Source organism: Pleurodeles waltl, chromosome 9, assembly GCF_031143425.1.
Source record: "Pleurodeles waltl isolate 20211129_DDA chromosome 9, aPleWal1.hap1.20221129, whole genome shotgun sequence".
NCBI lineage: Eukaryota > Metazoa > Chordata > Amphibia > Caudata > Salamandridae > Pleurodeles > Pleurodeles waltl.
The window spans coordinates 885,257,539-885,401,717 of NC_090448.1; the positions used below are offsets into that span (position 1 = coordinate 885,257,539).

Sequence of the window (144,179 nt, forward strand, 5' to 3'; positions counted from 1 at the left end):
CCTTATTTATACTGTGATGTCATTTTGACGCACAGAAGGGGGCAGGCCTTAAAAAACAGCGCCCAGCCTGATGGGCGCCGTTTTTTAACGCCTGGGTCAGGGCAGGCGTTAAGGGACCTGTGGGCTCAGAAGGAGCCCAGAGGTGCCCTCCCATGCCCCCAGGGACACCCTCTGCCTCCCTTGCCCACCCCAGGAGGACACCCAAGGATGGAGGGACCCATCCCAGGGATGTTAAGGTAAGTTCTGGTAAGTTTTTTTTTTCGTATTTTTTTTGTGGCAAAGGGGGGGCCTGATTTGTGCCCCCCTACATGCCACTATGCCCAATGACCATGCCCAGGGGACATTAGTCCCCTGGGCATGGCCATTGGGCAAGGGGGCATGACTCCTGTCTTTGCTAAGACAGGAGTCATTTCAATGGGGGTTGGGCGTAAAAAAAAATGGCGCAAATTGGGTTGAGGCCAAAATTTTTCCTCAGACCTGACTTGCCCCATTTTTTGACGCCCAAGCTCCATTTTCCCCTACGCCGGCGCTGCCTGGTGTGAGTCATTTTTTTTGGCGCACACCAGTCCGCAGCGCCGGCTAACGTCATTCAATAAATAAGGCGCCCGCATGGCGCTTTGGAATGGCGTTAGCCGGCGTTAAAATTTTTGACGCACAACTGCGTTGGCGCAGTTGTGCGTCAAAAAGTATAAATATGGGCCTTAGTGCACAGCGCCATTGTGTTACTTTATAAAGAGTTACTTTAAACGTTCCGGCTGAAAAAAAAACTGCATACTAACAGATTTCAGAAACAGCCTTTATTTCACTGCCTTTCACCTTTAAAGCGTAGGTCATTTGTTATCATAAATTTCACAACATCACATGGGACATTCTTGTGTCAGTGCAACAGTGGGTGCTTGACGGCTGCATCGGATTTAAAGCTTTAGGATGAAGCCAGAGCTTCACGAGTCAGAACCATGTTTTTACATCTGCATAATCATTTACTAAACTAAAAATGCCTTTACAAGGGACACAGTCCTCTTTTTCAAGGCTAAGGCCAACACTGTTTTAAGAAGGATAAAACCCTGGTCTACCTAGGTTTAAAAATCAAAGTGGAATTAACTAGCAAGAGTGCTAGCAGGTTAAAAAAAAGACCAGAAGGCACACGTTTGTAAAAACCTGGATGCCCAAAAGCTGTTTTGATGTTAAAAAAAACAAAAAAAAACAGTAAAGCAGCATGTTCGTTTGAAAAGTGCCTACTGGAAATCACATTATTCCAAGTCGTAGCAAAGCTGAAATCAGTAGTGCAAAGGAACACATTTCAGTCCAGTACAAAAAAATCATCTAAGTGCAGAGGTTGCGGTCAGTGGATTAATTTCAGGCACCCCAAGTTCGGAACATTCGTTGCTGGAAGGTATTGTCTAGGTTGCATATTTTATCCTATCTGGAACTGATTCATCATTTGCGATATATGTAGCTACATTTCAGGGGTGTCTGGAGAAAGTTGAGCCATTGCAGTGAGATCTAATGTATATATTGTCATTCCAGGTGAGAGCTACGTCAGGGCGATTAAGCACCAACTTCCCGGAGTTCAGGGAGACTTGGGTAACAGGCTTCATTTAGGATTACTGGCACGCGGTCTAAGGAGCAGTACTTATTCCGGGGCACAGGAATTTTGATCCCCAGATCACGGAAACACGGCTGCATGTTCGGATTCAGTTCCACTGCAGGCACTCCATGTTCATGGCCTGCTGAATTCTGCAAGAGAGATGGCAAAACATCTGTCAATCAGGTTCTCAGTGCAACTCCCCAGTTATTTTACAACGCATAATGCCCCCAAGCCCCTCTAAATGATTAGATTTTGTGGGGTTTCTCCCCCACGCCCGCCCAACAGCGACTCATCACAAAGAGCCTCTCCTCCCTTGTGACTAATATCTCCAACCCTCAAGGAGGACCTGAAACTAGACAGCTGACCCAAGAGACACAAAACGTCAGCAGGTTCACTTCTGCTTACTACTCCGCTCTTGTGGTAGCCGGGGAAAACGTTTTCTGCATAGCTGAAGTCCAAAGTTGTTCCCAAAGTGCACTGCAGTTGCATTACGCCTAAATGTGTATATGGTAACTGTCACAGTTTGGTCACCACTGGTCTTTTAAAAGTCAGAGTCGTTGTAAGTGACAGGAAGCACAGGTCAGCAAGGAGCGAGAAGACTGCATGGACACACAGTCCCATGAGGGGGTTTCTATTTTGAAATTTCGACCCAGCTTTACATATGGTGTACACTCTTCAGGGTCAAAGGAACAAATCAAAGTGGAATTAACTAGCAAGAGTGCTAGCAGGTTAAAAATCAGGCTTTTTTTTTAAGTTCCCTTTGGCAGGACACCTTCAACCCTCCAATGTGAGTGTCTAAAATTCCTTCCTCACAAAACAGACAGCACCCTGGGAGCTTAGATTCAACTTTTCTCATCACCTGTACCATTGGTACAGTCAAAGACTGGAACAACAGCTGCCTTGGTCATCCCACACAGCAGGAGGCCAACACATCGTACATCATATCATATAAGGAATTAAACAAAAGTAGGATTATACAAGGCCTACTTCATAGCCATTTTGCTGTAGTTGAAAGACTACTTTATTTAGACAAGAATACTAATAACAAAATCACCGAAACTCTGAACATCTAAGTCCGTATAAAGGGTTACTGAACCAAAGATTGAGAGAGACAACTTCTTAAGTTATCCCAAAACCTGACAAAGATCACCAATACATCTCAAATTTAGACCTACCTTGCTTCTTGCTTCTAACTCACAACAGCAACATGCATACAAATAAACTGCCCTAACTTTGGGAAAGAGTAATACCAACAATTATTTACCCATTTCTAGCAGAGTTTGAAAGAGGGAGATTGGGAAGTCATAACCCGTGCCTCTAGCGACATCTGTATCCGTGATCATGGATATCAAAACGTCTTTGAAATGGTATCTAAGAAATTTGTCAGGAAAGGGGTGGAACGATTCAGGATTTGTCAGTTCGTTTTTGCTAATGTTCATAGCCTCTCAATCTTTACAAATAGTTTAACTACTCTACCATTTTACGTAGCACAAGTATTAAGCAAGAATGCCTCTCTCACCGTTTCTTTGTTGAAGACCTTTGAACCGCACATTAGTATTAGTTATGCTTCTTCATACAATGTATAAAAGTGGAAAGGTGCCGAAGATGCTTAGGCAGATGATATAATTCTCTTTCTATATCCCCCAGATTCCTCCAAAACAATAAATCGCTCGCCTCCCTTCTCAGATCCTGGCATCCCCACTTAGAATCAGCCTCTCTATGGTTGTCACTCTCTGCCACCGACCCTGCACACTGCTCTGCTGTCTTTCTGCCTGGTGTGCACCATATGCCTGCCACATACATGCAAACATATCCTACAAGTTCTATAACAAAGAAATGAAAAATTCCAAATAACGCTTGTGACATATGTTTAAAGGTAAAGTCTTTTATACAAGCAAGAACTGTAAAACTCGATAAAATAGAAGGATGTGTCTCCTAATTATGAAACAAACCTCTTAGGAAAGCTAGTAACTGCTGCTGTGTTCAACTGCAAACTAAGCATGCTGCTGATAATAGTTTCTGAAATCTATTTCATGTTTTGGATAACATGACAAACAAGTAGGGGAAGACTAGCAAAAAGCCTAGAATTAGCTTCCAGAAATTACCAGCCCTAAACCAAACAGGGGAATTAACGTCGCTTAGTTACATACTTCCATATAGAGTTCAAAGCACATAATGCAAAGTAATAATTTAAAGAGTGTCACATTAAGTAGGCCCATATAGATCTGTGAAACCTGAAAACAGCACCTTCAAAACGACAAACCAATTAGATTCAAATAGATTTAATGCTGCGCGACAAGCCCTTACGCCAAAAAAACGGGGAATAAATATATTATAGTAAAACACAAAACACTAACATAAACATAATGGCAAAATGCAAAAATCCACACAAAGACTTACTTAATGATACTACAGAAGGCCACGAAGCCCACTAACTGAACTGCATCAGAGGATATCCTGGCCACTGGAAAGCTCCATTCATACGCTCTCATTAGAAATGGGATCGATGTACAATTCCCTTAATCACGGAAAGTCTAAGAGGTGCCCAAAAATAAAGCCACTGAAAGGCACACATATATGCTTATGTTCACCTATTGGAGTTTTCTTTCTGGATGTGGTGCATTACATATTTTACTGACCAGAGATGTTATGAGAAATGCTTTCAAAATAAACATACTGCTTGTACAAGATCCTCCTACTTGTCTGGAGTTATTATTTTGACCCTTAGTAACACTGAATTTTTAGAACTATTTTTAGATTTCTTACTTTACTTTAATTAAAATGTTCTTTTATTTTTCATTTAACTTTACATTTTGTTAATACCCTCTTTTAACACAGTGTAGAAAGAATGAGGTGTTCGGGAAGCGGGTTTGATGGGATGCCTAGGAATATAGCTAGTGAAGTGAGCTTGGTGCTATGTGGGGGAGGTGTTTAGGATGAAAGCACTAGCATAGAGGAACAAAGTAGGTCTGTGACCGTGGGCAAGGAGAAGTGTAGTGGATGGGGGAAACATTCCTATGATAAAGGTAGGAGACACGTAGGGTGATGCAAGAGTGAAAAGATAACATGTTCCCACGGGCAGTGCATAGTCATGAAGCGTCCAGGTGCATGGGACATGGTAGGCTGACCTATCTGGTGACACTGATTAACAGAATAAATAGGACACATGGTGGCCAAACACCCTTTGTACTGTTTATCTGATTTTCTGGGAACCAGGGATACATCAAATTCGCCAAGGTTCACTGGATGCAATTAATTAAAATTCACTATGTAGCAATCATCAGTCATGCAATAGTTACATTTCACCTAATCCCACTGACCAGAGTGATGAATGCATTTTATCAAAGGTCACTGTGAAGTCATCAGCATAGTTTATTAACCATACAGTGGACGTGCAACACAAGCAAATCCACGAGTATTCTGGAAGGACACTCTGTAAAGAGCACTGGCAGTACTCCAGGAAAAGACACTGGGTCAATTGCTGATGCAGCTGTCTGGTGGTCTGGAGACCCAGTGGGGCAGGCCGTTGTTGGGGACCACAGTAGCTCAACACAGATCTGCCTTGCAGCAGGGAGGAATTCTATAGATGGAGTATGGGTGTTCCCATGCATCCACCCATGGTTTTTGACACAATCCCAGATTTACTAAGGTCCGAACCCTGGGACCGCGTCAATAAGGTGCACCTCTCAGACCCAGCCATGACAATAAATATCTTTAGTTTTCCTTGTTACTTTCTCTATCCATGTGAACTCCGTGCTGCAGCACACATAGAAAGAGGAATATGCTTTTAAAGATTGGTTTTGTAAACAAAGGCTTCCCTTCCTTCACTAAAACAATCCTGCCAGTGCAGACAGAGAGCAGAAATATATCTTATCTTAGTAGATATGGCACATTTCTGCTCTCCCCCTTTCAAGCAACGCAGTCAGCAAGTTGTCTTGCTCTTCGGTGTTGTGTGGAACAATAGTAAATCTGTCCCCTCCCCATTTGTCCATCGCCCTGCAATTCCAGATACTGTTTAACATTCATCACACCTCGCTACTGCTTCAACCTGATGTACTTTCGGTTTACCTGTTCCCTCCAGAATTTGTCCAGCCGATCCCAGATAAAAACAGCAATTCACAAGCCCCTAAAGAGAACACTCACAACCCACCGCCTCCCCTTAACCCTTCTGGGCAATACAACTCCTGCTTACAAAGTAGTCGCATTCGCCAAAACCTCCAGAACCGCCAGATTTTGATGGCCATGCCGTTTAGCAAACTCTGGACAAAGATCGTATTGTGCACACAGTCAGTTCAATACTTAAGGATAAGAGGATAAAAAGCTACACAGGAACAATATATAACGAGGCAGTCAAGAAAAGGGATACATGATCTGTGGACAGCATAGTGCAGTAGGGGTATTTACAAAACTGCGTAAGTCAAACTTAAAAAAAAAATAGCACAGTTCTGCGCTCATGCATACTTTACCGATGCTCAGTATTTAGAAGCTAATACACAAGTACGTACTTTTCAACGGGGTAGCGTCCCTCACAAAGATTGACAAGAGCATAGAGGTGTCTCAGGGCATATTCATACTGTAAAAGGAAGGAGAGACTTTGATTACGTTATATATTTCCTGCACTTACACAGCACACTTCCACCTCCCCCCTCCACAGTTTTCATACTGCAAAAGGCTACTAGGGTAATGAGAAGTAATGGGAAAATACTTTCTTTACGACAGTTCCTCTGAATTCAAAGCAGCACAGTTACTCACAGAATACTGCTGAGTACTTATCAGAGTTCAAAGTAGTCAGTCCGCCGTCACAAAGGCAAAACATTACCAAAGCATTGGTCGGCCATGTTGGTGTACTTAATACCTAACAACAATAGGTACAGATCTGATGTCTAGATATTGAAAAGTGCGGTCTGGATATGGAGTTGCAGCAAGTATGGTTGCCCAAAGGGATCATTTTTCTTCAGGGGCTGCGAGAGAACTGTGTCCCTGAGGCAGAATGGATGGTGGAACAAACCAGTGTCTGGGCTTGGGGCGGCAGACATAAAACTTTGGGGACCGCAGACTGTAAACTCCCCCAAGAGAAGGTGATGGACCTGCAGGGTGACACAGGCGTGGTGAGTGCCACGTGTAGGCGGAGCTTTCACAGGGACAGCGGAAGACCCCGGAACAGAGGATGCTCCAAGTGGAGCTCACGGGTGGACACTCGAGACTCTAGATAAAAGCCAGAAGGTGCTCACGGTAGGAGAGTGCCAGTTGAAGCAGCGGGTTTTGAAGTGCTCCACAGCCGCCCTGTAACACTTGCGTTCATTGATGACCAGTCTCTCCGTCAGAATCTGCTGGGCGCGATCATCCGACCCCGTTACAGAGTGCACAATCTTCTTCATGGTCTCTGCAATTAACTGCTTTGCCTGAAACAATGAAACAAAGTTTAATGATAAATGTAGATTTCACGTTGAAATAAACAACCACACCGAGTTTTAGTAAAAAAAAAAAAAAAAAAAAAATAGAACTTGAGGACAGCTTAGGGTCCTATTCGTTGGTAAAGTGAAGAAGCCAGGACGAAAACTTAACACTCCTGCTTCTGCAGTCTTTAACTTAAACACACTGCTGCCCAGAAATAATAGTACCTGTTACATACCCGGAGTCCCCCTCATGCTAAGTAAAGAGAGGGCCTTGGAAATACTAAAGAACAACTTCTAGCCTAGGATCTTCAACCACAGAGATCCTAGTCAGGTAACCAGCTACAGTAGTCAGGCCTACATGACCTGCTAGTTTCCACTTTTACTCTCTCACTGAAATTCCCAGTCAGCCTGCTCCCAACATTTTAAAGGTAACATCACAAACATGTTTTGGACAACTGCTGTCACATGAACTGAAAAAAACCTCATACACAAATAAACACCACCTTGAGAAATGCAGCTGCCAAAGAATAAACACAGCAGCAGCTCCTGCCTCAAGGCAAACTCTAGGCAATGTACAAGGAGAGAATTATAGAATTCACACACCACAGGTCACTGGAAATAACCCCAAAAACAGAAACACTGCATTACCACAGTAACATTAGTTACTGAGATGTTAGCGACTGTGGGTTTTTCTAGGTAAGGATTAATTCCTAGAAGAGTTCATTTTAGATTGTGTAGTGGGAAGATTTGACCAAGCACAGTGATACAGCAGTCACCACACAAAATGATTTATATGGTTGTTTGAGACAAACAAAATTGCTCGAGTTGATTTTCTTTGCACACTGTTACCTCAAGGTGTGCCTTCATCTCTGTCAGGATGGCCATCGCCTTGTAACGATCATTCGTGGCCATGAATTTTCTCTTCATGATGGCAAGGGGAACATCGGGACTGGGGATGAGGTCTAGTTGCTTCACTGGCAGCAGTGACATAGGCAGAGCAGATTTACTTCCGGATCCCTGGAACGCCATCACTTTCATTTGGGAGATTGTCTGAAAAAATACATACAAAAAGGATAATTCAACATATATCTTCTACATAGCGTATCCGTTTGGGGTTATATATGTTTTTCAGTTTTATCGTGCTGCTGTACATCTCCATTAAGTTTTTAATAGTCAATCCTTGTTACGGGCGAACGTATATTTCCACTAAGTCTATATTTGTAGAATGTATGACTGTTTCATTTTAAAAAGACATGGGGGACTATAGTTATTGAATGTGGACGGGATAGAATCAATACTGACACAAGTTACCCTGGGATGTGATGTGGGGGATAGAATGAATATGCAAATCCAGTTATAATCGTTGGGAGGCGGAAACTAGGGCTGGAATCCCCAACAGTAACACATGATGATAGGTGGAAATAGAAGTAAGAGGGTTTTACTAAGTTTCAGTTGGAAGAAGTTTCGTCTTGGAGAGGAGGAAAGGTGGAAATAGATAGAGGCGGGCAGGAGATACTGCGAGAGACACACACAAATTGCGTTGGACTACAAGGGTGGAAATCTGATGAATAAAAGGCTTACACCATCATCACCTGGATTGCCCGGGGTGTGAGCACTCTGGATAAGAGGTACAAAATTCACAAGTGGGGACTTGGTTTAGTTCTTCTACATGAATCCCACTTTACCACAGTAGGAGGGCAACACCTTCAACCTAGATGGAGAGGGCAAATATATGCAATGAGTTACTCATAATATGCTTGGGAGCAGTGATTTGGATGACCCATGGCAATTGTGTAATGGAAATGTCGCTGATTAACAAGGAGGGCAGATATGTGTTCACAGTCAGTAGACTAGATGGTATACTCGTACTCCTCGTAAGTCTATGTTTTTTATTCCCCTAATGTATTAAAAAAACAGCAACAGCAAATAGTGAGGTGGACTAACCTCCCATTCCTATTGAGCAGGGAATTCAGTAGTATGATAGTTCTAAACTGGCACACAACACACCCTCCACTAATCCAAGCACAAATGAAATAGCAAAACTCTTGAGGCAATGGATCCGTAACTGTAATCCAGTGGATATATAGTGGGATAGATATCCCTCGATAAGGAATACTCATTTTATTCACTTGTACATGATCTGCTGGTAAACTTAGATCATGTAGTATGTTCCAGGTTTCAGTGTGGCACAGAATATTTGTGGAGGACATTCTCTCACCATAACCCCCTTTACACTAGTATCAAGTGGGGAAGACGAGTGGGACGGATCCCAACATGATGAATGGAGAGAATAATGCTGGAGGCCACAGTCATCTGTACTGCTATTGAGGAACCCATTGATCATTATTTCAGAGATTACAAGGCACTGCTTCATCACTGCTCACAGAATTAGAAATATTCAAGACTGAAGTTAATGGACATTGTATTCAGAACACTACGGGAACTAGAAGACTGTTGGATCAGGAGTTGAAAATCAACCTGGGCTTAAGAGTAATATGCCACCATATTAGAAATGCAAAATTGCATGGTCTATCCAGCATCCATGATGAAAAATGGAGAGGTATAAGGCTGGCAAATTGCCGGCATGGGGGATCAGACCTGAAGAAAAGGCAGAGCTGTTGACGGCATTAAAAGATGAACAAGGGGTTAGCGAGCACACAGCAAGGGATACATAAGGCAGTTAATGAATACTACACCAGGTTGTACAAAGGGAGAAACAGATACCCCAAGAAGAAATAGAAAGGTACCTGTGAGAGGTAAGGCTCCCGCATATAGAGCAAGGAACATTGGAGAGAGTGGAGTTAGCAACACTGGCTGCGGAAATTAAAAGACCTATCTTGGCAGGGAAAATACCAGTAACATACTCCCACGAGAGTTATACAAAACATGCGTGGAACCATCTAGCTCCTAGGCTTGTCACACATGTTTGAGAAGGGCCACTTGCACCCCTCACCCCCACAAAGGTCAGGCACTGATAATTTTGATATTTCTTCCGGTGGTCCCCAGACAACAGCCTCTGGAAAGAGCATCATACCAACTGCTAGTCATACTGAATACATATTATAAAATCCTTGGTGAAATGTTGCCACGCGTGCACATGGTATTTCAATCTGACCAAAATGGGTTAATCTTCATTGAATAAAAGAGGCTTGTTTCAAGTTATGGATGAAGCCTTACTGATTAACCAAATTCAGTAGTGCTGGCTCGAGATCTGGAAAAAAAAATCTTAGATTCCCTAAGCTGGCAGTATCTGTTTTGGTACTCAAGATGTTCGAACTGGGAGGAAATATAAGGTAGATCTCACCACTGTACACTAACCCTGTGTTCGCACAGGAGAAGTAATATCAGCCCCCTAGAGTGTTCCCAGAAGAAGGAGAAGGATATGCCCAGTGGCCCCAGTGCTCTTTGCCCCTCCAGAGGGACGCGCTGCTGCTAAACTAAGCGATGAGGTACAGCAAAGAGAGAAACCCTTCGAGAACAGCATTCTTATATTCATATAGTATCCCAAAAAAGCTGATGATATGCTATTATAAATCAAAGATCAGGACTGGAGATAAATTGGTTAAAACTATATTGCAACCCACTCTGTACAGGACGAAGGCAGGATGCAGTTAGTTGAGAGGGGAAGGAATGAAATGGGTAGTGAAAACATTCATGTACTTAGGACGGAGACTATATCACACAGAAACAGATTTTCTTTACGGCAATATATTGGGCTCTATCTCAGCTCTGAGACTGCAGGCTTCCTTTGGAAGACTTTGCTGCTCTCAGTGGCAGAGAAGATTGTCCTCTCAAAAACAGCAGTTTCCTCAACTTCTGTTCTACTTCAGCGATCCCCAAATGGTGATTCCCTTGAAGATCTTTAAGGAATTAAATATACTATGTTGAGCCTTGATTTGAAACGCGAGTAGGCATAAGGTGCCATTTGGAAAGTTGAGACTGCTGATAGATCGAGGCGGAACTGGGGGCCCAGACTTTGAACTTTACAGGCTGTCAGCCCAAACACAGTGGCAGACCCGGTAGGTAGACAGATGCAATATATCTCAGGTGAGTGCTGAGTTAGAAGACGACTAGGAATAAAAAAATCACAATATAAGCTGCAATTGCCAAAAGCGAAAATACAGAGCACCCCTCCCAGATTGGTACGAGACGGCCAAGGACAGGAGAAGTATGCAATATGCAATAGCATTTCCTTTGATGGGACTTCCTGAAGAACTGGGCTACGACTCAACAAGAAAACATCAACACTCAGAGATGGCAGTAATCATTAAGTTAGCAGACCTCTTGATGGACAGTGAACTAGCTACATCTGAGGATCTGACAGAGGCGATTGGTATCCTCCAAGGAAAATTCCTAAAACACGGAGCCATGGTTAAAAGAATATTTAATACACAAGAAACAGGGGAACTAGAAACCCCAGAGCACGAATATACATAAGCAATATAAAATATGGGAAATGCGAGAAAGCTAATAATGTGGCTGCAGCAAGCCCCAATGGAGTGGCAGGAGCAACACTGACATGGTTGAAAAACCAAGTGGGGACCAGATGTAGAAAGAGAATTCATGTAGCAAGGGGAGAAAAATGGCATCCCACAGAAGGCACCAGGCCACACCAAATATAAAAAAGTATTCAGTTCAATATATTACATGGAACATACATGGCCACTCTAATGACTGGTGAGATGTATGGAGCAGCGCCTACAAGTTGCCCATGCTGCAGGGAGACACAGGTAAACGCATGATGTGGACATGCACTCTGATGGCATGAGATCATGTGGGTACTCACACAGGTAACAGGACGTAAAGATTACAATACAACTGATTAATGGGTTCTGAGAAAGGGATCACACCCTAAAAATTTTAAAGGTGGGCAAAAAATTGTTGGATCTTGAACTTCTACTTACAAAAGAAAATATTACAATGCATTGGATGGCAAAGATGGGTCCACCTTGTAGGAAAATGCCACTGTTGGCATGATCACCCCAACGTTTTGCCTAGTGTTGATGCCAGCTTTGATTGGAAGTGTGCTGGGGCCCTGCTAACCAGGCCCATGACCAGTGTTCTTTCCCTAAAACTGTACCTTTGTTTCCACAATTGGCACAGCCCCGGCACACAGTTAATCCCTCTGTAAAAGGTACCCCTGGTACCAAGGGCCCTGTGGCCAGGGAAGGTTCCTAAAGGCTGCAGCATGTATTATGCCACCCTGAGGGGCCCCTCATTCAGTACGTACACACTGCCTTGCAGCTTGTGTGTGCTAATGCAGAGAAAAGACAAAGTCGACATGGCACTCCCCTCAGAGTGCCATGGCCACCAACCTGTGGCATAAGTAAGTCACCCCTCTAGCAGGCCTTACAGCCCTAAGGCAGGGTGCACTATACCACAAGTGAGGGCATATCTGCATGAGCACTATGCCCCTACAGTGTATAAGTCAATTCTTAGACATTGTAAGTGCAGGGTAGCCATACTGATTATATGGTCTGGGAGTTTGTCATTACGAACTCCACAGCACCATAATGGCTACACTGAATACTGGGAAGTTTGGTATCAAACTTTTCAGCACAATAAACCCACACTGATGCCAGTGTGGAATTTACTGAAAAATGCACACAGAGGGCATGTTAGAGATGCCCCCTGTATGTTAACCCTACTGCTAGTGTAAGGCTGACCGCTCTATGCCAGCCTGCCACTTCCACACCAGTTTATGACCACATGGGGTGAGTGCCTTTGTGCAATCTGTGGTCAGAAACAAAGCCTGTCCTGGGTGGAGGTGCTTCACACCTCCCCCTGCAGGGACTGTAACACCTGGTGGTGAGCCTCAAAGGCTCAGGCCTGGTGTTACAGTGCCCCAGGGCACTCCAGCCAGTGGAGATGCCCACCCCCTGGACGAGCCCCCACTTTTGGCGGCACGTCCAGAGGGATAATGAGATAAACAAGGAGGAGTCACCCCCTCAGCCAGGATGACCCCTAAGGTGTCCAGAGCTGAAGTGACCACCCTCCTTGAGAAATCCTCCATCTTGCTTTAGAGGATTAGGACCAATAGGGATAGGGATGTGCCCCCCATCCCAGTGGGAGTGGTCACAAGAGGGGTGTAGCCACCCTCAGATACAGAAGCTATTGGCTACTGCCCCGGACCCTAACACACCCCTACATTTAGTATTTGGGGGCGACCCTGAACCCAGCTCTTCAGATTCCTGACAACCTCAAGAAAGAAGAAGGACTGCTGAGCTGAAAACCCAGCAGAGAAGAGTAGGAGACAACAACTGACTCGACCCCAGCCCTACCGGCCTGTGTCCTGCTTCAAAAAGCTGCAAAAGAAGAAACAACGCGTTCTGCAGGACCAGCGACCCCTGGGGGCCTGCCTGCATCACCGAGGTCCAAGAAACTTCTGTGGACAGCGGACCTCTCCAACAAGAAGACAAAGAAACCATCTTTAAAGAGACTCTCACCTCACTCTAGAAACGTGAGTCCATACTACTCTGCACTCGATGCCCCCGGCCCGTGTCCAGAGAAGCCAACTAGCCAGAGAGGATCACCCTGGGCTGACGTCTCCAGATCCCAACGACGGCGCCTGCAGAGGGAATCCCGAGGACCCCCCTGACTGCGGCTGCCAGGGACGAAGATATCCGGCGCCTGGAGAAACACTGCACCCGTAGCCCCCTGGCCTGAGAGAAACCGACCACTGGTGCAGCAACGACCAGAAGGCGGAACTCACCCGTGCCTAGTCGGTGGCTTGCCAGAGAAGCCCCCCTGTGCCCTGCCTGCAGCACCTAAGTGACCCCCGGGTCCCTCCATAGAGTTCTATGGAGAACCCGACGCTCTGTTTGCACACTGCACCCAGCCACCCCTGTGCCGCTGAGGGTGTGGTTTTTGTGTATACTTGGGGCCCCTCCAGTGCTCCTTTAAACTCCCTGGTCTACCCTCCGACGATGCGGGTACTTACCTGCAAGCAGACTGGAACCGGAGTACCCCCTTTCTCCATAGGGGCCCACGTTACGTTGGGTCCTGTTTGACCTCTGCACCTAACCGGCCCTGTGTTGCTGGGGTTATCTTGAACTCCCAACAGTGGGATACCTACGCCCCGGAGATTGAACCCGTAAGTTTATTACTTACCTCAAAAACTGTTCTTTACTTACCGCCCTCAGGAACTGTTGAAAGTTGCAGTGTCCACCTTTAAAATAGCTTTTATGCCATTTTAAAGAAAACTGTGTACATTGTTGATTACATTCAAAGTTCTAAGTATTACTATGCAAAGTACTTTTCATTTAATGTACTTACCTGCTAAATGAATCTTGTGGTTGTAGAAATAAATTAACAAAATAATATTTTTCTATATAAAAACCTATTGGTCTGGAGATGTCATTGAGTGTGTGTTTTCACTTATTGCTTGTGTGTGTACAACACATGCTTCACACTACCCTCTGATGAGCCTAACTGCTCGACCACACTACCACAAATAGAGCATTAGTATTATCTATTATTGCCTCTGTCAAGCCTTCTGGGGAACCCCTGCACTCTGTGCACACTTTATCTCATTTTGATATAGTATATACAGAGCCAGCTTCCTATACACCCTTAACCATTAACCTTTAAGAGCAGTGTTGAAATGGACTGCATGAGAAAGTCAAGCTCTTCATAGTAAAGTATCATGAACGAAGAACAACCCCCTCCCCCAGCCTCCCACCGGAACACTGCTTGAGCCCAGGAGAGAAGAGGAATATTACATTTACAAAAATAAAAACAAGTGTAAGAACAGAAAACTAACCCTACAACAAGCAGACCCTGATGCAGTCACAGTTGTTCATGCCGCTTAGAGTCCCAACGCTCCTTAGATAATCAATGAGAAAAACAAAAAGCACGTTCTGTTGCACACAGCAGCAAATACATGCACCTTGGTTAGAAAATTGTTTAATTAGAGATCGCTTACTTATCTTAGCATACAGAGATGACTGAAGAAGAGTACATGGAAATGGTAATTATAAAAGTGTGTTTACTGAACTACATTGTCGAAATGAGAAAATGGGAAACGTTTTTTCTAAAAAAAAAAAAAAAAAAACTCTGTACTCGTGTAACAACTTGTAACTGTCTCAGAATATCTAGGGTACCTTGTTCCACTATTTCCATTTATTAAGTCACAAATTGCAAATGCTAAAAATAATTCAATCTTAATTTAAAAATATTTTTCTAGTTGTGCTTTGATAAAACATGAGAAGGTCTACTCCACTTAAAATAAGAAATTACTTTGGAGGCAGGTGATGGGAGATGTCTATTCACATGAGTGGATGTATGTTCATGGCACAGTATATGCAGCCGTTCACTTGAAAAAGATTTATGAAGCAGCTCATGGTGCAGTGGCATCCACAGCAGTGGCCTCACACCTCTTAAAGCCTCACTGCTTCCCACAGACCTAAGAAGATGTGTTTAAGTCACGTAACCAAACCAAAAACCCACAATACCCTCTCCCTTGTTATGAATCCAAAGCAGCCGCCTTGCTGGTTACAAAACGAGTGTTTTTTCATAAACCACGAACAAGCTGATAATAAAAACAGTGGTCTCCTCACCAAGCAAAAAGTTGTAAATGGAAATGCTTTCCCAATTCCTGACCCTATAAATTCGCCAGGGTATTTATCCTTTCCTTTGGTTTCTCAGGTTCTCAGTGCTACCACAGATGGGGAACTGCCATATAAAAATGTACCTTTTCACCACTCCAAAAGTAGCAATCCAGCCACTAAAAGAAACAATACCAGAGATTCTTGGCCTGGTTGGATCTCCTAACTAAAGTGCACCTTCAGCACCCACGACACAATGAGCTCCGGATCCACATCATGTATTGCCCACTAGTTTACAGGGCCTCAGACAGAAAAAAAGAGATGGGTGGACATTCTGCATCAATCCTTACCACTGGCAATTCTGCTGGTAGCCAATGCATTTTATTAGTTTTATTTGTCAGATTCGAACTTTAGAACGACTTCTGCAATGCTTATGAAGCAGCAGCTTTCTTGCTGGCCATGAGCACTCACTTTATTGCCATACTGCATCACGTGGCTGGTGTTTGTGTGCTTCTTCACAAGCTGGAATTGCTTGTGCAAGGATTCTTTCTTCAAGTCCTCCTGAAAACAATAAACGGACCAGGTTATTGGCATATAGCTAATTAAACATTGTAAAGCCTGTGTTGTTCTTGACCATCAGACACACAAGGGGTGTGCTGCAGAACACAGAGTTAATCAGAGAGTCACATAATATGATTTCAATGTCACATTATTATTAAACAGAATAACCAGAAAATGTTTTAGGCTGGGAAAGGGACACTCACATAGAGCCTGGCAGTCAACGACAGCCATCAATATATTTTTTTTATTATTTCTACGTTGCAAACCACTTCTGTTTCTCTGGATCCAGGGCAGTTTGTTGTGCAGACCCGATATGAAACCTCCCACCCAAAATGTATAAAGCAATCACAGCTTACCACTTTGTTAGCTAACCCACTAAATCAGAACACTACTGCTGATTCTTACCTTTCCAACATGACTGTTCTTTCCTTTAAACTTAGCAGAAATGTTTTCAGTATTTCTCCAAAGCAAGAATAATATCTCATTTCTCAGTATTAGAAATCATCCTCAAATTGCTATACTGCACTCTACCTTCTGGTTCATATTACTCAAAATTCTTAAATATGCAAAACTAAACGAAAAAAAGGAATCAGAACACTAAAAAATGTGTACAATATTAAAAAACTAAACCAATAAGGTTTTAGTTGGTTCCCTGAAATGGAGGATGGTGTTAATTTTCAACAAGGTTGTGTGCATCAACTTAATTATTTTATGGGATGAACAGACTAATCTGCCTTCTGATCTGGGGCCGTTTATTGGGGACAACGAAAGGAGGAACCTGTCCTTGGCTTGAAGATTTCCTGAGGGATTAGAAACTCAGTTTACTTTTCAAATAGTTTCAGAGCTGTAGATAGATTTATGACAATTTGTCAATATTTCAAAATTGACTCTGCACACTAGTAAACGATGATGTTTGCATAAATTGGGTGCAATGCTGCTGGGTCATGGTTCGATGATTCCTCTCATATCAATGTAGTCTACGGTGTCCCCATTATCATGGCAGCTGCAGTAATCAAACTTTCAACCAATAATTGCCCTATAAGGTCCAGGTAAAACCAGCTGGACCTTTTAAAGAAATTTGGGACAATAAAGAAATGTTAATGTTATTAGACTGACTTATTTTATCTACTGCCTTACTGGACTAGAACATTATTCATATGTGAAATTCACAGATGTGCCTTCTGCAGTTGCCTAAAACTATATCCGGATAGCTGAAATGGAAGCGGTTTTGACTCATCCAATCTTAAATGCTGGCAAATAATGCATGATTGGTCGGTAGGAGCTACTGCGGGCAATTGGAGAAACTGACCATGACCTGAGGGTCTTCTGCAAACTCGTGGACGTGTACCTCCGTGGCCCGCGGCCATTAGTTAGATATGAGAACAGTTTGACACTATAAAATACACCATCACTGTGCCAGCATGTACTACAGTACCACATTTACTGTCACTGCTAAGTACACGAAGGTCTCTTTACGAAACCATAATCCAACGGTGGTGGAGTTACTCGGCTCATTGATGGAAACATGTTTACACCAGGTAGTTAAGAGAAATGGCATAAACCACACTTTGAAAATCGTTTATATACAACTAAGGGATTGGAAACAGCACTCATTCTAAGGTTTTACATCCCTTTCTTCTTCAGAGCGCGGTTGTACTATGTTCCAGAACGTGTTCACTTACTTTACATTAGTGATGGCAATTACCTTGAGCAGAGTTGGGGTGGTGACCTCTTATGCTCTGCATCTTTTTCCCTATTTTCCAGATTTTCTGCAAGCATGAGGGGTGCACCTTTACTGAGTCTCCATTGTTCTGATTAAAAGGGACAATGCACTCCATGAGATGCAACAGGGAGAATTAGCCTGCTTCCTGTGCACTGGCTCCAGATACAGACTTTGGTAGCTGCTTTCCATTCTATATTCCTTTACCGCAACAACTGTTCAGTCTTCTGGCCTACCATAGAGCTTTGCTTTAGGAGGACAGGCATATTCTTCATCCGAACAGGACTGTGAAGACCTACTCCCTCACACTCCACCAGCACAGGAAAGGCTTTAACTGGCAGCGGTATTGGAGACTAGTGGGATGCCAAGAAGAAGGGACACATTGAGGGAAGATTCTGATGAATGTGCACTTCGAACAAAGTCCAAAGATTCAGCTTGTGATTTCCAGGGACTCCACTGGAAATATTTGGGACAGAAGAGGCACATCAAGAGCCTGTTATCTTGGCAGTCACTCTTGTTTTCAATCCTGCCTTTCTTTTGTCTGCAGCTCACCTCCAGTCCAATAGTGGGGCCTTCAGGAATTTGGACCACAAGTGCCCTACTGTACCACAGAAGCAATGTAATTCCCTAAACCCTTCCGCCACCGACTTCAGAGCCCCACACGTAAAGTTACAAGCAAGCAACATTCATTGCAGGGTTAGGTTTCTTTGCCTTGTGGAAGTCAAACTCTTACAATAGTAGGCCTCCATATCCCACCGTGCAAGAAACAGAATGCAGAAAGAGAGAGAGAAGAAACACTGTGACCTTCTAATAAAAAAATAGATTGGTAAATATGTTTACAGGGTGAAGTCACTGCCGCAGAAAAGGCAGGAAAAAGCAATATTATTGTAATTTTGCAATCACTAAATTTCGGACTTCTGCATAATTATACACTGCGTACTCCAAAATGAGTTCTAAAATGTTATCTCAAAACTAAGGTACTGTTTTCTTTTGGTTTAATGAAAACACTATGGGATTGTTAAGACTGCTTCTTCACCAATGTGCATGCCCGAGCTATTGGAAAGTACGTAATTCAAAATATTAAAGGCTAACTAAGAAATCATATTACCACCACCAGTAGGCAGATGTAGCAAGTGTTTTAAGAAGGGTGGAGGGACAGGTGACGCCTACCTCACCGCCTCACCCCACACACACCCAAATACATGAGCGGAAATCGAAGGAGCTGCGTACAACCGTTGGCATATTAAACTCACCACATCAGAATCTTCCATCCAGCTGACACTGTACAGGTCCCCCAGGTATGTATCTCTCTTTTCATCATAATAACAGGCATATGACGATTCGTGTGGGTTTGCAGCCGTTGTGGCATAAACTGAAAAAGAAATCATAGGAATTGGTCTCTTCTTCATCACTTATGAATGGGGGACAGGCGTCAGTTTGGGGGACAGGCGTCATTTTGGTTAGCTCTTGGTTGATTCCTAACTGCATAATGGCTGTAGAACGATAAGGGTTTATGTCTCATCCCCGGTAAGTGCTGCAAACTTCTATTTGCTATACAGTGTATTTTAGTGGTCCTACATTTCCGATGTATAGCTAGACCTATTATTTTTAAAGGCTACACACGTGATTGGACATTTAGGGCCTGATTTAGAGTTTAACTGACAAGTTACTCCGCCACAAACGTGACAGATATCCCTTCCTCCGTATTATGATCACCAGAGGTTATTATGGGATTGTAATACGGCAGACGGGATATCCATCATGTTTGTGACAGACTAGTCCTGTCCGCCAACCTCTAAATAAGGCCCTTAGTTGAATCTATTATTACTAAGTCGCACTCGGGCATTAGAAATAATGCAGCAATGAAGGGCCAATTTATGCAGCAGGGCTGATAAAGGTATGTGGCAAGTAAAGACAAATTAAGCATTATAAAATTACCACAATCTTGCAGTATTTTATTTTGTAATTTCAACACTTTCTAATACTGTCTAGGCAAAGATGTATCTCATTAGTACCAGTTTAACACCTGAATGTAGCAACAGAAAGGTCATCAGGGTCTTCAATTGTCTGGATTCGCTTTTTGTTCTTGTTTTGTTTTGTAACTTTTGATTCATTTGCACAAGAAACAACTGCTGTGGGAGAAACTTGCAAATCATGCAGCAGATGGAGGCCAAATGCAGCAAATCAATAACTATGTAGCAAACGCTGCAGCATCGTATAACTCCAGGGGCCCTGGTCATAATGTATCTGGGTTCCAATGCTACTACCAAGTCTTGGTCTAAAATGTGACTGCCTGACTGCGCTATGTTCAGAAAGTAAAGTGTAACCTGATTTTCCACGAGAAGTGCAGTAGTACACAAGGCTCTGATGCACCACTGGTAAACGACAGTAACCACCACTGATTCTGTCTGGTTCAAGAAGCAGAATAAATCTCAGTTTACTTAAGTACAATTATACGAGGCACTGCACCCGGGTGTCTCAGGGTTTCCAAGTATCAAGCATAGCCTCGGTCAATGTCCTGTTGCTTAGTTCCCACAGTCTTCCTCTGTCATCGTCTCCGCGCCAAAGTTTCAGTGTTTGTCCCCCATCAGCCTCTCTAATGCAGGGACTGTGGTTCAAGTGTGTGTCGCTGTGCCGGAGCCTGCAATGCCCGTGTACTGCTGAGGCTGCTGTGTGTACCCGTAGCAAAGTCCCCGTCCACCTGACTCCTGGTGATTGTCTGAATCCAAACATCATTCTACGCGTGTCCTCGTGAGGACATGTGGTTAGGTCACCATTCACTGGTGCTCTTTAACGGGCCAGTGCTGAGTGCCAGGCTGGGGCCAGTGTGGTGGCCAGTACAGCTACCAGTTGTGACTAACGTAACTGTCAGTGCCCCAAGTAAGCCGCAAGAATTAGAATATATTGAGGGTGCATGTGAGACGGTGGCCGGTTGGAAACCTACCCGGTAAGGGAGCAGGGTTTTCTCATCATTAATTCATTTCCTCATCTACAAATGCAAACTCTGTTTCAGGAGGAGGCAAGGCAACACACAGCCAAAACACTGATTAAAAGTAACGAGATGCTAAGTGCCATCAAATACCTAAGGGTGCTCACAGAGTGCATGGTGAAATACTGGAATGTTTCAGCTGAGACAACTCTGATAAGCACCAACGGCCAAACTATCAAAATTCTCATTGGGAAGGTTAGTTGGGTTCCAATTCCTGTGTGAAAGGACCCGTCTCTGTTGCCACGGGGTCGGAATGAACAAATATAATATCTTACAGCCCTTCGCAGGGAACAAGTGAAAAACTCAAAGCAGAGAGGAAAGCGTCCCTGACAAAGGAGGACAAAGTAACTACAGGAGTTAGGTTTGAGGAAAGCGCAAGGGTGGAGGAAAACAAGACCAGGAGCAGGGTAACAAAAGACAAGGAGGGACCTGACAAGGGGTGAGGGGGGGAAGAGAGGGAATGTTTGGAGAGTTTGAAGAATGAAGGAGGTGAAAGACACAAATATGGATGATGGTTGTACATAAATGGGGATTGTAGGGGCTAATGAAGGAGAAGGCTAAAAGAGGAAAGGTAACCTAGGTAAAGGGGAGGAAATCTGGGAGTAAGCGAAGAAGGCTAGTCCAGGTAGATATTAAACAAGTACCTTTTCAGTCCTTTGGATAATTAGAATATCCCGGATCAACACATAATAATTTCCAGATAAAGGGGCTGCTCCGAAAGGGACTGTGTGGCAGCTTTGCTGGATCTGGAACTTAGGTTTCCAATTTAAACTTTTCAATATTCCTCAGCATTTTGTTACCAACCGAGATTTCAAAAGTGTCTCCAGGGTAATGGGATATGTGATACCCAACAGCTTCAATTTTATTCTGGCTTCTAGAGGGTATCAGTGAGGGTCTTCTGCTATAGGCGATATGTGGTCATACTTTCTGCTTCTGGAGATCATCTTAACAAGTATTCTAGAAAGGCTTCAATGGATGCAAAAGAGGAGTTGAGAATGCCATCAAGTCAAGCAGATAGATCTGTCCAGCACGCTTTCTAGATTGATCTATTATCATTTTGCTAATGTACATTTTATTTGTACAGTCATTTTAAGGCAATTAAGGCACAACTGTGGGGTATGCAAAAACTCACTTATATGTGCACCCTATTATGTCAAACAGTACACTGACAAGAAGGTGAAGGTTCTTTCACCTGATTATAACATCACTCAGAGCTTTTATTTAGGCATTCGGAGTTAAAACAATTGGCCCACAGCTGCTGCCTGCGCCTTGAATTTGGAGTTATGCAGAGGAGGGCTGAGTGATGTGTGGATAATCACGGGTAAGATTTCTTATATACTTATAAGCTATTTTACCTACATCATTATGCAAGTTATTAGACTATTTGCCAGTAAAGCTGTTAACCCAATCCAGGCAAAGTAGTGGCATCAAGCAATGCCTTGAAATTGGTGCCAGATTCACAATTCACTTACCATTGATATTATCAGCCAAGTTGTTCATCATGGACCCGGATTCACAAGCTTCAATGTAGAACACCATCTGCAGCACAGGAACGGACAAATTGACATAGGAGTACCAAGATATGGCAACTATTTTTTAAATATCTTTTTATTGATTTTCCATGTCCATACTTTACAAGAGTAATTTGAAACAAAGAAACTTTACTGAGAAACTGTTGCCTATACATCCATATTTCACATATTACAGTAAATCGTGCCTTTATGTACTGCCCCACCCCTGGCAGGGATGATACCATAGCTTTACACAAAAGACTGTGTAATACTTTATGCAAAAATCTGGGTAATTCTAGCCATCTATCCACCCCACACAGTTCATGCTTTCGCTGGCATTCCTGTGATTGATACACAGCCTTCTCTAGCCCACAGCTTATCTCCATACTCGCCCCCCATGCTGCTAGAGAGGGAGAGGTGGGTTTTTGCTGAGCTATGTCATATTTACCTGTTACCAGGCCCAGCTATATCAGTGTTTTTTTGCATGGGTTAAACCTTCGTCAAGTAGTATGTTCAACATGGCCCTTTTCAAAGTGAGGTTGAACGATTGGCCTAGTGTCTCCCCCAGAGCATCTTGTATTCCACTCTAGTATGGCCGAAGGACCGTGCCTTGTCCAGAAGTGTGCAGAAGGACTCCCCCCTCTTCAACCTGAGGCAGGTTGAGCACTCGCATATTTGCATTTTCCACAAGTGATATGGAAGTCCAGCAAAGGCGATGTAAGAATTTAAACTTCATCACTCTATATCTAGCGGAAATTGCTCCCTCTCGGGGGCCATTAGCGCTGCACCCAATTCAGAGTTTTTAAGGGGGCCTACGTATGCCTCCCACTTGACCCTCAATGCAGGGAAGGAATCTGGTCCATAATTAATATTTTATGGACCGTGGAGATGTGCCCTTTAGTGGGCATTTGGGACATAGTGATTTTAGGGGCTAAATTTAACCAGGTCAGAGACGGTATGCACATAGGCCCTGACAGCATATTTGAGTTGGAGGTATCTAAAAAACTGGGAGAACTCGAGACCAAATTCCTGCTGTAAATCCCCAAAGGATCTCAAGCAAGAGGGACCAACAATGTGACCCAGAGACGAGGTCAAACACTTCTACAGCAGAGATTTGGGCACCCCAAAATGAAGTTTTACCTGTGAGCCTTTCCTCCCATCGGAGTCTTGTATGCAATAGCATTCATAGACTTAGAACAGTCTCCATCGCTGGTGAAACTCGAGAGGGCATTTTCCCTTCATCCAGTCGGGGGTGAGACATCATGCAATAGAGCTCACATTGATCATCGTAATGCCTCCATCATGCTGACTTACCACACTTACACCACTCAATGTGGTCCCCTACCCCAGATGAACGTAGTAAGTGTATTGGTGAAGGATGCAATGAAAGAGTCCGGTATGTAAAAGGGGTCATTTTGTACAATGGAGGCAGGGAAATCATTTTTAGCAGTACCATTCTACCAGTTATGGACGGGGGAGTGTTGCCCAACACTGCATGACTCTAAGGGTGGCTGCCAATAGTGGTACAAGATTGAGGGCACTGCCCCTCATCACCATATCAGTAATATTTACACCCAGGGAATGGAAGATGAAGGTGACAATAGTCAGGCCCACCAACTCCGGCCATGCAGACATAAGCCCTCATTACAACCTCAGCAGGTGTTGCGGCCGTGCAACGGGTGCAGCTGCACCCATCACGCTTTTCACGGACTGCTGTGCAGACAGTGAAAAGCAGTGTGGGGCTGTGCCTGGGGGCCCCTGCACTGCCCATGCCAAGTACATGGGCCCCCAGGAGCCCGCGACTCCCCTTCCCCCCAGCCTTTCCATGGTGGTCTCTACTGCCATGGACAGGCTGGAGGGAAGGGGACTCGTAATTCCCTGAAAACCGCCGGGACAACCATGGCGGTAAACCGCCGATCCCGGCAGTGTGACAGGGGCGCTTGAGCCGCGGTCGTAATAGGCAAGATTGTACCGCCAGCCTGTTGGCAGTACAATCGCCAAAACAGCCCTGGCGGTCTTTGACCGCCAGGGTTGTAATGAGGCCCATAGCGTTGAATCTCCCTATGGGAAAGAGGCATGTTTGAGTCCAGCTGATCCTAAGGCCAGAGTAGTGCACAAATATGTATAGGGTCTCCATTATATTGGTTTGGAAGGGCTATACACAAAAGGAGCTAGTCGGCAGATAGGGACACCTCCGTTGGTGTCTGACCATTCGAACGCTCGGATGTATGGATTTGTTCTAATTTAGTGCGCTAAAGGCAATGCTGCCAGAGGAAATAATAGGGGTGATATGGGACATTCTTGTATTGTGCCCTTTTGGAGTGGGAAGGATAGAGAAAGCAGATCCCCAGTTTAACCCGTGCTCTAGGTGAGGTGTAGAGGAGTTTAACATATGCACGGTATACAGGCCCAAATTCACATTATGGTGAACAATAGCTCCAGGAAAGGCTGGCTTTTTAAAAGCCTATTTGAAGAATGGCAAGGGCTTTCTGTAATTGTTTAGCTATTGTGATGACATTGTATATAATATATGAAAATTATGTTGCATAGAGCAGTTTGGCATGAAACCACTCTAGAATTTATAAACTAGATCGATGAGCACTGTGACCAGTCTGAGAGCAAGAGGCTTAGCACGTATTTTGGTTTTGCTATTAATTAGTGAGATTGGCCTACAGGAGAAGCTAGGATGTCCAGGTTGGTCAGGTTTCCATATGCACGTAATATGGTTTTCCTCCAAATTGTTAGAGTGAGGACTTACTCTTCTGGCCTCCCTGTAACCCACCTAAGGAGGCAAGGTCAAAATGTCAGACTGACATTTGAAAAACTTCATAGGGAAATCATTGGGACCCTAGATTTCCGTGAAGCTAGTTAGGGGATGGCTTGTGCCACTTTCTCTGGTGTGATTGGCTCGTCTAATGTAGTTGGTATGCAAGTCATGGGAACTGAATCGTGGATACATGGTCGTGTAGAAGTCTCAGCAGGGAGGAGTCTGCGTTTAGCAATTCATTGTCCTTGGCAAAGGTTGCTACTATGCCGGAGGGGGCTGACAAAGGACAACCTGGCCATCCTTGATGCTAAGTATATAATGAAGTTTGCTTTGGTCTTGGCACAACCAATGAAGTAGTGATTTGTTGCCGTATTTGTGGCAGCATTGGGAGGCCTTCCATTGCTTCTTTGTGTCATGAAGTTGGATTTATTTAAGTTTGAGTGTAGCCTGATTAAGGTTATGGAGGGATCTATCAGATTTTGTCAAGTAGTTCATGTGTTATGCCTTCTGGACAGCTTTCTCCAGAAGGGTGATTTTATTCAGTTTGACCTTTTACTGGAAGGTCTGCTTCAAAATAACTGTGCCATGGGTAACCACCTCGTATGTCCCCCTGAGTATCCCGGGGGATTCTACCGAGCTCGCGATAGTCTGAAAATAATGGGCAGAGGCATTCTTCAGGCTATCTATGAATGCCTGATTGGTGAGCTACCACGAGTTGAGTCTCCATGTCAAAGGTGAGTGGTTGCTACGTATTTGAATTTCAAGGGAAGCATGGTCAGATAGACCACAGGAGTGTAATGTCGTGTAATGTGTTCATAATCTTATTGCAATAGGCGTTTGAGAGAAAAATTAGTTAATCCAAGAAAACGATTGATGTGACCCTGAAAAGAACATGTAGCCCCCAACGTCAAGGTTGTGTATGCGCCACTCATCACTCAGGCCCAGGGCTGTGATAATGGACTCAAATTGGGTACAAGGATGTTCAGTCAGGAAAGTGGGACTAGCTCTATCCAGCGTTACGTGTATGAGCCAATTTATATCAATGGACGAACTGATAGGGCCAATTGAAGTGACTCGCTGACCTGCAAGATAAATACCTGAGTGAGTAGGTGGAGCATACAATAAGCAGATCAAATAGGGTGATCTCAGAACGTGCCTGCCAGCCATATGAATTGTCCCAGCATGTTGCTACAGACGTGGTCCACCCATAGAGGCAGGTATGCATTGTACAATATATCCCCGGGATCCTCAATGATACCCAGCATGGTAGGACCTTGTGAACCCATAGCATTGTAGGCATCTGCAGTTGTTGCCTTGTAAGTGTGTTTCTTGAAGTAGTAATACATCTGCTCTCATCTTGTTAGCCCTCTTGAGAATGGCCCCATGTATAATTTTGTGAAGATGGTAGTTGGTGTTCCAGGTGAGGCACAAAAGGAAATTAGTGGTATTGTGTATGTTTGTAGCATGCTGGAGCAGCATGAGCATGCTGGAGGCAGATGGCAGGGACATGGCGATACAATGGTAGAAGTAAAAGCAAAAACATAAGGAAGGTAAAAGTTGAGTGCACAGTAAAGTTGGAGAGGGGTGTTAGCGCACTGTCTAAAGAAGTTAAATGCATGGGTTGGTGGGGAGGAAAAGAAGTGCACCCCAAATCATTAGTCCTGTTTGAGCACATATTAGGAATGAATCTCAGATCACGGAAGAGCACTGTCCCATAGCAGGATATCATTCAGAGCCCCAGCACTCTCATGTCTGCTCAGGTGTGCTGCCAAGTTTGGTACTGGATCTACTGGAAGACGATCTGTCTGCAGGTTGAATTGGCGGGGATGCTACTACCGTGTGCAGTACATCCTAGCATTCAATGGGCACACAGTCTCAGTTCGATGATTCAGCTGGAGAGATGGCTGCCTTTTCAAGATTTGACCCCATGTGCAGCTCATTTGGTGGAAACTTCCAGGACGCTGATTTAAGAGTCTATCTCATCGTGTATCCTCGCCTCAATGGAGATCACTCTGGAGCGGACTCTCTTCTATCCACCTGCAGGCCTGCTTGGGCAACTGAAAGAAAGATTTGGAGTTGTGGAGCACCTTACATTTTTCAGTAAAAAGGAGTATGTATTGTACTCCTATTGTTTTCTGCTTTACAAAGTCAAATGTTTTCCATGCTTCTGTACATCATATGTATAGTCAAGAAATTTCTTTATGACTTAGAAGTTATTTAACTTTCCTCTTAGTGCGAAGTTCCTGTAGAATCAGGTTGCAGTCTTGTAAGTTAAGTAATTTGCCAATAAGATGTCAGACAGGGACCCGGAAGAGGATATGTGAGGAGTCAGGGTCTGGTGCAAAAATTCGATGACAAAGGAGTGGGAGAAGTTTGGTTTGGATATAATGGTGCTCAGCCACGTTTTCACAAACATTGAGGGTCAGTGCTTTTCACGCATTCAGGGAATACCAGGAAGCATAGATTGTTTTGATGGAAATGGCCCTCGTCCTCCTTACCACGCAAGATCAAGTCCCTGGAGGGGCCGTGTTATAACAGTCAGTGGTCCTCTGGGTTTGTGTTATGTATGCACCATAAATCAGGCCAGGCAAGGCCACAAGGACCACAAGGGCCAGCAACCCCATGTGATCTACCTCAGGAGCAGCTCACTGCAGGGTAGTGGAAGCTGGTTGCAGCCACCAGCAGCTGCAGTGCTCAAATTATAGGCAATCAGTGTCAGTTCTCTCCTCAACCCGATTTTCATGTCGCACTGACTGACTCAGCAGATGGTGGGCTATGATCCATGGCATGTCCGTACAGCAGTCATCTAGCTTAGTCTCCATAAGTGTCTCTTATTCACGTCATTTGGTCACAAGCATCACCAGCTGTCACCAGCTCCCTAGTCAAAAGTGGCCTCAATCAACTGTCCCCTCACTCAGCAGGGACAGTCCTAGCCACTTGTGGTGGCATACGATGGACGGGCAGTCTCTAAACCTGGAAGCTGTCAGACTTCAGTAGTCTGCCTGGCAGCTCCTGCAGCCAGCCCTCAGCGTCTCTCCCCCAACAGTCATGTGCGTCGCTTGCCTCCCGCTTCTCCCCACAGCTCAGTGAGGTCACAGTTCTCCACGACGGGAGTGTCCCACTTGGCAATTGGAGGACCAGGCTCACCATGGTCGGGTTGGTATGCTGCAGGCACTGCAAGGTGCCTTCATTGGAGAGATCTTGGGCAGCAGTGCTTCTCACTGCAACCAGCAGTGGGTACAGGGACAAGTCAGTCCCATATAATTGTTTGTGGGCCACATTGCAGCCACCCCTCAGCAGAATTACACAGGATCTTGAGTATGGTGGCCAGAGCATTAAAGGAAGGCAGCCACAATATATGGCTGTCTAGCCACGTCCCTAAGAGACTGCAATCTAACTCCAGTTAACTAGGCCTATCAGTAGACCACACTCTAAACTTCAAAAGAGGCAAACATGTGAAGCATGCCTAGGCTTAGAGGAGCTAACTTTCAATTTATGAGGTACAGTAACCCAATAAGGTAGGAAGTCTCTTTCATGGACCCACACAGTGTGCTCAACCTTATGTGGTACAAAGCTGTCATACGGACCCCTCTGAACACTGTCCTTAGAGCATTCAAAGGCATTAGCCTCTTGTAATAAGGTGACAAATTTCCACTGATAACAAGTATCTACTAAAAGACCCTCCAACTGAAGGATGCTATTCCTTCACAGCTTACAGGTTGCAAATATGGAACTCTTTCCAGACACATCACACAAAATAGAAATCCAGATTGCCCTCAGCAAAAATGTTTCCATGCACAGAATTATACAGGCAAGTCGTTATAGGTAGCAGTCTTTTTTCCTTGAAGAAATGTAATTTCTGGTGTAAGTACAAAAGGACCCGAATAATGATTTTGAACAACATACAGTAAATGCTTTCCAATAGGTTTGGGCTACTTTGATTGTACTGCCAGTTGAAGACACTTGTGGCTGAAGACCTTCCCTTCTATGTAAGAGGATAACCTTGAACGTGGCATAGGAAGCCTTAAAACATGGCAATTCTTGCCCAAAGGGCTTCATGGTCTTTAGTGAAATCAATTTTCACATCCTAATTGTGAGTGTTATCCATATTTGGAGAGGGAGAAAGGATCTCAGGAAAAATGGAGACACAAGCATAAAAAATGGCCTAGTTCACTTGGGCACAACCGACCCTAGAAGCACCAGCTTTTTGGTAAACATCCCAATTTCCATAAAGGTAGGTGCATCTCTCCATGAACAGTTTCTTAATATTTCCAAAAGTATTAAAAAATCTTCCTTCTAAAGCTGGGCCAGGCTCTCTGTGTTTTACCACACTGAGCACTGTATAACAGTTCTCACTATGCTGAGGGAGCCAACAAGCAAGCCTCTAGTCACCAATAGAGCATGTGCTTAAATCTACTTTGAGTGCTGACATAACTAAGAGGCTTGATTTGGCTTAAACCACATGCAGCAGTGCTTGTGCAAAATGAAAAAATTTATTTTCAAAAGAAGCGCCCATGTATTTTTTTAAAGCTCTTTCTTATTGAGTATTTTCGAAAATAAATATAACAAACACCCTATTTTAAGCTCGCCGTACTTAAGATCACATAAAGAGGCATTAACCAGTGAACCCAGAACACACTCCTCGTCATTCCCATCCCATCCCAATGAGCACAGCAACTTCACAAGAAGCAGTAGATTCACCTGACTGCAACTCCAACAGTAGATCACACCCAATGCTCTTTAGTCAGTCATCACTCTGAATACTGGTTCATTCTCAAAGCCCGCAGCATCTTTGGACAGGACAGGACAGGGCTGGTACAGTACTTTGCAAATGGTTCATCAGAGGCCTCTAAATGTTGCAGCATGTCCCACATATCGTGGATTATTATTTCCATTGTCTTCTGGACCACTGCATGTCGTCAGATGAACATAGCTTTTTTCTATTGACGGTGAGTTTTTATTTTGCAGCCCGTTTTCCAGGTGTGCCACGTAAGGCCCTCCTATTGTGAAGGTCACATGCCTAATATTGTCATAAGTGGGTTTTCAGGAATAGGGAAACCTACGAGTTCCCTGATGTGGATGAGATTTGTTTTCCAGCAAATATTTAATTTTAGGCATGACCACCAGGTCTGCACCACTGTCCCCTCCATGCCAACCCCTGTGCAGCGTCTGTAAACACACGTCAGTAACATGCTCTTGAATCTGCTCTTTATTTTATACCAAATGAACATCAATTTTTACCTTACTTGTGTGCTGTCTTAGGTATGTCGGACTATAAGGATTACCATTCCACTCGAGAAATCGCCTCCCCTACTGATATGTTCCACTGTCTCATAAATGGCCATTTATGGTCACATGGGAATGCGACTAGTTTATTATAAATAGCTGAAATCAGGCCTTTAGTAGATCTATATTGAGTAAATATTTATTTAAAGTCTGTGAGGTCTCTGGTTCCTGCCTCCTTATTATGAGGGTTAATCGCCCAATGTTGCAATTGAAAGTATCTATGTCCTTCATCTTTCCCCCCTCCAAATTGCAGTTTACATTTGTGGAACCATATGATCCTTCATTTTTGGAACAAGTTGTACGACATAATACATTTGCCCTTCCTCCATATAACAAATTGCTTCTCACCTATGGTCAAACTAAAGCTGTGCAGTACAGACAAAGAAGGGAACAACCTGAGGTCCAGTGTTCTAGTTACTGTATCCCATACATCTAGTGTTGATCTAAGGATGACCCCACCTCCAACCCACAGAAGCAAGACACCTCTCAAAAGCATTGCATACATGGGTATGGACCTTACAGGGTCTGTCAGTATTATTGGGATGTCATCTGCAAATAATTATATATAATAGGGCCATCAGGGCCTGGCGCCTTGTTGGGTGGATGTAATGATATCTGTATTTAACCACTGCTCCATCTTGGCCACAGACTCCACTTTGTACTTGGCCTAGCTGCCCACCGTCACATTGTGACCACAAGATTAATTTTGATTATTGACTCCATTTTGTGCTTAACTTAGCTTTACCCACTGCCATGTTAGAAGCACAGATGCTAGAGGTGCAGAAGCCGTGGGTATTTGTCCGCGCACAAGCTATGCAATGTGTTTTTCGCTCATGTTTTTAATCTACATGTTCTCTTCTCACCAAGGGCTATGACATAATACGGGGAAGCTAAAGGAAGATAAGGATGTACCAGGGTAATGTTTATGGTACAACGAGGAACAGCTTGGTTTTGAACGCAGCTTGGCATCTGGCCAATCTCAATGTGTATTTTTCAAAACTGACCTGAGATAGCCAGCATTAGAAAAACAACTCACCAGATGGGGGGGGGTTCTAGAATTCTAATCTTCTGCTTGTTTAAAGTCTATAATAGGCCAAGACCAGGCTGGAGTGAACAGACTAAACTCTGATTGAGACATGAACGCTTGTGCTCACCATTCTCCCTCGAGGGTAGTTCTCTCTTCATGGTCGACTGGGCTCACTACCTGTTGCTGGCAAGAAAGAGATGAAGCAAGCACGGCCCATGGTGATGAATTCCTCTTTTTATTATTTCTAGCTCTGTATTATGCATGAATATATAATCACTGTATATGAAGATATATAATCCATGCTTAAATTAGTGTATTTTTATTGTTTGGTTTTATGCTCATTTTTATGCTATTACCGTGATTATTTTTGGAGGTGTATTTGTGTGTTGCTGCATTGACCTAAGTCCTCCTTTCGAACCTTAAACAGTGTTTGAATAAATTTATCACACAGACTAAGAGCTTTGCATTGTTGGACTTACTTTCATTCGTGTCTCCTCTCAGTTTCCATAAAGCAGTACACTTTTATTTCACTGCGGTGATTTTCTTCAAATGTGCACTCGGGTTGTACACAATTCCCCTTTCTATTTAAACCTTGCAGAGTGCCTTGATAAATGTGTTTCTCAGACTGAGAGGGTTGCATGCCAGAAATTCCTTTCAGTATTTGTGTATTTCTTCTTAGTCTGCAGTAAACCACAACAGTGGAAGGTTTGTATCATGGTTTCTATCTCTTCTACTGAGATCCAGCTCTTACTCGTCTCATGTGACAGAATCAGTAACTGACTGCGCTCTACAAACTCCAAGATCCCATGGGAAACTGGAAGTTGGCTGCTTTACTGTTAGGTATAACAACTGTGAAATGCTTCTCTTTTGGATTTTTCTGAGACCTATAAAGATTCATTATTTAGTTGTATACTCGCCATTCTGCCTTGAATTTAGGTTGACGCACTCGAGCTGCCAACAGTTTATCTGTCTTGTTACATTTTCTTTTTACAAAACTTCGCTTAAGCCACAGGAACACTGTTTCAGAGCACTTCGACACCAGGAGACCAATCTGGCCTCTCAATGTTGTCATTTCACTGAGCAGTTCAACAGGGTTTTCTCTTTATAATGAGATTCTTTCGCCCTCAATTCCTCCTCCAGCCATGTTTTTGTGAGCGACCAGTGTGGCGTGGATATGCATGTATTGCATCAACGTGCAACGTAGAACTGCCTTATTGGCATCTCAGTTGGCATTGGGGAGGTAGGTTCTGACTGGTTGTTCCCAAAAAAGCCTTACCTGGTCTCTTAGTTCTGTTTCGCAAAATCGGTCTTTCAGCATCATCGGCTCCAAACACCAAGAACTTTTATATCTGCAAGCTTCCTCCCACAAAAAGCCACATATGATCTATGCATTATCTGAGATAGTATTAAGCCCAGTTTCTACTGATTATTCACTTCGTACTCCAGACGAGCTCCATCCAGGAGTATGACTTGTGGACATGGGGCAAAAACAGAGTACTCTTTATCCTCATTCTAGGAATCTCGCCAACATCAAGAAGACCCAATACAGCAAAGCGCGATGGGAGTGTAAGGGACAACGCACTACTAACATACCTGTCTAAGAGGGATCTACTCATTTTAGGGTTGTGGACCAAGTTAAATTATCCAAACCAGATAGGTTTGCTGCATGCCTTCCCTTCAATGATATATAACACCTGGGTTAGGAGAGCTGTTTATTGTACATTCAGGGCATAAGATCCTTTTATAGTGGCCTCTCTGGCATTTAGTTTGCCTATTAAAGTATATTTCCCCTTTAGTATTTGAAAAGCTAGCATAACCCCACATACCTTTCTCCCCTTAGCCTTCGTATAAAATTCAGTAGGATAAATCCTATGTGTAGCAGAGGTGTAGTGCTCCTAAGAAGGAGCATCTCCTGGATACACAATATATCAGGTTGTTCCTCATTGAGTGCCCTCCAGATTTTATGGAGTTTGATCAGGGAGTTTAAGCCCCTTACATTCCATGATAATAATCTAACCAATAGATTTGGGCATCAATGTTCTGCTAAGTAGCGTTAAGCGACTGCTGGGTTGCTTCATCCCTACGTGTAGCTAGGAGTAGGATGTTCGCATTAGGTGTCCTCCTTTGTAAAACCCTCTCCCTGTCCCAACCCTCACAACTAAACTCTGCTGCATAATATAAACGCCAACCTGACAGTGAACATGTTTTCTCCATTGCATGTGCCGGAGACCACACTCAGCCATTTAACAGTTTAGGCGTTTTCTAACTACTGAATCAGAGTTTGTTCCACTGCAAACCTGAAAATACTAGCATTAGGTGCGTCTTTTGTATGTTCTACATTTATTTAGTAGGTGTTTTATCACTGCGTTGCCTTTGTTGTAGCAGCTCCTCTTCTCCCCGCTGCCACATTTAGTGTCATGTGAGTTAGCAATGACAGAACCTTTATGGCGCCTGATGGACTTCGTGGAACTGTGACATAAGTGATATGGTGTAATGAAGTGAATGCAGGTTTAGAATGTTGAGTTCATGGTTGCATGCAGACGAATAAATACGTGTAATACACAGCTCCATGTGTGGCTTGGTCATTGGCAAGTACCCAGACTGGGGAAGACGCTACTCTACTGACCTGAGAAGAAGTGATTCAGGCTCAGAAGTCAGATTTATACTGTTTATGTGGGAAAGTCCCAGGTGATCTCTGCCTCCTTTTCCAGACTTATGTTGCGAGTCTTGCATTACTATGTGCAGACCAGAGTGAATGGGAACATCCGCCATTAGCAAAGTTCTGTTGAGGCATCAGATAGGGCCCTCCAGCTTGCAAGGGTGGCTTATGAGATGTTCTGAAAGAGGTTAGACCTTGCAGTCTTCAAAAATCATTGGTTACTTGACATTGGGCCGCACTGAGTATTTGCTCTATTGTAACTGAAGAATTGGATTTTACTATTATGTCTAAGGGGCATTCTCCTGGTTCTGCTGTTGGTGGTCCCACTCTATGCATTCTCACCATACCAAAAGTCTGAGGACCATCTCCTCCAAGTGTGTCTGAAAAGACGTTCACAAAAAACGAACATGATCAATAACTCCCTTGCCTCTCTAGTGTTGGATGTTCCAGTATTGTCTTGGCAACAGTGATCTTCGAGAACTTCACATTTTTGTTTCAAATCTTCCAGCTCTTCTGAAAGTCCATGAGGTTTTTTTGTGCATCCTCCATGTTAGACCACAATGTATCAATGGCCACTTTATTACTGCTTTCTGCCCTCTATAGCTTGTAAAGCTCTAGAAAACACCATCACTGTGGCCTACATTTTCGTTTCCAGTGCCTGTAGTTGCCAGGTCAGTGTTAAAGTTAGCTTATCTTGCATATCTGCCAAGCTCAAAAGCACATACTCTTTGGGGAGGGGTGCTATTTCACACCTTTTTTGACTTTCCATGTCAAGGTCTCGCTGGAAATCCAGTGTGTTGCTCTCTGCCTTTGGTATACCAGCAGGATCTTAGACTACACTGTGTCACCTTCTGTTCAGTTCTCAGCTATCCACAGCACCCAGGAGACATTTGGTGGCAGTCGGGACGTAGATGCTCATCAACTTCAGGTTCAGCTGTCATTTCATCACTCTTTTGCATTCTGTGGTGTAGTTACTCTCAGCTCCTTCTATGTTGAAGGGCCCTAGGATTGGAGGAGGTCTTAAGCTTTGCTTTTTTTGGGAGACTTCCACCACACACTATTTTGCAACTAGCAAGAGTCTGCAGTGGAGAACATTACAGAAAGCAGCATACAGTCTCCACAATATTAGCTCCCAAGACCTCAACCTTGTGAGCATAGGTTTATTCAGACTCTCAAGGGGCTCTGTATTACTGTTAGTCTCTTCACCATCTCTAGGCACTGTGTACAGAAGACATATTTTGCATCCATTCACATTAGGCCAGTGGTAAATTGTGTTCAAAAGAGGGGTCCGTGGTAAACATGGATCACTTCTGGGGTCCCGCCGGCCATGCTACATATATTTACTTGGGGACTGCGCATTTCTTAATAGGTAATGTTTTCAGTGAGGGTTCACTGCCTCGTATGTCTGTGCACACACCCAAGCCTTGGATCTCAAACATTAAAATGTGGCGAGTTGCTTTAGCCACTGTGGGCCCGAATCCGGACATTCCCGTAGGTAATTACACTTTGAGCTGCCGCATGGTCCCACCTCCGGGGGTTCGCATTTTCAATCACACTTTGACAGGGCAGCCTCACCGCTCACACAAGGCCACTGTTTACCAAGGTGCTCTAAGCCCTACAGCACCCAAAATGGCTGCACCAAAGGCCAGGAACAATATCTCAGACCAGATTTTTCTGCCTCCTCGACGGGTCCAGAATGTCTCTCCCCATGGTCTCATGCATCTTTCTGCTTCAGGGACCAATCTCAAATCATTGCCTCATTTTTTTAGCTCTAGCATGTGAGGTCGAATGGGAGCTCTCCTCTAGAGCAGCTGCATTGCTCCAGAGCAGGCTAAGCCCTTCAGCGTCTTTTTTTTAACATATTTTCCTTCAAAAACCTTGGTGGGCTCACCCTACTATGTAAACCTTAAACAGTAAGCATTGCTGGCAAAAACATTTTTTTTACCTTTTTGTATTTTTTCTGTTTGTACATGGAATAAATGGTGTTGTTCAGATCTTCCTCCTGGAGCTAAAAAACAAACGCAAATAAAACAAATGAGCTCAAAAGACTGACAGATAATGTCATTCACTGCAGACTACACCACAGACAAAGAAACATCAACAACACATGCAAATTAAACTTTACTAAACTTCACTACTGCCCAGTGTCCGTCAGGCTTGTTTCTCAAAGCTGGAAAAAAATTGCAGATAATCTTTGAGTGCAGCCAAACCCTGGATGTTTAAATGTCATGTGCTTCAGTTGCCTTTCAACAATAAACAACAAATTGATGGAAGGAATGTTTGGCAACCTTAGCCACTGGCAATCGCTTAACCGACGTTCCAGCCCATTATTTTTACTCACTACGCTACTCTAAAGAGAGACAAGTCATATGCAAATCATCAATCTGGGGTTGCCTTTGTGCTCCCTTGTGGAGGGGACCTGACCTGGCAGCTCTGGCTGGACTAGTCATGTTAGAGCAGGACTAGAACTGATTTGCATATGCAGCACGAACGATAGCCAATGGATAGAATTATTTCAAATGTTCCTTCATTTTGTTTATTATTGCAGTAGCTACCGTAAGTGGGACAGGTATGTCCAGAAATGGGTCTTCTGCTCACTGCTCCACATGATACTGCTCCACTGAAGAGGCCAACACCTGAACTAGGCCAAAACATACCTGGGATTGCTTGTGTTCCCACATGGCATGGGCCTGGCCTAGCAGTTGGGGCTGGCTGTTCCTTTTTAGCCGGGGCCAAGACTGATTTGCATATGGTTGTTCTCTATAAATTCGTATTGTGGGCAAAATTGATGCAGCAATCTCCACTTGACTTAGATTAATTTCAAGCAGTCCATTTATTACTTTTTAGTTTCTTCAAGTTGCCATTTAGGGCAGTTGCAGGTCCCTGTGACAGAGATTTAGGGCCCGATTTAGAGGATGTTGGACACTGGAATAACCGGTTATTTTTTAAAGGACTAATAACCATTGCAGATTAATTTTACATTTCTGTAGTCTGCAGTCAAAGGCTCTCATTTCACATTTAGAGTACATACTGATTCTGCAGGTAGTATGAGTTCTCAATTTTGGAAACTCTGCTGTGCAAACTGAACATGAGGGTTTTTCCACTGACATAATGTGCCTATGAAAAGCAGGCAGATGATCAAGCAAAATCCTGAAAGAGGTGATACCTGTGGAAATTAGTCAACAAACATATTTCCATTACAAAGGTAAAAACCTGATATGGTACATACAGTAATACCTCACCCAGTAATAACGTACCCTATGGTAATAGTAAACCCAGGTGTGATATTACAGCATCAGGCTTCCTGCACAGCTTTTAATGAATACCAATGTGTACTGGAAGGAAGTTGTCTGTATTTTTCTGGAGCATTGGCAAAAATGTGCAGATAAGCAACGCAAAATAATCCACAATGTTTTTATACTTCAAAGAGTAATCTGATTATCACTGATTACTTTTCAAGACAACAATACTTCAGTGAACTCTCCTGCTTAGTGACTGGAGGCGGCACATTCTGGTTGACTTAGGCAAGACCCTAGCCAGGCAGAACCCGTCACTTCTGTCGAGGGTGGGTGATTACACTTACTATATAACCTTTGCTCACCCTTTGGTAGCTTGACACAGAGCAGTCAGGGTTATCACAAAGGCAATGCGTGAAGCAAAACACAGCACTTCCCCGCCACAAACGCACTGCGTGGCACAACGGAGACTTTACACACATTGTATGTATATAAAGTCTGTATTCAACACACACCTTGTCAACACACTTCCGGTGTAATGTAACGATGGGCCTATGCCCCAATTTGCAATGCAAGTCACGATATGAGTCTCAGCTGTGTTAAACAATACTACTTTATGGACACATGAGAAAAACAGTACATTCCCTCCCCGCAGCCACATAAGGTGCCAAATGTTGTCAGCACTAGCTCCCCTTAGAATAACCCACAATAAGTGTAATACGTAAATTCAGGGTGTACCACGATTCCTAACATTAGCAGCAAAATGTGCATACAAGGTTTAAAACACTTTCGGGCAGCACTGCGGCCAGGGGCATGTGGTGCACTTTTGTTAAAGCCACCACAAAGGTGCACATGCGCCAATACCGGCCTGCTCTATCATGATCAGTTCCTATATTAAAGTATCCATGCGTAAATGTGCATACCTTGGCAAGTGATGCCAGCTCCTGTACCTATATAGCAAATCCAGTAGGGTGCAAGTTGCACACCCAGGCAGCGAGTGATACTTCCATGTGGATGGAAGGATGGCATTGGCACTTTCACACTGTGCTCCCAGTGAGAAAGTGCCCATGGCCAGTAGGCTCTTTGAAAGAACCAGCAAAAACATCCTAAAGAAAAGCGAAAAACTTTGAGGGAACCACTACCTCTCAGGTGTAACAGTGAAGTAACTGAATTACAAGCTAAAATGAGCAAATGATGGGTATAGAGGTAACCACTTAAAGAGCCACCTCTGCAATTCCCAGGGGTTTGATCCCGGCTGGCCCTGTTTATTATGTGGCCAGAGGCAGGGGCCTGGATCATACAACCTCTTTCTTTCTCACCCTGAAAAGAAACAAGACTCAAAACATGTAGAGTGATAAGGAGTGGGGATTTTTTAGAACCCTTAAATGCGTGGGGTAAAGCCTCTCTCACAGTATGTGCCATACACGAAACATACAACCTCTCTCATACAAACCAGTATCAACATTTTACAAATGGCCTAATGTGCTCCACATGAATCTCAACAAGCCTTGTAGTATTCTTCTGGATATTACATAGTTTTCAAAGAAAACTTGTTTAGTAATGAAAATAATAGACTTTGCCAACAATAAATACATATCATTCTAACCTTTTGCTCATTTCTGCAAGTCTGTAAACACAGTAACTATAAAGAAATACAAATACTAATAGAAGAACTCCGGAAATACAGACAGTGGCAGCAAATAGTAAGCTGTGTGTGAGGGGGTGTGGGCAAGGCGTGAACTTCTGGTAAATTTTTATATCAAATTGGGGAAGAGGGATCATGAAGACTAAGGATAATTTCATCAGATGTTCATTCCAAATGGAGAACTTTTCTATTGTTCTCTAAAACTCTCTTGCCTCCACACCCCTGCTTCCATATTGTCTCCCATTTTACCAATTATGAAAGCTGTGCCCCATCACTGTACTCACATCATCGTTGGGAAAGGCCAAGATGCCTGGAGCTCCATGGTCAGTGAAGTAGACAAAGACATGATCATTAGGACCACTGCAAGAAGAGAGAAGGAGTAGGTTTTACAGTAAGTAAAGTAACAGATGTGTTCACAAAAAAAAAACAAATATGTTCAACGTTTTTAGTAACCATGCATCTCCGATCTTAGTCGGCTCTCAGAATTTTTCATTGCAAGCTACAAAGCCTCTGGTATGCAAGGGATTTTGCCCAACACTAAGGGCCTCATTTCAACACTGGCGGTCACCAACCGCCAGGGTTAAAGTGGCGTTCATACCGCCAACAGGCTGCGGTACGAAATGCCATACTATGACCGGTGGTTTACCGCCATGGATGTCCCGGCGGTCAGAATCTGCCAGGGCAGCGCTGCCCTGGGGATTTTGACTCCCCTTACCGCCAGCCTGTCCATTGTGGTAGACACCGCCATGGAAAGGCTGGTGGTAAGCGGACTCGTGGGGCACCACTTGGCATGGGCAGTGTAGGGCAGTGTAGGGGCCCCCAGGCACAGCCCCATCGCGATTTCCACTGTCTGCTTGGCAGACCGTGGAAAGCGCGACGGGTGCGGCTGCACCCGCCGCACCGCCAAATTGCCGCCGGCTCCATTAGGAGCCAGCTGCAATGTTATGGCCCACATCCCCGCCGGCCCAGCGGGGATGTTGTAATGCGTCCGACGGGTTTGCGGCCTTTAGGCGGTTCAACCTTGGCGGGCCTTCAACAGCCTGTGTGCTCACCCATGTGTGCAAAATCTTGTGACTCAATCCTGCAATGGAGCCAAAGGACCTTCAAGTCTTAAAGTGAAATACTATACTTCACTGAGTATGCCCATCACAATTGCCTCTTTAATGTCAATTGCATGACTCACAAAGGCATGGATGTTAACACAGGTCACACACGGAATATAATAAATGCATAAACTGTAACATTTTACATGCTACACTAAGGGTCTAAACAATGTAACAGCCAGGTCAAACATGCACTGTACAAGGAAAAATGTTTGATGGGATACAAGCAACAATTTAATTCGTGCTGGGGATGTCCACAAGTACAGCATTGTGAGGGTGCCTTCAGTATAATGGCAAATATAATACTGACACTAAATGTTCTGGTATGATTATCTACATCAGAAGTTGCACATCCAAAAAAACATACAAGTCAAGCTTTGTTTGTTTTTCTAAAGGGAAATAGCATTTCTTTGAATCTAAACTTGGTCATCACTGAAATGTATGTCCTTTAACATCTGACATTAGTGTAGAGATGGGTGAAACTGTGGAGTGTTTGCTGGATGTAATAGGTATCTCTGTTGTGAAAATTGTATGAAAATCTGCCTGTTACATTAAACAGGCTTGCATGGTACTTTGTGTGAAAACTGTAGTTGAGGGCTTATGTGGTGAATGCGAGATTCCAGCAGGAGACTCATCTGAGCAGATAATGTCCCTTGCTGTGGCCATGCAAGATTCACAGTTCCTGCAAGAGGCTTTGTACAGAAACCAAATCAACAGTAGGAGAAAATCAAGCAAAATTAGCTTAACTACTATAAAGAAAATTTGTGAAATATCCTAAACTCTGTAAACAAGAATGACACAATTAAGTTTCCTTAATAAATATTTTGTGTGCGCCTAGCTTTGGCTGTAAACAGAGAGTATAAAAACCAAATTGATGTATGTCCGGAGTAAGGATGGGATATCAATCTAGGCGGCATAAAATCAAGATCTTCTGAAAAGACGACTTAAAAGGGTAACAGAGATAAAATTGCAGTGAAGAATGGGGTGCCGCTCTGCATTCATTGGGCCAGTCTTCTGCATGTGTTTGCGAGCGGCCACTATATCATTCCTCAGTCACAGACTCGTGAACGTCGGGAGTTTCTCCTTCTATATGAGATTTATTTATGAAAATTCTGCTCGTATGGTAGAATGTTTATGTTAGAAAACCTACTCTTAGTGTTAGGTTTATATGCATTTTAGGGTGGAGCTACCAATGGTGCACACTGGCATCCATAAACCTTGTGAAAGTAATTATTCACTCTGAATACAGTCACTAATATACAAAGGAAGAAATAAAGGTTGCAACAGGGAGCGGGAACCCAAAAATTTGTTGGGGGTGTACTGAAAATAGCTTGTCCACTGGGGAAAATGTTTCCGTAGGAGAACAAAGAAATATAAAACGCAGTACCAATGCAAGTTACCGTTGCATTTCTACAGTATTAAATGTTCTGCTGTTAATTTTAATGTGTGTTAACTGATATACAGGAAATACTCCTGCCAATCTGTGGCAGTTACAGCTTCTCAGGAGTTCATTGAGAGTTCCTAGATTTGAAATTTACTCAGATTATGAGCATAATCCTACAGTTTCATAGTCAAGCACCTTCAATGTTTACTCAGGATTACTGCATCTTAGTTTCTGTGCATGAGTTTCAAAAGTAGAATTCTGTACCAATATTCTACTGACGTTCCTTGGCACATAGCACCACTGTGCTTATGGAGGTCACCACGGCTGCACAAATATGATCTCTGGTAGTGAGCCAAGCACAAACATAAAAGCGTACCCATGCAAAGACGGAAGTGCTGTCTTACCTCTTCAAAACTTTTCCAGATCCTTTGCCCTTCACGGCTTCAGCATCACCTCTAAGAACCGCCAGGAAATTTTTAGGGGTAACTTCCTAGAAAAACATACAGGTCACGTTCTAGTATTTCGTAAGAAACAATTATTACAAGGTCATTCCTCAGAAACAGCCTCAGTCTAGGAACGACAAGTAAAGTGTGGGGAAGGGGCGGCTGAGGGGGTCATGCACAAGAGAATACATGCAGCAGCTGTGTCTTCAATCTGACCATTTCTATGGGCGAGCACAAAGTGCTCCGTCCATTCTGATAAACATACGATGCTCGATGTTTTCAGCTTGGGGTCGGACTACTTTATATGTTTATTTTCTACGCAGCGCGATCGCGCTGAATTTTACATAGCACGATCGCACTGTGTTTTGTTTTTTTTGCTTTACAACGCTAATAGCCCTAACTCGAACAAATGCGAGACCCGTTGCATTGAAAATGCTTGTTTATTCTGGGGTGTCTCGCCATCCGCATTCTTTCTGGTGTAAAAAATCATATTAAAAATACGTACTTACATATGAATAACTAAATGGCTTTTTTGGAAAATCTTCTTCATCCGCTAATTTGTTTTACTGTCATTCTCATTTTGTTTGTATACATCAGGGGGACTGAGTCAACCTATCTCAGCCATTGGCTACCTCCCCTGTGTGTGAGACGGCCTTTTGCCTGTGCACACCTTATTAAAAAGTAGTCCACATCATTGCTCTGGCTGGGAGGTTTCATTTCCGCTTCCATTTTATTTATTTATATTTTTATTATTTTTAAATGTAACTTTTTTTTCTGAAAACACACTTTTAGACAGCAATCTTTCTAAGTTTTATTACTTGTACTTTTTTAATGTCTGTTGCATATATTTCACAGGTTTTTTGACAATGATTGTTCTACTAGTAGATAGACCAGTAAGACTTGTAAGATTGACTAATGAGTAAATTATTGTACAAGTAAACTGGGCAGAAATACCTATTTGAACCCTGAGGACCTAGTTAGGAACCAGAGTTGTTAAAATGAGAAAGGAATAATGTGTTTATATTGATTGACAGGCACTCCCATGCCCATTCTCACTCCTAAAAGCCTAGTGCATGTGGGATATTGTCTCTCAGAAGAAGGAAAGAGCACACTGCTGTTAGAGTAAATCCTTTAGCTGGGAGTGTTAGACGCAAATGTTAAACTTTCACAGAACCATCAGACTATATATGATCCCCTAGGTCAGTGGTTCCCAACCTGTGGTCCAGGGACCCCTTGGGGTCCGCGAAGCCTTCTCAGGGGGTCCGCGGCTGCTTAAATAATGAAATAATATTAACAGAGTAGGTCCCCAGCTTTCAGTAATAACTCAGTGGGGGGGTCCCCGGATTCCAATAAAGAGTCAGTGGGGGTCTCCGGGTTCCAGTAATGATAAAGTGGGGGTCCACAGAAGTCAAAAGGTTGGGAACCACTGCCCTAGGTCTTCCAGAACCATTCTCAAACTTTGGTCACCAGCTAAGGCTTCTTCTACGTGCACTTGGAATGGGTGGTTGTTTCTATACGCAATCTTTTCTCCCATCCCCGTTTAATATGTACTTTGTGGCCCTCTAAACTACCCCTTTCTTGTAGGGTGGAAAACTTTTATAGATGTGTATGTATTTTCATTTTTGAACTGCTCTCTGGTCTGCTTTTCATGCACCAAATAAAATGTGTATCCAAGTAATTAGCCCACGCTAAAGTACCTCTGATGCCTATCAACACAAACACAGGTTATTCTGTGCATCAAAGATCCAGATTATTATTTGTTACTGCCTGCAACTGCTGGCAATAAAGGCTGTTGATTACTCTCTCCACAATTAGGAGCCTGAGTTGCTGGTGCGGGGACATAATGAGGGGAGGGTAATTAATTGCCATTATTGCCCGGCAAGCAGTCTAGGCCATTAAGACTTTTAACACTCCCCCTTACCTGTGAATTTGGGTCACTGATGCGACAAACTGCCTCTGTCCTCGGCCACATCAGCCAGCTCTAGACTTCTTTCTTCATAAACTAGTGTTATTCTCTTTGTTATTCTGTTAGATCTACTAACCTTTTTTCATTAAAGGGGGTGTAAGACTTACCAACCACTGATAAGTATTTACTCCTTATTGTGTTATGGACTTCCGATGGGGATAGGGCCTACATTTTCTTTAGAGATGAAAGGGGAAGAGCTGTCACAGCTGACGGACAGACTGGCTTATGATGGGAAAAAGCCTGAACTGAACTGCTGCAGCAGAGAAGCAAAGCTGTTTGTCTCATTGTAGATCCAGACAAAAAACAGTAAGACAGACTTCTGGGCAGGGAGCTGTCAATAATGCTCTTTCTGCAGGCTTGTAAAGGCAGCTATAGCCCTTAGGGAGAGCATTCTGATTTGTTTGTCAATTTCCAACATTCCATCCTGGATGCTCATAGGGGTTAACCAACACCTGCCCACACGAGCGTGCAAAGATCATCACTGAATCTGATATTCCTAGGAGCATCCCCTTACAACTGCATAAGCATGTACATCAAGCATCCAGCATGAAAGTTTTAAACAACTCACAATCCTGCACATTTCCTTCTTTTCCTTTTCAGTCATTGTAACCAGCACTGGTGTGCAATTTTTCAACTTGGGAAGCCAGCTATATTGCTCAAACAGAACAGCAGTGTAAATGGTGCACTCTGACAACAAACTTAGGGGACTAACATCACTTTAATGTATCTAATAGTGTACTGCTGCGTTGTGTGCAAATATGATACAGGCTAAAGGAAAGATGGGATGTGGAGGAAGAGTGACATAAAGGAGATTAATAAAGCTAGCATGGGGACATCAGGTCACCACTCCTATCAATGTGAATCTCATCTACTTGTGAACTCTAGTGAAAAGTGAGATAGTGGTACGGTTAAATGAGTGCAAAAGTGGTTCCATGCTCTTCCATAGCAACACAATATTTGGTGGTCAGCAGGGATACTTCATAAAAAAGAAGCCAACAATAGTGTGAGGTCACAAATGGGGGTTCCTCCTTAAAGACAACAGTTCAATCAATCAACAATTCAAACTTATTTTATTTAATATCCATTTGAATATAATCATATAATTTTTTGCTTTAGCATTTATTGTTGAGCGGGACCCTAAAAACCTCACATCCTGGATGGGCCACGTTTCCAAGTAACTTTACAAAAAACAATGCATTTGACATTAACAACATAAGGGGTGCAAAGCAAGTTACTCCAGTTCTAATATTTCCACCACAAAGAGACAGCACATCAACAAAAATACACATTTATGTTTGGAGAAAACAACTGTAAGGAGTTGTGTTGTAGCAGTGCTTGTGAGACCTTAAAGGTATTTCCATCATAGGGTGAGTGATGATACTCCACAAAAACCTACCTCGTTAGTGTAGTCCTTTGGAACTCCAGCATACACATCTGTACCGTTCGGCCTGTTGATTATAATGCCCTTGGTGGGATTTCTAAAATGTTAAAAGCAAAATATCCATCAGACCGATTTAATATCTTCAAGTCAGCTTTTGCAAGTTTTGAGATTAAAGAAACAGGGTGTCATTGCTAAATAGATCTCTAGACAAACATCCTTGAAAAATATCAGTTGAACAACATCTGTTATCATTTGCTCATTCGTCCAAAATATCTCAGCTAGAGTGACTTCTCATAAACTGCACCTCAGCGACAATAATGAATATACTAGTGAGTCAATAATGAGGACTTGGGGCGAAACGGGACCTAAGGTTTGGTTTCCAGAAGATGGGAGGCATCATCACGTTTCTTCCTGGGTTAAACAAAAAAAAATGCTGAAGTCCTGATGTGCACACAATGGCATGGAAGGATTGCATTTGTTATTCATCCTATTACTGTTTTGGACAGTTTGGAGCGTCCACAGAACCCACTTTACTGTCTATTCTATGGACAAACTCAAATAAGCAGTTGCCAGTGAATCCTTGGTTCTCAAACGGTGAGATACCTATAATTTCTGTGAGAAGCTCCGTGTCTTAAGATCCAATTCCTCTAGAGACACATTCTCCCTCCAGTGTATATGAATTCAATCCCTGAGCCACATGCATGTCCAGATACTGCTGAACACGGTTACTAGAAGAACCAATAAACCCACAGCAGAGGCAAGGGGATGCAGCAGATCTGTGCAACACACAAATGCCACTTTTATTGGTATGCTCCATATTGACAACTTTAGAGGTCCTGAAAGATGTTCACACTGCAAAGGAAGTGGGACAATCATTAGTAGATCTCTCACGTACCTCTAGCTCACGCTCTACCCATGAGACTGATACCTACAAATGTAGCATCCTGGAGTACGATAGAGCATATAGAGAAAGATGGCAGCTACAGATACATCCTGAGTTTTTAAAGTTAGTTTATTATGTATTATGTGCAAACGTTGATGCATAAATGAATAATAACCAGAACAAAATAAACATCAGTTAAGGAATACAATCAAAACAGATCATTGAAACAACAGCTAAACATTAGTAAACAAATAAGAAAAGAGAACACACTGAAGACATGGGATCACATCACAGAGGCAATAACGACACAAATCGATACAGACGTTCTATGTACAGAAAGAAAATCAACAAAAAGAAAGGAAAAGCAGAGTTAGACACTCAAATTCAAATGTTTTTTCAAAGGAGTTCATCGTTTGTTCTCCCCTACAATGTTTGAGAGCTGTGTTACAAAGGTTTGCACCTGCTACCTTTAGAGAGTTGCCTCCAAATTTTGTCAGGTGCCATGCCTGAACATGGATTTTGGTGCCTTGTTGTTCAGAGCCTCTCTGAGGCAGAGGGAGCTCTGCATGATTAGTTGTGCCCTAGTCATCAAGAGAAATTCATCCTTTTTGCAAGAGGCAGTGTTGTTTTTCATTTACTGTGTAAATAGTACAAACGGCCCTATTTTTCAGTTTTGCAGTCTTTGTGTGATTTTGAAGGACCCCATACACCCCTATGAAATACTGTGCTTGCATAATTACACCAAGTGAACCAATGGTTGGCAATGGTTAATGGTCAGCAGCAAACATATTTTTGCTAGTGTAAATTGGGATATTTATGCAAAAATATATCCAAAATTCACCATGGTGCAATGCCTTGCACTGCCTCACTGGGAATACTCCTGATATACAACACAGGGAGACTGAATCACAAGCGGTATAATCGCAGGCTATAGGAGCAGAATGCCCTTTGGCTGAGAAGACCACTTTAAATGATGATTATGGAAGGATACCTGCAATAAGAGGAGGTCAATCATAATCTGCTACAAGTTCAAGAAGTGAATAGAATTCAGTGGACGATCTGCCACGGGACATTTCAGCTCCAGAGTGCCATCATGGGAAGGGAAGCCATTCTGTACTAGAGTTAGAATTTTGTCCAGTCCCAAGCATCACGGACACTACCTCTGTTGCCCACATATTGCAATCTGGCCCGTTCATAACAGGCATTTTAAAGGCTGTTCGACGTCAGCGGTTGCAGAAAGGCATAAATAGAAAGTTATCAGGTCACTGCTTATCACCTCTACAAGGCGAAATTAGTATTAAGCACAGTGCATACATAGGGCCTGATTACAACTTTGGAGGAGGTGTTAATCCGTCCCAAATGTGACGGATATACCACCAGCCGTATTACGAGTTACATAGGATATAATGGACCCGTAATACGGCTGGTGGTATATCCGTCACTTTACAGTCACTTTTGGGACGGATTAACACCTCCTCCAAAGTTGTAATCAGGCCCATAGTGCCCTTGATGACTTTGTTTTAATTATGGCGCACTGATTGAGCTAATGGGTCGAGACCCTTTATCAGCCACATGATTATAATGTACTGCTTTTATCTGTTTTTTCATGAAAATCCCAATACAAATATATATATAAAACATGGATTTGCAATGCAATAGGTCTCGTGTTTGTGAGAGTTAGAGCTATTGGTGTTGTAAATGCATAACTGGACTTTTCTTGCCACATATACTGGTCAACCTTGCCTCATAATTTGGACTTTCCTGCCACATAATTCCAGTGGCCCTGCATTTAACAACTAAGGCACTTCCATTTACCTTCTTTCTCTATCCGCACAGTGTTAATTTGTGTTCAACATCAATTCTTAACAATTAGAAGGTGGAAAAAGAACAAAAAATGCAAGGCAACAGAATTGTGTTAATCACGCAGTGGCATACTAAACACACAACGAACGCACTCCACGTCTCTCTAGTGGTAATCGTTTCCTCCTAGTTACTGGTCAAGTCATGGCGTACCTTTCGAACACATACATGTTTTAGAATTAAAACATGCATATTTGCATGGTGTCATATCTGTGGGACTAAACACCTAAAGCACAGAGGTTATACATAAAGGTATGTAGCCAAGCGCCTCAGTGCCCCCACATGGGGTAGCAGGCGCTATATAAAAGCAGCAGTACAATACAATGTAACATGCAATGCACCCCCTACTTCCGCTGCCAGAGGTCTGGGATGAATCCCGTCCGCCACCAGAAGCAGCAATGCGCACCTGGCATTATGTTTTTTTGCTGCTCTGCTGTTTCTTCCGCAGAAAAAGCTAAGGACCGACTCCACCTACTATGTCCCATCTATGCTCCAAATCAGCTTATTTTAAATTGTGCCAACTCCAGGTGTGCCAGCTGGCATAATACAATCCTATGCCTTGCTCTGTATCTCCATGGAACGGTATAGCAAGCTTTCTTTTCTGTTTGGGTATGTGAATTTCCTCAGCTGGATATCAGAATACATTAAGGGGGATACAGTCCCTCGCTATACACCCACCCTTTTCCATTTCAGTGCATTTACAAAGATTAAGAAAGGGGTCCCAAAGTGCTCACTGCAGCCTGTGCAGAGGCAAGATTAATTGAATAAAAAAACAGCCTGATGTGTTCTGCTGTAGCAGCAGCTGCGTTTTCTGAGGAAACAAACCTGTTTTTTTTTGGATAGGCAGGGGAGGGGAGCGAAGAGAGCCACGATCAAACAACTCTATGGCTTCCGAAGGGGGAAGGTGGAGAAAGAACAGGAGTAGCCTCCTGGGAAGTTGCCTCGCACTTTGTACCAGCCTTTCTAGTAAAGCGACAGCCCTTGTAAAGAATGCTGGTTTAAAGGGTTAATGGACAACCACAGCTTTACCTCGTTGTTCCTGGGAAACACAGGAGAAGCAGCAGTTAAAGTAAGGCATGAGTACAATTCATTCCCACATCTCTTGCTTTGGCATGGGGTCGCGAATGGGTACACACATGCACACAAGCGGGGAGTGGGGAGAGAATTAAAATGCACCTTTGGCCATGTTGTCAGCTGGGCTGGCTGTTTGGAAGCTGTGCTTTGCATGGTGCTCCTTCGCCTTGCAGGCCGCCTACTCTGAATGCTGCAGGGCAGAGCTCTTATGCCCTAATGCAGTGGTTCCCAATCTTTTGATTTCTGTGGACCCCCACTTTAACATTAATGGAACTCAGGGACCCCCACTGACTCATCATGGGAATCCAGGGACCCCCACCTGAGTCATTACTGGAAGCTGGGGACCTAATTTGTCAATATTTGTTCATATACTAAAATTTTCTAGGCTCTCGCGGACCCCCTGAGAAGGCTTTGCGGACCCCCAGGGGTCCCCGGAAAACAGGTTGGGAACCACTGCCCTGAAGCGCTGTCCTCGCTCTGGGCTTGGCTGTGTGCCACATTTCGGTCGCAATGCATATGTAGCTGAAGGGCGGCAGAGACGCTGCATGTGATAACAGTCTTCTGCCATCTTCAGAGTAGGTGCGTGTTCAGCTTGGTCCGCCATGCACTGTGCTTAAAAAGATAAGTGCAACTGCTGTGGGAGAGAGGGAGTGATCGGCAGACAGCCGGCAGTGAAGCAGAGTTAATTACATTTTAAAAATTTTGCTTGAAGTGCGGTGTCCATTAAGCATGTGCAACTTCACTGGGGCTCATGGAAAGAGCTTCAAGCTGCCATAAAGCGCGAAGGTGAGAGACAAAAGAAACAAGCATTTACAATGCAACGGGTCTCGCGTTTGCTCATGTTAGAGCTGATCGCGTTGTAAACTCCTAACCTGACTTTTCACCTATCGAGTCAAAAGTGCATTTATGTACATAACCCGAAAAAGTGAAATTAACTATGTAAAGCGTTCGACTTCTGCAAAGCGAGATCGTGCTCGTAAATTACAGAAAAAGAAGTCAACGAGCCCGATGGAAAACAGCGAGCCTCGCATGTTTTCTGTACTTGGTCGCTGCGCTCGAGGAGGGCTAGCTACCGGAAAAGGCATGACGTATGCGTGCCTTCGACTAATGAAAGCAAGCAGATTTTATTAGGCAAGCCCACGAACCAATAAAAAACACTGACGTGAAGTTGACAGGGCTCCGAGCCCTTTTCTAAATACTAAAGCGTCTCGCTGCGATACGCATGCGAGAGCGCATGCAACGCAGGCTCGACCCTAAAAAGTAATGCACCCACACTAAAGTATATGGCCGATCATGCAATAATCCATGTAAAAGGGTCAGTCTGCAAGGCAGTAACTAAACAGCCTAAAGGCAGAACACACGTAAAGCATTTACGTACGAAATCAAGGGAATTTTGAAAGGCAGGCCCAGGAACGAATGAAAGCGATGGGCATGGTTAAAGCCCACAGAATAGATTACAACATGTCAAAGAGCAGTTCTTCCCAGGCTCAACCTAATAAGCACTGCACATGTGCACTTGAGTACAGCAGAGACAAGGAACATCCAAACCCATCTTGAAAATCATGGAATTTTGATGGGGGCAACTAAGCAGATATTTCGACGTGAGAGGGGTAAGGACATGGACACAGACAAGGGTGTGCTTATAACTGTGAATGCTTATTTATCTGTAACTTGTTTGGCAGGACTGCTACCGCTTCTCAAGTGACAAAGGACATTTTATGTACATTAAACACAAACTGCTGAAGAGACAAGCTAGTGAAGCAAAGGCCAAATGAAAACACAAACAGGTTAATAGCAAACTGAATAATAAAGACAAGGTGAAATAGACATGGTCTCAAGTCCAGACAGAAGAAATACGCTGCGTAAAAGAATATATTCTTGAAAGAACAGTAATAGAAATGTATGTCAGATAAACAAAAAGAGTAAAAAATAACATGAACAAGAAACACTGTGGAGATAATCCGTATACTGTTATCATTGTGACCAGGAAAGCAGGAAGAAGTGCCACAGCAGAAGAAACAAGGGGGATCGAACAGCAACAACAAAAGTATAACAGGCATTTGCTATGCAATGGGTCTCGCATTTGCTTGAGTTAGAGCTATTGGCATTGTAAATTCATAACTGGACTTTTCTTGCCACATAAATTGGTCAACGCTGCCTCATAATTTCGTCTTTTCCTGCCATGTAATTCCAGTGGCTCTCCATTTAACTAAAGCACTTCCATTCACCTTCTTCCTCTATGTGCAGCAAAAAATGAAAATGTTGCCATTTCAAATTAAATGTATGAAGTTATGAAAGTTATTTGAATTGATTTATAAGGTGCCTTCGGGTTCATGTTTTTCACAATGTGTCGGGTTATATGAGGAGTCATGGAACAAATTGGACCTATGCGTTTTTAAGCTGGCTTTCTAACCATGTCACTATTTTCTCATCTTCAAAATGCATGGATATTGGAAATGCATAAAATGGAATGACAACTGCCCCCGAGTTTTAAAAAGTCCACTTGCAGAGGCAGCACTTTCCTGCACTCTAAATGCAGAATGTGATCCATTACCTCCCCCATCAAATAAGCAAACATCATTAGTAACTCCACCCTGAAGGATAAGATATGCTTCTATATAACGTGTAGACTACACAGGTTGTATAAAATGCCTTACATCTGAGTTATCTTATTGCAGAATGTATGTTATTTTATGATCTATTACAAATGTTTGCACATTCCCGTTTCTGCAAGTACCCCGCAAACAAAATCCTGATAAATTTTCATTCAAGGGCCTAACTGGCAGTGTTTCAAAACCTTCATATTGCTAGACCTACATTTAACCATTTTTTTTTATTATTTGTGTAGATACTGTTTATTAACTTTGCTTTATAGTGTCAGACTTGTCACCTTCAGCATACTATAATCCAAAGAGCACACAGATATGTTTTGCCGAGTTTGGTGATAGGTCAAATTCTGAATCACATGACTCCAAGCACGTTAGACAGGCTTTGGTTAAGTGTGGAGGAGAAGGCATGGCACAGAGAGGAGAAACCTGTTCTTCAGGCCTGCACTAATTAAGTCAGTGAAAACTTCAGTTACCAGCCGATATTATTTGATGAACATTTGAGGGTCAAGGTATTTAACAGTAGATGCATTCAGTCTAACCATTGAAGAGAATTTGTGTAAAACTGAAGTTATTATTTATTTCCAATAAAGTATGAAGTTAGAATGTAGAACAAGAAGTTATAAATCAGGTAGTTTTGGCACTAGAAAACATTTTGACTTGCATTTGGGTGGCCTATGATACACAGAAAGAATACTGTTACTTGTTGGTCTTCAATCTTTTCCAGCTACACACCAAGGCCTCACCGCTGCCAGTGATGAAAACAGATGCACACCCAGACACACCAAAACGTACTGAAGCTTAACAGGCTAGAGACTAACTAGCACACTGTCAGAGTCAAACTGCAGAAGGTGAAAAACATGCAACTACGAAAAGACACAAAATAAAACAAGCCCTTGAGGAAAGAAGAGAAGATGACTGACCTACCTCGTGTTGTGTAAACGTCTGAATAGAAATTGGAAAATAAGGCTAGAACTGTATTTTTTTTTACGTTAAAAAAATGAAAAGTCTTGCAAGCATTCTTGCCTCGCATTTCAACAAAGCTCCAATGAAGTTAACAATAGCAGAGCAGCCTGAGGAGATTTATGGCACCAATAAAGGAGAAAACCAATGCCTGTGTGGAGAAAGAGACCCCAGAAGCGAGGCTCTGCAAGTTTAACATCAGTGCTTCTAGCTGCCAGCCTAAAACACCCACAGTGAAAAGGGTGCAACAAAGAAATAACAAAAGTAGTCAGTCACAGCAAAAGATAAAGAAACCAAAGTGGAATAATCCAGTATTTGGTCACTGCTCTGAAACAGAAAAAGAACAGAGAAAAAGGCAGAATTGACCACTAGCGAAAAATAATTTTCAAAGGACACTGCAACCAACAAATGAAATCGCTTTGAGCCTAAGAAGTATACTAAAAGTATACAAGAGGTCGAACGCTTAAGCTCGACCTAAAAAGGAACTGCACAAGAGAGAGCAGCTGTAGTCAGGAGTGGAAAAAAAGGATAAGTAATATCCTAAAATAGTTTGAGAAGGGGAGAAACAGAAGAGGACAATCTCATTGTCATACCAGGCAACAGGAGTGAACACAGGAAAAAAGAGGATACTATCAATTACAGCTATGACTAATCTTTTTTTAAGGCGGGCATTCATAAGGTTGAGGTCATCAATGTGGTGGAAACCACTTCATCAGAAAATATTAATAAATCACCTTTTTCACAGCCTGTGCAGGGGCAGTAGCCAGAAGCATACTCACCAAGTCCCTGGAACTAGGTTATTTTCTGTCTGAGTTGAAAACTTCCCACATTAGGCCACTCCTCAAGAAGAAGAACCTCATCCCATCCTCCCAGCAGCAATAACAGCTTGCTCCTAGGTAAAACTTTTTGAAAAAGCAGCTTTTACTCAGCTTTTTAAGTCCACAGAAGACACTGACTTGATGCCAGTCCAAAAATGTGGATTGAAACCAGTGAAGGCATTGACTTAGCCCTCATACCCCTAGGAGATTACCTAAAATTAAGAGTGGACAGCAAGTGAGTGACCGCCCAATTGCTTCTGGACTTATCAGCAGTATTTCACACTGTCCACCAACACACAATACTTCAAAGAGTTCATCATCTCAAAATACGTAAAAGTGCTCTGAAAGACATTGCTGCACTTCAAAGACATACAAAGCTTGATGCATGTACCAGCCATTCACTTCAGACCCAACATTAAGGCATGCCTCATAAGTTCATTGAATCTTGTCTCTTATTTAATACCTAACTAACCCCCTTAGTAGGCCAGATTAGATTGTTCAATTCTACCTGCTACAGCTATGCAGATGATGGACAAAGATGTCTAAAAATGGATAGCCCAGGAGACCTCTACAATGCCTATTTGTCTTAAATGTGTGGATGATGAATAACCACCTAAAGCTCAACACTGCAAAGGCAGATAACATGACCTGTGGACAATGGCACAAATATCAGCCTTCTGCCATGCAGTCCAAGAATATTGATGTCCCTCCAACCACAACAAGAGACATAGGAAATCTAAGGTGGACCATGAATTCAGACCAATTCTTGAAACCACAAGTTTAGATGGTTACAGAGTGCCCTCACAGCTTCCCTTACCCTGAAAACCAACAAAAGCTACAATCCATACTCACACACGTAATCTCCAAGCTTGACCAAATCAACAGTTTATGCCTCTGCACCACCAGTTCATCATATACAAAATAAAACTAACCACGGAGCTGTCAGAAGAATCCTTCTCTGCCTCTGCACCGGAGGATAAATGGCGCCAGTCCTGCACATAAATCAGTGGCTAGACAAACAATGTTCAAAGCACTTTGCAATGTCCATAGAGTATATCAAGGAAAGGGGCCACTATATATACAAATTAAATTCAAGCAATACAAACAAAAGAGGACACTGTGCTCCAGGCTTGCACCACAGATGTTCATTGCGCCTTACTACAAGAATTCCATAAGAGGAACTACTTTCTTAAAACAGGCCGCCAAGCTCTGGAACTCACTACCAGCCAATAATCTAAGCACCCATGTGCACTTAGAGTTCATAAGAGCAGTGAAAACATGGCTGCTCCAAGATAACTATACCATCTCATGCATGGGATAGAACTAGAAACAATAATCGCTCCATCAAGGACAGTCCACAGATATGCAACAGCTCGACTAGCACACTCTCCTAATGTTGATAATCACTCTAACGACTTTCTATGTCTAGTTAAGCTACGAAGGGCTGTGCTGTGTCTAGCCTGGATATCATACAGTAATGTAAATTCATGCATTAAACCCTAGCCCTCAATACTACTATAACACTCAGCAGTGGGGCAGATGATTATAGTTCAAACGGACTGAATAACAATTCCTTTGTACTACATGGCTCCCTTCCACTCACATAAAAAAGACCAGCTAAGACCTGCTACAGGTCATGTTTATCGTGACCTTTTACCATTCCACAGCAACAAATCACTCATCTTCATTGAACAAGTATAGAATACCTGAGATCAACTGCAATCCTCTGGCCATAGTAGGACTCTTGTTTAGCCTTCCACTGCAGGTTCCATCTAACCACATACCACAACCACTCCTCAACTTCTCACAATAACATAATTCTAGAGATGGTTCTAGAGAAGCCCATTCCAGCAAAAGATCTGAACGTCCCACCTCCAAATTATGCCTGCTTGGCACCATAAACAAAAATCTCAGAATAGTCAACCCCGGGCGGTCATTATCTTAGTGGACTGTGATCATAAGAAATACCATAAAATTATATACAGTGCTGACCAGAGCTTCCAGTTTATGAAAAACAAACTGTGCATCTGTCGCTCAGGCTTCTTCACCCATCGCACCACTAAGTATTGTGCCCAATAACACAGTAAAAGCACTTCAGTGGTCATCATGCAAGACAGGGAAACACTACCCACAAAGGATCAAAACAAAAACAATAGTATTCAAACTACAGACTGTACATGGTATATTGTGCTACACATGGTTTAAACATCCCACAAAGGAGTAGTAAACTCTATGACAATGTTACAATACAATAAAATACAGTGTAATCAAGGGTGTGTCAGGTACACAGGCATCCTTAAGAGTTACAGCCCATCACATAACATAATTCTGACACACAGTAGGAAAGTGTTGCGGGGAGGAAGGTGCTGAATGTATTATGCTACTTACTCATCATTGTTTGCTATGTCATCATACATCATCACGATGATCTGCTCATCAGGGACACCATTTCTATGGACAATCTGATAGGCGTGGCATGCATCAGCCTGCACAATATAAGAGTTTATTTGATTAGTACTTTTTTTTTAAATTCAGTGCTTGCATTTTGCCTCACTGATGAGGTGCACGGGACAAGCACCTATTTAAAATAAAAAGTCATTATAGTAATGCCTTGTTTCTTTACACAATGCTGTGGGATACAGCTTTGCAGTTTTGTACTACTGTGAGAAGGAGATGCTATGGTCGTATTACCAAGGTGCTTATTTTAACAGCCCCTACGGATTACAGTCTTCCATGCAGGGATTCAAACATGTGATTTGCAGGTTAGATACAGGTCTATGCAGCAGGCACGCAACTCATGAAGTTATCACTACAGCAAGGCTTGGACAACTGATATTGAGGGTGCTCACAGACAAACCTTTCTAACTTATTTCTGGTGTCAATCCCACATAGATGGCTGCTACAGTACCACATAGGAGGAGATTTAATGTAGGACAGGAGCAGGGATGCAAATGGTATGCATTGCCGACATGGCACTGATACCAAAGCCCAAGGAATTTGAAACAAAAGCAAGTTTTTTTTACAAAATTGTCGCCAGTACACAAGGACTGTGCACAGTACTGTGTAATATGCCTGTACATAAAGCCTTTGAAAGGACCATACACATAAAGGGCTGTGGACAGGGCTGTTTTTGATAAAACCAGTTGTCTGAACAGAAATGAATGGCTTTGAAGCAGGCTTGCTCAACATCAGATTCTTGGACGTGGCAACGTTATCACGAAGGCAGTTGAAATGACTTTGTTGTAATCCAAACACACACACAGTGTATGTTTAAAGTTGAGTTTAATTGAAGACAGCACAGTACACTCCTTCCACCACCACGTCTTACATGTAATGAATAATCTCTACATTCTTTCTTCTAGAACCCCACAACCTCCTACACCTCCCATTCCATTACACATCCCACATTCCACATTATTAACATATAACACATTTCCCCCCCTTTAAACACATACAGTAACAATAAAATGAAAACAAGAAAGTTTATACACTAATATCCTAAATAGGGTTGGCCACATAATATTTTCAGTTCGAGACAAAGTCATCAAATTTAGCTGGCGAACATCTTGTTCTAGCATCAGATGTCACCCGGGAAGCTATAGTACTATTATTCTCTACTGTATCACTATCACGGACAGTCTCAGTGTAATCTTCTTCTCTATAAAGTTCATTTTTCACAACCATCTGTTCTGGATTCACCCTTTCCACACAACATCCTGTTGACGGCGCTACTCTCACCACAACATTATTTCCTGCATTTATTACATAATCATCTTAACCTTCTCCACCACAGCACTCCTCATCATTATTGCACTTCGCTATGCTCCTCAGATGCCACACTTTCCCATCCTGTGTAACAGCACTCTTGTTATACACTTTTATCACTTTCAAAGCTCTCCCAAACTTGGACGTACCTTTCCTCACAAACCCTGGTTTGCATATTCTGACCCAATCTCCTACAGCAATTCCAGATTCCTTAACTCTCCAATTGTTATCATATGCTTCCTTGAATTTCTCCTGTTTTCTCCTCACCCTTTCTCTGACCTCTTCAACACACACATTGCCCACTCTTTCCTTTGTTTTTTCTTGAACCACCATGGACACAACTTAGACACAGGATGTCTTCCTTCCAGTAACCTAAAAGGGCTCACTTCAGTAGTACTCTGTGGTGTTATGCGATAATACCATAACTTTTCTCTTAATCTCTCCTTCCACTGCCCGCCAAATCCACGTGCCCATCCAATACTACCTTTAAGCACACGGTTGAATCTCTCAACCTGACCGTTGCCTTGCGGTTCATACTGGGGAGTGGTAACATGTATGGTGTTACTGTACCTAAGAAAACTTCTCATTTCTTTCACCACTAACTGAACCCCATTGTCAGATATCAGCACCTCAGGATATCCTTCCCCGGCAAACACGTCTTTGAAGAACTCAATCAATGTACCTGATGTAACTTGGGAAACCAACTTCACCTCTGGCCACTTAGAGTAATAATCAATTAAAACCAATGCATAACGGGCCTCTGCAGGAAGAGAAAAAAACAGACCAGAAATATCAAACCCTAACTTCTGCCAAGGGGTATCTGGCCAGGGCACTGGCAAAAGAGGAGCTGGGACTGTCCTTAACATCTTTTCTGCATTGATACACACACACTACATTCCCTACAGCACAGTACACTCCTTCCACCACCACCTCCTACATGTAATGAATAGCCTTTACATTCTTTCTTCTAGAACCCCACAGCCTTCTACTCCTCCCATTCCATTACACACCCCACATTCCACATCATTAGCATTTAACAGACTTGCCATTACAAAGGCTTAGTGGCAGAACAGAACAAAGGTGAAGCATCAGGACTGAGTGACAAGCTGTGAAGAGGTGCAGGTAAGAGGACAGTGGACAAGACAATGCTGGTTATGTGGATACGGAGGGTTATATGGCCTGTGTGTGGTACTAGAGCGCAAGTGGGCTACGGCAAAGTCCTAGGTAATGTAACTTATTAAGTACACTGTATTGAATCCCCCATTTCCCTGGGCCCACTCTTAATTATGTACTGGGCCCCACTCCTAATTACATACTGGGCTCTGTTGTCTCCCTGTTACCTACTTGTTAAACAGCCTCCAATACATACATACATAGGTACCTAAGACTAGGTAAAACAAGGACTATAGGGAGGACTGATAATCATGTCTTGTGAGTTGGGTCTACCAAACCAAGTAACCAGGTCAGGAGAAAGGAGGTCAGGGGAGCAAAAGGACTGAAAAACGGGAGATCTGCTAACACAAAGGCTGTGAATCAAAGTCTTGTACAACAAAAGACAAAAGGGTTAGAACAATGCTAAACACCCAGTAAATCAATTACATACAGTGGTGCAAACTTAGACCATTTCAGTGCAGTTTACCTTGGCCACCCACAGTAGACACCATTCGAACTTAAGATGGTACTAAATGCCACTACGCTCAGCTAAGCACTGAATATATATTTACCACTGTGCTGCACAGCTCCCTCGTAATGCAAGTTTTTGCTTCAAAATTGGCTTCATAATTTGGAATTATTTGAAAGAACAAACCATTTGAGCAGAACCTCTGCAGGGCAGCCATTAACCATGTACTGCGGCTTGTCCTGAACTATACTCTACTTTTGAGCGGACTTTCCTGCCACTGTAAAATGTCCCGTCCTCTTACAGTATCCCATCGGTTTTATCCTAGATTACTTTTCCACTCTTTCCCTTGGAAATGCTTTGGTGGAGATGTATATTTTAATGTCTCACAATAATATATGTTTTCATGTTGTATTTTATTTGAGTTACATCGAGTGAACCTTTTTCAAAGATGTGATCGATAGTGTCTCATTCACATTGTTCATAATTAGAGGCAGAACCTCACAGCAGGGAAAAGTTATGAAATTAGCTAGATCCCGACATTCTTCACACTGGATGTGTTTATATAACACGTTGCTAACTTGCAAGACAGATCTTCATGTAGACACCACTGGTGCCAGTCTTCGCTGGTCCACTCAGAAAAGAAAGTTAACCATGTAACTGCCAAAGTGTCCGCATCTCCAGCACATCCTCACATATCCCCACAGACACAGTATCCTCCCATGCAGGGGCAACAGAACATCAGGTGCATTCCTTCCGCATGTACATAGTAAGGCTTCAAAGGTATGTGTTTCTTAAGTCATTGTCACTCTTACAGAATCGACAGATGCTTTGTTCCTGTATATGATAATTTAGCTCTTTGGTGACTAGCAATATCCTTATATTGTACAACAGAGGGTACTTTATCTCATATCCAAAGACATACCTGGTGCCTGTAGTTGTACCACCCACTGGATCCGGCCACGATCACCACCCAGTGCTTGCCACCATCCTCGATATCATCCAGCGGCATAGCACGGATGCCAAGCCCCAAGCACAGCAACAAGCATGCCACCGGCAGACGCATCTTCATCTCTGGGCCCCGGCTTCAACAGCGGCTGGAAGGAATGAGATAAGGAGAAGGCAGTAATGACTCAACAAATACTGGTGTATGTAAGGAAATGAACACGGGTAAGCACAACACCATAAGCTGGAGTGACGGGCAACATTCAGAGTTATGCACTTAAATGTCAAATTGTGGCTCTGTCCTTCCCCACCCCCACCCCGGTCCACTCAGGGCAAAAAGATAGCAGGTAGGGGTTTTAGGCACCAGGTTACGGAGCATATTCACTGCGAACAACCACAATAAAATACGAGGAATCAGTTAATACCTGATATACTAAAATACTTAGCATGGTTTACAATGAAGATTGCCGCTAGGATGACGGTCCAGGCGTCAATACCAAACCCACAAATCTCACTTGTCGCCACGAAAGTATGAGAGACCGAGTGGATATTCCAGTTTTTGGACAGGTGATCCAGAGTCTACACTGATAACTCAAAGCACCTTCTCCTGTGTACTTTAAGGCTATTCAAAGTCACCGACTGCTGTACACAGCACAGTGACATTACTGGTGGCGTAATTTTCTTATCAAAAGTGCAATTACGGGCTCCCGTGTGTTATAAATTTCGGTGAGCCTGAGCTAAGCAAAGCTGAGGCTTGACTTGGCTCTTTGAGAGACCGCAGAAGGCAGGTCTGTCCATAACATTGTGACGGTCCGTTGAGATACAAAATGTCTGTGATGGGGAAATCTAGTGCCCGCTTCTGTTCCTAGTTCTGGACATACCGGAAAAGAATGAAAACACTGAAGGGGGAGGGTTGGAACGTGGAAGAGATGAAGGGGGAGAGCGCAAGAGAGGCAAAAGGAACGAGGAAAGGAGTGACGGGGACACTGAGAAGGTTTAAGAGGAAAGAGAGCGTGCAATACACAGGGAGGAGGGAACGATAACAAACGAAGGAGAGTGAGTGAGAGAGGTAAAATAGAGGGAGACTGAAACCAACGCATACCAGCAATAAATGAACTTTTTCCGTTGCCACAAATAGACCTGTACAAGGGATATGGGCGGTCTGACAAGCCTCAAGGTAATCACCGTTTATATGAAGCACAAACCCGTGGACAGGGTGAGTCACAAATCACAAGGCATGGGCAGCTACGGGCTGGGAGGAGCTATTCGACGTTTTCAAACTTCCGCTCGAAATTCCCGAGTTATTTGCCCAGTTAGTGCCAACTTTTTCTCCTGCGCGTTTATTACAAGGAACACGCTTGTAGGGAGGGAGTATTACATTCATATAACAGTTTTATTGGCGCCGCTCAGACTCCATTACCTGCGAGAAGAAGCATAAACCCAGCCGTGGTGCGAGACCAGGTCTGGCTTTGAAACATTAGATCAAGGCTTTCAAGGTGACGAATCGGTAGCCAATGAAGAGATGTCGGAGAGCTAAAATATGCGAGGTAAATCATGTACTAATCTCGCTGCGAGATTTGTATGAGCTAAGGGCGGTGAATCAAATACTTGGAAAGACCCAAATATACAGCATTGTTATAATCCAGCCTAGTTGGTACTACTGCTTGGGTGATGGATTTCTTACAGAAGATGTCACAAAGAGCTACCAAACAGGTGGAAGTAACTTTAGGAATCTACGGTTGAATAAAAGTTGATCAATAAGCAACATTTCCAGATTTCTAGCCAGAGATGTAGGGGAGGAGAGATCACGCACTGAGAAGGGCCAGGAGCGGCTGGGTCCAAGGGACGCTGACTCACCAAAAACCAAAACCTCAGGCTTCTCATTGTTTAACTTCAGGTGGTTCTTCCCCATTCAACTGTCGGTTGGCACTAGGCAATGGGATAACTGGTCCTGCAAATCACACCTGCTATTGCCAACTACAATGCAGCCATTACGACCACTTGCAGGGGAAATCAAGTGGCATCTGGAGAGTCAACCGGAGATGCATGGATGGCTGCTTACTTCTCCAGCTGTTGCTTCCCGCCCTACATTCCCTCATTTTTACAAGGCTGATGAAGGGTCCCGATATCTCAGAACAGACACTACTAATAGTGTTTGACAGGGGTTTTAATAAACAGCAATAGAAAAAAGCACAACTTGCATAACTAACACACAAGCTGTAATATACAAGCAGCGATTCATTTGTGCCAGTGATTACTAGTAGTCAGCCTTGTCACTCATTTTTGGAGACCTGGGACTTCTTTTTCATCATCGGACTATAACCCTGAACAAGATAAAAGCAGAAAAGGGAGGAAGAGAAATATAAATGTGAGAGGATAAAGCAGAAATGAATAAGAACCTTCAAGAGTTAGATAAAGAGGCATGAAGTAAGGGTTGCGTAAAAAGGCCTTAGGTGGAATCAAAAGTAGTCAGGCATTCAAGAACATCTAAGGAAGCCCCTAAGAAAAGCTCTGTACTATGCACCCTGCATTCATTTATTTATCTTTTTATAATAAAGTAAGCAGTGCATGGAAACGCCAAGCAACTTGCGCAGAAGTTGTCTTTATAAGTCCCCTTTCCCTTCAGGATTAAAAAAACAGACATTTTCCTCCATGGCTAGCCACTTAGGGCCTCATTACGAGGGTGCTGTGGCAGTCCGACCACCACATTAAGATTCAGGCGGTTAGACCGCCAGGATGGCTGGGATCCACGATCCCCACGGCCTGTCGGTGGCAGAGGTTACAATCTGTCAGAGCGGCGCTGCATGGGCAGTGCAGGGGTCCCCCTACCCAGCACCATCAAAATGTTCACTGTTTGCTGTGCAGACAGTGAACATTGTGAAGATGCTCGTGCACCCTGCGGTGGCAGCATTGCCGTCGGCTCAATTACGAGCAGGAGACAATGCTGCTGGCTTTTTCCCGCTAGGCTGACGGGCAGAAACCGTGGTTTGTGCCTGTCACCCTAGTGGGAAATACCTAATAGGTCCAGCGGGGAAGCGGCCACCATGTCGGGAGTTTGGCACACGGGCTTTCACATCCGCCAAACTCAAAATGAGGCTCTTAGTGCTGCATGAAACAAGTCTATACACAATACAATTGGCACATCACAATGAACATCCTGCATACATGGGCCTCTTTTACAAGGCAGCGCTGCATCACAATTTATTGCACAGCACCAATACAGGTTACAACACCATGGATGCATTGTATTTACAATACAAGACACCATGGCATAAGGACCCCTGGATGAGTCAGACACATCAGTAGGAACTCTGCTGCAGCCCATCAGCTCCAAAGTGGTGCATTGCTGAAGCTGGCCGTATTACTGATTCAGCCTCTGCAATGTGTCAAAAATCAGAGGCGATGCATCCGGTCTGAGACTGACGCAAGTAGCCTATTGTGTGGGAATCAATTGAAAAGACTGAAAAATGGTTGAACAGCACCTTCGACCATCTTACATTGGTCCTGGGTGTAATGTATGTCTATGTGCTGCAATACAGTGGACATAGTCTACTTATGTGTATGAAGAGAACTTCGTATGTGTGACATGAGTGACAGTGTAATGTGAGTGAATGCAAGTATATGTTGTAATGGTTAAGTGGCAATACATGTATTACCTCCTTTATGTGTGTTCTTACCATTTGGTGTTTGGAGGATGCTGGCCTGGACTTGGGGACCCATTCACTCATGGAAAAGTGACAATTGTGGCACGTACCTTACATGGAGTACACAATGTTACATAACCTTGTAGCAGTGGACGATGCTAACATAGGTGCCATGGTTCCATGTTGGTTAAGGGGACCTACAACATGATTGTCACACGTGTAGACCCACTGCTAGTAGAGGGATGTGAAATACCAACATATTTGTGTGTGTGTAAAGTGACTTCAGATGGTCAGATGTCTGTTACACAGCCTTAGTGCAACGCATCTCAAAGATGCGTCACAAACTGAAAAACTTGTAAATATCAGAGTGTCAGATATAAGTTTTTTTTTTTCATGGGAATACCTACCCTGCATACATTATAACCTGTGTGGCGTAGCTGGTTCCAGCGCAGGTATTTTTTTTGACACAAGCCATCAAAAACTGACGTATTGGGCCTAATGTGTCGTTTTGTAACTATGGAGCAATATAGAGCAGAGAATGCTCTGCCGATGCATTAAAAAAATATGACGCATCAGCGGCACTAGTTCCTTGTAAATAGGCTGCTTCAAAGTTACAGTATGATAAAATTCAGCACTTTAGAGCGCACCTAAATAAATACTAAGCTCAAAAACACCTTTGTCCCTGGTGGCGACCTTGCCTTTACTCACCCTCTCTCAAATACTGCCGGAATAACTGCAGTAGTTGCTTTTAACTAAAGGCCTTAGAAGGCTTGAAGTACAAGCGCTTACTAAGAGCATGCAGGAACTTAGTAAAAACAAGAAACTTGTAACTCCCTATCAATTTCCTTACCTTTAATTTCTCTTCTGTACTTGCTTCATTTGTGCCTTCTAATCCTCCAACCGACTGAGACCTACAACACTATTCTACCCAAAGTTCTAGTATAAAAATCTACCCCTCTGAGCCTCAGGGCACCTGAAATGCCCCAACAGACAGGAGACCCTGCCCAGCCTCAAAGTAAAATGTAAAAAAAGAATTAATAACTGACCACATGTAAAATAATAAAAACGGAACAAATGTTTTGAAACAGTTCTAGTGTTGGTCTTAAACATTTTACCAGGTATGATTGTAACAAAAGTAATAATTACTGTAACTCTCAATACACTGTGTTCTATGAAACTTAAATTCTCAAGTAAATAAAAAATATAACCATTTTCTTAAATTGACTTTAAGTTTTCTGTTTCTTACAAGGACACATTAAGTAGTCTTTCCCTTTCTATCTTCCTTATATTTGTTAAGGCAGCAACAGAAAACAGGCATTGGCAAAGCCAGGGTGTCTGGCGTTAGCTGGCAACCTTTTTGACTTTGACGTTGCTTGTTTTGTCATTTTTTTTGCAAAATGCTTGTTGTTGAGGTAGATGCCGGACCACCATTAGATAAAAGAAAAACATATCTTTGCTAAAAGAAAAAAATGTTTTGGTCTCAAAAGGCACGTTGCCGTAGTGCTCCCTCGCACTTAAGTGAGCTAAGGTGTGTGTGGATTTGCTCCTTGTGAAAGGACAAAAGGTGTTACTCACACTGAAGTTCGCTAATGGCTTTAGTGGCCTGACTCATGGCCCCATGCTGTATGTGATAATGAGTGGAAGAAAAATGTAAATAACACATTAACATTTTATTGGATAAAGACGGCTTGCTGAAAGTCCCTAAGTAGTCTATACATATCATTTGAATAAAATCGAAAGGTGTAGGCTAACGCCAGACCAAACGACAGACAGAACAGGAAAAACTGTGTGAATGGTGGGCAGTTTCAAACCAGGTCTGTTTGCAGAAACCTATACCTTCAAGACAGTAAAACACAATTAATTTAATTAAGAAAAAAGTAAGCTTGATCCAATTAAGCATATTTAAACAGTTAAATGTAGTGTGTGTGCTTTTTATGTTTTATTGTTGTGGAGGTTTAGTACCACAAGGCAAAAAACACTGCACGGGTATTATTAAGGAAACGGGCCACACAGAAGGACATTAGTGCAAGCTTCACATACTTTTGCTTTGCCAAAAGGTGTTTCCATTGCTTTACATGCATGGAGAAGTGGCCGCTGAGGTAAATGTGATATAGTGACATTCTTAACCGCTTGTGTGCCACAGACGTAATGGTTACGTCCCGCGGCACAGTGCTCCTGTGCAGAGGATGTAACCATTAAGTCCTGGTACTGGAGTATGGGCTGCTGCTCCCCGTGAGCCTCCACCCACCCCCCCAAGGCAAGGATGGAAGGAGAATCTCATCCCCATACACCCCTACCCCCCTCATCTAATGACGTCTGCGCACAATCGTGCACTGACATCATCAGAGGGTTCCATAGCGCTGGAAGCCATTTGCTTCCAGCGCGTCTTGGAGAAACAGGTGAGTTTTTCCTTGCGGGGGGGGGGTTCCTAAAAAAAGAGGCATCGGGGGGAAAGGAAAGGGTTTTCCTTTCCCTCGATGTTTCTTTTAGCATTCCTGCTACCCGATCGCACTGAGATCAGGCAGCAGGAATGCCGACTAGGCAGCAAGGATTTTCTTTTTTTGTTTATTTTAGTATGGGGGAGCAGCCCCTTAGGCAAGGGTCACTCTCCTTAGGGGGGGGTATATTATTTATGGCCATTTCTGCCCCCCTTGGGGGCCGATCGGCCTATTATTTTTAGGCAGACCTGCCCCCAGAGGGGGCAGAAGACACAGGAAAGCCAGGGATTTTTTTGGTTTTATTTTCTGTGGGGGTTGGCCCCTTGGGCAAGGGTCACCCCCCAAAAGGGGGCATAGAACTGTTGGTCATTTCTGCCCCCTTTGGGGGCAGATCAGCCTATTTTGTTTTAGGCCCATCTGCTCCCGTGGGGGGCAGAAGCCACGAAGACACCAGGGATTATATTAGTTTTGTGTTTTTTTGTGTGGGGGGGCCACCCCTCGGGCAAGTGTTGCCCCCTAAAGGGGGCACAGAACTGTTGGCCATTTCTACACCCCCCCCTTGAGGGCAGACAGTCCTATTTGTTTGAGGCCAATCTTTCCCCAAGGGGGGAAGAAGCCACTTAGGCACTAGGAATCATGTGTGTGTGTGTTTTGTGAGGAAAAGTGTTTTTTGAAAAATGTTGAGGTTTGCAAAGGATTCTGGGTAACAGAACCTGGCAAGAGTCCGCCTAGTCACCCTATTCTGAATGCCCCTAGGTGTCTAGTTTTGAAAAAATATATAGGTTTTCTAGGTTTCTCTAGGTGCTGGCTGAGCTAGAGGCCAAAATCCACAGCAAGGCACTTTGCAAAAAATAGGTAGTTTTTTTTAGGGAAAATGGGATGTGCCATGTTGTGTTTTGGGGTATTTCCTGTCACAGGCACTAGGCCTACCCTCACAAGTGAGGTACCATTTTTATCAGGAGACTTGGGGAAATGCTGGGTGGAAGGAAATTTGTGGCTCCTCTCAGATACCAGAACTTTCTATCGCTGAAATGTGAGGAAAAGTGTTTTTTTGGGCAAATTTTGAGGTTTGGAAAGGATTCTGGGTAACAGAACCTGGTGAGAGCCCCACAAGTCACCCCATTCTGAATTCCCCTAGGTGTCTAGTTTTAATAAATATAGAGGTCTATTAGGTTTCCCTAGGTGCAGCTGAGCTATAGGCCAAAATCCACAGCTAGACACTTTGCAAAAAACAGGTCAGTTTTCTTTGGGAAAATGTGATGTGTCCATGTTGTGTTTTGGGGCATTTCCTCTCACGGGCACTAGGGTTAACCACACAACTGAGGTACCATTTTTTATCAGGAGACTTGGGGGAATGCTGGATAGAGGAAGTTTGTGGCTCCCCTCAGATTCCAGAACTTTCCATCACCAAATTGTGAGGAAAAGGTGGGTTTTTTTTGCCAAAGTTTGAGGTTTGCAAAGGATTCTGGGTAATAGAACCTGGTGAGAGCCCACAAGTCACCCCATCCTGGATTCCCCTACGTGTCTAGTTTTGAAAAAATATATAGGTGCCAAAAATGCACAGGTTTGGTAGGTTTCCCTAGGTGCCGGCTGAGCAAGAGGCCAAAATCCACAGCAAGGCAGTTTCCAAGAACACGTCTGTTTTCTTTGGGAAAATTAGATGTGTCCAGGTTGTGTTTTGGGGCATTTCCTGTCGCGGGCACTAGGCCTACCCACACAAGTGGGGCACCAATTTTATCGGGAGACTTGGGGGAATGCTGGGTGGAAGGAAATGTGTAGGTGCCGGCTGAGCTAGAGGCCAAATTCTACAGCTAGGCACTTTCCAAAAAACACGTCAGATTTCAATGTAAAAATGTGATGTGTCCATTTTGTGTTTCCTGTCATGAGCATTAGGCCTACCCACACAAGTGAGGTACCATTTTTATCGGGAGACTTGGGGGCACACAGAATAGAAAAACAAGTGTTATTACCCCTTGTCTTTCTCTACATTTTTCATTCCAAATGTAAGACAGTGTGTTAAAAAGACAACTATTTGAGAAATGCCCTGTAATTCACATGCTAGTATGAGGACCCCGGAATTCAGAGATGTGCAAATAACCACTGCTTCTCAACACCTTATCTTCTGCAAATTTTGGAAATACAAAGGTTTCCTTGATACCTATTTTTCACTCTTTACATTTCACCAAATGAATTGCTGTATACCTGGTATACAATGGAAACCCATTGCTAGGTGCAGCTCCTTTATTGGCTCTGGGTAACTACGGTTCTTGATGAACCTACAAGCGCTATATATCCCTGCAACCAGAAGAGTCCAGCAGACATATCGGTATATTGCTTTTGAAAATCTGACATTGCAGGAAAAAGCTACAGAGTAAAACGTAGAGGGAAATCGCTGTTTTTTTACCTCAATTTCAATATTCTTTTTATTTCAGCTGTTGTCTGTAGAAAAACCTTGTAGGATCTACACAAATGTGACCAGTTGCTGAATTCAGAATTTTGTCGACTTTTCAGAAATGTTTAGCTGTTCGGGATCCAGCATTGGTTTCACACCTACTTCTGTCACTAACAGGAAGGAGCCTAAAAGCACAAAAGAAAATAATAAAGATGGGGTATGTCCTAGTAAAATACCAAAATTGTGTTGAAAAAATGTGGTTTTGGGATTCAAGTCTGCCTGTTCCTGAAAACTGGGAAGATGGTGATTGTAGCACAGCAAACCCTTTGTTGATGCCATTTTCAGGGGAAAAACACATGCTTTCGTCTGCAGCACTTTTTTACTTTTTTTTGCAAAAAAACGAACTTTTAGCTGTATTTTGGCTAATTTCTTGGTCTCCTGCAGGGGAACCCACAAACTCTGGGTACCTCTAGAATACCTAGGATGTTGCACAAAAAGGATGCAAATTTGGCATGCGTAGCTTATGTGGATGAAAAGTTATGAGGGCCTAAGCGCAAACTGCCCCAAATAGCCAAAAAAAGGAGCAGCACAGGAGGGGATAAGGCCTGGCAGCGAAGGGATTAAACAAACTGATGAATCAACATGTTGGAGACAACTATGCCATTTCCTGTCATGGCTGTGCACAAATGACACAGCAAGAGAGCTGTCTGCTTGAAACAACCTTCGGCCCAGGTTACTACGCCTCTGGAGTGGGCTAATTGCCAGACAAGGAGTAATTCACTGCCAGAATGAGTGGTGCATGAGTGTGTCCTCCATTTCAAAACCCTGCCACTGCAACATCAGAGCCAACCATTGGGTATATGACCTTCTACTCAACACAGTAAGCTGAGCTCAGTGCCTGATTTCTAAAAGAACAAGTGCCCAACGGTATGATCAGAGGCCACTAGCTGGTGCAATTCAATATTGGCGCAGCAAATACCAAAGATGGGAGTCCTAAATCTACTTCATGTCTCTTTAATCCACTACCAGACAGTCCCTGTCCCTTTATCTCACTCTTGCAAGTCCCAGTTTTCTCCCTTTGTCACATTTTTTCCTCCTTTCTCTTCCTCCTTTTTTTCGCTGTGTTTTTCACTCATTTGCTATTGGTAAATGTCTAAGATGGAAAAATGAGGGCCAGTCCACAAAAACAAGTGTAGATGGTCCTCATTGGCTACCATGAGCTCAAATTAAGCACTGGCTAAACTCTAAGCTAGTGTTTAACTTCCCTAGTCCACTTTTCCGCAGAACCTTTCTTGAAAGCAGAAACGTATCCACATGTTGAACTTCTGATTCAAACTGGTAAAATGGTACAGGGACGAGGTCAAGCCTTAACATGAAACCCGGTGGCCATCTTGAAAAGATGTAAGAGCTTATTTAACGGTTGGCGGGTGGCACTGCATTCCACCAGGGCAAGAGCAGAGGGGTTTCCTTGGCTGCCCTCACAGACTGCTTGATTTAGAGTGTGCCCCTTACCCAGTGGGAATCTCTGTGCCTTCTGAGAAACCTCCGCCATAATGGCTCCTCCAAATCACTCAGGCTTTGCTGTGCGGACAGAATGTTCAGTGCACCGGAGACAAAATGTTTTGTTTTTCAAAAATAAACTCCATACGTGGAAAAAAAAACAATAAATGACCCCGACACTGTTTTTTTTTTTCCTCAGCGTGTGTGGTTAATTTATTTGTTTTGCTTTTTGGGCTCATGAGGCTTTTCTTGGTGGTCCCAGAAAGGAAAAAAGTGGCCACCAGTTAAAGGTTTTCACCAGCAGAGGTTCAGCAACAGAAACATTATGGTCCGCAAGTCTGTAAATAGAGCAGGCAAACCGGGCGTTTGGTTTACATGGTATTCTGCGACATTCCCGGCTGTGTACCCTACCTGCCAAATTATAAATGAGGTCCACAGTTTTGTTGCCTGCTATTGGCCCAAAAATAACTACAATAGCTAGATATCAATTTGTTCACTTTTTTAAAAAACAGGTTATTTCAATTCATTTGATGACGTCGCTTGAAAACATACATTTATAAAAACAGTCTTAAAGGTATTTAAAAATGTAGTGATTCGTATGAAAAGGTGGCTTAAAATGAACAAATATCTTCTTCCAGATCAACAAATAAAAATACTTTTTTAATACCTTATTAGAGTACAAAGATAGAGATGTTCCAATATGGCCACCATGCTTGCTCATAATTTAGGATCAGAATCTCAGTGACTCATTTCCCAACTTGTAAAACAGCATTTTGTAATGGTAAGCACAAAAAGTAAGAAGGGTCATCTGTTCATCCATAACTGGTTTAGTTGATGAAAAACACAGAACTTTAATATAACACTAGCGTTCTCATTCCACCCACAAAATGTCCAACATAAGATGTCAAAGTGCAAGGCAAAGCAGCTTTACTATCCTTCTCTCTCCTACGCAGTTAGCTTATTTGGAATAGAAAGTCGTTCTGGTCTGTGCTTCTCCTAGATTTACAACCAGGAGTAGACCTAAAAAATATTTTGCATCTTTCCAAAGATTTGTTACTTACGTTTCTTGTCTGTAAAAATCAGTAAACAATGTTAAACTGTGGAAGCTATTAACTTTTATTGTGTTTTAAAATAAATAACACATTGTTCATACTTGCACTGGTACAGTTCAGTGACAGCTAGCACAAATAGGAAATTGTGATTTTAAAAAATTGATTTATTTTCTGTCTTATTAAACAATATTTAAATATCTTGGCCTGTATGATTTACAAGCTGGGAATGTGATATTAAGAAAACTGAAATATAGGGCCTCACTACGAGTCTGGAGGAGGGGACTATTCCGTCACAAACGTGGCGAATATCCCATCCACTCTATTACAAGTTCTTTAGGATATAATGGAGCTTGTAATACGTCGAGCGGGATATCCATCACTTTGTGACTGAGTCATTCCCTCCAGCAAACTCGTAATGAGGCCCATAGTGTCTGAAAGGTGTACTGGTAATGTTATCAGAACAGAAAAACATTTTATACCTAGCAGGCAAAGCGAGCACACACTACAGTATTCATTGTTTCTAAGTATGCTGCCCTGCATATTCTCAGAGATGTACAGTGTAATAGGAATCAGTGCCCAGTTAGGTAGTAAATCACAATTTAAACAGTTTCAAACAGCATCACACCAGGTAAGGGGTAGGCTGCCTGCCACTATCAAACTGTGGGTATCAGCAATACCTATGGGTAGGTCTGGAAGCTGCTTTCATAGCTGTTGAATACATGTTTGCATATGAGTTGCAAAGCACAGGATGCATGAGCACACCCCATACGTAAGTGCAAAACGTTGCCATTTGTCTTTTTAAAAATGAACCGAAAATTTTGTTTTAATAATGAAAATAACGGGTGTATTTGTATATTGCTCTTGAAACTGAGGGTTGACGTTCACAGGCGATGTGTGTAATAAGTATAACTCAGTTTAATGGCCTCACTTTATCGACTTCACTGCTGTGATTCAATTTATGACCTGCAGGTCACACACGCATGTCAGCAAGGGCTAAGCTCATACCACATGTGTATATATATATATATTCCTGACGACGTAACTCTGATGTCGTATTAGTTCCCAAAAACCTATTCATTATGCAGCATACCACTTGGGGATCTAGAACGATTGCTTTCATTGATGCAGATGTTTGCATGCGTCCACATATCTCACTACACATGCGTGCAACAGCAGAATGTCAGCAGCAACCGACAGAAGGCATCGTCAAAGTCAAAAGGTCAACAAGACGTGACCTACTGGTTGTGCCAATGTTTGTTTTTCGGTGTTATTGTCATTTTTGGAGTCAAGGCTGGAGGCTGGAAATACTTCTCATGGGACAGAAACGAGTCTCCATTATATCACTATGTGCCTTTGTTCCACTTAACTTTCACTTTGAGTTTTACAAGTAAACTACGCTTTTAGACGGCAAAAATTTCAAATAGGTGTTTTCAGAAGAGGGAAGTGGAACCGGAAATGCTGCTGATGTAAGACACGTGATGCAAACATAGATGCATATAGAAATAACACCTACATTCAGCTTTGCAGTTAACTAGTGAAAAAGGAACTGCTTAAAGTCTTTCACTGCACTCACACACCTCCTGATCCATTTTCATCAAATCTGCAGCCTCCTCCTCCAAATAAACCACTGCATGCGCCTGCCATTCTCACACGTCATCAACCCCAATCTTCCACCTTTTTAATGTAGTTGAAATACTTGCCCTTTATTCTTTCAATGTTTTTTTTTGGACAGAGTCTCCCATTTCTTATGAATGGTGTACATTTTTTGACTCCAGGCTGAAAACATCGAGCTTCGTATGTTTTTGGTACTTTACCGGTGCTGTGTAGGTGGGCTAAATACTGGAAAAGTATGACGTATGCATGCCTTTCACAAATGAAAGCACGCGGATTTTAAAAGGCAAGCCCACAAACCAATGTAAGTGACTGACGTGGCATGAGCGTGGTTTCAAGCCCAAAGAGAGATTACAGAATGAACGGAGCACTTTATGCTCGCCCCTAATGAGAATACTGAAAAATGGGCATTGGCAAAGTCAGTAGGTCTCGTCTTGTTTACCTATTGGCTTTGCCGATGCTTTGTGCCATGGTAAAGAAAAATAAATAGGAAAAAAATAGAAATGAGGCATGATGATGTGGTTCCTGCTGTCATTCTGCTGCAACACACGTGATGTGAGATATGTGCATGCAAGCAAACGGGATGCCATTTACTTTTTACTTTACCTATCCAAGATGTTGGATGCCATTTTGATAAATAAAGCCTTTTTAGCCAAAGGCGCTATTTGCAAGGCATAGACACCCAGCAGCAAATGGGAGCTGCCAAACCTTTCTAAAAGTAACATGAAAAACTATGTAATACACCCCAAGGGTGGAAGATAGGCTGGGAAAGCGGGTGGGCAATGCATTAGGGAGTGGGTGGGGATGAGAGGGCAATGGTGGGGCACGAAAGAGCTCTAAGGACTGCAGAGCAGCCTGGCAGCAAATCAGCAGTTGCTAAACCATCCAATAGAATAAAATAGATACAAATTAAAACACTAATTTTTAATCTGAGAGGCGGGGGACAGGTGAAGAGGAAGCAGCAGAAGAGAGAGAAAGACAACACATGCACTCTCTTGGAGTGCTTAATGAAAAAGAAAAAAGTGATTCCCTAAGTGCGAGCAGCAGAAGTATAGAAGTCAGCTATTTAAAAGTATGGTAAAGAGGCTATGCTCCAGGTGAGGGTATAGGAAGACAAACCATCAAATAAGAAACAAACAATAGTGATAATAAATATAACCACGGATAAGCAATGGATGGGCTATAAGCCCACTTTAAGTATGTTTTTGGTATTGTCCACAAGAGGCTTTTCAGCTAAAATTGCTAAAAGCTCTATAGTAGGAAAGACCTAAAAAACAAGTGGGAGACAGATTTTGGTGGATTAAATAAATAGCTTTTAAGAAGCATGACCATGTGATTAGGCAAGCTTAATTTGCTTTCAGCTATCTGCCATGTGAGGGGCCCATGCTGTCAGATCAGCAGCTTAATTTTTAAATAAGACCACTGAGGCAAATAAGACCACTCAGGCAAATAAGACCACTGAGGCAAATAATTCGCAGAGATGGCGTGCAGTGTCCTTTATATGAGTTAATTGAAGACTACATTTTATGGAAATGAGCTGACTAAAGTTACGTCTAAGCAAGGCAGAAGTGATGCAGGGATTTCTCATGAGTGGTTCATTGGCGGGTGTTGGAAAAAGTCTCACAAGGGGACGACACTGGTCTTAACAAGGCTATCTTAGTTGCACTCGTGATTTTTTATGTATTTCCAGACTTAGATTTTTGTTGGACAGTGACACAGTCCTGCAAGTTCTAGTTCAGCCATCAGGGCAGTTGGTACCAAAGTCCGATACATTCTGAGTTCAGGTACAACACATAGAGCAGCAGGAACTGTCTCACAAAGACTGTTCAAGCTAAACTTGTGAATTCTTGTATCCTATCCAGTAGAGAGGGTGGTGGTACTAAAGTTAGAATGCAATGCTTTCAAGTCAACAGGTGCACAGGTCTTGTGCAACAGGTCAAGTCCTACATCTCCAGCAAAGCTCAGCAGCTCCTCTTTTTCTGAAAGAAATCTTCAGTCCCGCAGAGGCTTGGGAAATAAGTTATCACTAAGATGACAAGGAGTCTGGTCGAAAATATATGCAATAAAGTGCATCAATCATAGCTGGAATTCATGGAATTATAAGCCTCTGAAAATGAAGAATACAAACTGTACAAATCAAGGCCATTAGTTCCTGCAAATTTCAAAGGTCATCTCCTTACTTGAAAATGGCGACTGAAAAGCAGGATGGGTAAATATTTCTCTAGTGCGGCTCTTCCTGCTGGGTGAAGAAGTGATTTCCAAAACCCGATGTACCATGGTTGATCCTCGTCGCCTTTCGAGCCGACTCTAATCGGCAACACAGCCAGTGAAAGGACCTGCCTTGACAACCCTATGCACCCATCACTCTCTGAGGGCAACTGAATGTCCTTACTCTGAGCGCTGCTAGCAGTTTACAAGCAATTACAAACCAGCCGTGACAGCGGGAAAGCGGAACTACAGGTGCAGCTTCAAGTGTTCGGGAGAGACGTATGATCAGCTAATGTTGGCTTTACGGGAAAATGTTGGAAATGAGTACTGCCTTTGGATTATATTTTTCTCATTCGAAGTGTGGACAAATAGGTGTCAGTAAAAACACGATTGGCTGCAAGTTACCCGCATAACAAGGAGCTTCGGATGCTATGGCCATAATGGGCTATGAAGGCAATGATCTAAGATTTGCGCTATAGCGATGTCCCATGCAGCTCCGATTTATGGTGCGTGTCTGGAAAGCAGTGTATTGTATGAACTGTCGACCTTCGGAAACATTAAATGCAGGATAGATTGTCTCTACAGTGTGTAGCAGCAGAAATTTAGCTTCACCTATTCAATCGTGGAAAAAAAGAACATTTCTAAAGGGCTTGTTCATTGTGAACTCAGCTACTAGTTCATGCTGAACACAAGCTTTGGCTCAGTATGGCACAAAATAGGTAAGCGTATTAAGTTTGTAATATTAACGGATGTGCACTTTAGAGGTTTCCTGGTCCTCCTCCTACCTACTTGGGTGCTGGTTTAAGAAACACCTGCATTGATATAAATTTATTATTCTCAATTGACCAAAAGCATGGAACCACCAACTTCCAACATTTGTGAAAAATCATGGGGACAAGGCTCAAAGACAACCACCAAATTAAAGTATTAAAGATGTAAGTTATGACGAGGCTTAATCATTTGGTCAAATATTCTTTTAATCATATGTATAGTAAGACGTTTGTAGAATGAATTATCAGGGGTTCTGTTCAGTAACAGACAATATAGAGGAACTGAGTGCATGGCCATCAACAAGGGCCGTAAGTTAACAAGACATCTCAGAGAAGAACTGTCTTCACTGCTAATATTTTTGCTGTGCCTTACATTCCTTTCAGAGGAATTACTAGCACCTCCCACCATGATTTCAAAAGACTGGTTTGAGGAGTTGTTTTTAGAAGCGTGTTAATGGTGGCTACTGTGTATCCAAAAGAAAGAGTGCGTAGCACTGAGATTTCTCAAATCATGATCTCTATCACAGTATTATAAAAGATTAGCATTAGATTCTCACCTCCATATAGAACAGAGGTGTAAGGAAATGCCTCCTTGGCATGGTTACCCCCTAACTTTTTGCCTTTGCTGATGCTAAGTTATGATTTGAAAGTGTGCAGAGACCCTGCTAACCAGGCCCCAGCACCAGCGCTCTTTCCCTAAACTGTAGCTTTGTCTCCACAATTGGCACACCCTGGCACTCAGGTAAGTCCCCCATAACTGGTACCCCTGGTACCAAGGGCCCTGATGCCAGGGAAGGTCTCTAAGGGCTGCATCATGTCTTATGCCACCCTGGGGACCCCCCACTCAGCACATGCACACTGCCTCACAGCTTGGGTGTGCTGGTGGGGAGAAAATGGCTACATTGACATGGAACTCCCCTCAGAGTGCCATGCCAACCTCACACTACCTGTGGCATAGGTAAGTCACCCCTCTAGCAGGCCTTACAGCCCTAAGGCAGGGTTCACTATACCACAAGTGAGGGCAGATGTGCATGACCACTATGCCCCTACAGTGTCTAAGCAAAACCTTAGACATTGTAAGTGCAGGGTAGCCATAAGAGTATATGGTCTGGGGGTTTGTCAAACACGAACTCCACAGTTCCATAATGGCTACACTGAAAACTGGGAAGTTTGCTATCAAACTTCTCAGCACAATAAATGCACACTGATGCCAGTGTGCAATTTATTGTAACATGCATCCAGAGGGCATCTTAGAGATGCCCCCTGAATACCAATTCGACTTCAAGTGTAGGCTGACCAGTTTCTGCCAGCCTGCCACACAGCAGACATGTTGCTGGCCACATGGGGAGAGTGCCTTTGTCACTCTGTGGCCAGGAACAAAGCCTGTACTGGGTGGAGGTGCTTCTCACCTCCCCCTGCAGGAACTGTAATACCTGGCGGTAAGCCTCAAAGGCTCACCCTTTTGTTACAGCGCCCTGGGGCATCCCAGCTAGTGGAGATGCCTGCCCCTCCGGCCACTGCCCCACTTTCGGTGGCAAGGCTGGAGGAAATAATGGAAAATCAAGGAGGAGTCACCCACCAATCAGGACAGCCCCTAAGGTGTCCTGAGCTGAGGTGACCCCTGCCTTGAGAAATCCTCCATCTTGAGTTTGGAGGATTCCCCCAATATGATTAGGGATGTGCCCCTCTCCCCACAGGGAGGAGGCACAAGGAGGGTGTAGCCACCCTCAAGGACAGTAGCATTGGCTACTGCCCTCCCAGACCTAAACACACCCCTAAATTCAGTATTTAGAGGCACCCCAGATCCCAGGAAAGCAGATTCCTGCAACCTGAAGAAACAAGAAGGACTGCTGACCTACAAGCCTGCTGAGAAGGAGGAAGACAACAACTGCTTTGGCCCCAGCCCTACAGGCCTGTCTCCAACTTCGAAAACCTGCAACCAGTGACGCATCCGACAGGGACCAGCGACCTCTGAAGCCTCAGAGGACTGCCCTGGACTAAAGGACCAAAAAACTCCAGTGAGCAGCGGCCCTGCTCAAAACCAGCTACTTCTTTGCAACAAAGAAGCAACTTTCAAAGACTGCACGTTTCCCGCCGAAAGCGTGAGACTTCACACTCTGCACCCGACACCCCTGGCTCGAGATTCAGAGAACCAACACCTCAGGGAGGACTCCCCGGCGACTCCGATCCCGTGAGTAACCAGAGACGACCCCCCTGAGACTCCACATCAATGCCTGCAGAGAGAATCCAGGGGCTCCCCCTGACCGCGACTGCCTGTAACAAGGGACCCGACGCCTGGAACCAACACTGCACCCGCAGCCCCCAGGACCTGAAGGAACCGAACTTCAATGCAGGAGTAACCCCCAGGCGACCCTCTGCCTAGCCCAGGTGGTGGCTGTCCCGTGAAGCCCCCGTGCCTGCCTGCACCGCTAGAGTGACCCCCGGGTCCCTCCATTGTTTCCTATCTAAAACCAGACGCCTGCTTTGCACACTGCACCCGTCCGCCCCAGTGCTGCTGAGGGTATGTTTTGTGTGCCTACTTGTGTCCCCCCAGTGCTCTACAACACCCCCCTGGTCTGCCTCCCGAGGACGCAGGTACTTACCTGCTGGCAGACTGAAACCGGAGCACCCCTGTTCTCCATAGGCGCCTATGTGTTTTGAGCACCTCTTTGACCTCTGCACCTGACCGGCCCGAGCTGCTGGTGTGGTAACTTTGGGGTTGACTTGAACCTCCAACGGTGGGCTGCCTATGCCCCAGAACTGAGACTTGTAAGTGTTTTACTTACCTCCTAACCTAACCTTTACTTACCTCCCCCAGGAACTGTTGATTTTTGCACTGTGTCCACTTTGAAAATAGCTTATTGCCGTTTTGACAAAGACTGTATATGATATCACTTTTATTCAAAGTTCCTAAAGTATCTAAGTGAAGTACCTTACATTTAAAGTGTTTAATGTAAATCTTGAACCTGTGGTACTTAAAATAAACTATGAAAAGATATTTAATATAAAAACATATTGGCCTGGAGTAAGTCTTTTGAGTGTGTGTTCCTCATTTATTGCCTGTGTGTGTACAACAAATGCTAACACTACCTTCTGATAAGCCTACTGCTCAACAACACTACCACAAATTAGAGCACTGGAATTACCTAATTCTGCCACTATCTTACCTCTAAGGGGAACTCTTGGACTCTGTGCACACCATTTCTTACTTTGAAATAGTATATACAGAGTCAACTTCCTACAAGAGGTTTTCAGACTTTTTTGCTCTGAACCCCCCTAAGCAAAATGTTTTGAAGTTGGGCCCCTTCCAACACTATATGGCAAGGATTTGGGGGGTGGGAGGGACGGAACGATTGCAGGGGGTGGAGATCGTGAGATCATTGTAGAGGTGCTTTTCTGTAGCTTATCATTCACACTAAAAGTGGGACTTATAAGAAATCAATAGCGTCAAACAAGAACAGAGTTGACAAAAATGCTACTCCTCATAATTGTGGTGCTGTTGGCCCCAGTGCAACTCTACCTGCTGCACTAATGATGGCTTTAGCCCTGAGAAGCAGGCTATCTCCTCTTCTTTCACTCCTTACCCACTATATCTGACCATTACTTCAATCTCGAAACAAGCCTCGTCTTTTCCTGGGAACAAAAAAAAATGAGCACTGCATGCTGCCTGCTTTTTTGCGTCTAAGGCACAATCTGCCCTGATGCTAGCTAGGAAAATAAGCCCCCATGCCTACCTGGTTTTGTAAACATTCATAATTGTGTTGTAGTGGGCCCCTCGGCAACGGTTTCACTGCACCTGTTTCACTGATGATAGCTACTGCCTTGCTGTCAACTGACCTCTGTTAACAGCATGGGCTACCATCTCACACAGTTCCTCTCCCTCCCATCTCTCATCATCCCTCTCATCTCTTTGATGCCAAAATTATGGTGTCTCCGCTGCTTCATTTTTGCCCTCCCTTGAGCCATTGGTCCAAAGCTAAAAGAAACACTGGCACAGCAAGTATGCCCTGGGCCTCTAATGCAGCATCAATGATACCTACAGCTCTGCAAAGAAGGCTGTCTGCTCTGCCTACTCAGCAGGGCCATTACTTCTAGGCCAAATGCCCAAAGCAGGCTTTCTGTTGCTTTGTTTAACATTTATTCCCCCCCCCCCTCTGCTGCCTGGGTGGGACCTGTTCCGTGCACAGCAGTGGTGACCTGGGCCGTAATGCTAGTAAGACAAGCACCCCATGTTCTATTTCATAATATTACTGCAATCGCTGGGGACCAGTGCCCCCTCGCCGGTGGAGAGGAAGGGGCGCCGGAGAGACGGGGGGGGGGGAAGGGAAGGGCTCCTGTGCTGTGAGGCTGATAGTAGAGATCTAAAGAAGAAACATGGCTTCTCACCAAGGTGCCAGCTACCTGAAATAAATGTATTTTGTTAATCACAAAATATAAAAGGTGCTTAAGAGCCAGTGTAGGTTTTAATTAATGGAGACACAGCTTCATGGTGACTATATTTATTCTTTTTGAGAGGTAATATATGTGTCCATTAAAAAGAGTGGACCCATTTAATGGACACGTATAAACATATTTACGCTAGATATTGCATGAATGCTTATCACTACAAACTATATTTTTAAAGCACTTATTTTTCCAAAACAGCATTTTACAGCACCCAGCTTTATACAGTGTAATATAATTTTAAAATAATTACATTCACAGTGCTTTCTGTCACAGACTGAAACCTCGTAGCACTATAAACAAGTCACTATTCCTCACTGTACCAATCAGGATTTAACTCTGTTACTATGGTCACACATGAAAACCTCTGCAGTGATCACATTTGCCAGCTGAGGTTTCATAAGGTAAAAGAGTATATTTCCCTTTCATTAGTTTAACTTGCGTTTATTTTTCATTTGAGGTGTGTGCGTGTTTTTATATGCAGTTACCTAACGGAGAAAAACACAATGAAATGCCAAACTTGTCCTTCTTTTTACCCATGTCTTTAACCCCGTTTTCACATTGACTGACTCAGTCCCATGCCACTGAGACCTACCATCCTCACCCTTTTTTATGGATTTAACTGATGCATAGAAAGGCAATTTTCATGCTTCCAGGCTACCTTCGTATACATGTAATTGCAGAGGCCTTGGCGCTCCCCTACAACACGTTCACGACCCCCCAGAGGGGACCGCCCCACAGTTTGGAGACCTTTGCATTGAATATGTATAAAGATTTGCCTGGACGCTAGGAAGCGGGACAAAGTTTAATTTAACAGATTTGGTGTTTTTAATTAAAGATTTTATTTATGTATGCAATCTTCTAGGGGATATAGTTCAAACTTTTAAAATAAAGTATCATCTTGAATCTCCCATTTAGCAAACTACATTTTCTGCAAAGGTGGCAGATTGCTCAAAGCAGGGTGCCCAATGGCATCCAATTAGCAGCCTACTGCTTTAGCACACACAAAAACAAAATGGAGTGCTAGATTAAAATTTTTTCTATATGCGCCAAGAGCTGTGAAGTCAAAGCCAGAGGTGCCAAACTTTTTTTTTAAAAGCCACAAATTTCAGATGACAGGATATTCCAAAATTAGCTGCTCCAACAGAAGAAAAAGCAATGCAGTATATCACGAAACAGCAGCAAGAAGTCTGTACTTATTTCCCTTACTTTAAAAAGTATCCTGAATTTCGAAGACTAAAAAAATGTCCGAGTTCTCAGCATAACTACGCACACTCTTTCACCACCTTTTCTTTAATACCCTCCATACTTTCTTACCAACATCTCACCATGTCTTTCTCACCCTTCATTGGACCCTGTCTCCTACCATCCTGATGCTTCCATCTCACCCCATCCACTCTCTGAAACCTCTTCTCTCTACCAATACCCTCCCTTTTTTAACTTCATGACTCTCTCTTTTGCACTGCCTGTCTCTTGGGGTGCCTCCTGCACCACACTCACTGTACACTATACTCAAAAATATGCCTGCTCAACTCATGTCCTTTGGTGCTAAAGATTACCACATACTCTTGACAATTGAGCATCATGGGGTCACCACTCTTTGGATAACTCAATCTCATCATTTGACTTCTTCTGTCACCTCTTTGCCTATGAAATCCAAACTCTTCTGTTGCCTCCCTCACAGATTTGCTTTAAGCTTAAGTGACAAAGCTGTTCTGTGACCTCTAAACGATGATTAATGCTTACTGCAGCCGGAAATGAAATCCTTTTCTTCCACTGTTTCATTGTTCAAAAAAACAGTGCTCTCATCTCCTTCCCTGCCACTTTGGTCTGCAAGCTAGGAGTCATTTCAAATGTGAAATTAAACATGCTAAGCTTTTTAAACTAAGAGGTACATCCGCCTGCTTCAAATCCTGAATAAATAAACACAGCCAGATGTTCTTTTTTTTTTTTTTTTTACAGATAATGCAGACAGCTGCAGCTGTAAATCTTTAGATAAATAACTAAATAAATTTGCCATTAGGTCAACCAAATGCACCGAAACCCGGTGGATATTACACATTTAAAACACACACATCCAGAATCATCTCTCTTGCTCTTTACCCTCACTTCACCTCTTCTTCTCCTATATTCCTGTCTGGCAAAGCAGACCAGAAGAGTATGTGATGATCCCAAATTCCATCCATTATGCATTACTGCTCGCCAGATGTGATACAAGCATTTTCGGGGTGTACTCCGTCCACAAAGCTCCTTCCTCATTCCTTCTGGCCTGATACTTCCTTTTCTTTCTCAGTGCTTTGAGGCAGCCCTAGGGCTGTAGTAAACGCTTCACAAGAAGCCAATGTAACATAAAATAACATTTCAGCAAAGAAACGAAAATCACCAAAGGTTCGGCTTTAGAACTACTACCAAACTGCTATTAAAGGATACTTAGACTAAATGTTCTAATAACATGCTGAAAGTGGATTGAGGGTTCTGATATATATACATGAAAAAAGTTAATAAAAATGTAATAGGGGCTGTTAGAGATGGCCCGTTTTATTGAATTTCCCTGAAATGTTTTGCTTTTTACTCCTGGTCTTTTGTTGGCTCTCTTTGCGTGGCCTTAGGCCTCTGTGCATTTTCCCACTGTACTGCAGTGGGAAAGTGCATGTGCCCTGCCTACACATGCTAGGAGGGGGCGCTTACGTACTTGGTTCATGCGCTGTACCACGGAGTGCCCTGTAAAAAGGTACACCACATATCCAGGGTGGGTACAGCCCTGGTTACTAGTGGGATGTTGCACTGAGTGTGGCATCCACTAGAATAGCTTGTGAAGCTTGTATTGGGCCTGCAATGCATTTGAGCTTAGGCTCTGGTTGTGCTTGGGATTAGGTTGGCACTACTAACTTCTTAGCCAATCCTGAGGGGACCCTCTGCGACCCCTAGAGCATCTGCCGAAGGGCAGGGCGGGTGATAGATGGAAGGCTGGATAGGTACACATGGGTGTCCCATGGCTGGTAGGTAAGAACCCCCATGTGGATTATCTACCTAAGGGTGGTCAGCTCTTCACATAAGTTATTGCTGATTCCCTACCCGGTGGCCTCAGGGCCCTGGGCCCTTCTCCACTGTCAATACAGTGTAGAGGTGGGTGCGCCTTCCTACATATATGGGGAAGTGACACTGGCCAGTGTGTGCATGCATGCCCACTGACACGCCAAACGCGCTGAGCCTTTCATAGCAGGCCTGTGTGCGCACTGCCCCTATGGCGTGTTTAAATATGTATCCAGCCTGTTGTAGCAGGCCTGTGCAAGTGCACTAGCACCTAGGTTTTTTTTTAAATATGTATCCAGCCTGTCATAGCAAGCCTGGGTGTGCGTACTAGCACCTGTGGTGCCTTAAACATGTATCCAGCCTGTCTTAGCAGGCCTCTCTGCGCACTTGAAACTATGGTGCTTTTAACCACTTGTCCAGCCTGCCAATGCAGGCTTGTATGTGTGCAAGGGCCTGTGTGCCCCGAGAGTGAAGAATACCCATGTATGTTTTCACTGCATAGGACAGCTGCTCTGCCCATAGGTTAACATGGGGGAAGTACTTGCATAAACCAGAGCGCACTGAATAAGTATTAAGACAAGCCCAACAGTCCATTGTTCATGAGTGACTGAAGTGCTAATTTATTATTCAGATTAAAGTTTCACAATATCTTTAACAGAAAAGTAGCCAAAACGTGTTTCGTCCTCTGGACTTTCTCAAGGCTGCGAATGATATATGTAAAACAGACACTATACAATTACATTGTCAATAATCAATAAACAACAAAGATAAAACATCTTTGTCAAAATTGTGATGTTCCCTAGAAAACCTGGAGAGGCAAGCCGAAGTGCACTAAAAGTGAAGGTTCACCAGTGTAAAGACATGCCAAACAAATTCTGTGAGATAGAAGCAGTAGTACACCACAAAGTCCCACTACAAGAGATAGAGGCTTGAAGAAATAAAACTATCATCATTGCAAGTGCCACAATAGATGATTAGAAGGCCAAAAAAAGTGAAAAGAAAAAATCTCAGAAATACGAGAAATCTGTAGCCAATGTAGCACCTGTTAAAACAAATGTAATTGTAGGAAATCGAAGTAGTCAGTATAGGTAATGACAGACGAGTTATATAAACAAAGTAAATACACATGAACAATGTAGGAAAAGAATTTCCAAAATAGTTGGTGCAGCGCCAAAACCACCCTACAAAGTAAAGGTACTAGTTGTAAAAAATATAAATACTCAGTTATAGCATGCAGAAAAATAGTCTAGAATGCTTCTATTACGTCTCAACGACACAGGAGTATGGATCAATGATAGATATCCATGATAAGCCTAAAGGCAAAATTAACCATAGTTGGCATGATATAGTAATAAATATATGTTTATTAAAAATATAAACATATTAATAGAAATATACTTATTAGAGCTCTTAACCATGAAACAGCAGTGTTCAGCTAACGTGTACCTCTATACTGAGGAGGACGCCAAGTGTGGCATGCTTTTAGAGCCCCGGTGTAACCATAGGAGACACAGACAAAGGATTAATGGTCCAGAGTAAATACTAGGACAAGACGTAGCCAACTTAAAACGGTCACAAAAGTGACATGTACATCTGTAATGAGGAAGATGGCAAGTAAGGCGTGCTTTCAATAACTGTGGTTACGCAAAAGGCAAAATAGAAAGAGGACAACAGTTCCAATGTGAGTGCTGGAACAGCATGCGACCATATTAAAGCAGCCTTACTGTTAAGTCAAGGACATAGTACATATGTATTTAATATATGTAAATGTGGATAAATGAAAAGAAAAAAAAAGAAATAGACATTTAGAGTGAAACAAGAATAAACAAACTACAATAATAAGTAGTTGAATGTAACCAAAGGTAATAGACACAATGATAACAGCAACCAGACACCTTGCCAATAGGTGTAAGTAAGTACTGTAAGCGTACAGGGCATAACAGCTGAACATCAGTTGTTAAAGACTGTCTTTAGTGGATGGTGACTAAGTCCATCATTTGTGTCCTCAGCAAAGTGAAGCCAGACATAAAAAGAAGATGTAGAAAAATGTCCTGAGCTGTTAGTATAACAGTGGCAATAACAAAGAAGACAAAACGAGAGTGTATGACATTTTCTCCGACTAATTACAAACAATAGGTAGATATTAGAATGCATAGACGATGTAGAAATGAACAAAGGAAGCCTGTTGTCCATAAATGAAACTTGATAGTCCTGCACTGTAAAAGTTAGTGGGTACGTAGTAAACATTACTTGATACAGTGGATAACACATCAGTGCAATAACATTATTAGAGCGCAGCCTTGAGAAAGTCCAGAGGACGAAACACAGTCGGCTGCCGTTTATTTGAAGCTATTGTGACACTTTGGTATGAATAATAATTCAGCAGTTCAATCAATCATGAACAAATGACAGTTGGACTGGCCTGATTTTTCTCACATTATGTGGCAGAGCATTTGTTCCCAGATTTACACCTATATCTATTTATACTTATATGTATCTACAGGACCCTATACGTGTGGCTACTTTTGGATGTGCAGGTACCTTGGCTTTGCCATTAGTTATTTTTTATTGTAATGTGGGGGGAATGTTACAATTACTCCTAGCTGCAACAGTGGTTTAAAGCACAGCAGCCTCATATTATTTACTATCATTAAAGTTGTCCTGACAAACCCCTTTCTACAGTAAAGGTGGTTTTGTCAATAACAGTAGACAAATGCTACTTCTCGAAAGTCGACATTTCTCTGCCCTAAAACACTTTTTGTGACTTTTAATTCAACTCCAGTCCCAACTGGGGGATGGAGGAGCACATATGTGCATTCCCCAGTGACAGCTATAAAACTTGGGCACACAACTAGAAAAAAGTTCTCTGCCATTTGTGGGCCTGGCTGGATAGATTGGAAGAAGAGGTTCTGACACTTGGCCTCTCAGAGCCACATTATGGCTCTGCTAAAGATTAAGATCTGCATTCCACAACCCTATGTCAGACAGGACTGAAATTTAGGGGAGACATCTGTTAATCAAACGGAAACCCTCTGAACCTCCCCCAACTTCAAATGCACACTACAGTATAACTACTGGTGCCATACTGCAGCAAAGTAGGGATACACTGCAGAACATGGGACAAAGACCCTGGTCCGCGTGGTGCGCACTAACAGAAGATTCTGTTTTGAACAAGGAGTAATTACTGCCCTAAGAAGGTACCGCACACCCTTCCTGCATTGTGGCTAGCCTGGCCAAACTGGTTGCTCCAGTATGGCACCCTGAAGTGTGCTCTCCAAGGGCTTGTTGACTTGCCCCCTGTTCTCTGGTGGAGATCTCAGGTACATCAAAGACCTCCCACGAGGGGCCTACATCTTCTATCTGTGTCACCTGGAGAGCGATGCCCTCTTAGGTGCCTACATCGTCTGCTGGACGTCACCTGGCATCAGCTGTGTGAGCGTGGAACTAAGAATTGTTCCTGATGATCAGATTTGCCTGGTGCAGAACCTTCAAAGTACTGCCCGCATTCAAGGAGTGTGGCCCTTCATTGTGGCACCACGACATGCATAAGCGTCTTGTTGACAGTGAGCGGATTCACCAGTCGTTGGACCCGGCGTGGCCAAATATTGTTGAGCATGCGCAATTCTCTTGTGCGACACCGAAAAGCATGCTCATTGTGTGCGTTGTGCAATTCACTGATTGCAACCCTTGGAGGTGAGGGTGTAACCAGAGCAGTGTCACTTTTACCTCGTGCGGGACCGCCAACCTGTGTCTATGTGTGTCTGACAGATTGGTCTGGTGCAGCTCAAGTCATTGCGCATCAGACGCTTTGTCTCATTTCAGGGAGGTACAGGATTGGAATTCTTTGTGTGTGTCTGGATTTGTCTGGTGCGACTCCAGTCATTGCGCATCATGTGTTGTGCCTCATTCTGTGGAGGTATGGCATTGATAATAGACGTTGTGCCTCATTCCAGGGAGGTACAGGATTGGAACTCTTTGTGTGTGTCCGGATTTGCCTGGTGAGACTCCAGTCATTGCGTATCAGACTTTGTACCTCATTCCAGGGAGGTACGGCACTGATGACTCTTTGTGTGCAATTGGAAATGTCTGGTGTGACTCAAGTCATTGTGCACCAGATACTGTGCCTCCTTCCAGGAAGGTGCGGATTTGGTAACCCTTTGTGTGCAACCGGGACTGTCTGGGTCGACTCAAGTCATCTCGCCCCAGATGTTGTGCCCCCAACCAGTGAGGTGTGGAATTGGGAACTTTTGTGTATTGGAGTTTCTGGTTTGGCTGGTGCCACCGTGAACGGCATCTATCACAAAGCAACCCACACCCCGTACTTGACAGACCGGGGCCCTCGCTAGAAGGCACAGTGCGAGGACTCTTGAGTGAACTTCCAGAGTGATGGCCAAACCTCCATTTGTCAACTGTTGCCTGGTCAGCTGATATGTCTTTCTTCCCCCCACCTTTACCCCAGGATCCTGAATAAGTGTACCTCTGACCACAAGCAGCCTAGAATCTGTGAAAAGGGTGCTCTCATCTCCAGCTCGTGGAGGGGGATAGCAGGAACTGGTTGGAGGGTGGAGGAAGGTTTGACCTGGGGGGGGCTGTGAGTGCAGTGACCGCTAACCTGTTGGATATTAGTGGACATCATTAGGGTGCTGGGAGCGAGTGTATATGTTATACTAGCCTGCCTAATATCCGTGGCACCGCGTAGCAGTGCAGAGTGAGTGAGTGAGTGAATGGGAGTGATTGTTGGTGATTGACTACAATGCACGGCTGTGTTGCCGTACACGTAGTTTCTTTGTCAGAAGACTACCACGGTTGACACTGGGTTTATTTAACCTGTGCAGCATAGGCTGTGGACCTATATAAGAGTGCTGCAATTCTCTATATGTACACATTGCTGCTATTGTTGTGAACCGGGGTGCACCCTAAAACTGTGTGATATTGAATTGGGGGTAATCGGTAGCGTGGGTCCCGTCCTGACAATAGTTGGCACCGCATGAGGGTGCTGGGAGGGAAAGTATTATTTTTCCTCATGTGTACAGAATGCTAATGTTGTTTTAACACAATTGGACCTAGCTGCTAGTAATATTTCTAAAGGCCCAGATTTACATGATGTTCACGTTGTATTAACTAGTGTGTGTGTTGAATACAAACTTTATTTGCATACACCTGGTGTGAAATCTCTATTGTGATGCTCACTGTATTTGTTGTGTGGAAGTGCTGTGTCAGTGCTTTACACACTGCTCCTGTGATAACCCTGACTGCTCTGTGTCACGCTACCCAAGGGTGAGCCCAGGTTATACAGTGAGTGTAACCATCCACCTCTGACAGGAGTGGTAGGTTCTGCATGGCTAGGACCTCGTTTCAGCCAACCAGAATGTGCTGCCTCCAACAGGGGCAGACGGATAAATGTTAGTTACACAAATATCAGAATCAAATATAGGGCATTGTTTGCTTATCCAATGTCAAAATGCGGTTTAATAAAGTAAGATACTGTCGGCTTTTCAATAGAAAATGTATGAAACAAATGATTCACGCGATTGTCTGTTTTCTCTTTCAAATACTAATTATTAAACAAGAAGAAACCCAGTGAACCACAAACAAATTGAGCAACATGCCCTTCTACTCCTGGAACAAGTCGCATGCTTCTACCTCACGTGAGCAAGACAATGAAAGCGCCGAGTCAGGTCATGGAACAATATTGAACGTCCTCATGTGGATATGACTCACTGTCTCATGACTTTACAGGCCCAGAGCACCATAATAAGGTGAAGAGACATTTATAATCACTCCTTATCGCCGTTTTCCTAAGCCTTACAAGGTCATTAAATTTAGGATGATATGGAAGCAGGGAAAGAAATATATTCCAAGTGTGAGGAGAAAGGCACCGCTTTTCTAAAACACACATTTGTGTTTATATTTACTGAAGCATTTACATATCTGCTACTCCCTGGCCTGATAACAATTAACCTGGTCACAGGCTTGTTTTAACTGTGTTGCTGGTTCAATACTGCTGGTTTTACGTTTAGTCTGCTCTCCCTAGAGACTCTCTAGCCATTTAGAACACGCGTTTTTAACTGGACTCTTCAACAAGGCAGAGGTAAGATAGGTTTAGTCATACTTCTGGATTTAGATACAAGGTGAAGGTAACTGCACTAATTATGGTATTTTATGTGGAATCAGGTGCACGTCGTGATTTTTCTAGAGCACTGTGCAATTGTGAGTTACAATCTCCCCAAGATGTTATCTATTACATTATACACGCAGGCTGCCGATGGGTATGGGTTTCTTTACCAGATGTTCTGCATCTGTCCTGTAGCCTGCAGTTGAGTCACCATGCATTTTGGCACAGGGTCTGACCAGAGACCACACCCACACAATTGGTGAAAACCAATTCATTAGGACAAGGCTGAATTCTTTGGATACCACCATGATGGCCATGCACTTGGATTTGTATACGAAAAATTATAACTATGGCTACAATTTCAAATCTGCAGACAGATCCATTGCCTCCTCTTAAGATTTTCATGCTTGCATGCTGAAATTAGCTTCTGAATGAAACATCACTCACTTAAACTCAATGGCGATAAAACCGAGCTATTTGGTCTCCCCCTTATTTGGTGTCCTCTCTGGTGACCACTAGAACCTGTCAATGCTCCATCGTCTAGAAAATCAGCTACAAACTAAGGTGTTGTCTGTGACGTGACCATTTCATTTAAGAAAATATTAACACACGTAGAGGTACATATTCTCTTCTATCTGCTCTCTCTCGACTTAAGTTAGAAAATGTGTACTTGGCTCAATTTGGACAACCACAAAAAAGATGGACCCCAGAACTTCAGAGGCAAACTGCCCCACTCGCCAATGTTATGGTCCGATTTCTTTGCATGCCCTGTGGCCCCCGAACAGGGTCTGACACAAGGTGAAAAGAACCTTTCAGTGTCACAGAATGTGGGATCCAAGGCAGGAAGGCATTTCAGCAAACCCTACTGCAAGAACTTGCATCCACCGCAGGGACGGTATCTTCAAATATCACCAATTCCACAGCTCATGCAACAGAAATTATCCAATTTGCCCTTTTGTATGTCACATAACCAATGGGCCATTTGTGAACTCTAAATTAGGCTATGGAAACAGTTTCTACTAGGTCTGACTTCACCAGCATAGCAAGTACGGATTATGACCCAGGTGTGAACATTGTGAGCGTTATGTAAATTAATAAGGGATGGCATTAAGCTACAGGTGTAATGAAAACCTTGACCCAGGTGTGAACATTGTGAGCATTATGTAAATTAATAAAGGATGGCATTAAGCTACAGGTGTAATGAAAACCTAACAGTTCACCCCAGTTTTTCCATTGAGAAGCTCACTGCAGGAAAGGTGGAAAACTCTCAGTCAAGTCGATAGGGCTACCAGGGACTAAACCTTCCAATCGTCTTTGCGGCCACCAGGCCCATTAGGGGGCTTTTACATTAATGACTACTCCTTCTCCATTTTAACCATAAGACTGGAATCAGCCATGTTTGCAACTAATCAAAACCTGTAGTATGGGTATTATATACATTTATTCAGTCTCTCCAAGTCGTTATGTAAGAGTGTTTCAGTAACTATGGAATGGGCGCTAAAGGCCACATGGCGCCACGGACAGTGATTTTCCCATTATAATACCGCTGTGCAAAGCCTTGAAGCTGAATGAGCGGGCGATCACACATACATGAGAGACATGCCTGCCAGCCAGCATATCAGATGGGACTGCTGATGTTACAGTAATGCATCACTGTGCTGGCTGCACTGACACTTGCCTGCATAATACAGTGGGTAAGGGAGTTTGAACAGGTCATACTCACCTATCATAGTTTCTCACATATTAAAACCCTGGAGCAAATGTTTCTAGGTGATAGTCTCCTTTTCTGTGTGTCAGTGAAGAAATCTACTGATGCTTATGGTCATCGAAAGGAGCACATAGCCATTTAACTGTACCACATTAAAACATCCTGTACACCAAGAGTACGATGTGTGCGTCATGAAGACAATTCACAGGACCACCAGAAAGCTGTAGATTATTGAAAACACATACCCAAGTATCTCATAATCGACATGCTTTATTCGCATGAGTTTGAATGTTAAAAGTGGGGCTAAATCCGGTTCCACTATCAGTGCTTCAACAGAGTCATGGTGAGCCAACACATAATAAAAGAGGTTTCTGTGACTTGCCTTGTCCGGTAACAGGCTGACTAAGTCAACTGTGCATGAATATGCCTGTTTTCATTGTTTCAGTACTGAAACTGGATCACAAAACTCCTAGCATCTTAAATTATTAAACAACTAATTTCTGCAAACAATAAAAATAATGACATATAGTTACCTTTTTAATTGCGGGCAGTAGGGTCAAAAAGTTACAATATATAATAAATGGGAACTATGCTTCGCCACAGTCTCTTGGCTTTTGGTGACATGTGCAGCAGGTCCCCTGAAAGTCACCCGCCCTCGCCTTTAGAGTGAGCTGAGAAGGAAGAAGAGGTTAAGTGGCTGCAATTTAATACTGTGCACGTGGAAGGAGTTTGCAGGAAAGTTAAAGGTTCAAAGGTAACATGCCATGAGTAACCCTTAGCTGTTGCTTTCTATGTCTCTCACCATCAAGCTCACCCTTTTTGTAATTTTATTTTTCAACTCCACGCCCAACTCTTACATTGCTCCCCCACCACTCCCTGATCTCCACTTTAGTTGGGCGCATTTAGTTGCCCCCCATCCTTCTAGTTTTCTAAATGTCAATTTTTTGGTTCTTTTTAGGAGGGATGACATTTGTTACTCGGCCGCTCTTTTCTAAACAATAAGCTTTTGCACATATCGTAATTATTTTAATGTATTGTTCCAAATTGAACGCCCGCCATCTTAGAACAGTGATTTAAAAAGAAGCCACAATGGCCACTAAACATGACGGATGCATGCACACGCATGGTGCACTTGCATATGTCATCAAACTGAGACAGGCAATTATGACTTTTTAGGGTCGAGCGTGCGTCGCATGCGCTCGCGCATGCGTATCGCTAGCGAGACGCTTTAGGTATTAGAAAAGGGCTCGGAGCCCCATCGATGTCACGTCAGTGTCTTTCATTGGCAAGTTGGCTTGCCTGTTAGAATCCGCTTCTTTTGATTAGTGGAAGGCACGCATATGTCATGCCTTTTTCCGTGGTTAGCCCTCCTCAAGCGCAGCGACCAAGTACGGAAAACATGCGAGGCTCGCTGGGGTTGTGGACTACTTTTTCTCTGTTTTCGGAGCGCGATCTCGCTGGGCAGAAGTTGAGCGCTTCTTTAATTGCACTTTTGCCGGTTACGATCATAATTGCACTTTGTGTGAACTGTACAGCGCGATCGTGCTGTTTTTTTTCTTTTAATGCAGGGAAAATCCGGTTGGGAGTTTACAACTGTGAACAGTTGTATCTCCGACAAATGTGAGACCCTAGTGCATTGCAAATGCTTGTTTAGTTGTGTTGCCAGCAGCGGCAACAACCGTTTTTTTCTCCTTTTGCCAGTGTTATTCAGTCAAATTTGTCTCTGTGTCCGGTTATTTTGTATCTTCAATTAATTGTGTTCAAGTTGTATGCAATATGCTAAAGACAGAGTACCACCACAGGGCAGCCTGGAGGGTGACCCATCTCCCCATCACAATGGAGAAGGTTCTGCAAATGGCTCTCCCTCTGGATTGGCCCTTCATTTCAGCAACAATGAACAGTTCCTTACCCTAAATTCATAATTCTGATTTGTCTGTCTTTTAATTAGAATCAACATTGTTGCTTCCTGGAAACTTAACAGCAAGGGGATTGTTGAAAGGGACCACCTAGTGAGTGAAAACAGTAGTAGTCTTTCATTAGTCAGGCATCACTAATAATCACCAACGATAAGCATTCTAGAATAGTCCTTTGTTTAATAATGTCTGCAAGAGCTTTGAGACATATTGAGCACTCATTGACCAGTTGGCCCCTTTAAATCAGGGAATTTTTTCTTTACTCCTCTAGCCATTAAAAAAACTAAGTTATTTTGTGGCCATGGCTATAGTGTCCTGCAGATTAAAAACAAAATGTTCTTTAGGAAGGTAACCACACAGTAAGAGACAAAAGATTTTGGCGAACGAGTAGAGTTGTAGGCACTAGATTCTGGGTAAGCGAAAACTAATGTACGAAATGAGTACTTTTTAGGTCAAACCTACTAAATAGCACACTCCTGAGTGTTGCTAGGCATTTTATGGCTTACAATGAAGAAGGAAAGGCTTAGAGTCCGACCATTGCTTACCATTAGTTGGCTTTCCTTGTCACTTTCATTTGCCTTCTTTTTATTTGTGTCACAACTTATCAATCTTAAGTTTGTTCATCCGATGGAGCACTGCCTCTTTACAATCTCTCGGACAGGCTGGGTTGTCTGCTTCTATTTCAAGTTTTACTTTGTTCTTTTGTGTGAAGCACTCCATTAGAGTGCATGTCTTTTCAAGCGTGTATATGTCTCTCCCTCTGCACTCTGTGTTGCCTGGTCAGGATGTTCCTAAATAGTTTTCTATAGTAATAGTCGAGTCGGAAGCACTTTTAGGAGTTTCAAGACTGTGCTGAGAACCTGTCTACAACTTCAGGGAGAGTGCATGTAATATTATTATTGCTTGCTTTGCTTGTTTTTTGTTATTCGGCACATCACACATAGATGTTGGAATAAAACCTCAAGAGTTCCCATTCTGACTTCATAAACTTTGAATTTAAAATTCAGCTTAATCGAAAAATCAAGTATTACTCAGCACTTTGCTATATATCATTAACAATTAAAATCAGCACTAATCTGTTTATAGGTGCCTAAAGTTTAAAAATAGCTTAGCTGAACAAGCTAAAAAAAAGAACTCATTCTTTAATACTGACTTTTTAAGCTATGCAAGCAACAACCACGTGAATAAAAAATGCAGTAGTGTGCTGCCTGGTTTACGGAGATTATGTGTATTATCTAAAATAAATCCACATTAATTTAAATGAATGAATAACAAAAACCCATGCCAATCATAAACAAACACAGGACAATGCCAATATGTCTGTCTTTACAGGAATGTTTTATGTTAATGTGGAGCATTACAAGTAGATAGAATAGGAATGGAAATGTATTTGTGTGGCACCAATGCACTGTAGAATAATATTGGTGTAGGATGAAAGGTCAGGTGACAGACTTAAAAATCCATGCATGTTAATGGTTGCCCTCCTCTCATCAATACTGTTGCCAGAGAAAAGACCAACAATTATCTTGTTATCTGGGACACTTTATTAGCTTCACAATGGCATGTGGCTCCCCCTGAAAGTTCAAACTCAGGCAACTGGATAAATAAATAAAATGATCACAACGCTGTGGATTGCAATCACTTTTTTTGTGGAAGCACACCACTTCTTCCCAATCAAAACAAGTACTCCTGGATTCCAACATGTGGGCGGTGCCACAGCCCCTCTCTCCTGGTGAATCTCACATAATTGTATAGTGACAGCTGTGCTGTCAAGCCAGACCATAAAAATGCTTATCACGTAATTGTCTGGTAGTGGTCGGTGGGTGTGGTTTTGCTTCAGTTTTTAGGTCGAGTGCGAGAAACCGCTCTGGCGTGTTGTAATCTATCTGTTAGCATTTAACCACGCCTACCACACACCCCTCACTATCACTCGTTTATGAGCTTGTCTTTCAAAAATCCTTTGTTATCATTGGTAAATGCTTTATGTTTGTCCCTCCTTGGGGAAGTTTTGTCACCGCCGTGGCCATCGACCCTGTTACATAGATCACTACACGTTTGCCAATATGTTTGACTGCGAGGGAAAGTCTTTTTCCCTTTGTGTCTCTCGTTTGCGCTCATGCTCATGGAGGCCATGGCGCTTTGAATTGGCTTGCTTATGTCAACTACTTTACTTTTTTACTTTTCATTTTAAATTTATGTGGCAATAAAAGTCCAATTAGTTATTTACAACTCCCTACAACAAAGGAGCACCGTTCTCATACTGTAAGCAGGGTCACTATGACACCACCAGGGGGCATCCTAAAAACTTCACCTACAGGGGCACATATTAAGAGAAAGGGGGAAGAGCGGTTACCCCTGCCTTGTCAGTCATGCTATTAAAGTCTTCTTTAGACCCTACCTTGTACTGACAACGAAGGCCATTTCACCACACAGATTCACCCAACCCAGCGTAATCTTCTACGACTCTCCATTACAAGGTTTGGGCATCCTGCCACCAACGCAGACTTAACAATGTAGAGACCCTGCAATAGTGCTATGGTTCGAACTGGTGCGCCTCTTTCTTGCCTACCCCGCTCGGACCCAATGTGAACCTCCCTCTCTCCTACCAAAACAATAATACCCGTAGCCTTGAGTCACCCTGCAAAACAAGACCAACCTGACAGGCGCCTCACCCTTTGTTAGTAATGTTGTGGGTGATTTTGTCTAAAGTAGCTGTGGAATCTTTGTCACGTTGACAGGGCAGCGTCCGCACCCGGAAGATAGTTCAGCGGGCGAGGGACAGCCTCAGGTTCAAGAAGAGTACGTCTGCCTTCTGGGTGAGGGGCAGGTAGGGGTCATGCACTGCGCCGGCGGCGGTATGACTGTCACGGCCATACCTTTTCCAGCAGTCACGAAGCTAGTCGGGGAGGGTCGAGTCAGGTCCACCACCCATGGCCAAGAAGCCCTGCTTGATCAGGTATGATACCCCTGCTCTGGGAGGGGGGTGTTCCAGTCTTGCCGCAATGACGCGCCCGCGAGTTGCACTCCTAGCCCCGGGTGGAGTGCGCTGATCTTTACTCTGATCGATAGATACCATCTGTTACAGCTCTAGCCCCCTGCCCGGCTGCCTTGCGTTATCTGTTTACCTGCGGTCGGCTGCGGCCTGCCGGCTGATCTCCACAGGATATCCGGGCACTGATTGTAGGGCTGCGGCTGGCGCTGTCTGTACAGGGAGGGCAGGATGTGTGGTAATAAGACTGGCTCTTTCCTCCTAGGCATCAAAACACTGCCAGGGGCAGGGCCTGTGGACCACAACGGTCCAGTGCGAGCGCTCAGACTGCAGAACCCCGCCCCAGAGGCAGGCCTGATAGAAACAGGACACCCCCTGAAGGGCTACAGCAAACCCCTCCCAGGGGCAGGACTCAAACGCATGAAGCCGGCGAGGGGCGTGGCCTAAAGACAGGACATTCCACTCAGTGGAGGTGCCAGTAAACCCGGAAAGTCTTCCTTAATTTTATACAAGTTTTTAAATAATACCTTTGTTATTGCGATTGTTCCCAAGAGCGTGCGACGTCATACATTATTCCCAATCGTGCCCCCAGTAAACCTACATTACAAACGTCAATTTTCAGGCAAACAATGGCATTTGTTCTACTGTGATCTTCCAAATAATCAGCGTGATACAGTTCATTACAAGTGAGAATTCAAGTGAAATATCCGTTTTTTATCAAGCAGCATATATATTGCGCATGGTTTCGGTGTTTTGAAAAGGATATTCTGGATTTTCTCAATAAGGGTTTTTTCACTATGCTTTCTGGTAATTATAGTCCCTATTTTATGCCTGGATAAACAAGACTACACATCAGGTGTAAGGATGCAAAGAAAAATCGAGAACAGGTGAGTTGCTCGTCGGGGCCACGAAACATAGCTATAAGTCAAACGCAAATGCCTCAACTAATAGAAGCCACCCCTCCCGCCCACGCCATTTCAGAACATCTGGCATGCGTGTTTTTTTGCTTGCAATTTTATATAGCGAGCACTCGACCCGAAGATATTAGAGCGCTTTACAGGAGCACCACTTTTAGTACATAAGGACACATTCATTTTTGCAGGAATGGGGAGGTTAAGTGACTTGCCCAGAAACACAGGATGTTGGGTGACCCCAGACTCCAACCTGGTTCCCCAGTTCCAAAGTTGTCAGCTCTGATACGGTTCTAGTTTGAATAGAAATACAACTGAGAAGTGAGATAAAGATGCCTAATTAAAAAAAAAAAATGCATCAACCATCCCAAAACAAGCATTTGCAATGCAATAGGTCTCGCAGATGTGGAACAAGTTAATTGTCATCTTTTGACAACATCGCCCACGAGCAAAAACAAAAACAAATATGAGAAGAAACACAGAAAAGACGACCTGGCAAAATAAAATAAAGTTAGCTTTAAAAAATAAAACTTTGCAATTTTGTGCCTGCTGGGCACGTTTTTGCCAGTCACAAGCCTTCTCTTTGTGGGACACTCAAAGTTAAAAACAACAAATAGTCCCTCAGTCACTTCGGGAGCAGCAGGCGGGCACTAATTAAGTTGCATCAATTAGTGGTTGATCTCTGCTCCACACAGAGAAACAGAAGTGATGCCAAACGTGCAGTAAAGAAGAGTGCCACGCAAACCAACAAATGGTGAGCAATAGGTGGTCTCCAAGCCCTGTACTGAACACAGCAGAGTCTCGCAAGCAAGATCCATATGCTAGAGCATGCACTCACAGGCTCAATCCTAAAAACTGTGTGGTGGGTGGTCTTTGAAAGGAGCATGGCAAACCTCATAAAGTGGTGTGGGGAATACAATTAGGGCTGTGGCCTAAATCATGAGAACTAACATTGTGTGCGTGTGAAAATCATAGTCAGTGCTTTAAATGGAAACAGAAAAGTGCAGTTACTCCCTACATGGAGTACCTATTTGCTCCTGAGATGTGCCAGTACTCTACCATTAAATGTATTGTAGGAGTAATGAAATGTCAGCTTATCACCCGTGAGGGTCTTAAGGTGCTGTGCATGGGCACGGGGAGCTTAATTGATTTTCCCAGAATCACAGGACGTTGCGCCGATGCCGAAGTTCAAAACCGACCTCCAGTTACTGAGGCGGTCGCTCTCACCGCTGCACAACGAGTGCTGAGAAGTGCAGTTACTCTCCACTACAAATTCAAGAAGTGCAGGTACTCAGTCCTGAACAGTACCTGTCCATTTAGAGCACTGATCGAAGTCTCATTCAGTAAATGATAATAAAACAGCAAAACTGTATGTTTATTATGCATATGTAATAAAAACAACAAACACTTTAGAAAACATATAAAATTACTTGCATTACTAAGAATTCTATTGCAGGATTTCCGAAAACCTTTGACAATACTCATTGTGTCTATTTTGCAGGGGTTTCTCACAATTTACCTCAGCAGACCTATCTTTTGACAGCCAGCTCGTTACCTACAGCTCTGAGTCAAATGTTTCACGTGGAGGACCATAGAGTTTTACCCATAAGTATGAAGAAATGGTATCTACAAGAAAGGCTCTTGGTGGAGAAGCAATTAAGTTCATTGTGCTGAAACCTTTCTCACAGTCTGCAATGCTTTCTGGTGTGGTTGCCATGCAAGCAACTAATTTTTTTAACGCTTAAGGTTTTTCTTTCCATCAAAATCTTTGAAAAGTCTAAAAGCCTAGATGATACTATCTTTTGCTGGTTGCTGAAACTCTGAACACAGCTTCTGAATTTCTTTTTCACCATAAAGAATACATTCGTCACCAGTAGGCAAATTGCCTGTATCTAGCACACTGAAGCTGGCTATACGTTCCTTCTCAGAATCCAGGGCACATTGTTTATTGATGTTTACAGACAGACATAGGTAAAACTGATTTTGATTAATAGCAACACAGTTACCTCTTCCCTGTAAAAGAGGAATATTCTTGAATTTTCCCTTGTGAACTGCTCTGAGCAGTGGGTCCTTCATCGCTCAAAATATACGTAGTTGCCTGACTAAAAGCCTGTGGATATTAACACTTGTAATGTCCCTCCTCTGTAAGGACAGTTATAAGTCGTGGACTTCCTGGGGTGCATCAAACATTATCCCCAAATCTCTGGTAAAAGAACAGGATGTAAGCTTTTCAAGAAACCTTCCTACTTACTCCAATCTCTTTTGCAGTGGTGTAACAAAACTTGAGCCCTACACCTCTGCAAAGTACATGGACGGAGGCCCCCCTTCCCTGCCCACCACCTACCACTTTAACTGAGGAGCCTGCCATGGAGCTCAGGTACTCCTCACAAAGCAAGGGCTGCAGGGGCTTATGTTACACCTCTGCTCCTGTGGGTCTGTATGTGCCTTTGGAAGCATCCTCAAAATGTTTACGCAAGGCAGGGAAGCAGTTCCAAACAGCTTTAACAGATCTCTAACTTGATTCTACCCATATACTATTAAGCATTTTCCCAACCTTCTGAAGCTCGCTACTGGCCAGATTTAGCTCTCTCTGTCTTTTTGGTGATATACTGTATGCAGCATAAAATGAGTCCAGGAAAATCGACCTGCCACAACTTAACCATCTGTATCTGCCACAGCAAGTTCTAGTCTTTCAGCCAGACAGTGCCATGTCAGCACACAATTTGGAAGTTCCAATTACAGCAATGCTGCTGTGGAAAAGACTCATTCCACTCTTACAACTTAACTGTAAAAGTTACCATTGATCCTCCCTTGCTCCTCCTGCAGCATCATCAAAACCTACAGGAAAGACAAAGGAAGGACATTAGAGCAGAGGAGGCTTGGCATACAGAATAACGATGCAAACATTAAGAACGGGCTTCTCCTTTCAGGTGGGGACGGGACAGAGTAATGACATAGAAAAAGGAGGCAGACCAGGAAGAGGGCAGCACATAGCAGAATCCAGGAAGCAATGCTGAGAAGATGGATACCAAAGGAGCATGGCAGGATTGAACTTGAGGTGGAGAGGAACCGGTTTAGTGGGAGACCGCAGCTCGCCTCACCGGAGTGACAGACAACAAGTCTGGAGAAGCCACTCCACTGAGGACCCCCTGGAGTCCTGATGCAAAGACTGGTGGACGCTGCCCGAGGACATGCAAAAGCCAGCCACAACTCAGGAGAGATGTGGCAAGTGCAGGGAGTGACCCATGACGGGGAAACTCATGAAAGCATGCTGGGACTTTTTTTTGTTCAATAAGATAAAGTTGTTCTTTGTGTGTTGTGATCACAGGCGTGTGACACTAATCCTATGGTTCTTTTTACTTTTCCACCAATATCTATGAAGGGAGCATAGAAGAAAGGGGCACACCCCAGGATACCCTGAGATCACTAGGAAACCAATTTATTTGTCTACTCTAATTCATGCAACATAACATAGGGTATGGGGTCCCTCTGACATAGGAAAAATATCACGATGGCATTAGAATTCACAGGTGTTATGGTGAAGGAAAATACAAATTGATCCCGGGTACACTGAATAATTACCACTTCCTTTCCTGTCTCCCTTGGGCTGCTGGAGGCAGCAACCACCTCCTGGAATCTGTGGAAAAGAAAAAACAGTCTTATCGCCTGCTAACTGAACCGAAGGATGAAAAGCAAGCATCCGCATTAGGTGCTCTAAAGTAATATCAATCCGTACCCTGTTCTTGTTTGTACATCTTACCAGTAAAAGACAAGATACGTAAATCAGACAAGTCTCCTAAGCCATATTTCCACCTGTCCTCCTTACAAGTGGTGTCAGAAGTGGGATTAGGGGAAATGGAGGCTATGGTATCTCGAATGGCTGAAGTTCAACAAAGGTTGGAGAAAGCCATGGAAATGCAGCTACAGAAGAACAAAAGAATTTCCAGAAGGCCATGACCAGTCTGGCCGAACAGATTGGTAAGGTTGCACAGTCACAGGATGCATCCACTGGCAAACTGGCCGATGTGTTAGGTCAGCAATGAGGCCACACCTCCCTACCTTCTGTAGTGCTAGGAAAATATTTAGGGGGAGAGGACAACATTTTTTTTTTTCAAGAATTTTGAACAGGAGGCTGCATAGCCGAGGACAGATGGGAGCAATATCTGGAACCAATGCTCATGGGAGATTTGCAAACTCCCTATCTGGAAGCCAGTCCTCGAGGGACCATTGCCTATGTGAACATAAGAAAGTATGTTAGAGAGGTTAGGGATGGACACTGAAACATATCGAATTCTGCTGAGACAAATGAAGGAGGGATCATGTTGCCCGGGCCATGGCATTTCAACTGCAGGGGTATAGGACGCATAGCCTGTTATTGCCCAAAAAGGAGGAACTGAAGGACTTCAGAATGGCCAGAACTTTGTACTATGCTGTTAGCTCAGTCAGCCTTAGGGTGGTCTTTCCCTGAACTTTTGCTTGCCTCATATTTCTGTTGATACATTTTGTTGGTGTTAGGACTCTGAGCAGTTTACCACTGCTGACAGTGCTAAAGTGCATTTGCTTCTCCCCTAAACATGGTAGCATTGGTGTATACAAAATTGGCATATTTAATTTACTTATAAGTCTATTATTAAGTGCTATACAATACACCCAGGGCCTGTAAATTAAATGCTACTAGTGGGCCTTCAGCATTGATTGTGCAACCAACTTAAGTAGCCCTTTAAACATGTTTCAGGCCTACCACTGCAGAGTCTGTGTGTGCAGTTTGCCATTTCGACTTGGCATTTAAAACCCCTTGCCAAGCCTTAAACTTCCCTTCTATTACACATACATCACCCCTAAGGCAGCCCCTGGGTTGCCCTAAGGCCAGTGGCTGTGTGCCTTGCAGCCTGTCTCCAGTTCACGTCGGGGGTGGGTGACAGCTACACTTTATGCATTCCCTCTAGACAGCCACACATGTAGAAAGGGTAGGTGTGTCTGAGTACTCATCTACATTCATCTGCATTCTGATGGCTCTTCCTGGGCAGGGAGGGGGATGACACATACACCTGAACAGGCAGTGCCTGTCCACATGCAAAGGCCGGATTAATCACTACTGACAATCTGGAGCCAGGGCAGAGGAAGAAGGGATCCTTGTGCACTTTAAAGACCCTTATTTGAAGTCACCCCACTTCAAAAGCACTTTTGGGTATAATTACTGGGTCTCTGACCCCACCGAATCAGAATCTTCTGGACTTACAACTGGACTCTGTCAAAAAAACTGCTGTACTGCTTAAAGCAGTGGTTCCCAACCTGTGGTCCGTGGACACATAGGGTTCAGCGAAGCCTCCTCAGGAGGTGTGCGACTGGTTAGAAAATTAAATAATATTAACAGATTAGGTCCCCAGCTTTCAGTAAAGACTCTGTGGGGGGTCCCCAGATTCCAATAATGATTCAGTGGGGGTCCCCGGATTCCAGTAATGATAAAGTGGGGGTCCACAGAAGTAAAGAAGTTGGGAACCACTGGCTTAAAGGTTTCATCTGCTGGACTGCTGGACCTGGAAGGCCTGCTGTTCTCCTGTGTTGCCCTGCTGCCTTCTGGACTCTGAAGGAGGGCTTGGCTCTGCCTTCTACCTGAAGTGTGATCCAAGGGCTTGTTGGCTTGCCTCCTGTTGCTTGAGACTCAGGTTTATCAAAGTCTCTACCCTGCTCCTGTGCTTGGTTCACTGGAAATGAAACCACATACTTGCATTAGAGAAATCAACGTATCTCCTGTCTGTGTGTAGGAGAACTGGCGCATCGACCCAGTTGAGGGTTACGCATCAGCACGTCACTCTCTGAACAAATACTTTGCCTTGAGGGTTTGATGCATTGGGACCACGCTTCACTCCAGCAGCAGTCAACGGAGATTGACGCATCCCTCAACTGTGTGGAGAAACCTGGCACATTACACTTCGGAACCAACGCATCGCAGCTCCAGCTCTTGTCTTTAGAACAGATGCATCACCATCACTGCATGGGATAGATCAACGCATCGCCATCTCTGTGAGGACCTGATCGATGCATCTCACCACGCATCATGCTATTGTGACCAGGAAAGGTACTTTGTTCACCGGGGCCTTTTTGGGTCCTGTAGCCAGCCTGCACTCCATTTAGATTGGCTCGAACTTTGACGTTGCCCCGGTCCAATGTGACCCCTAAAGCACTATTTGTTTCTAAGTGCTATTTTGACATTATTATTCTAAAATTCATAACTTGACTTCTACTTATTGGAATTTTGTTGTTTTGGTCTTGAACTATTTATAACATTATTGTCTATTTTTCTAAAGCTATGAGGAGTCTTTTTGTGGTGTTTTCATTGTGTGACTGTGTGTGTGTTGCACACATATGTTACACATTGCCTCTTTAGATAAACCTTACTGCACTGCACCAAGCTACCAGAGGGTGAGCACAGGTTATCTAAAAGTGTATCTAGCGTACCCTGACTAGAGTGGTGGTTCCTGTTTGTAGATGGTGCATACTCTGATAATCAGATACTCCATTTCTAACATATGCGAACCATGGATCCAATCTGACCCACAATTGCATGATAAAAGTAAACAGTGAGCCTATCCCTGCCTTATTGGATACAGGATACCATCAAATTGTTATCAGACCACAGCTCATCCCAGGAGACCCCTCCTCACTGAGCAGACAGGGGTAGGGAAGATTCATTACATTAATGGAGACAAAAAAACGTATCCATTGGCCCAAGTTAACCTACAATATGAGGGGAAACCAGTAGCTCCCCTGCAGGTAGGGTTAAAACCCCAGTTACCAGAATCACTTATTGTAGGTTCCGGTTACCCTGAACTGGAAATCCTGTTCCAAGAGACCTCAAGAGAGTGATACTCTTTGTGGGAAAGGGCTCCCTTTACACAGATAGTGAGTGCCCCCTTCCAAAGAACTGGAAGACTATGAGGCAAAAAGATAACAGTGAAGTGGGAAATGCAGCGGGTCTTGCCTGCCTATATGGATGATTATGTCTGGGACTCAGACAGGAATTTCCGAGCAGCTCAGAGAGAAGAACCCGTTTTCTGGGAAAAAAGGAGTAAGGCCAATGAAGAAGAGTGTTGTGTTGGCTCTCAGGATTCGGACAGCAGCACCACCAGATTGTGGGGAACTGAGTCCAAGTCCACATAGTGTGACAACTGTTGGCATAACCATTTGGGCCAACAAGCAGTACCTCACCAGTACCCAAAGTAGAGGTGATTTGAGGCAGCAGAAGCGCAGGAATTGGTTCAATGAATTTTATTGAATCAACTGTGTTCTAGATAAAAAGGCATGTATTGCAATAATAAAGGCAATGAAACATAATAATAGAAGAGCAGTGACGAAAAAAGTGAAACATAAGAAAAGTCCCACCATAGTGTCACAATGCTAGGTCTTAGAATTCCTACTTACACCACTAAAGATCTACACTAGAGCACAGCAGTGTTAGCCCTAATCCCCCTTCAGGACTCCTGGGAAGATACCATCCCACATACCTGAATATGGTAGTAGCAAAGAGGGCTGTTGGTCTGCCAAGAGCCTTCTCCCATGTAGACGGAAAAGATGTCTAGTCTCAGCAGATAGCTGCAATGAAGTGAACAACATGCAGTGGCAACTTCTGGCTAGAATTTCCCCCTAATGTATAGGGGAAGAGAGGTGTTTTTACAATGAAACATCTGATTTTCTAAGAAAACTGCCCTAACGTAAAACATGCATGTTTTCATGAAATGAGAGGGAATATGATGTTCTTCTTTGTACCAGCAACATTATCGTGTACAGCATTGAGCAAAGCACAGAGTGAAAATGTTGTGCTAAACAAAATGAAATGAAAACAATTTCTACGAAGAGTGAACAACAGATAAAAGAATAAAAACATCACCACAAAATGAGGGTTCAGCTAATAAAATGGATTATTATCTATGCTAAAGGGCACAAGCTGAAGGCCTATGGCTAAAGTAACGTGCCCAATAAATGCTACTAACATATCCTCACAACAAGAGGACTTCAAAATGGTAGGCCCTCAATTTTCTAAGCAAGGTGTGTTATTGTACCAAAGTTGGGACACATCCCAGCCAATTACTTGTACCTACACAATGTATAGATAAAGTTGTATTCCTGGCCCACAGCCATTTATTAAGGGGTCATTTTGGAACTGAGGTTGATACGTTCTAGTAATGGTAGATTACACCACCCTATATCCTGAGGCCAACCTAATACAACTAAAATCGCCACGGCTATGATAGAAATTTTAACAGACCAGGGTACCCCACTCACTTCTAAACTATTGAAAGAAATAGACAATCATTTGGGCTTAAAACAGATTCATACTGCAGACTACCATCCTCAGACCGATGGTTTGGAGAGCGATACAATGCTACTCTGAAGAACAAGTTAAAAACACTTTTAGATCTAGAAGCAAGGAACTTGGGAATAGATGCTACCTTTGGTCTTATTTGTTCTAAGGTGTAAGGAGCCACGTAGTACTCTCTTATCACCTTTTTGAGCTATTGTTTGGCCGAAAGCCCTGTACAATGTTAGATTTGGCCAAACAAACATGGGAATGGGAAAAAAGACGATACCAAACCATTGGTGGAATAAGTTACCAATATAAAGACTCATCTCAGCCGGATCTGTGAGATAACGAGAATGAACCTAGAACAAGACCAACAAACCCAGAAAGAACAGTATGATAAAAAAAAAAAAAGTGTTTGCAGTAGGGGATCCGGTGCTCTTACTATTACCCTTTTCCAAATACAAGATGTTGTGCCAATGACAGGGTCGATTTACACTATTAGAACAGGTGACCCTGGTAACTTATGGAGTGGACATCAACAAAGAGAAGAAAGAGTCATAAATCTATCACATAAACTTGTCAAAGAAATGGGAAGGCCCTCTCCTGGTCCTGATTGTGGCTATTAAAGAAAAGACAGTAACTGATTTTTAGTGTATAGATCCTGATCTTGCTGTTGAATCACAACAGGAACTGACTGAACAATTGGGGCATTATCATGAGGTGTTTGTCAGAACCCCAGGGAAAACTAATAAAATTCTTCATTCTTTTTATCACTGAACCTGGGCAGAAAGTATGACTTATGCCTTATAGAGTACCTGAAGCTTGCTGATAAACTATCAAGAAGGAGATACAGATTATGTTGAAAATGGGAGTTATAAAGTCCTCTGAGTGAATGGAACTCACCCATTGTCTTGGTACCAAAATCAGATGGCTCCATACGATTTTGCATTGACTTTTAGGAGGCAAACAAGATTTCCAAGTTAGATACCTATCCCATCCCTCATACTGATGAGATGATCAAGAGATTAGTTGATGCTAAATACATTAGCACCCTAGACCTATGTAAATGCAACTTAGTTTAACATACTAGGCCGCTGTGCACTAGATATATTTTATTCAGTTTCGCACTGTTATTTTACAATAACCAGTTTTTATGGTCTTGTTTTAATTTCTTCTATCACACTGTTTAGCTTAGTTCAGCACTGTGTTCTCAACTAATGCATTCTTGATCGCCCTGTGCTTCAGTCAAGGGTACAGTCTGGTACATTGCCGGTGAACGTGGTAGAAGTTTAGTCTCCAGCATTCGTAGAAAATACACATCCTCACGTAGGGACATTTTCTTAGAACATCTGCGTGTTAGTTATAAAAACACTTTCTAGTCCTAGTACACGTCAAGAGGGAGATCCCAGCCAGGGAACCACAACTGTATGCTGAAAGCCCCATTGCAGATGCTGATTCAGATTACAGGCCTTTGCTCAGGTATGAGGGTTGATGGCCTCCCGGGGGAACCTGAAAGGCAGGCTTAGAGTTTAACATGCTGTGCTCAACCTATAATTTAGAGAGAGAATAATCTAGCGGCACTATGATAGCCTTATTCTTGTGCTTCACTCTCATTGTTACTATTTTAATATTACTGTGTTGTGTAGTTCTGGTTATTGCAGCTCATACTTTGCTATCCAAAATGCAGTCGTTTTTATTAAACCAGTCTTTAAAAACTTACACTGCCTTTATTGTCATTTATATATGAGACTGTACTGTGTATGAGAGAACCCGTTGTGACCTGAGTGATCACGACTTCCCTGAGAAGTAAAAAAATGTCATGCGCTCGGCTGCCCAATCATCTCAACCATCCGGGAGAGATGAGGCACTGCTAGTTAGCCGGAGCAAAGCCCAGATTTGGAGTGGCAAGTGTCATCCACTGTGGGTCAGACTCAGTCCCCCACATCGTGGACGATCTTGCTGCTCAAAATCTAGTAGTCTCATTAAGATAATGAGAGCCTATGCGACACCTTGGTTTGGTCAGCTATTACGGATGGTTTATCCCAAAATCTCCCAGATATCCACACCACTGACCGACCTCTTGAAGAATGACAGAGAAGCAGAACAAGGCTTAAAACATCCCTCACAACAGGTCTCAGAAGCCTGCATGTGTTACAGAATAGTCTTACATTGAAACCTGTTCTTCGCAGCCCTAATTTCTCATGTCAGCTTATTCTGAAAACAGATGCCTTCGGGGTAGACCTTGGTGCAATCCCATCATAAGAGAATGAATCAGTAATTGAGAGACCTATTGTGTACATCAGTCGAAAACTCTTCCCATGTGAAAAGGACTATGCCATCATAGAAAATGAGGCATTAGCCATCAAATGGGCTATTGAATCCCTCTGGTACTATCTCGAGGGATGGGAGCTCATACTTTATACCGACCATGTCCTCTTGGAGTGGATGTCCCAAAACAATGGCAATAATGCTTGCATATTCCAGTGGTTCTTGGCACTGCAGCCCCCTTTTTCAAAACACAGCATTGCAAGGGAACAGAGCAAACTAACACAGACATGTTGTCCTGATACCCTCTGAATTAATTTCATCCAGGGAAGAGAGTAAGGGTGGAGAGATTTTGAAAAGACTCATCCTGCTCTTCCCCCTTACCTGTAAAGATCACCATTGATCCTCCCTCGCTCCTCCTGTAGCATCATTGGAACCTACAGAAAAACAAAGGAAGGACATTAGAGCAGAAGAGGCGCTGCATACAGATAAAACACTGCAAGCATTAAGAACAGACTTCTCCTTTTAGGTGAATGGGGTGGAGTAATGACAGAGGTGGGCCAGGAAGAGGGCGTGCAGCAGAATCTTGGAGAAAGGATGCCAGATGAACACGTCAGGGTTGTGCTCAAGGGGGAGAAGAACTGGTTTGGTGGGAGACCGCAGCTCACCTCCCCGGAGTGACGGACGAGAGAGGCCCGAGAAGCCAGCTCCACTGAGGACCCCGTGGAGACCTAGTGCGAGGACTGGTGGGCGCTGCCCCAGGACGCTCAAAAGCCAGACACAACTCAGGAGACTTGTGGCAAGTGCTGTGAGGGACCCGGGACGAGGAAGCTTGTGAAAGCATGTAGAGATTTTTTTGTGTTCAATTAGATGAAATGTTCTTTGTGTGTTATTGAACACAGAGGGGTAGCACTAATCCTACGGTTCTCTTTACTTTTCCTCAATTACCAACAATCACTAAAGATTAGGGACACCGAAGTCCCTCTTTTGGGGGTCATTCATCTATACCTTGCCATGCTGTATATAGGAAGGGAACATATAAGAAAGGGGCAGCACCCCAGGAAACCCAGAGAGCGTTATTTGTGGATTATCATGCTCGTTTTATCAAAGTCACACACATTCTTGCTTCTGTTGATGCGAGAGATGGCAGCATATGGCCAAGCTTCTGGATTTAAAATCAACCTACAGAAATCTAATGCACTGAATCTTACGATTCCAAAAACAGACCAGACTCAGCTTGAACAATAGGAGTATGGGATAGGGTGCAAGTTGTGCAGGAACAGTCCATCCACATCTCATGCCAGACCCTGATCATAGGGAATCCTGACTTCCCCTCAGCACTACAAGGCTCTGCTTTCAAACAGTGGCAATTCACCAATTGTAAGAGGGTGGGGACTTCTTTGATGTAGATGGACTCATGGACTTCACACAAATCGAATCTAACTATGGCTTCTCATCCTGCGCATACCGGCAGTATGCCGCTATCTGGCACTGGGTTACACAGCTCCATATTCGCACACACGCAAGTCGACCACTCACGCTGGGGTGACGCGGCGAGAAAAATATCAATGGATTAAACCCAGATCTGTGACTGGGGGGAAGTGTTTGAAAGTTTCAACACTCCGTCCATTATTTTATTTTGGTTTTGCTATGTGCGCCCTAAGGTTATGCCCAGACGTGGGTCCCTTGCTTGCTGTGCCACTGGTTTCAAGGTAGCCTAGCTGATGAGGGGTGATACCCTGAAACTGGTCCCAGGATGCTTGTTTCAAGTCCAGGGAGGACCTGGCTTGACAGTTTGGGATGGTCTGTTCCCATGTGGAACAGGGTCAAGACTTATTTGCATATGGCTGGGTCCAAACTGGGTTGAAATGGCGAGCAAAATAACAATGGATTAAACCCTGATCCGTGACTGGGGGTGAGTGTTTGAAAAGTTTCAACATTCTGTCCTTCATTTTATTTTGGTTTTGCCCTTCAAATCACTGGCACAGCGATGATGGGAGGTGGAATGCGAACGTATCTTTATCACCAAGAAATGGGGTGATATTTTACAAAGGGCCCGCACCTCTACCTGTAGTGCCTCTGGCAAGGAAATTCTCCTTAAAATTATACTTTAATGGTATTATACACTGGCTAGAGTAGCTCAATGGAAATAAGGTGGGGACAATACCTTCTTTGGTACTGCCACAAAATACAACCATTTTGGACGTTAACAAGATGTATGATACCGATCTTCCCAGATATCACAACTACATTTTATTAGGGCTCCAAAACCCCGGAAATCAGCAACAAGGTGAGCCATCACCCTATCAATCAACGCTGTCAAATAGGTCCTCCTACTCCGCTAGAGCGCAGACATGGCACCAACTAGATTGGACTGGCTACACAATCTGTGGGATCTTCTAGGGGTTGGAGAAACTGACAGCAGTAGTGACCAGTAGGCTATCACATTTTGACAAAACATGGGGGCCATGTGTTACGGTTCCTCTCTGACAAATTTAGAGAGCCGACTTGCTACTTGCTCAGCATACCTACAAGTACTTCGTACAAGTACAAGTACTTCTTACTCACCCGGATCACAACCTCAACTGAATTTACAAAAGGCATATCGACATTCACCCCCACACACTCAGTGTTCCACATTCTCCCTTGCTGAGGGTTGTTGAGCAAATTCTAGTTACCTTTCACTCCTTCCCCCACCCTCCCCTCCTCACTGCTTCTTCTCTTGATGGTTTTATCCCTGTTGTTGCCATTTTCTGTCTCTGTTATGCCCCACTGGCCAGTTGATGTAGGTTGGATGATTGTTGTGTTACGAACCTACTTCAAAATCAATAAAACAGATTTAAACCTTAAATATGTATTTATTTTGTTGCATTTGCTGCACTTCAAAGATAGATGTCAAATGTCAGACTATGTTTTCTGACAAATACTGTTTTTTTTTTATGTGGCAACTTCTGTTTACAAACTTGTTATTTTGCAGGCAAAGTGAATTATGTGACATTCCTGCTGGGGTTCAGAGAGTCCGAAAGGAAAGGCTTTAGGGTGTAATTTTTGTACCATACACTAAATGTAAATACCTATCAATAATCTGTCCACATTCAGCAGTGAGGAAAAGAAAAAGACAAGGCACATTATTTATAATTCTGAAGTGTGATGGAAGCACAGATTCAAAACAAATTAAGACACTTTACTTGGTGATGGACAAATGATCAATATTCGCAGAAACCCAATTTACACACATTATCATTTGCGTGCAATATATTTCTATCAGGAAAACAGTATGTCTGTGCAAATGTAATGATACTTTAAATGGAAAACGTGCTGGATGTAAATCTCCATTTATGCACCAGGGGGTAAAGGGAAAAAGAAGAAACTCCAGATGAGGAGCAGCTTTTCGGTGAATTTAATTAATAGAAGCATGCAGCTACAGCGTCCCTCAACAACCTTCACACAGAACACAGCAGCAACTGACACTCTGTAGAATGCTGCCTAAGGACATGCAATAACACATTCTTAACCTAACCCAGCAACACACGAGCCCTACATTTTCATCTTGGCTCAATGTTATCATAAAACATGTAATAACACATCTCCCTTTTTTCCAAAACAACCCTCTTACAAGTGACCTAAGCTAATTGCAAACATTACTCTAATCTAACATGCTAAAAACTATGAACACTACATAAACCGTAGTGTTTGACATGTTGCCTAAAATGCAATTCAAGATAGCACAAAGTCTTTAAGGTATCTGGACTTGTTAATTGCTCTTTTGAGTCTGTTCAAACTACTACTGTTCCAAATCTTTAACAATTATGGAGCTGCCTTCATTTGATCTTGACCCTTCTAATGCTTCAACAATCCTTGTGTAACCGGACGTCTCCCGACGCCGGTTTGCAAGAAGATGCGGAAACTGACGAGGAATACCCCGGGGGCACCCGAGGAGCTCTGGACGTCATGACGTCGAACGTCATGTACGCCAGAGAGGAAATTGAAAAGGAGGACGCCGCCAGAGACGGTGAGAGAGACGCAAGGAGAGACGCGAGGGAGAGAAACACTTGGAAAGCCTCACAGGAGGAAGACGAACGGGAAAACGCCCAGCAGACCGAAGCGCGCCCCCACCAGACGGACGAGCGACGTGGACGAAGAGAGATACTTAGGGAGCCTCCCGCCCCTGTCCCAGTAAAGTCGGGAGACTACCAGGAAGCCGGCCACGTCCCTGGAGGGGCGTGGCCTTCAGAGCCTGGCCCGCTGACATATGGGAAGACCGGAACTTTCTTAAGCCGGACCAGACATCACCAAGAACCTTATCAGAACCCTAAAAGAGAGAATAAAAACAAAAGGGGGACTTTATTACTTTCGTTGAAAGACTAAATCAACCCTGTCATTGTGTGAAGATGATGAATTCATCCTAGACCCCAGACCGAATTAAATTCATTAACCCTTGAACACGCGTCTGTCGCCTTAATCCAATATCCCTTCAACCCGGGATAAAGAACCCTTCACAGTGGTGTCAGAAGTGGGATATTGGGCCGGGCGACAGGCAGTCCAAGACCATGGAGGAAAACCCCACGATATCAGATATGATGCAGCAGTTGGCCGAGGGGCAGAGGCATCTGCAAATAGTGTGGGAAGAGCAACAGAAGGAGGCTAAAGTGGAGAGGGAGGCCCTACAAAGCGCGCTCAAAAGTCAGGCCACTATCATGGCCAACAATCAATTGGTTCATGAGACTGCCATCAAAAATCTCACGGATACCATTGCTGCTACCCGGGTGCATCCGAATGTGCCCAGTTCGGTCCTACAACGGTACCAGGAAGGCGAAGACCCGGATGCCTTCTTCACCAATTTTGAGCGAGTTGCCACTTCCGCTACCTGGCCCCAGGAACGATGGGGTCAATATATCGCCCCACTATTAACAGGAACCCTCCAAGCGGCTTATCAAGCCGTGAACCCCGGCGGAATAACTCCCTATCAGGACATTAAAAAGAGCATCCTAGAACGGGTGGGTTTTGATTCAGAACATTACAGAGTCCGGTTTAGAAAAGCTAAGTGGGGGCCTTCCGAGAACCCCCGAGCCCTATACTTCCGGATCAAAGATCTGGGTCTCAAATGGTTAGGTCCCATTGGGACTAATAGGGAAGACATCATTGAGATCGTCCTTTTGGAACAATATCTAGACGCCCTACCTCCCAATACGCGTCACTGGATCAAACAACATCCAAACCCAGACACTAACACCACCATCGAGTTAGCCTGTGCCTTTCATCGCTCCCTCGAATTCAAAATCCCCCCCCCTAGGCCAACGCCTAGCCCCATTCGTCAGAGTCCCAGTTCATCCTTATCAGTGGGGCGAAGAACCAACGATGATGTGGGGAAAATGCGAGGATTGGAGAAGCCGTATGTTCAACAACCACAGTGTTTTAGTTGTGGTGAATGGGGACACATAGCCCGGGTTTGCCCCCTAAAAACTGAAAAACCAGAACCAATGGAGATAGGAATTACTAGGGGAAGAGTCTTTTATACCGGGGGAAACGACACCCCCTATAAAAAGAAACTTGTTATTAATGGAAGACCCACCCTGGCCCTCATTGATTCAGGATGTAGTCAGTCCGTAATCCGGGCTGACTTACTTGACAACCCTACCTTTACTACAGGTCTTACTGTGTCCATCTGCTGTATTCATGGCGAAACCAAGGAATATCCTCTAACCTGGACGACCCTGTCATGGGAAGGAAAAGAAAACCCCATAAGGATGGGGGTAGTGGAACAGCTAGTGGAAGAAGCTATAATTGGAACGGATTTTACAAAATTTTCGGAGCTTCTGGATAGTACAAGACATTCTGAACAAATGAATACCTGGTGGAAAAATGCTCCCTTCTATAATATACCTATACCTTCCCCATTAGACCGGTACAAACCCTCCCGAGGTGAAAAAAGAGCAACCAGAAAGGCCTACGCAAAAGAAACCACGAGCCCCGAGAGGGTAATTACACCGGTTCTTACCCTTACTAACCTTCCCCCCTTTCGGAGTTGCCAAAGAGAAGATCCAAGTTTGGTTCATGCCTGGAAAAGTGCAAGGCCCCGGACCCTCCAAGATAAAGGACCATCATTCACAATAGTTAAAAATCTATTATACCGAGTCACTAGCAATGACCGAGAAGAAAAGAGGCCATTATTAGTCCCCGAACCCTATAGACAACAAGTTCTACACCTAGCCCACAGTCAGCCAGGGGGTGGCCACTATGGGAGGGAAAAAACGGAAGACTACCTGTTGAGGAGGTTCTATTGGCCGGGTGTCTTTTCTCAGATTAGGAAATTCTGTCAACAGTGTCCTAAATGTCAAATGATTGATCCTGGTACAAGGAGAAGAGCCCCGTGGCAACCACTTCCTATCATAGATATTCCCTTCTCACGAATAGGAATGGACATTGTTGGTCCTCTCCTACCCTCTTCCCGAGGGTACCGTTACATATTAGTGTTGGTGGATTACGCTACAAGGTACCGCGAGGCCATCCCTCTTAGTAGTATTAACACCAAGAGTGTTGCCCACGCCATGATAGGGTTCTTCTCCCGAATCGGATTTCCCCGAGAAATCTTAACAGACCAAGGCACCCAATTCATTTCCTCCTTGATGACACAAATATGTCAACTTTTGGGGATCAAACAATTGCGGACGTCGGTTTATCATCCACAGACTGATGGCCTGGTGGAAAGGTATAACCGGACACTGAAAAATCTTCTAAAGAAATCTATCTCCGAGACAGGGAAAGACTGGGATAGGAAGCTCCCCTTAGTATTGTACGCGGTCAGAACCCATGAGCAAGCTTCTACGGGCCACAGTCCGTTTGAACTATTGTTCGGGCGACAACCCAGGACCTTATTAGACATGGCAGCGGAATTATGGGAGGAGGAGGATGGGGAAAAGACCCTTCTGAAATATACCCAGAAATTAAAAACCCACCTACACACGGTGTGGAAAAACGTAAGAGAAAACATGGAGAAGGCTCAAGAGAAACAGAAAAGGTATTATGATAGAAATACCCAGTTGAGGTCTTTTTCCATAGGGGATAAAGTGTTAGTGCTTCTTCCCAGTTCAGACAACAAGCTGTTAGCAAAGTGGCAGGGACCATATAATGTGACAGGAATAATAACACTCGTGACCTATAAAATTCAGCTCACCGGTAGTCCCACTAGGTCCCAGATCTTTCACATTAATCTATTAAAAAAATGGGAAGAACCGGTGGCCGACCCGGTCCCAGGATGTCTGGTTAACACCGTTAAGGAATTGGAAATAGGGTGGTGCCCAACTGATTGCCCTAGCGGGCACGAGGTACCAGTCATAAATACAGACATCTCGGTTCAACAGCGCAAGCAGTTAAACAAACTCCTCGATGAACATACACAGATGTTCTCCCTGAAGAACCAAGTTGGTACACCATCAGATCATAACCCCTCCTGGTAAAATAGTGCGGTTACGCCCTTATCGTATCCCCGAAGCTAGGAAGGCCCTGGTAGAAAGTGAAATAGAGAAAATTCTAGACCTGGATATTATAGAACCTTCTCAAAGCCCCTGGTGTTCACCTGTGGTATTGGTACCCAAACCGGATGGGTCTATACGTTTTTGTATTGACTTTAGACAAGTCAATTCTATCTCCCAGTTTGATACATACCCGCTTCCAAGAGTAGACAAACTTTTAGAGAAATTGGGGAAAGCTAAATACATGTCTACTCTCGACTTAACAAAAGGCTACTGGCAGATCCCGCTCGCCCCAGAAGATAGAGAAAAAACGGCCTTCGTTACCCCCTCCGGACTGTATCATTTTAATGTTCTCCCTTTTGGGTTACATGGCGCACCCGCCACCTTCCAACGCCTCATTGACACCATTCTACGACCTCATACCGGATATGCTGCCGCATATCTAGACGACATCGTCATATTTAGCGAGACATGGGAAGACCATTTAACGCATATAGGTAAAATCTTTACAGCATTACGAAAGACTGGACTGACAGCCAACCCTTCTAAGAGCCGACTGGCCTTTAATGATATCTCGTACCTGGGCTATCACATAGGGAAAGGTGTACTAAGACCCCAAATGAATAAAATTGAAGCCATTCTACGCATCAAAGCTCCCACCTCGAAAAAGGAGGTCCGTTCTTTTTTAGGCCTGGTAGGATACTATCGGCGATTTATACCCCATTATTCCACCTTGGCCGCCCCCCTGACCTACCTTCTGAGAAAGGGACAACCCAAATCCATTACTAGACTAACCCCGGGTCAATATCGTAGTTATCGTACCTTACAGAGATGCCTCACTACTCAACCGATTTTGAAATGCCCTGAGTTTAATAAGCCCTTCCATCTTCAAACGGATGCCTCCAACGTAGGATTGGGGGCCGTACTTTTTCAGAAGGATGAAGCCGAAGTAAACCATCCCGTGGTCTTTATTAGCCGTAAACTATTTCTCAGAGAACAGAAATATCCCATTGTCGAGCGGGAGTGTCTTGCCATTAAGTGGGCAATCGAGAGCCTCCAATATTGCCTTTTGGGAAGGTCCTTCCTATTGTATACAGATCATGCTCCCCTTACCTGGCTCTCGAGATATAAAAACACCATCAATCGTATCCTGAGGTGGTTTATCGAGCTTCAACCTTTCTCCTTTCAGGTTTGCCACCTCCCTGGTGATCTTATGGGTCAGGCCGACTATTTATCATGGTTCCCGGGACCTGTGGGGCTCGAACAGCCCCATTCAAGTGAGGGGATGTGTAACTGGACGTCTCCCGACGCCGGTTTGAAAGAAGATGCGGAAACTGACGAGGAATACCCCGGGGGCACCCGAGGAGCTCTGGACGTCATGACGTCGAACGTCATGTACGCCAGAGAGGAAATTGAAAAGGAGGACGCCGCCAGAGACGCGGAGAGAGACGCGAGGAGAGACGCGAGGGAGAGAAACACTTGGAAAGCCTCATAGGAGGAAGACGAACGGGAAAACGCCCACCAGACCGAAGCGCGCCCCCACCAGACGGACGAGCGACGTGGACGAAGAGAGATACTTAGGGAGCCTCCCGCCCCTGACCCAGTAAAGTCGGGAGACTACCAGGAAGCCGGCCGCGTCACTGGAGGGGCGTGGCCTTCAGAGCCTGGCCCGCTGACATATGGGAAGACCGGAACTTTCTTAAGCCGGACCAGACATCACCAAGAACCTTATCAGAACCCTAAAAGAGAGAATAAAAACAAAAGGGGGACTTTATTACTTTCGTTGAAAGACTAAATCAACCCTGTCATTGTGTGAAGATGATGAATTCATCCTAGACCCCAGACCGAATTAAATTCATTAACCCTTGAGCACGCGTCTGTCGCCTTAATCCAATATCCCTTCAACCCGGGATAAAGAACCCTTCACACCTTGCAATCTCCAAGTTGCAGCAGTTAACATTACCATCCAAACTGGCTACTCCCTCCTCTATCTCATCAGAGATACCTATCACCATTGAGTAGTTTCCTGTCACCAACACTCTGATCTAAAGAAGGCATGCTCCCAGTATTTTTTGCACTCCCTTCAACATTCCCACATATTTTTGCAACTCTTCTTGTGCTCCACCACTTTTCCCCTTCCACTTTAACAGAGTGTTTAGCCACCTGAACAATCTTTGTTTCTGGAAAGAAAATGGAACCTCTCTTTTTACTTGCCCTCCAAATCTTGACCCATTCCCCTACACTAAAATCAATTTCTTTCACCTTCTTGAGCTCATCATATCTACTTTTGTTTTTAATTTGAGCGGTTTCTACATTTGATGGCTTCGATACTGGGGGTATCTCTGACATCGTCAGAATTTTCAATTACCCATTTTGGAGACAGCTCGTTAAATGAGTGCCTTCCTCTCCAACGTGCAAATGGGGTAACCCCCAGTCGTAAAGAATGGAGTATGTGATAACACCACATCCTGTCCGCCACAGAATCTTGGACATGCTGACCCGCCAAAATAGCAAGTTGCACAGTTTCCTTAAGCATGTGATTGACCCCCTCTATCATGCCATTACCTTAAAGGCTATAAAGCACAGTGGTAAAGTGTTTAATTCCTAGACTGTTCAGGAATTTTGTCATGTGATGTGATATAAATTGAACACCATTATCTATGACCAAAAAAGCAGGAACCCCTTCTGATAAAAATACATTTTTCAAAAAATCCAATACACTACTGGTATTGAGTTCCCTTAAAAAACTATATAACACCCATTTTGAATGGTAGTCGATAACCACCAATACAAACCTCTTGCCCTCATTAATTCCTCCAATAGGTCCAATTAAATCCATGCCAATTTTTTCCTATGGCCGTTCAGGAAAAGTGACCGGACACAATGGAGTGTTGAGTGTGATGATAGACTTTCAGCTTGGGAATAAACACCACAGTTACCAATTATTTCTTCAATATATTATCCATCACGTGCCCTCAATTGTACATGCACAATCTTTTGCTGGTTCCTGTTATATCAGCATTGCCTTTATGCTCTAGTCTCATCAGCCAAGATCTTACCTCACTCGGAGGGATCAACTTGGAACCCCTCATCACTAATTTTCCTTCCACACTCAATTTCTCCTTAACTTTATCAAAAGGTTTTAAATCATCAGGGACCTGCCCTGCTCTGGGCCAACCCTGCATTATGTACCTCTTAAGTGCCCTGAGACATCGATCACCATCAACTTTCTCATTCCAACATTCTAAAGAAATCACTCCTTCAGGTCCGCTGACACCATCAATCAACCCAATCACAATCTCTTTCCCTTCACCATTTACCTCCTATCTATAGGACATCTTAAAAGAAATTCTGCTCTATAATTTTTCCCCTTTGAATGTGTCTCATCCTAAAATTTAATTCATGCATTTTGGACAGCACTTGATTCAACCTGGGACTTTGTCATTCCACATGAATACTAAGAGTTTGTGGTCCATAATCACCACAAATTCCCTACCCCACAAATATGTTGAAAAGTGATACTCACCCTAAACACAAGCCAAAGCTTCTTTCTCGATAGTACTGTAGTTCTCTTCAGGTTCAGTGAGTCTTCAGGGTGCAAATGCCACTGTGATCTCTTGTCCTTCGTACATTTGAGTGAGCACTGCCCCAACACCTGGGTTTCTTGCATCTACTGTTACAATAGCCAAAGCTTTATCATTAAACGGTTGTATGGCAAGCGCTCCTACAATCAGTTGCTTTAGATTTGTAAAAGCCTCAATTTGTTCTTTCTCCTAAACATATTTTTCATTTTTTCTCAACAATCTTCGTAAAGGTTCACTTTGTAATGCGAAATTCTGCACAAACCGAGAATAATATTCACATAATCCCAGAAAATACCTCAATTGGTCTTTATCCATGGGCTGTGAACATTTTTCAATGGCCATCAACAGATCAACCTCAGGTTTGAACCCTTGTGAGGATATCCTCTGACCTAAGTATTCTACTACAGGCACAAAAAATGTGCATTTTTGTTCTTTTACTGTGATTCTGTGATCTTCCAGTATTCCTAAAACTCTGTTTAGTTTACCTAAGTGAGGCACAACTGAAACCGAACATTTTAAAATGTCATCCAAGCCGCCAAAAGGCATCCTAAAGAAAAAAAATGCACCAAAAAGCATATTAAATGCTCATATATCCCTAGAATTGCAACTGAATTCAACTTGATGGTATGCGGCTTTAAGATCAATTGTAGAAAAAACATTTGCACTACCAAGCTGAGCAACCAAGTCATGAATTCTCGGCAAAGGAAAACAATCCACCTGGATTTTTGTATTCACAGATCTTAAATCCACACAAATACCTAATTCACCCGTTTTTTTGATGGCCACAACTATGGGTGAGATCCATTGTGAAGAATGTATAGGCTCAGTTCCTCTGTCCGAACAACATTTCTTAAGATGTTCTTTAAGCTTTCCCCTGATGCTTAACGGAACATTACGCACTTTACGAGTCACTGGAATGGAATCCCGTTTAAGAATAATCTTATGTTCCTAACCCTTGACCACTCCTAACCTATCGGCAAGTACTGATTGAGTTTGGAAATTACATCTTTTAACATCTTAATTTCTTCATTAACTCTTTCAACCAAGGAAATGGGATGTTCTGTTCCAGGTCTGAGGACCATCCCAAACTTTCCTGGATCCCTTCACCCCAAAGTGTTGTACCCTTTTTTGGCTACATAAACTTTTGAATGGATTGATCTGTTATTGTAATACATGATCTCCATCAAATAGCCAATCAAATACATTTCTTGTCCTCCAAATGCTACAATGCATATATCTGGAGGCAGTGAAAAGCACAACGGGGCTGTCCATGGGGGCCCCTACACTGCCCATGCTAAGTGCATGGGCAGTACAGGGGCTCCCATGGGGCTCCCGGCACTCCGTCACCGCCAGCCTTTGCATGGCGATGGGACTGACATGCAAAAGCCGGCACAGAGGGGACTCATAATCCCCCAGGCAGCACTGCTTGATTAAGACCTGCCTGGTTGGTTAAGGCCACCAGCACCGCCAGGTTGTCGACCAGACCATGGCGGCACCACCAGGGTCGTAATGTGGAGGCTGGACCGCTGCTAAGGAGGCTGTCCGACCTCTTCTACTAGTCTTGCAGTCCCAGGACAGCCAGACTCATAATAAGGGGCTAAGGGCATCTTGATTATCAACTAACATTATCTTTTGTGAATTCCTACAAACTGGTGCAAAATGTCCTACATTTTTGCACTTGGAACACAACTTCCCAATTGCTGGACAATTTGTAGCAATAGCTAAATGAAATTTTGACCCACACCTAAAACATGTAATATTCTTATCATTATTCTTTGCTTCTGGCTTACTGTGCAATTGCGCTTTTGTTTTACGTGAAATAGCATTCACATTTTCACATTTTCACAAGTGGCTATTTTAGACTTACTCAGCTCCTTTGGATCCAAGACAGGCCTTACAATCCCTCTAGCTATTTTAAAAGTTTCTGCTAATATGGGATTCCTATAGCATAATATTCTCTCTTGTACCTTTGAATCATAACAATTCACTAATAGCTGATCTCTCATGTATGGCCAAGTAGCCCCACAAACCACATAATGAAGCTAAAATCCTTAATTCTGCGTCAAAGGTATCAATTGTTTCTTGTTCATACTGTTTACGGGTAAAAAAAACTGTGTCCCTCAATAATTATGTTAGGCTCTTTCTCAAAATGCTTCTCTAATCTCTTGATTGCCTCAGTAAACTCATTGCATTCAGTAGAAGTTGGTGCAATCAATTGTGGTTGATGATCAAAAATCCTTTGACCTTTTGTTCCTAAACAATTGTACAACATTGCATTTTTCCTAGCTGCTGAAAAACCTACCCCATCAATGGTGATTACATAACTATTGAATGATCTATAACATTGACTCCATCTGACTTTTGGTACTCCTGTTGCGCTCACATGCATATAACTACCGTTACGTAACAAATGTCAATAAAGATTTTGGAGTATGAGCGCTGTTTGTACAATTGTACCAACTTGGGTAACCACAATAGTGAAAAAATAATTGTAGTGAGAGATCGAGAGGTGTGAAAACAAAGGTTGAAACATACAGAGGAATAGGTTAGAGACTGCTTCTGGACAGGAGGGAGGAGGGAATGGGGGAGCAGGGGGCCCCCCGAATGCAGTGTTTTTCGGGTACATGAGTCATTTGCGGAATCTAACCGTTGTTTATTGGTTGGAGGCTGGTAGTTACATCGGTCTATCATAGTGGATATTGCGGGTGATAGGGCACCCAATTCCTTTGTGTGGGTGCAGTGGATCCGGGCAGAGAACGCCAGGGCAGCAGCGCAGTGTCCTTCCTTCCGCGCCATGTATGTGGGTGATAGGGTTACAGGTAACTATTGCGTCGGGCTCGGGGAGTATCTCTCCAGATGTTTTAATCAGCTGTGTGAGACCCCGTAGTGTGGAGAGTGAGGCGTTATGTTGGGACGGCTTCTCATGTTCGTTCTCCAGTGTCCTCGTACCTCAGCAATGTGAGGGATATGTGATCTATATGTGTCCAATAAAATTGCTGGTAGTTTCAAGGGAAGCGTGTGTCATCTTTATTCTCATTTGAGACAATGAGGGAGTCCCATGCATCCAATCCCTTGACCGTCACCCCCCTATCCCGGAGTGAATGCAGTACCTGTGCCTCCGCCTTCGCCCATTTCAACAGTTCGCCTGTCCAACGGTGCATGTCCGGCACGTTCGCTGCCTTCCACTGCATCGCTAGGAGGCATTTAAACAGCACGTACGCCAGTTTGGTGCACCAGTGCAGCTGTTTCCCTCCCTTGGGCCTCAGGCGGATACCTAGTAAACAGGATTCGGCCATGGGGGACAATGGGTGACCTAACCATTCAGTAGTTAGTGAGGTTATGGCTTGCCAGGACCGCAACACAGGGGGGCAGTCCCACGTCATATGGAAGAAGGTAGCATCCGGGTCTCCACACCTTGGACATTCCTGACTAGCTTGGGGGAACATTCGCCAGAGCCGATGCGGAGAGAGATAGGTTTGATGTAAATAATTGAATTGTGTGTAACGGAATCTTGGGGTTACATGAAACTTCGCGTTTCAAGTTCAGTGCGGTGTTCCTTGCCTGTTGTGTCAGCGGTGTGGGGAGAGCCAGATCCCACCATTCTTTCGCTTTTGCCTGAGCCATCGGACTCCTGAGCAAAGTACTAAGGCCCGTATTTATACTTTTTTTAGCGCCGCATTTGCGCCGCTTTTTGACGCAAAACGGTGCAAACCTACAAAATACAATGGGCGCTAAAAAAGTATAAATACGGGCCTAAATATCTGAGATGTGCTGAGCTGAGTACCCAGGCCGACTAATAAATCATGCAAGATAGGGGCGGTCGGGGGCTCACATTCCCCGCAATGCCATGTGCTGCGCTGCCACAGAGCGCAGTGCGTTATGAACCCAAGTCATGGGCGGTGTAGGTCAAAAATTGACCCTCTTCAAATATGTCCCTTATTGTCTGTATGCCCTTTGTAGGCCAGGAGGACATCCTGTGCTGTCCACCCAGCCTCCAGGCACTCGGGATGGACAGCAGAGGAATCCTGGGCGAGTAGGGTGAAGCCTGGTGTCCATCCAGTACGTAGCGGCGCCAGCTCCTTTGGCCTGTGGCCAACAGGATGTTGTGGTGACGCGAGGAGCTGCTGTAGTCTAGCAGCCATCGCAGCACATTGATGTGACCCAAGGAGGTGTGTACCATCCTTGCCTCCGAGTTTGTGGGGTCCTGCATCCAGCACGAAGTCCAATGTATTTGTGCTGCCGCATAATACAGCTCGTAGCGTGGGGTGCATAGCCCCCCCTGCGTGAGCAGTAAGTGTGTGTCGGCAAGAGCTACTCACCGTCGGCCGCATCCCCATATCAAGTCAGTCAACAGACTGTTCAGTGTCTTAAAGACACGAGGGATTACTATCGGTAGCGCAGAGAAGTGATATAGCAGCTGTGGAAGTATGATCATCTTCGTGATCGCTACTCTCCCCATCCGGGACAACGGAAGCGAGTGCCAAAAAGGAAATGCGCCTCTGATGGATCTGACCGTGCATCCCAACAAGCAGGCGTACTTTCCACAGTGCTTCTTTATTAAGCCTTTGTATGGTGTGCGCATCACCGTGAAAAAGAAGTGCGCTTATAATGTACTCGGAAATCTTATAAGTTGTATACATCACAATGTGTCAAATATATGCACCTTCTATAATGTATTCCTGAAATCCTAAAAGGTGTGGATATCCCTGTGTGTTAGATATATGCACCTCTTAATCAACAGCATATTCGTGGAGGTGTTCATTCCACAGTGCTTCTCTATGCAGCCTACTAAGGTGTGCGCATCACCGCAAAAATGGGTTTTATCAAGGTGTGCGCATCACCGAATAGAGACATGTCCACTTATTACACTAAACTCCGTGCCTTTAGCCATGATATCTCCTCATCTTTGGTTTGTGGAAACCATGCCTCCAAAATTATGTCACTGTGCAGCGTCAGTGTAGCATGGTTTAACACGACACCATTTATAAGGAGATTGCAGCGCGAGGAAATTACATGGCAAGATATTAGGTTAAACCGAGACACCAGTCACAGTTTAAGATGTAAAAAGGTAAGAATCGCTCCTTTCAATTTGAAAATTATAATCCTTGAAGTTTGAAGAAAATGTCACTTCTTCCCCACTCTGGCATCAATCGCAGTTCCTTAAAAATTCAACGTTGTATTAAATGAGCCACAAACATTCCAGTCCCCGAACAATAATAAAAGTACCTTATAATAACGTGCATTGCAAAAAAACGAAAAAAACAGCTTCAGAGCTGAAGTGATCATTATGCTTGAGAGTCACTGATTATAATTTCGATATCTTTCTGATTAAAAGGGCACAAATGGGGCCTGCTTATATGGCGCCGGCAACCCCAGTGTAAAAGCCAAAGGGACCATTGAACCAGCAGGTGCACCAGAGTGGACCATCGCCCCATTAAAAATGCTAAACATAGCATTGAGGAACAAAGACGGATGCGAACCTGGAGCCGGGAAGGCAGGATACTCTTGTTCCCCTTGTAGTGGTTGCGCTGAATCTGGAGCTAGAGCCCCAAACTCCTGACTGTGGGAGGATGCAGGGAAAAATTAGCCATTGGGCTTGCAGGTGACTCAAAGATCTCAATCAAAGTCATCGCTGGAGATGCCTCAGGTGACTGTGGTTGTGGAGACACAGTGGCGCTGATTTCCCAAGTCGTGCGGCGCCGTCTCGAGGGAGACTCCGACCGATCTCTGGATGAACGACGCTGTGACTCATACCCTCGGCGTCACTTCTTATGAGACCTTGATGATCTATGCAATGAAGTGTCCCATGTCCTTAACCTTCGCCAACCTCTTTTCTCCATCTTAGCTTTTGACAGAAAAAAACTTAGCCTCTCTCTGTTTCAGAGCTTTCGGATTCATGTGTTGGCAGGATGAGCAACCTGCCACATCGTGATCAGAGCTCAAACACCAGAGGCAGTTCTCGTGCGGATCTGTCACCACCATATGGCCTCCACACTCGCTTTGAGGTTTAAACCAGGATTTCTTCAGTGGGGACATAGCACCGCTACAAAATAATTCCCTCAATACAGTTGAGATACAGTGGAGAGGTAGAAAACCGTTAGCATCGAAGGCGTGGAAAAAGGGGAACTGACGTCAGCACGCCGGCAAGGGCTTCTTATGGCTCCGATGATGTCAAATGGACTCGTGTGTGGGACGGAGCAATTGTGACAGCTAGGAAAAAGTTTCTGTTGAATGCTGGTGCATTGGGAGAATTCATAAGGTGAGGAATCCACAGGTAGTTGTAGCCATCAGAAGTAACTTTTCTGTAAATTTAATGGATAGAAGCATGCAGCTACAAAGACCCTCAGCAACCTTCACACACAGCACAGCAGTAACTGCCACTCTGTAGAATGCTGCCTAGAGGCATGCAATAACACATTCTTAACCTAGCAACACATAAGCCCCACAGTTTCATATTGGCTCGATGTTATCATAAAACATGACATAACAATTCCACTATTTTTCACTTTAACAACCAGGATAACCACGCTCTTTTCCTCTAACTAGCAGGGCCGCCACTTTACCTACCAGGGTGGCCACTCTTTCCCTTTAACTGCCAGGGCGGGTCAAGAATCCATGAGTGCCAGCTGCCCTACGAGCTCTCTGACATTCTCATTGCAGTCTCTACTGTAAACACTCTCTTTATTTTCATATCTCCTGCCAGTACGCCAGTACTGAAAAGTGCCAGGATACCGAGTCTAGAACCACGGGGAGGGCTAACTTTAGGGCAGTGCAACTGGTGCCACTGCAGCGGGCACCAAACGTAGGGACTCCCCTGGTGCTCTCCGCTATACCTTAAATGAGTGTCATTGTCAATCATTAATTTCCACATCCTTATGGAAATAAAAAACAGACAATGGCGTTCATGCGATCGTGGGTACCTGGACTCTGCCAAGAGGTATGATGTGCTCCAAGCCGTATTCAGCAGCCTGCTGCCATGTCATGTGCAGAGTGCAACCTCTAAAATCATGAAGTATCCAAGCATCCAGGCCTCCTGACCCTGTACTCATGGTCATCCAAACAGCCAACAATGTTTAAGGTGGGGAAGAACGGGGCGCTGGCTTCTGTTTCATCTTTTTTGGTAAATGAATGGGCATATTGTCTACAAGCTTTCATGAAGCCTAGTGAGAGGGAGCACTTTATGAGCCCTGTTTTTATAACGAGCACGCAAGTGCTTTGACGTGTTGTAATCTGTCAGCTTTTAACCACGCCCACCTCACGACCATCACTATAACTAGTTCATGAGCTTGCCTTTCAAAAATCCTTTGTTATCATTGGTAAATGGTTTATGTTTGTCACTCCTTGGGGCAGTTTTGTTACCGCCTTGGCCATCGACCCTGTTACATGGATAATTGCATGTTTGCCAATACGTTTGATTCCAAGAGAACTTATTTTTCCTTTTGTGTCTCTCCTTCACGCTCATGCTCATGGCGGCCATGGCACTTTGAAATGCCGTGCTTATGTCAACTGTTTTTCTTTTCATTTTCAATTTATGTGGCAAGAAAAGTCCAGTTAGGAACTTACAACACTAATAGCTCTCGCTCAAGCAAACGCGAGACCCATTGCATTGCAAATGCTGGTCGGGCGTGCAAGCGCTCTGACCTGTTGTAATCTAGCTGTCAGTTTTTAATACGCCCACTGCACGCCCATCACTATCACTCGTTGATGGGCTTGCTTTTCAAAAATCCTTTGTTATCATTGGTAAATGCTTTATGTTTGTCCCTCCTTGGGGCAGTTTTGTTACCGCCTTGGCCATCGACCCTGTTACATTGATAATTGCATGTTTGCCGATACGTTTTAGCTGTGAGAGAACTGCTTTTTCTTTTTGTGTCTCTCTTTCACACTCACGTTCATGGCGGCCGCGGTGCTTTGAGTTGCCTTGCTTATGTCAACTGCTTTACTTTTCATATTCAATTTATGTGGCAAGAAAAGTCCAGTTAGTAATTTTCAACGCTAATAGCTCTAACTCGACAAACGCGAGAACCAATGCATTGCACATTCTTGTTTAGTGGTGGTGCTACCTCAGCCCAATTTAAAACTTGTGCGGGGGATTTGCTATAGTAGACTCGAAAGGCATGCACAACGCTGTGCTGCAAGCCTGATCTTTGTGTGTGGGAGTATGTTTATGCTGAGTGTTAGGTACTTGGTGTATTTTATATTAAGTACTGATGCTAGGCCTATGTTAAATAATGAATGGTACAGAAGAAGAGCGTGTACGATGTACACGAAGAAGCGTTAATGCAGTGCACAAAGCCACCCAGGCAATTACAACGTCATTTCAGTTTAGATTGAATGGCTCTACTTTTTTCTGCAAAGAGCGCTGGACAAGCCATTATGGTGGATGTTTTGAATTATGCGTCCCCTAAACTGTCCACAACTCACAAAAGTACATTTTGCAGATATGAGTAATTTTTATTTGCTTTTTACGTGTCCATTGGAACGTCGGTATTTGAAGTCGCCGCACTCAACATCCTCGTGAATTCCCCCAGTTTATTTACTGGTGTAATCTTAAACACATTATTTTGTATTGGAACAGGTGGAAAAGCATCAGAAAAAACTTTTCAGTGCTAGTCTGTGTACTTCACCACACACAGAAAAAAAAATAGTGATTCAGTAGGACGTAATGTACCAAACAGTTTTACCCCTCCAATGTCTGAGGGGAAATAGGTCAATTCATAAAAAGGTCCAAACTTCTGACACTGTCCTTTCGGACCTTCTTAAGCTTGACGTGTCAATTCTTTGCATTTTGAACTATTATTACAACATGTGCTTCTTACTGGTTCAAGCAGTATGCAGCGTGTGCCACACAATGCTTGGCATCTGTGTGCGACTCCTGGGTTCAGCAATTTGCCCCTCTTGCAAATACCATACTCAGTCTGCCTCATGTCCAAATGCTTTTCTCGTTTAACGACTGCATTTTAAATCATATTATGTGCCTAGATCTGCATACATCTTAGTCCGCATAACAAACATGATAGCAACCCAAAGTTTACCTGCGTGGATCCTCCATAAAACAAGCTCACAGAGCGAGCCAAAAGAAGGTTGCTGCACGGAGAACCACCAGTGCTAAATCCGGCCCTGACCACGGGCCCACAGGTCACGTGACCTATGTTATGGGTACCACCTCTCCATAAAATAAATAAATGTATCAGAAGGACACACTTATGAAAGAATAAGTATGAACAATTGATGCTGCCCTCTTTCTTTTAACTTCTACAAAAAGGTAATTTCTTTAAACAGGGTTTAGTAAAAAAAAAAATATCATGGCAAATCGGCATCTGTTTCAAATGACCACTTACTCATAACAAACCCAACCTGTCTTGAAGAATCACTCTAATGTATTCTAATTAATGGTATTATTTGTTTGTCTTTAAAGTGGGCCTTGAGTCGTCATACATGAAAGGATAAGGATGAACTCTTTTTTACCCAAACTGCTTTTCTTTACTCTTTGAACGCATCTCTCCTACAACATTGTTGCATAATTAAGGTACAGCTGTAGTTAGGAATTTTGTCTGCAGCAATGTGGAGAATGGGTAAAACTAGTGCTTACAAATATTATGTCCATGCTTCAGGAGAAGGACAAACGCACCAAGAGAAAGGAAGCTGACGAGTAAGAAGCAAGCAGATAAGAGTGATAATGAAGCCAACCAATGAGTGGCCCCTAACCCCTCTGCATGGTAACACAAGTGCCCGTGCTGTGTTAGTCGAGACCGTATAGAAAAGCAAGTCCATCCCCATGGCATCTACTTGCCTTGTAATCAGAAGTAAAACGTGAAACAAAAATTTCCTTTTTAAAAACAATTTACTCATTTTGCCAAAACTACACAAACGATGTAGTAGCCCAGATCAGCCTACACACATCTTAGTAGGTCAAATATTCCCATTTTGGGGGGCTCTGCCCATCAGTAGTCTGGTTTCCACATGGTTTAAACCCATTCCTGGCATGAGGCGGGCTCTGTCCCTGTCCTCCATTCCTATTGTCAAGCTTCCCTCTGAAAGTCTCATGAAGTGAGCATCTCATTAATTTTACAGGGCATGCTGGTTATTCAGATATAATTCTATGATTATATATAACTGAGTCTTTCTCCTGCATAATGCTTAGCTTGGAGGATTACTAGTCACGTGGAGTTGAGCCTCGGGCAGCCTTGGTGGAGTCATGGTTTGAGGTGAGTCAGGATAGTGTACCACTGACTGACACTGCAAAGCTGTACGTCACCAGCACTGGAAACAGTCTGGGGTGCTTCGATTAACCTAGCTCCTGAGTGAAGTTAGAATTAATTTTGATTTTATCTTTAAACATTCTTTATTAGCCACCCACTGCAAACAGTAGCAGAATTCGAAGTCTGTTGCGAGTTGAGCTGTCTTTCTGTGTTATACGGTTCCCGCTAAAAGGTAGGACCATGTGCTCGGATGACAGAACTTCAGGACATGGTGACTGAGTCCGTATACACCATCAGAAACTATTATCCCAATTCCTAGATAGTTCACGTGCCTCACCTGAATCACCAACCTTCCTAGGGTAGCAGTTGATTTCGGCAACCTCGAACATGACACTGACTCGTCCTGAAAACAGAACTTACCCTTTCGTTGTTTACTTGTGCATGCCCAGGGTTAACACAAGGATGATACGAATAAAGATTTTCAAACATTTATTGAAATAATCATATTCTTGCATAAAGAGAATGAACTGTGATTATTATGCAAAAGAAACAAAGCATTGTAACCACCAGTACCAACATGGTGAATAAAATGAATGATACAACCATGGCAATCGTATCTCTATATCTTCCCACCTATCATTACCTACACTCTGAGAGCATAGCAGGTGAACTCTTTGCCCGATTTAGGAGGATAGTCCGAGACACCCATACCTGGAGAGCTGAGCCAGTCTAGAGTGGAGTTGGCAATCCATTTCTGCAAGATGGCAGATCAGCGTCAGCAGAGCTGCGTATCAAACACAGGGTTCGTTCAGGAACAGTCGTGGCTGGAATGCTCCTGTGAACCCCGCAGGGCAGTTCATCATTTATATAATAAAAACCACACTGTGTTAGAGACACAGCTACGATAATATGTCTGGGTTTCAGGAGTTGTTGACAACAGACAATGCCAGCATCACAATATCTGGATCATGGTTTCTAGCCTTGAACACAGTGTACAGATTACATGTCAAGAAAGGCTTATTAAAAGCAAGCAGCATGTACAGCGTATTGTCTAAATAATATCGAACAAGCATAACGTGTGCAAAATGTCATTAGTTAGGCAATGTCAGCCTAAAACATGTAAAAGTTAAAACTGACCTAAGAAGAACTAAAGTGGGCCCAAGAAGGGCGTGGCATCTTCTTGGCTAACTAAGTCAGCAGCAGTTTAGTTCAACTAATTAAGCCCAGATCAAGCCTGGGTGCATGTTTCATTTTATGTAGTGCTTCTTATCACAGTTTCTACCAGACCTGTTTTTGTTTCATGTAGAGCTTGCTATCACAGTTTTTACCACCTTGTTTTTTTTAAATTGTATGTAGCGATTGCTATCAGATCACCATGTCATCAAAAGTAACAACGCTTATTAAAAGCAAGCAGCATGTACAGCGTATTGTCTAAATAATATCAAACAAGCATAACGTGTGCAAAATGTCATTAGTTAGGCAATGTCGGCCTAAAACATGTAAAAGTTAAAACTGACCTAAGAAGAACTAAAGTGGGCCTAAGAAGGGCGTGACATCTTCTTGGCTAACTAAGTCAGCAGCAGTTTAGTTCAACTAATTAAGCCCAGATCAAGCCTGGGTGCATGTTTCATTTTATGTAGTGCTTCTTATCACAGTTTTTACCAGACCTGTTTTTGTTTCATGTAGAGCTTGCTATCACAGTTTTTACCACGTTGCTTTTTTTTTATCGTATGTAGCGATTGCTATCAGATCACCATGTCATCCAAAGTAACAACACTTAATTTAGCAAATTGGGAAGGATAAAAACTTGAGTCACCCTGCCAAAAACTGACCGTGTGACCTGCAACACACCACCTAATCTGCATGCCATACAACCAGGGTTGGACAAACCTTTTATTTCCCAGTTGGCTGGAGCCCGGGAGCCCGGTGGTTTGAGCAGGGGTCATATGTCCATTGTTGTTAACACAGCTTTGGCCTGCCAGAACACTGCAGTGTCTTCTGCACTTCAGCTGCCTGAATCTGCTTTGTTGGTCTTGTGCACTATTGCTCAGGGCCTGAAAATATCACTTAGCGACATATATTTGTGTATTAAAGCAAAGAAAAGTGAATAACAAAGTTGCCATGCACAGTGTGAGTTTATGGCCGGAGCTGCTACATTTCTCCAAAAATATTGTCATTTAGCATCTTAATTTAAATCTGCCATGCTAATTCCAATAGAATACCTCTTTCACCACCCCACCATCAGAGTTGCTGGCTGGCTAACACAATTCTCTAAAAAAAGACACAAGACAGCCACAGAGGAGAAATAAACAAGAAGGGTCACCCAAGCATATCAAGAGTGTTCAAACAGTCATAGTGTAATAAGGATGTTAAATTGGCCTGGATTATGTTCATAATTGTAATAAGGGGTGGTTATTAAAACAGGAACAATTATCATTTAAACCTTTATCAGACATACAAATTTGGCATTAGACTGTAATGCTCAAAATAGCCCCTAGAGGGCATCATAACAAAAATATAATTGTAAGAAAGATGGTCATATAACCATATTGTCATCCCCTAGAAAGCATAACCTCATGAAAAAAACACAGGAGAAAATAATGCAGTGTAACCATATACCTAGCCCCTAGAGAGTGTTTTTAGGACTAGCAGGCCTACTACCAGAATATTGCAAACAAAGCCTTTAAAACAAAACTTCTTGTTACTATGAAACAAAAGTTCAAGCCTAAAAGACATTGAATGGTGGGAGGGGTTATTATTTTTGAGTCCCCACTAACATAGTGTGGGGACCCAGAAATGATGAAGATAGAGAGAGCACATTGTGGTCAAAGTTTTAAAGGTGGTCCCATTGTCCTAAGACCACCACAAGCTGAGTTATGAGTACAAATGTTTTGTAAAAGTAATGCCCTGCAAAGCATAATGGGGCCTGTTTCCGTACCACTAATATTTTAATATGTTGATAAGACTGTAAGGCTTAGAACAGCCCCTAAAGGACACCTGAATGGAAATAGCATTTGTAAGAAACATGGTCATGTAACTATATAGTTAGCCCCTAGAGGGCATAACCACACAAAAAGAAAACAACAATAAATAATACAAAAAGATAATGGCAATAAACAATGCAGAGTAGCCATATACGGAGCCCCCTGAGAACATACTTCTTTAAATATTTTCAGTAGTAGCAGGCCTATAACAATGATATTACAAACAGGGCCCTCAAAACACAAGCCATTCCCCTGCTAGAAAACAAAAGTTCGAGCCATGAGAATGCTTAAAAAGACACTGAATGTTGAGAGGGGTCACTTTTTTGGGGTCCCCACTAACCTAGTGTTGAGATTAAATGATGATCTAGACAGAAAGAGCGCATTGTGCTGAACAGCGCCTTGAGACCCTCACGGGTGAGTAGTTGCGCTTTACAAAAATGGATTAATTGAACGTTATGATGGTGGTCCCATCGTCCTAGGACCATCACAGGCTGAGTTATGGGCAAACATATTGTGAAAAAGAATGCTTGCAAAGCATTATGGGTCGAGTTTTACCGAGTGGAGTGAATATTGTAGTATTGGCTCTCCCACTGTGCCGGAAGAGCCACTTTCGCTTGGAGGATTTCTGTTTTATGTAAAGCATTTACCAATTTTAAGTGTTTTGAGGGGACAGCCACAAGAAATTACTCTGATTAGGTAACTGTGAACAATATGACCTGGGCTTCAATACCACAATCGAGTTCAGGCTGTTCTGCTTGTTCGCGCTATGAGCACCATAGCCGCCATGCAGCACGAAGGGGAGAGACAAAAAAAAATAGTTCTCCCACACTGATGTATATCAGCAATCATGCAAAAATACAAGTAACACGGGTAGTCTGCAAGACCTGACAAAAACTGCTTCAAGGCGGGACAAAGTAAAAGCAATTACCAAGGACATCAAATGATTTTTGAAAGGCAAGCCCACGAACGGGTGAAAGTGATGAGCGTGGTTAAAAGCCCACAACACTTGCAACAGGTCAAAGCGCTTGGCCTAAAAAGTTCAAGTTCAAGTTGTGCAACACAGTCATCAAGAGGAATAAAGCCTGGATAGCAAGTGCGGAGTATGATCACAGATGGGAGAAGGCAATAAAAATACTGACAATGCATTGCCGGTGTTTAATTATTACCGGCACCAGCCATGGGCCTAAATTTACCAGTGCTTATGGAGTAATAGCAACAAGGTGACAACTCTACTGACGACTTGTTGCTTTGCTAGTCAAACCAACCATGGAGCCTGCTCACAAGCAAAATAATGAAAACAATTAGCCCCTGTCGAGACAGGGACACTCACCTGAAAAGCAGGATGTCTGCAGAGGCGATGGTATGCCCCTCAGGCTCCTGGAACACCTCTCAGCACTTCCTGGTGGACACAGAAACCCCGGCAGGTGTCCCAAAAAGAAAGGGGGAGTGGAAGAGAAAGAGACAAAACACTGCCACGTCTTGCCGGTCCAGCCAAGCACCCTGTATCTTCGGGGGGGGCAGGTCGTTGTTGACAGAGTGATAGTAGAGTTAGTGCACTCAACTTCCTTGAAACTAAATCTCTCTTTCTGATATGGGCACGGGAGCGGTAGAAGAACACCGGGATGCTCCAGCACTTTTCTTGGATAATAATAACTGATGGCACAATTACTAACACTGCTTTACCAAAAACCCAAACTGAGTACCATAACAATAAGTACTGCAACACTAGGGCTGGCTTCACAGAGATTCACTGTTGCACACTACAATTAGGACTGTGGTTGCACTTATGCACAAAAAAGACAAACAAGGGCATTAATTATATCACATATAACTTTCCTGCATGCATAGGGTAAAACTAAAAGGAACAAAAACAATCCAAGAAATACAAATGTCCACCCTAGGTTCAAACAGTTAGGGTGGCACAGTTTGGTTTGGTTTCACTCTGTGTGTGAAAACCCCTTCAAAAAGCAAATTCCTCACACCTGAAACACAAGCATGAATGACACAATGTAAATCCAAGAGTTATGCTATTAGAGAAAGAATAGTCATGTAAATGCACTTTTAAATTTGCACTGTCACTTTTTGTAGTACTTGAGTTCAAACAGATTTCCTGAAGCACATTTAGGCAAATAACTACAATAATAATGTAGAATGTTCAGAAATGCATTTGTCTCTTCAAGATAAGCACTCTGCCAAAATACGAGGTCTGAAATACACCAGCTGTTCTAGGAAAGCGCGGCGCTCAAAGAACAAACTCCCTGGAGAATACTATTCACTTAGCTGCAGCCTTTTACGGAGTGCTGGAGGAATGCCTGGTGTCAGTTGGTACAGGAACGAAGAAAAGAATTGCCTCAAGAGTCCTGAATACAAGGATAACAGCAGGGGCTGGACTGCCAAATCAGATGCTGAGATCAGGAAGCAGAATAAAGCCAAGCAGGGAGGCATGCTTCACTCTGCTATTTATAGCCAATCAGGAAAGCAGTTGAGTTTCCACATGTGGATGAGTCACCATACCCAATTAGAAGCACATGTCTACACCACACACAATTAGAAGCACATGTCTACACCTGCTCACATTAGCAAACAAGCATTGATAAAACCTATTGTGTAACACAGCACATTATGTTTACTTAGAAACATGAAGGTTTAACCAAGAACAGAGATATGATTTAACCCTAATCCCTGGGGATGCTGACAGATAACGCAGGAGGCACCTTGGGGGTTCCTGACATCTCCCCTTTAATGTACCTACCTTCATAACACTGCATCCCAATCATTGTTCAGGTTAATTCTGTGCCATTGTGTTTGCTTTGTCCTTGCCTCATTTTCTTGTTGCTCCCTGTAGGTTTTGTGTTGGCCCCGACCTGCCTGCTGCCACCGTTCTTCCTGCTCTTGATTCCTGCTGGTTTCCTCCCTCCCTGCTAGACTCTCCCATCTCCCAGGACTATGAATGGAGGCTGCCAAGGAGTTAGCCCATGACCCTAGTCTTATGCACCCCTCCTCCCTGGACTGAGCTGCAGTGTCTCTGTGAACCGGATGATAACTCCCGGCCCCAGCCCTTGAGGCCCTCCTGGGTTCAATCCCTGCGGCCACTGCTGATTGTTATTGTTGACATTTAGTGTTTGCCCTTGTATTGTGTGTTTGCCTGTTTCCTGCTGTATTTTTACTTTATTCTGTGCCATTTTGTTTGTTTTGTGCTTGGTTTGTTTTCTTGTTGCTCCCTATAAGGTTTGTGTCGGCTCCTGCTCCAGCTGTTTTTCCAGCTCCCAGTTTCCTGCCCTCCCACCTTCCTGTTAGCCCCTCCCACCTCCCAGGACGGCTTATGGAGGCTGCTGCACGGCTGTTCCACTGGCACGCCAAAGGCAAGCCCGTCTGCACCCTTCCACGCCCGGACCGCACCCAGCACCAGAACCCCTGACTCTCCTGCCATCCATCGCTACACAGCCTCTGAGCTCTGAGCCCTAACCCCCAGAGGCCACAACAACAATTGCTGCATTACCTCACCGAGATACACAGACCGAACCTTCACCTACCACCGATGCGGTTTACCTGCAACACTGAAACCCCTGATCGCTCTGCAAGTACGCCACCAAAATCTGGCACACCATCACCAAATCCAGTCCCTACGTGGTGTGCATCCATCCTCAGCACCTGACATTGCAACCGCAATGCCCCAAGACTACAAGATGATACACTGAATCCACGCCAACAAACATGAGTGAGGCATCACCATCATCCACAAGGAGACCCTCCAAAGCTCCACCTCTGAAGACAACATCTTGTCAATCATGTAACATCTCAACTTCCAAATCTGAATCAATGCAAACACTACTGTCAGAGGAACCCAAGCCTACAGATCAGCAGGCCCCTGATCCAGCTTCTGTGATGCCATCTCCAAACTCACCCCCGGCAATTGACTCCAAGCACTACATCTTCGTCAGCATCCTCCAGTTCCACCTTGACGACCCCAACAACATCAATCCACCAACCTCCTGGAAAGCATGAGCAACATCAGACTTATGCAACTGGTCACCAGCCCCACACACCACGCAGGACACACCCTGGACCCAGTCTTTACAGCCAGCGACAGAATCAAATTCAGCTATGCCACCAAACTCACCTGACAGACCACAGTATTGTCCACTTCACCATCGCAGGCTCACCACGGCCCACTCTCTTGCACCCAACCCGCAGATGGAACAAACTCACCAAGACCCAATGGATGGCCACCATCAACATCACCAGACACCACCCCACCAGCAACTTTGAGCTGGCCATCCAAAACTTCTCCAACTGGATATCCAACTGCACCAGCACAGTCGCACCTAGGGAAAAGACCAGCACCAGCAGAGCCAGCAAACAGTCCAGATGGTTCACCCCCGAACTCCGGGCTTTCAAATATGATTGCAAGTGATTGGAGAGATGATGGTACTTCAATAGGAACCCTTTAGACCTCACCACCTTCAACCACCTTCAAAGTTGCATTCCGCAAATACCACCACCGCCTCAAGGAAGCCAAAAAAGAAACTCTAACCACCTGCATTGAGGTTAGCACCAATCACACAAAAGAACTCTTCATCATCTTCAGAGAATTTTCCTGCCCATCTTTCACCAAGACCACGATTCACCCTTCTCAAGTCCTCTGCAAATCCATGGCAGAAATAGCAGGCATGTACATCAACTTTGACCCACAACTAACTGTCCTCGGACACCTCCTGACAAACACTGGCAACTCCCACAGCCAACTCACCGATTGGACATGACTCACCATGCCAGTAACCTCAGCGATCATAAGCTCTATCCACTCTGGAGCACTGACAGTCCCTTTCCCCCGCCACGCCTTCAACCTGGGACAGAAGGAAATCAGCAGCGCACTCACCAACATCCTCAACTCATCTATCAATACGACCACCTTCCCCAATGCCTGGAAACACAAAGAGCTGAAACCCCTCCTGAAGAAACCCTCCGCCGACCCCAACGAACTCAAGAACTACGGCCTCATTTTGCTGCTCCCCTTCACGGCAAAGGTCCTAGAGAAAGCCATCAGTCACCAGCTCCTTGATCACCTGGAAGGAAACAACCTCCTTGAAGCCTCCCAGTTCAGCTTCAGCTCCAACCACAGCACTGAGACCACCTTGATAGCTGCAACTGACGGCATCAGATCCATCCTCCACCATGGTGAGACTGCAGCCCTGATCCTCCTCAACCTCTCAGCGGCTTTCGATACTGTATCCCACCACACCCTTATCACCAGACTCCACCACATCTGCATCTGAGGGGACGCTCTCAAGTGGATCACCTCCTTCCTCACAGGATGCACACAGAAAATATACCTACCACCCTTCAGCTCCGAACATCATCTGCAGGGTCCGCCATGGATCTTTCCTTAGCCCCACCCTCTTCAACACCTACGTGACTCCATTGGCCCGCACCCATGGACTCAACATCATCTCATATGCTGATGACACCCAACTCATTCTCTTGCTCACGGAAGACACTGCCACCACATGATTCAACCTCCAGAATGCCATAAACAACATCGGCGACTGGATAAGGTCCAACTGCCTGAAGATGAACACTTACAAGATGGAAGTGCTCATCTTCGAAAAGAACGCCTCCCCTTGGGATGACACATGGTCGCGCACTGCACTTGGACCTTCACCTACCCCCACCGACCACACCCGCAATTTCAGCATCATCGTGGACAGCGAACTCTCCATGAAGCGCCAGGTCAACGCAGTGGCCTCCTCCTGCTTCCACACCTTTCACATGCTTCACAAGATTTTCACGTGGATCCCCGCCAGCACCAGGAAAACAGTGACTCAAGCCCTTGTCACCAGCTGACTGGACTACGGAAATGCACTCTAAGCCAGAATAACAATCAACCTCCACAAATGACTACAGATCATACAGAACGCCTCAGCCAGACTCATAATCGACCTCCCCAAACTGACCAGCATCACCCCCCCACCTCAGAAGCCTCCATTTACTCACCTTCCAGAAGAGATGCCAGTTCAAGCTGTTGCCCCTCGCTTACAAGGCCCTGCACAACGCTGGACCCTCCTACATTAACCACCACCTGCCCTTCCACCAGCTGACCAGACAACTCTGATCCACATTTCTAGCCCTCACACATGTCCCCTATATCTGGCAGAGCCACAGCAGAGGTCGTACATTCTCCTACCTCGCCTCCAAGTCCTGGAACGACCTCCCACTCTACCTCTGAACCTCCCCTTCACTTTCCCACTCCCGGAAGGGACTCGAGTCCTGGCTCTTCGACTAAGGCTTACTTTTCTTCAGCACCTGGATCCCCACGGGGTGATTACTAATTGATTGATTGAGGTTGATTTCAAGTTCAGCAGGGTTTAAACTAGCTGGTTCTATTAGGGATGGGGAAAGGATGATGCAGACTAGTTTTTCTGCAAGGCCCTTTGGAAGGTGAGGGAGAAATGCTTTGCTTGTGGCTGGAACCCACTGCAGCATGCACGCTCATCACTTGCTATGAAAGGTCAGAGCAAGGTCAGAATGTAGGCTGGCTGCCACTGGTCCTCTGACTTAAGTTTTCAAAGCAGAGTCATCTCGGTCCATTCGTTGGTGGTTCTGCTGATGTCCTCAATCTAATGGCTGGCACAATTACAATGTTGCTGCTTCTGCATTGCACAAACAGAAGGGAATCCAGAGAGAAAATGTCTCTCTTCAAAGAATGTCCATTCCCACTACAACACTCACCTGGCGTGACATCACACTAGGGAGAAGGTAGCGAGAAGTGAGGATGCACACATCGTTGTGCGCATGTTCACCCCGACGCAAAAAACTGGACCGCCTGTGACAGGGTATAAAAACAGAGCTCGATAGGGACCTGTTTCGATGCCCCCTTTTAACTACTAACGGCGCTCTGCACCAGCAGGACCCAGTCCACCTAAAGCGCTGGGACTTGTGCTCTAGAGTTAGATTGAATTAGAATTAGATGGAATCAGCTAGAATTAACACAGGGGCATCACTATGTAGTTAAGGGGTGTGTCCTCAAGCAGGCCACAACCCATTTATCTATGCGCTTCGGGGACCGGCCTCCGGGGAGAGTGCTGTGTGAACTCTTTCACATAGAGGCAGACTGGCAGATACATCCCTCACCACGTTAGTCTTTAGCAGGGACCCCATCTCGGAAAAACCCCTTACATTCTTCTATATTCCACATATAGGCCTTCATTATGAGTGTGGAGGTCTGAAGAATGCCAAACACTTGCGGTGGTGGTCTTATCGCTGCAGGGCCGGTGGTAAAGACCTTCGTATAATGACAAAGGCAGTTTGGCAAACCCAAACCGCCACAACACCGCCTGGATGGACCCCTGGACCGGAGCTGAGCACCTCTGGCCCGGCGGCAGCCGTAAGACCGTCAGTAGTATTATGACCCGCCACACCGCCAGGCTTTCCGAGGCGGTAGCCCCACCACGAAAACCCTGGCAGAAACACACCTGGCAACAGGAATCCCCATTCTTTGACAGCACACGCAAGCCCACAAGTCCACACACCTTCATACAGCCCCCACTCATCCTCACAACTACATGCACGCCCACCCACTCATCCCCACACTTGCGTGTATTCACACTAACACCCCCACTCGTTCACTGACTTGCAGACATACACCCTCACTCACATGCATCCCAAAACACACACCTACTCAATCGCCCCTCCGCATACATTCAGACACACACACCCTCCACGCATACAAACATACACACACACACACACCCATACCGCTATACATACCATACACGCATCCACACAACACACAGCCCACCTCCCCTTTCGGACGGTCCACCTACCTGTCTTGGCGAAGTGGTCATCTGGGAGGGGATGGGTATCAGCGCTTCCACTGCCAGCCTCGCACTGACGTGCAGGAACCGCCATGCCATATTAAGTGTCATAATAGGGCAGGCGGAGTCCTTTTTGGCGTGGCTGACGGGGTTGGATTTCCACGCACAAATGGGCAGAAATCCTTGGGTGACTCGAAATACGGCAGTCTTTTGGTGCCAGCGACTTTGGCAGTCTTTCAAAAAGACCGCTGAAGTCGTAATGAGGGCCATAGTCTCTGAAGATACAGCTGGTTTTAAAGTGCAGTCTCAGATGATACAGTGGTCATGACCTCAGCTGAGCCCTTGAGTGTCCTCTTGACTCTCAGCATTTTCACTTCACGGTGACACACGACCACAGGATGGATAGGCAAAGTTGAGTGAATCACCTGTCTTCTCCCTAATGTGTTAATACTGGGCTTCATCCACTTGGTGGAGCTGGGGTGTCTGGCCACATCCAAACTTGGTGAGCTGTGTGCCCTGTTGAACTAGTATACATTTCAGGTTACAGTCTATCCTTGGCTTGACACAGTGATGATGGTCACTTGGATCTGGGTGATCCACCACAGATTCCTCTAACCCTGAACCTGTGCCAAAGATGGTGACCTTTGATGATCACTGCATCTCCCATTTTAAGGGTGGGTTCTCGTGCTCAACGGTCTTGACTGGCTTTAGTACTGGTCCCTTGGTGCTTCTCCTGTTTGACTTTCTTGTCCATTGTGTCTGGTCACCAGTGGCGGCTGGGGGGGTGGATGTTGTCTCATCCTGGGCAACTCATCAAAAGATTTACAGTGACACGTCCTATAGTACCGAGGGGGGTTGCCAAATGCCATTAGGAACATATGCAATAATGACAGAAATGTTGTTGAGGGTCATCATGAACCGCTCAACTTTTCCTGTGTCTCACACCTAGGCTCTTGAGGTAGTCCTCAAACTCCTGTCCTTGAAATGGGGGCCCGTTGTCTGTCCTGACCTCCTCCGGTAATCCAAATAGTGTGAGTGTCATTTTGGGCACTGAGCGAAGTGCCTTGAATGCTGTGCACTGGATCACTTCCACCATGGGGTATTTGGGGTGGTCGTCCATAACAACAATGGTGAAGCTCCCATCCAGGAAGTTGCCAAAATCCATGCAAAGATGCATTTAAGAATGTCAGGGGCTGTCTTCTGTGGCTATTAGGGCTAGTACCGTTCCCTCTTCTTTTTTCTGCCTCTGGGTGTCACAACATAAAGTTGGCTGGGTTGTGGGCCCCTGGTCAGTGCGACTTCAAAGTCATGCATTTGTAGTTGGACAGCCCACCTCTCAATTCTGGATGGCAGGTTCCGGGATATATCCACAAAGAGTGGTGCCAATAGCTTGTAGTTCGTGATGACTCAGAATCGTCTTCCTTGCAGGTAGAGGTTGAATTGGTGGCACCCTGATCGAATGGCAAAAGCTTCTTTTTCAATCTGGTGTACTTGCCCTCAGTCCCTGTGGGGATCTAGCTGGTATATATGATAGGGACACGCATCTTGTGGCTTTTTTCTTGCAGCAGCACAGCTCCCTGCACTTTGGGGCTGGTGTTGATGACCAATTCAGTATTGTGGTGAGGGTCATAGTATGCCATTGTCTCTTTTCTCATGAGGACTCCTTTCACTAGCCAGAATGCCTCTTCAGCCTTATCACACCACGCCCACTTGGCATCCATCTTCATGATGGCTCGTAAGGCTTCCGACAGAGTTGTCAGATTTGGGATTACCCTCCCACAGTACCTGCCATACCAAGGAAGCACCTCATTTCTCCTCAGCACTTTGCGGATTGCTCCTGCCTTCTTTGGGTCAACTCACAAGCCTTCCTTAGATATGTATCCAAAGAATTTCATTGATTGTTAAAGAACAAACACTTCTCCTTGTGCAAGGTAAGCCTATGTTCCACCAGGCTAGCCAGGGTAACATGGAGCTGCTTGTGGTGGTCTTCCAGGCTGTGAGACTATATCAGGATATCATCACTGATACAGACGATGCTGGTGAGGCTGAGAGCACTTCCCTGATAGTGTTCAGGAGCACTTTAGCCTCTGATAAAATGGAGAAATTGAGGCACTTATATCTCCCTAAGACCGAGTTGGGTAGTAAAAGTAGGGATGTTTCGGCATGCAGGGTCTAGTTTGAGCTGGTGATACTCTGGGTTCAGGTCCAACTACAAGAACCATTGCATCCCATTTAAGTGGGATATGATGTCATAAATGTTGGGCATTAGATGACGTTTGTGGGGTATTGCAGCATTTGGGAGGTGCATATCTACGCAGAGGAGGATTTCTCTGGCTTGTCTTGGCTTTGGTGTTCCCACCAGCACGGATACTGTGGGGTGGGTCCAAAACCTTTTCCATCACATCCAGCTGCTCTAGTTTTTCCATCTTTTTCTCTATCTGGGGCCTTAGGTGAAAGGGTTCAGGATGGTGGTGTGGCGCCACAGGGCAAATTGTTTGGTGAATTTGGATCTTTATTTGTGTGTCTCACCGGTGGCTAAGGCTTTAAAAGAGGCTTAGAATGTTCTCTAAGATGTCTCCCGCATGACTGCTGGCTGTGATGTGCTGGGCAAACAAGGCCAGTCCCAGGTGTTCTGCAATGTGGCATCCCTGGAAGGTGCCTTTACCCTCCTTGGTGATTTGAAAGCAGGTGGGCATGATTCGGTCTCCGTTTGTCACTATCAGTTTGAAGGCGCCTGCCAGCTGTGGCAGGTGCTTGCTCCTGTATGTAAAGATCTTGCGGCTTCAAGCCATTGGAAGTGCTACAGGTTTTTGAACTGTATCTATGCATGTACTGACAAGGTGACGCAGCTGGGTGTGGAAGGCATCAATAGTTAAATCCTCTTTCTGGTGGTCCTGAGGTAGCTTGAACCTTTTGAAATCTGGGATGAGTTGCGTGCCAATGTATGAGTCTAGGGCCCGCAACCCTTCATTGTACTCATCACCCGCATCTGTTCCCAGTAGAGTCTATAATAGCTTGGGAACTTCTTCCCCTTAGTCTACCACGTTGTGTGGAAGTAGTAAGATGGTGGTGGCCTGGCAGGGTCAGCCAGAGTGCTGAAGGGTGGGAGTATCATCAGTAAGGCATTGTCACAACCTACTCGTTGTCTATGTCTGTGGCCCACTGGAAATGTGGTGAGGTCTTGGTTCCTATAGGTTCTGCCTTGACCCAAGTAGGGGAGACCCTTTCTTGTAGCCATGGTGCTGCTGATGGAGGGAATGCCAAAGGCAGTCTGTGCCCTTCAGAAGGAGTCCCTGAGGGAAAATAACCAAAAAGGGAAGAAAAAAACTCAAACTGGAACTCCTGGAACAAAAACAAAAAGTAAATCTGAACAAAGGACAAAAAATGACAATGAAAAAAGCTGGAACAGGCTCAGAGAACATATAACTGACGCAGAAGAACAGGAGCGAAGATCACCACCCAAAGGAAGTGTTGCAGTGCAAAGAGAACAGGAATCACACACCTTATATACCCAAAGAACAGGAAGTGACCGGCAGGAAGTAAAAAACACCATATTGGATTGGGAACATAGCATAGAAACCTATAGAAAAAGTCACCATGTAAAGTAAGGTTCCAAAGGCATGCAGGGAGAAGGAAGGCATGCTGGGAAAGAGAAAGGATCATGGAAATGAAAGAAAGGCATAAATTCAGGAAGAAATGAGGAAGGCAGAAAAGAAGAAAGAAAAAGAAGCAGAACGTAAGTGGGGGTGAAGGAGTGTGGAGGGAGACAAAAACTAGCAGGGGCACGCTGCGCCCTGAACGTGTCGAGGCCCCATGCCCAATTTGGGGCCTCGATAAAAATAGGAAATTGCAGGGGCGCCGTACGTCCTGCTGCCGCGGCTCGCAGCCACGTCCCGTGCCGAATGTTCGGCTCGTGTCACAGCTTGTGGCGCGAAAGGCGTGGCAGCTGTTGCTGTGCAGCTTGTTGATCGTCTGCCGCTTTTAGCACTCACACAGGGCTGTGTGGAGTTCCCATGGAGGAGCGCAAAGAACTAGGCATGGATTAGACTGTCCACAGAGTTGTATGTTGCAGGCTGGGACCATGGATGATGCTGGATGGTGGCAGGCTGGGCCACTTGCAACAGCAGTGAAGAGATCAAGCAGCCGGTATAATGACAGCAGAGGTCCACCTTGTGGTGCTGTGGGCAGCTGCAATGTGGAGGATTGCTGAGCAGGCAAATGCTGGCAGCACCATAATGTGCCCATTAAGTTGCGCGTACTGATGGCACGGCAACAAAGAGTTCTCTTAGCCCGGAGAAATCCCCTTGGAGCCCTGAGACAGGTGGGGCAGCAGCTGGCCAGCTAATGAAGCACTGGCAACCCCAGGCCCCATGGCTTAGGATGCCCAGCTGGCAGACGGGATGTAGGAAGCTAGCTCTTTATATATCAAAATGAGATATAGCGCGCAAAGAGTCCAGGAGTTCCGTTACTAGTGGACAGGTGCTATTTTAGGGGGTAGTATGGTCGAGCAGTCTTGAGCTTGTCAGAGAGGAGTGTTAGACATCTACTAATACACACACAGTCACTAAATGAGATACACATCTCAGTAAGGAGAACCACACCAATTTACAAAAGATAACAAGTATCTTTATATATCTTTAGACACCAGAATAAATATGATCAGGTAAGTATGTTTTGGAAAAAAAATACTTTCCGTTTAAAAATTGAACACTTAGTGCATTTTTCAGAAGCAGCAATGATATCCTATGGAGGGAAAACGGGTACTGCATTCAGGTAAGGTACAGCAACTTATCGGACCAATCACCTGGACTTAAGGTGAGTTTGGGTCAAAATCCAAGGCCACACCAACAGGTCTCCCTGGGGGCATTCGAGCGGCCAGGTGCAGAGGTGCAGTACTGCGTTAGGTGCCCAATGTTAGTCAACTGTGATCAGTTCGGTTGAAAAAATGCTGCAGATTTGGACAGGGAGTCCAGTCGAGGGGAACCAACAGGTGGGTTCAAGTCTTGAGATGCTCGGAATGTGAGGACACCTTAAGTCCTCTTCTCCACTGGCCAGGGGCAACAGGTGCAGAGGTGTCCTGAAGCGTCAGATT

General features: G+C 44.1%; 1 protein-coding gene across 2 annotated transcripts; it reads right to left on the reverse strand.

Moving 5' to 3' along the window:
• Positions 1-782: 782 nt before the first annotated feature.
• LGMN (legumain) lies at positions 783-95,852 on the reverse strand. 2 transcript variants are annotated; one of them, XM_069208210.1, is made up of 14 exons: positions 95,693-95,852; positions 59,721-59,892; positions 55,801-55,898; positions 45,224-45,305; positions 41,823-41,908; positions 39,216-39,291; positions 35,996-36,058; positions 22,273-22,339; positions 19,065-19,183; positions 16,002-16,091; positions 7,834-8,034; positions 6,820-6,990; positions 6,094-6,161; positions 783-1,737 (listed from the first exon to the last, which is right to left on the reverse strand). In XM_069208210.1, exons 2-14 carry the CDS (start codon positions 59,865-59,867, stop codon positions 1,695-1,697), a joined length of 1,311 nt encoding a protein of 436 aa, XP_069064311.1. In that variant the 5' UTR covers positions 59,868-59,892; positions 95,693-95,852; the 3' UTR covers positions 783-1,694. The 2 variants fall into 2 exon arrangements, with proteins under 2 accessions (XP_069064311.1, XP_069064312.1); XM_069208211.1 differs by lacking the exon at positions 95,693-95,852 and adding an exon at positions 60,843-61,017.
• Positions 95,853-144,179: the final 48,327 nt, after the last annotated feature.

Excerpts from the sequence above, each read along its gene's own strand:
- LGMN (XM_069208210.1), bottom strand. The coding sequence starts at position 59,867 with ATGAAGATGCGTCTGCCGGTGGCATGCTTGTTGCTGTGCTTGGGGCTT. Across the intron at positions 6,991-7,833 it reads AGATGAAGGCACACCTTGAG|GCAAAGCAGTTAATTGCAGA; the intron begins GTAACAGTGTGC and ends TCATTGTTTCAG. Across the intron at positions 6,162-6,819 it reads TCAACTGGCACTCTCCTACC|TATGAATATGCCCTGAGACA; the intron begins GTGAGCACCTTC and ends TTCCTTTTACAG.